Source organism: Melozone crissalis, unplaced genomic scaffold, assembly GCF_028551555.1.
Source record: "Melozone crissalis strain CALT ecotype California unplaced genomic scaffold, PUWL_Pcris_2 ptg000016l_1, whole genome shotgun sequence".
In the NCBI taxonomy this organism is placed as follows: Eukaryota; Metazoa; Chordata; class Aves; order Passeriformes; family Passerellidae; genus Melozone; species Melozone crissalis.
The window spans coordinates 17,042,308-17,156,607 of NW_026535794.1; the positions used below are offsets into that span (position 1 = coordinate 17,042,308).

General features: G+C 40.3%; 4 protein-coding genes across 7 annotated transcripts; 2 read left to right on the top strand and 2 right to left on the bottom strand.

Annotated features, from left to right (window-relative positions):
• Positions 1–21,175: 21,175 nt before the first annotated feature.
• On the top strand, positions 21,176–28,078 carry LOC128935273 (patched domain-containing protein 3-like). The gene is made up of 4 exons (XM_054273467.1): positions 21,176–21,907; positions 22,201–22,322; positions 23,318–23,463; positions 26,362–28,078. Exons 1-4 carry the CDS (start codon positions 21,176–21,178, stop codon positions 27,936–27,938), a joined length of 2,577 nt encoding a protein of 858 aa, XP_054129442.1. The 3' UTR covers positions 27,939–28,078.
• Positions 28,079–31,328: 3,250 nt separating this feature from the next.
• On the bottom strand, positions 31,329–49,745 carry YME1L1 (YME1 like 1 ATPase). Its single transcript, XM_054273468.1, has 19 exons — positions 49,653–49,745; positions 47,998–48,129; positions 47,006–47,171; positions 46,001–46,099; positions 44,416–44,525; positions 43,250–43,400; positions 43,051–43,158; positions 42,158–42,240; positions 41,229–41,319; positions 40,299–40,451; positions 38,680–38,812; positions 38,136–38,198; positions 37,552–37,664; positions 37,053–37,208; positions 36,136–36,287; positions 35,144–35,270; positions 34,972–35,045; positions 34,241–34,327; positions 31,329–33,114 (listed from the first exon to the last, which is right to left on the bottom strand). Exons 1-19 carry the CDS (start codon positions 49,680–49,682, stop codon positions 32,971–32,973), a joined length of 2,172 nt encoding a protein of 723 aa, XP_054129443.1. The 5' UTR covers positions 49,683–49,745; the 3' UTR covers positions 31,329–32,970.
• Positions 49,746–55,579: 5,834 nt separating this feature from the next.
• Positions 55,580–67,707, top strand: MASTL (microtubule associated serine/threonine kinase like). Its single transcript, XM_054274022.1, has 11 exons — positions 55,580–55,661; positions 56,382–56,470; positions 57,770–57,876; positions 58,184–58,319; positions 58,913–59,085; positions 60,260–61,486; positions 62,312–62,450; positions 63,913–63,927; positions 65,754–65,867; positions 65,957–66,058; positions 67,550–67,707. Exons 1-11 carry the CDS (start codon positions 55,591–55,593, stop codon positions 67,705–67,707), a joined length of 2,331 nt encoding a protein of 776 aa, XP_054129997.1. The 5' UTR covers positions 55,580–55,590.
• A 5,127-nt stretch (positions 67,708–72,834) lies between these two features.
• Positions 72,835–101,983, bottom strand: ACBD5 (acyl-CoA binding domain containing 5). 4 transcript variants are annotated; one of them, XM_054274027.1, is made up of 13 exons: positions 101,826–101,983; positions 100,576–100,696; positions 99,048–99,120; positions 95,293–95,404; positions 95,132–95,164; positions 84,629–84,766; positions 83,698–83,898; positions 82,864–82,970; positions 80,589–80,865; positions 79,101–79,300; positions 77,525–77,575; positions 77,144–77,253; positions 72,835–73,719 (listed from the first exon to the last, which is right to left on the bottom strand). In XM_054274027.1, exons 1-13 carry the CDS (start codon positions 101,899–101,901, stop codon positions 73,707–73,709), a joined length of 1,512 nt encoding a protein of 503 aa, XP_054130002.1. In that variant the 5' UTR covers positions 101,902–101,983; the 3' UTR covers positions 72,835–73,706. The 4 variants fall into 4 exon arrangements, with proteins under 4 accessions (XP_054130002.1, XP_054130001.1, XP_054130005.1 ...); XM_054274026.1 differs by having other exon boundaries at positions 79,101–79,303; XM_054274030.1 differs by lacking the exon at positions 95,132–95,164.
• Positions 101,984–114,300: the final 12,317 nt, after the last annotated feature.

A 114,300-nucleotide genomic window follows, 5' to 3' on the forward strand; every position in this document is an offset into this window, starting at 1 on the left:
TATAAATTCAAAATTGACACAAGAATTGTTTCCTTTACATTCTTTCCAAATTGTCTATGATTTCTATGATTCTGTGATTTCATATTTTAATGTAACTGCTAAACTGAAGATGCAAATTCCAACAAAATATTTTATCACAAAAGTACCTTTAAGTATTTTTTCTAAGTTATTACTTAAATAGCAAGTAATAGAAAATTAAGAACCTTCCAATCATAACATAAAACATATCTTTAGCATCTCCAGAGCTATGTAACTCTTACCTTATATCATCTCAGTGGTGTGGAGCAATAGCCTGAATCTGTGGAAGTCGTTTATATAGGATTCTGTGTGGTTTCTTTTTTAAATGGGCATGCTAAAATGTTCACGCCTTGCAAAGGAAAAATGAAAATGAGTCATGTGATTACTCAGTAAACCCGACTAAAGTTCAAAACTAAGTCCCTGAAGTAGTAAATTCTTGATGTCACAAGTTTTCACACCAAACAGTAGTAAAACCTCTTTCTTATCTAACTTTTTACAGTTAGCAAAACAGTTAATTTGAGATATCTTGCCATGAAATAGCTCATAAGTCTTTATGATCCTAAGACTATGATTTAAAATACTCTGTCTCTAAAGTAACAATTCAATTTGGTTTACTCTTAATATCAATAAATATGAACTAGTTTTAAAGCCCTCTTTGTTGGAGACATATCTGTGAAAATGAAAAATAAACTCTCTACAAATTTAAAACCTGAGTCTCATGTTTGATTCCACAGCTGCTTTCTTTTACTGAGCACAACCATTTAAATGTAGAAGCACAAAAGCCTTGCTAAAAGACAAAAATTCCCAAAGTATTTCTGAGTCTACCACAACATTAAAGGCAGTATTGAACTTTCTTTCTGAAAACTGCCATCTGCTTAAAAGGCAAACAAGACTGGAAGATCCAGAAATAACGTCTGAAGGGATCAAGTCTAGCAGTCACTGCTAGACCCCTTTTTCACTCTCCCTCATCTGAATTCATCCCAACCACCTAAACTCATCTTTCTCCTCTTCTGATTTTGTAATGGAAACACAGGGTTACAATCCCTTATGATTTAAGTTTTCCTTGATGGTGGGACTCAAGTCTTTCCACAAAGAAAGCAAAAAAGCATTGTTCTGTGAATAAACAGTTTATTCTGTTTATAGACAGTTTATTCTGTTTATAGACAGAATAAACAGTTTATTCTGTTTTATTTTGCCACCAAGAAGCTTCATAACCTGCTCTGAAAAGTTTTAAATTCTGCTCTCCATTTCATGGCTGAATATCTCAGTCACTCACCTTTCTCAATTCTGAGGTTTTGGGGAGTTATTTAATGATTTTTTTCACTTAATTAACATACTTCCTTGATGTCATTACAAGGCTTATTAACAAGATGGCTCATCTGAAAGTGACTTGAGAATCTCCATAGTTTACACTTTTCTAAAGAGCACTCGTGTTAGTGCTGGTACCACTGACATTCCCTGGCAGAGCATAATGTGGATTCATCAATTGAACTAGGAATTCACTGTGGAACCTCTGTTACAGTTTCACAATCAGCACCTGAAAGCAATGGTTGCTGAGCCATATTTTGAGGCATTGGTTAGGTATTGGTAGAATATTGAAATGAATCCTGCGCACCTGTGGTCATTAATTTCAATGCAAGTTAAACCAATCTGAACCCCAGTGATCCAAACACAATATGAACAATGTGAACACCAGGGAAGGACTAAGAAAGAGCTGTTCACATTATTGGTTCTGAACATTTTTGTTTACAGTTTAGCAGTGTGTTGCCTGAGTGCTAATGACTTGGACTAGTCTCATCATAGTTGGAATATATTAATAAACCCAAGTTCTTGCTCAATCCTTTTGAGCAATGACAGAAACAGAAGTAGGAACTAAGTATGGAAGCAAATGTAGCAATAATGGATTGAGCCTGTTACTAACGTAGGCAGCCTATTTATAACTGAATTGCATGTTGGTTTGTCATCCAGTTGCATATTGATTTGTCATGCATTTAATCTAAATTTAAAAGTAAAAAGTTGAAAAGGGAAACAAAGATGTGTCAAATGGGAGGCACTACACTTGTTTTGTTTCCCATGCCATTACATTGTTCACCTCTGAATGTAATCTTTGGTTTCTTCTATCCAGACCTATGTCTGATAAGTCCAAAAAGAAAAATAAAATATATGTGTATTTCCCCAAACAATTACATCCAGCTGACATTCGAATACAGGAAAACAGCTTTTATTTTATTTATTATTTATTTTTTATTTATTTATTTTATTTATTATTAATTTTATTTCTTATTTCTATTGTTTATTTATTAATTATTATTTATTTTATTTATTAATTATTTTCCTAGTCTTTATTATTTCAATCAAGTTTTGTACTGTCTTCTGGTGGGAAAACATGCATGAGTGAAGTATCTGTGGGACTGCATGTCTTTCAGAAACAACACAGACAAAAAAAATTTTGAATGCTTTTTAATTCCAAGCAGATATTAAGACTAAAATACATGTGGGTTCCCTGTTTCCATCAGGACACAAAAAGGATTACTACACAAATCACTAGATATTTTTTCTTCACTGAAGCAGTGCTCTGACAAGATAGGAGGTTGTGACACAAATATGTCTTTCTGCTTTGTCATGAAAACCTAATAAGAAAAAGCACTGGCTCTTGGGCAAAATAATTTCCAGTCAGTCAAATCTCAAAAATTATCTTTATATATAATTATAATTAATAATAATTAATTAATGTGTCATTGAATAAGGGAGCAGCTTTTACTTTTTTAATTCTACAGGTATGAAGTTTTCCAGTACACTTATTATCACTGTTGTTGTTATTGCTATAGAAGTTTTAATAACACCAAGCACAGCAGGGTTCTGCTATGCCAGGGGCTAAACTAATCCATCGGGTGAAAAAGACCCCACCACAAAGAGTAATGTATGTGACAACCCCTAGTTCTTTTTATTGGCTCTGCACTGTGGGGCTACTCAGGAGGAACAGAAGTAAAAGGAAGAGCAGCTTCTGGCCTCTAAATTATTTTTCTTGCATTTTTTTCCCACTTTAATAGTACTCTCATGTATGATTCCAAAACAAGCTTTTTATATGACAGTAAATGATGCAGTAACTGTCTGCATGCATTTGCTGAAAGCCTGAAAAAATATCCAGACCCTGCCTCATTCAGACCAGCTGTGGATAGTCTGGTGCCATTGCTAATAGTTTGAGCATGGACAGAAGCAACTACTTTCCTGATGGTCAACAAGTAGAAGAGAAGATATGACATCACAGTATGAAGATGTTTGCAAAATTTTCCTAAAATTTGAATGATAAGGAAAGGATGGAGCACAAGAGGTGGAGGTGGAATTCCTGGAGGTGGAATCTGGAATCTGCATGCCTTGTGTAAACTCTGAACATTTCTGGGACAGGGATAGGATTCCCCCCATTTAATCTGAGCTGTGCAAATTTTATGCACATAGTCTATGGTAACCATCTAGCTTTCTTCTCCAAAGACAACAGAGAAAGATCTGCAGTGGGAAAATCAGATCAATTGAGAGAGTTAAAGTTATATAAAACCACTTTCACTGGCAAATGCAGTAGAACAATCTTTTCCCTATACCTATTCAATATTCCTTTTTGTGTATGTAGGGATGACATTAATTCTTTTTTCTATACACTTAATCTGAGATGTGAAATAAGATTATTATCTAACAGGACTCCCCGTTTCCTTTTCAGAATTGCAGCTTCTCAGAAGGAAATACCACATCCTGTCAAATCCCCACTCTCTCTATTCTTGATACATGACATTGCATTCAGCTATCTCAAAAGTTCCCCTAAAAATTCTTCTATTGAGTAACTGCATCTGGTATCAGGGCTTGCATTTAGATGTTTAAGATGTTATTTTTTATAAAAGATGGAACATAACTGCTCAGAAATAGGTACACCCCCCCCCCCAAAAAAAAAAAAAAAGGTCGAACTAGCTTTGAGTCATGTGTAGCCTTTATAGTAAATACAAACAAGCATTTTCATAGTATCATAGAATACCAGGTTGGAAGGCACCTCAGGGATCACCTCTGCAATATTTGTTAGAAAAAGCACCAGATGGCCGGCACCTTCTCCAGCTGAATCTTAAAAGTGTCAAAACTGGGGAATTCCACTTCCCTGGTGAGATTATTCCAATGACTTGTTGTTCCTGTTGTGAGAAATGCTCATCTTCTGCCCAGCTAGAATCTCAATTGCTGCAGTTGACCTCTACATATTGCGGTTTTTCTTATCATACATCATGACTCATTTTCCTCTTCATCCCTGCCTGTCTTTACAAAACAGTCTATTGCCATCCATTATAATTCTTCAGTTATGTGAGCTGTCCCACCATGTTTCAGCTGATCCTGTGATATCCTAACTTTCTGACTGATGCATGAAGTTCCAGTTCCTGCTGTTTGTTCCTCAGACAGCATGAACTGATCAACACACACTTGATGTGTCAGGTGGCTGCCTTCTGGCCAGACAAATAAGGAAAATTTGTCACTACTCTGTTGGCTGGACATATTCCACAGTTGGTTGCTATGGTGTGTGTTGCCACTTCGGACCCCACCCCCGCCCCCAGCCAGAGTCCTCCTGTTTAAAGCCAAGCTCACTAAGTTGTGAGTTGCTACTGAAGATCTCCCTTCCGCTTCCAGAGAGGTGGATTCCATCCCTCCCAAATAGGCCACTGTCATCAAAGAATATCCTGTTCTCAGGCCAGCAGATGGGTGCCTCAATACCCCTTAACAGTGTGTCACCCACTGCAAGCATTTGTCATTTCCTTCTGTGGCATCCACTGCCTGCTGCTGGTATCGTTTCTCCTCACACACCTTGTTCATGGGTGTCTACAGCAGTGGTTTTGGTTGCAGTGCTGGAGGGTGGGGAATGAAGCAGGGTCAGGCTTTTGCAGCTCACAGGGGTCAAAGATGTCACATTCTCTGTGTTGTCTGCCACAGGTGTATGGTTCTGAAAACACTTATCTATCTCCATCTCAGCCTCTCTCGTACTGCACAGCCTTTTAACTGTTTCCTGCAACTCAGCCAGCTGATGCAACACCCTGTGCACATCCTCTGCAGATATTTACCTTTTCTCCAGAAAAGTGTGGGCACTCATTGCAACCTACTGCTTCTACTGAAGTCTCCTTTCTTACCAGTCCCATCTGCAAGGAAGCCTCAAACATCTCAGAGGCTTTCTCTGTGGAGTCACTGGGTTTATATCTGAGGCATGTGCCCGCCATCATGACACAGACTTGGAGCATTTCCCTGGGCTGTGGGCCCACAGGCAGGGTGCACAGACCTTCTCAAATGCCCTTTGTGCAGGCAGCTGCACTCTCTCAAGCCCTGTTTGCCCCCTCAATCCCCCATCTGCCCATCACATTGCTCCCCAGGGCCATTTCAGTCTCCTGGCAAGGTCTGAACTGCAGAAGCCTCTCTCAGGAGAGCTGCTGGCTGCAGGCAGGAGCTCCCTGCCCTGCCTTGGGTGTCCCTGACACCAGGAACCCCCTGGACCCTTTGATCTAAACTCAAAGGGTCTAAGCCATGCAACTTACAATTGCCACCCCTGCATGCCTCAATGACTTCCCTTAATATTCAAGAGCAGATAATTTCTACTTTTCTCCAGTTATTAAATTAAGAATTTTAATGGGAAAATAAATGGTATACATTTTAATCTAGCCTGCAACCAAAACAATTATAAGTAAGGCAGAAGCTCTCTATTTGACAGCTGATAAATTGCAGCCTGAGGCCTCAAATAATGGCTCAATCAACTCAAAACTGTTCCTTTAAGAAAAGCTGTTTTTCTTCCTGGTCCCTATAAACCTGTTAGCAGCCCTCAACTAGAGAACATGTATCAGCCTTTGCAGATTGGCAGGCTGTTACAGCATTACAGACAGCAAACAAGTTTTCACAGAAATTGCATCTTCTGGCAATTCACAAGGGTCTTATGCAAGTGGTGAAACAACTATAGAACTCTGTTTAAATATACATAGGAATTACTGAAGGGAGCCTTTAGCTGGCCAAATGTACAGGTTGCTTTTTCACTCTTGTAGGCAGCAATAATATATTTAACTATTTTAGTAAACTTCACATATATTGACACACAAGACGTGCACACCTCCCAAACATATACCAGGTCACAAAGTGCAAATGGCTAAAGTTAGCCAACAGAGACACAAGAAAATTCAAAGGAATTAAATAATCCTTGCTAAAGAAAAAGGAATTTAAAAATCCTTCCAGGATCTCAAATATAGAAATTAAACACATTCATACTCGCAGTGAAGAAAAGCAGTCAACATACACCTGGTCATGCAGATAAGCACTGCACTGTAGAGATACCTCTGGGACTAAGAAGTGGGCAGACTAAGAAACAGAGTTTCTCACTAACAAAAATATTCCTAATATGTAATATGAGTTGTAGGCTCCTAACAAAGTAAGCTTAGATCCACCTCAGACTTTTGCAGTTCAGAGTACAGGTCCAGTATTTATTAGTAATTTTTTACAGCACTATCACCAACACAAGGAACAACAGGTGAACAACAGCCCAGGAGAAAAACTATTGGTGACTCTTCTGTCCACCTGTATGCTTGCTTCCCTGTAAGCATGACTAATTGGCATGCCAACAAAAGTTGTGGGAAATGCAAGTTTTTGTAGAATCATGGAATGGTTTGTGTTGGAAGGGACCTACAGAGGTCATGTGATTCAACTCCCCTGCTCAAGCAGGAACTTAAAACAGAGTTCTGTGAAAACTGGAAAGTTGAAGTGAGGCTCCAAATCACATTAGTAATGGAAGTAGAAAAAAAATTACTAAATAAGGGAAACTGTGGTGTAGATGCCAGCATGCCAATGGTACTTTTTATTTTCTGTACTCCATGCTGCGCTCCAACAAAGATTATTTTTTGTTCTCTGATTAAAAACAACTTACAAAACATGTTCATCTACCACTGTCAACAGGAAGGCAATATGGACTATATCCAAATAAAGATTTCAAGAACTACTTCAGGATTTCAGTGAGTGTTTGGGACTTAACAGACAAATTTAATTAAAAATAAAACCAAACCAGCAAAAAAGATCCCCAAACTTGCTCACCCACAAGACCAGAATGTGAACTGATAAGATATCTCTATCTTCAGCTTCGAACCCTGAACTCCTGTTGCTGCCATCCTGTTCACACCCGATAGTTCTGTGCACTGGAAAAGTAAGCATCCTGTTCAAGCCTTGGAGATTCCAGAGACACACTAGGCACTCCTGTGAAATCAATCTCGTCTAACAGGCCCAGAGCACAATCAACACAGGTAGATTATTTCAAAACAGAGCACTGATGACATTAATTTCATTTAGCTTTGTGGGCACTGAAAATGGAGACACATTTTCAGCCCTTAGCCAGAGCTAACGAATTGCTTACCATAGTGAGGTTCTCTGTCATCTACACACCTAATCACCAAAGAATCACCAGGAAGACTTTGAACCTTCTACACTGAATTATTTTGCTAGTGGAGGCAGCAGCTGTTTCAGATAAAACCCTTAGTCTTGATTCAGAAGCAGAATCAGTCATTTTCACATCCCAAATGAGCACCCTATCTACTAGATTGCAGAGCCAAGCTCCATTGTGCTTGCCCTCTTGGCACCGTCTTTAACATCCTCATGCAGCCACTCTGCTGGAGGCTCAACCCTTCCTCGACAGTGGCTGCAGGCAATACAGCAGAAAATTGAAGAAGTTGGCACCTCTTTACCTGGTTGCTATTCACTTATTTTTAACTCCAGGTACACAAAATTACCCATCTGTAGCCTGTAAAATATTGGATGATCAATCATGAACTAATCTTCATCCCTTCCCTTCCCTTGCCGGAACCTTCCCTTCCCTTCCCTTCCCGGAACCTTTTCTTCCCTTCCCTTCCCTTCCCTTCCCTTCCCTTCCCAGAACATTCCCTTCCCTTCCCTTCCCTTCCCTTCCCTGAACCTTCACCTTCCCTGAACCTTCCCGGAACATTCCCTTCCCTTCCCTTCCCTTCCCTTCCCTTCCCTTCCCTTCCCTTCCCGGAACATTCCCTTCACCTTCCCTGAACCTTCCCGGAACATTCCCTTCCCTTCCCTTCCCTTCCCTTCCCTTCCCTTCACCTTCCCTGAACCTTCCCGGAACATTCCCTTCCCTTCCCTTCCCTTCCCTTCCCTTCCCTTCACAAAACAGAGGAAGGAAGACAGGTAAGTACTGTTGTTCAAGGTGTCTTTGGGAGAGGAACAGCAATGTTCTTCTGGGCCAAAAATAATTTCTCATTTGGTCTGCCTCTCTGCAAGAGGTTCTGTTCTGCTTCAACTAACAGTCCTCCCAATAATGGTTTCTTGGTCTTCTGTTTATAGAATTTTTTTAACTCAAGCCATTCCCATTACGCAAGAGGTTTCAAAGTAATTTGAAATGTAATAGTTTGGGTTGGAAGGAACCTTTAAAAGTCATCTAGTCAAAGCCCCCTGCAATGAGATCTCTTCAATTAGACCAGGTTGCTGAGAGCCCTGTCCAGACTGATCTTGAATGTTTCCAGGGATGGAGCACCTAACACCCCACTGGGCAGCCTGTTCCTGTGTTTCACCACTCTCATTGTAAAAAAATTTCTTCCTTATATCTACTCTGAATCTACCCTTTTTTATTTCAAAACAATGAGACCTTGTGCTATTACTACAAACCCTATTAAAAAGTCTGTCCCAGTCTTGTTTTTAAGCCTTCTTTAAGTATTGAAAGGACTTCCTGGAGCCTTTTCTTCTCCAGGCTGAACAACCCCAGCTCTCTCAGAGCTGTTTCATTGCTTTGACCTTTTTTGTGGCCTTCCTCTGTACCCCCTCCATGTCTCTTCTGTGCTGAGGACTCCAGAGATGAATGCAGAACTCCAGGACAGGATCACAGATTGTGATACTTATTTCTCACTTCACCTGTAAGAGAGAAGTAGCGATATGTTTATTGATATAAACAAGCAACTTAACAAAGTCTGATAGTAAATGTGACAGTGGTTTAACTGTTAATTAAGATTTAATTAGATTTAAGATTTAACTGTTAATTAAGACAATTCAAGGTACACTTAGTTTTTGCTACATAAAGTCAGAGTCAAACAAAACTGTCAGGGACACCCTCCTGTTGAGTCATGAGGTTCAGGAAAATGTTCCTGCTAAAGGGGAGATCCTGGCATGCAATTCACTCCCGTGCAGGACAGCTCAATGGGCCCAGGCTGTCCACTGTACATGGAATAAGAAGATTGACTTAGAGTCATGCTTACATACCAGATGTATTTTGGGTTGTTGCATGCTCAACTAGCTTTGAGCTGTTGGGAAAACTAACTGCCCTTAGTTGTTGAGCAAGATTTAGGGCCCTTAGCTATTGGATTGATATCTGTAAGTCAGACACAGCCATCACAACCACCACTGGTGGCCATTACTTAAGCAGAAAAAGGCAAGGTGGGGACCACATTGTCACAATGGTATCCCACAGGAGGAAAGCAGAAGGGCAGAATCACGTTCCTCAAGCTACTGGCCGCACATCTTCTGATGCAGCCCAAGATGCAGTTGTCTTTCTGGGCTGCAAGTTCATTGCTGGCTAAGTCCAGCTGCACACCCAGCAGTGTATCCCCAAGTTGTCTCAGCAGGCTGCTCTCATTCCTTTCATCCCCCAGCCTGCATTGGTATCAGAGATTGTCCCAAGCCAGGTAGAGAACCTTGTACTTGGCCTTGTTGACCCTCATGAGATTCCCATGGGACTACTTTTGATCCTGTCCAGCTCCCTCTGGATGGTATCCTGTCCTTCAGGGCTGTCAAATGCACCATTGAGCTTGGTGAAATCTACAAATTGGCTGAGGGTGCACTCAACACCTCTGTCTATGCCATCGATAAAGGTATTAAATACTAACAATCCCAATTTGGAATCAATTTAATACCAATTTGGTATTAAATACTACTGATTCCAATTTGGAAGCCTGATGACATCACTGATCACTAATCTCCAATTGGATATTGAACCATTCAGCAGTAGTCTCTGGTTATGGAAATCTGGCTCTTCCTAAAAATTTGTTTTGGTAACCCTGTAGCTTTAGAATGAGCCAAAAGTAACTGAAGAGCTGAACTTTTGCTTTACCGACAGAAAAGTTCTTAAGAAGACATTATCCTTCTGAACAGACCTCGTGGAAATGGCAGACAGGCATGTGAACTGCAGATCTGCAAATTAATCTGGAATACATAAATTGAAGCCTCGTTTCCTAGAACTGCCCACCCACTCTGTGTAAGGATCTACTTACATGGAAGATGAGTGTCCAAGTAAAAGCCTGTAACAGTTTATGGTGATCTGGTGTGCTGATTTGGGCTGGGATGGTTAACCATCTTCACAGTGGCTGACATGGGGTTGTGTTTTGGATCTGTGCTGAACAGAGTTGATAATACAGAGATGTTTTTGTTATTGCTGAATAGGGCTTACACAGAGCCAAGGCCTTTTCCACTTTTTGTACCACCACTCTGGCAAGGAAACTGGGGGTGCATGGGAGGTTGGGAGTAGAGACAGCTGGGACAGATGACCCAAACTGACCAAAGGGTGTTTCCATACCATATGACATCATGCTCAGTATATCAAGCTGGAGAGAAAAAGGAAGAAGGGATGGGAGAGACACAACATATTTGAAGTGATGGCCTTTGTCTTCCCAAGTAACTGCACATTGCACATGATGGAGCCCTGCTCTCCTGGAGATGTCTGAACACACTTACCTGCCAATGGGAAGCAGTGAATTAATTCCCTCATTTGTTCTGCTTGTTTGCAGAGCTTTTGCTTTCCCTATTAAACTGTCTTTTTCTCAGCCCATGAGTTTTCTATCTTTTATCCTTCTAATTCTCTTTTCTAATCCTGCAGGTGAGGGAGGCAGTGAGTGAGCATCTGCCTGGGGCTTGGCTGCTGAATGGGGTTAAACCAGGATCATCCTTGTTTGGTGCCCAACATGGTACTTGAAGGGTTTGAGATAATGACGGATCTCATTGGGATGTGCTAGACTGAATTTATATCTGTTAGTGCTGTTTAGCTGGTAATGAGTGGGCACCTATTCTTGCCTTGGGGCTCGCTTTCCTGACTGCATGTCGGAGCCTAGTGCTACTTAGTGACTGTTTTTTGCTTTTGCTGCTTGCTGTAGTGCTCTGCTACTTCTCACCTTATTGAATTGTGCCTGGGAACATCTTGATAACAGCCATGGTGATGTTTGCCAGCTTGGGCTGGCACGTGGCCAGGGTGCTCCTGCTGGTTTTGTGCTGCTGCACTGGACAGGCTGGAACATTGCTCTGAACCTGAGCTGAAGTTCAGAGGAAGCAAACAACTGCTGGTGCTTGGTTGCTGGCTGGGGTTAAACCACAACATCTGGTCAATTAAGGCAATGGAGCACTGAAGAGAGCTGGCTGTTGGACCAGTGCAAGTGGTCACTGCACTCCCACAGATTTAATGAACATGAGGAATGGCTGGGAAAGGAAGGAAAAATACTCTTTCAGTTAGAGGATAATTCCTATCCAACAAAAGGGAAAGGAAGGCAGCTAATGTTACATATGTGTTTTACAATTAGTAATCTGAGAGCATTGCTAACTGACCAGGAGTGATTTCCCTGCACCATATTCCTGAGTAGCTGACAAGTTAGAAAAGAAAGGAGTGAAGAAAGATGAAGGTACCAGGGGAACACCAAGGTGAGATCAGGATGCTCTCTCATTCATTTATGAAAAGTAATATTTAATATGGCTGTCAATACTCAGAGATCAAAAAGGATTTTTTTCTAAGGATATGAAGACTCCATGTGACATGTCAGCAGTCTAAGAAACACACTCCCAAGCTGACAGGAATTCAAGAAGCTGAAATTCTCTAGAGGGTTCTGCTACATTGTATGTAAAGCAGGTACTGACATCCCTGCAAATATTCTGGCTCACAAAATGAAGTTTAAAACTGCATGTTGATTAAAAAAACACAGGCACAGATAGAGCCACACAAGCAGACTTCCATGTTTGCACCAGCAATAGAAGATATTATCCTGACACGCACACCCATAATAAATAGATAGATGACAGAACAGGCTGGATTAACCTGACAAGGAGACACCTTCTCTAATATCCTGTTGGAACTGAAACACTGTCGAGCAGAAGGGCAATGGTTACATTAGTTGTGTGTTTGGAAAAAAAATGTCCTTGTTGGGGAAGCAGGAAATTTGCTTCCAATAAGTGAAATGGGGAAGGATTTGAAAGGTCATCCCCTCCACAAATAACAGAATAAATGCTTACATTAGCCCCTGCAATATCTTTGTTGTGTTTCTGCCCTCTAATAAATCAGAGTTCAGTTAATGTTCAGTATCAGTATTCTCTGATATATAAATAGACAAAATTATAAGGTAGTGTTTAAAATAAAAGCTACCACCAAAAAATTTCAAATGGACATTGCCTGATCAAAGCAGGAGTAAAAGAGAAGCACTGTAATTTTACTCTGTTTTTCTCCATAATAATGTGCACTTGCAATTCCTGAATGACTGACCATTTTAAGAGGAAACCTATAAACATATATGCAAAAAAAAAAAAAAAAAAAAAAAGCAGACTACAAAGATAACACACTGAAATAATAACAAGTGATCAAAGAGGCAAAACATTTGTAGTTATCATGGAAGCAAGTTGGGAAATCATTCATGTACATAAAGAAAGTAAAATGTTGTGAACCCTTTATAAGCACGTACAAGCACAAAAGTTGATTAGGTTCTTTGGTAGAATGATGTTCACATTACATCATATCATCGCCTTCCAGAGTTTTATGCAGCCTTCTTGGGAAACCTCATGATTACAAAATCACTGTAGAAATAGGAATTGTTTTTAAGTCAGCTGGGAAATAAATATTCCTCAAAATTAAAGTAATAAAATATGGCAGCATACCTTGCCTTTCTGGTATCCTACACTGATAAGCTGCAATTCCGTTCATCATGGTAATATTCAATTGAAACAGACAGTTTCTATCCACAGTATCACCCAGAGAGTTAAAACACTTAGGCACCTTCACTCTTCCCAAAAACAAAAATGAAAAATCAAATGAATGCAATCTCATCATGCAGCAGAGAAGCCACTCATCTTGCCAGCACCCAGCACATGGCAATTTCAGTGTCACTGTGGGCTCCCAAAGCAAAGGAAAAGCAGATCCTCAACACCAATAAACTTCAGTTAGTTCTGGGTCCTCATGCCAGAAGAACTTCTGGGGTTTCTTTGCAATCTTATATTCTAGAGCCACCCTAAAGGAAACCAGGAATTCACCCCCCCATTCTGCTGCCCCATCACCCAACCACCCCCATCATTCATTCTTTTGTGGGCATTTTCCTGTAGGCCAAGGAAAGTGTGATCCTTTCTGGCACACTGGCTGGTGAGGGCACAGAGGGCACACATCTGCCACTGGCAGCCCCCAGTTTGACAATGAAACTGCTCCCTTTGGACACAGGGCTTTGAGGCACTGCATTTCCCACATGCATGGAAATGATATCATAGCATAGCATAGGATATAATTTCTCTGTCAGGTGCTGTGGAGGGCACTGTAAAGATCAAGTCCATCAAAGGCCCTCTAGAAATAGCTCTGGCATAATCATACTGCATCATGGTGGAAGAAATGGGATAGAAGACTTCTTGATGTAACTTTGTTTTACCCGAGTGTCTAGTGTGTCTCACACAATTTGCGAAGCACTTTCCAAGGGCAGACTGGATGCATTTGGAAATGCCCCTCTGTCCTGGCATTCCAAAGAGAGAGTCAGAAATAAGGCATCTATGCTCTGACTGAGAACTTGGAACTACAAACATCCATTCCTGATGTAATATCCCAGCTCTGCATTTGGAAATGAAAATACACTGTGCTTTCTGAGACTTGGTTGTGTCACACTTCACCACAGTCTACAACTGAGCTCAAAGACTTTGTGAAAATAGACAAAGACGACAAATTCAGTCCTTAGCTTCTTGAGAGCTGCACTGGTGTTCACAGCTGATTGTACAGCTTTTCTTGACTACCTTTATAATAAGAATCAGACTAAGAACTTTTTACAATGAGGATTCTCAGGTATTGGAACAGATTACCCTGAAAAGTTGTGGAGGATCCACCATTGAAGATGTTCAAAACTGAACTGGACAATGTCCTGAGCAATCTGCTCTAGTTGACCCTTCAGAAGGACAGGGTGGACTAGATCTCTAGACAGCTCTCCAACTGGAATGATTCAGGGAAATTTATTTTGCTTTACAATTAATTATGATATTTTGATTTCCTATTTTTTCATGAAAGCAGACAGCTAAGAAATGAAAAGTGGCAGTATTAACATGACTTGAAATAAAACATGAAAAAATTGTAATTTCTCCTGTGTAAAATAAACCTTCCAAACAATGGCACATCCAAGCTAGAATTCCTGACAAGGTTTTCAAGAAATTGGGAAAACTTATATGAAATGCTATCTCATGGCATTTTATTTCAAATAACATAGAATGTCATTTGAAAGATCTGCAAAAGATCTTTGCAGTTGTATAAGGAAATTGCTTTAGGCTAAAGGGATTTATTGAAAGGACAGAAATCACAAAGATATTTTCTACCTATGAAACACAGAGTAGATTGAGATTTTAATTAATGTATGCTTGGAAATAAATACTCACGGAGCTGAGAAAGTAAAAAGTGCTAAATTTGTTGACATCCCTTCCTCCTTATTTCATAATAATTTACACGTCACAGGTTTATTTTAAGACTACATTTACCACCCAGACAACTAAGCATGAGTTAACAAAGCATGAACATGAGTCAACAACACAGCCTTGTGGAGGCGACAGCCAACAACATTGGGGGCTGCATTAGCAAGATAGTAGCCAGTGCTTTAAAGAAAATCATTATCTCCTTCCTTCCTCATCATCACTGTTTGCCACTGTCATTTTAAGACAGAGGTGCCACAGACTCCGCTGAGAATGGGCCCAGCCATGCTCAGGTTGGATCCTGCTGGCATTGGCTGTGACCAGCTGAGGGCAGGCCTGGTTTCTCCTCACAGAGGCCACCCCTGCAGGCCCTCTACCAAAACCTTGACATTTATGAGGGAAAAGTCATGATGAAGTAGTCAAATACTGAGGCAGGTTGCCCAGAGGCTGTAATATGTACCCTTGGAGGTAACTCCAACTCATCTGGGCAAGGCCCTGAGTGACGTGGCCTAGCACCCACAGCATCCCTGCTCTGAGCAGGGCACATGTGAGATGAGTGACAAAGGATCCTTCCAACCCAAGTTACTCCATGATTCTACAAAACTGTTGGAATAACTTCTAGGCTCAGTAAATGTTTGAAAGACACAAAAATACAGAGACCAAGCAGAAAATGTTTGTTAGCATTACTGGGGACAGCTTTACCTTTCAGAAGAAATAAATATTACCACAGAGTTTGTGAGCAGAGACAACAGGCAGCCACGGGCAGAGCAGGAGAAGAGCCCTGCTCCAAGTAGAGGGAAATGGAGGCTGAAGGGGCAAACTGAAGAAGAGTTTTCAAACAAAAAAATAAAAGACTGTGAAGCAGGGAGCTTCACCAACGAGGCACATGTTGATTTTTAATTTTGAACACTGTGCAGAAGGTCACACATGCAAGAAACTGCATTTGCTCTCCCTAACCTGTTGTCTCTCAGCTAGGAGCTGGCTCAGTCCTGGAGCCATTGTGACACTTAGGCCACAAACAAAATCATGTCTGTATTTGTGAGCCTGCCTGGGCTGTTCCTAAAAGACACCTGGGGTGAATTATTCTTCTTGATTCTGGCAGGGTAAAAATTCCCCAGACAGTGGAACCTGCTGTGGAAGAGAGAAGGTTCTGGTACTGCAGTTTTGGAGTGGGGTTGAGCCTGAGTCTCCTGCTCTCTTGATAAATGATCTGACCTTGAGTGCTGTCCAACAGAGACACAACTCAGTCACCTGAATGGTGAACAATCTGCTTGTTAGTTTGCTTTTCAGGTTTTTCTGTTATAGCTGCTCTTGACTGGTTTATGTGGACTTCAGGTGGGCAGTGTCAGGCATAGTCTGAGAACACCTAGAGATAAGGCCACTAGGAATATTAGAAATTAATTGATTACAGGGCTGGGTCCCTGCAGATCTTGAAAAGAGGAAAACACAACCCGCTTAAATGTGGGGCACCAGCTATCCCTGTCAGCTGTCTTCTCAGGCATGTCAAGGATCTATCAGCTTGTTTGACCATTCAAATAAAATGTCCCAACAATGGAGGTCCCCATCTTTCCTCACTTGCGCCATCATTCAGTGGATTTTTTTCACATGATCATGAACAGTAATTGAAGTATTTTATCTTTTCTCTTGTACTTGCTTCAATCAAGGTGAGATTGATTCCAATAGGGGTAGGCTCTAGCCTTTATATATAATTAAATCATAATGATAAGTGCATAATTAAATCATAACAAGATACAACTGAATAATAAAATCACATCTTATAATTTCAACAAAGTTACACAAACAAATATAACGGTGATTACATAAATCTATTGTAAGGTTGTCTACAAGTACAAAGTCACAATAGGTTCTCAAACAGGCACATCCATTCCCTCAGAGTATTCCCTCCCGTACTCTGTTCTCCAGGGGGTAGACTGCAGCTCGCTTGTGATTTAATTCTGACACAATGATTGGGTATATAGTATATACCATAGCATTGTGCTTTGTTAAAACAAAAACTGTGCCTTTACTGCTGGTTGGGTTATAAATGAAATTAACTAGATAACACCAAGAGTGGAACTTGCATTATGCCAAGTTACCTTTTGAGTTTCAGTGGGCAAATTGCTTTCATCTCCTTTATCATTTCTGCTGCAGTAAATTGCACCCACAACTGAGAAGCATGTGTGGTGCAGAATATCCTAGAGTCACCTTCACGACTGGCACAAATAAAGAAGTGACAGTGTTGCGTTCCAATGTGGGAAACTGCAAGGAGTTCTTTTAAAAACAGATAGTCAGGAACAAAATTAAGCCAAACGAGGCAAACATTGTGTCTGAGAACTGTTTGTTGGCAATGAAACAGAAACGTAAAAAGGGGTTACCCTACTAAAGAGGGCTAGAGAAGACAGAGCAGGAGAAAGAAAAATGGGAGGGAGACGGGAAAAGAGGGAGAGAGAGAGGAGACAGAGGGAAAAAGAGGGCATTATTACCACCGGAAGTCGGGGAGCACCTGGACATCCACGAGGCCGGGGCTGTGCAGGCTGCCTGCTGGGAACAGCCCCCGCGGCGATGGGACACCGGACACGGGGTGCGGGGCACTCAGGCAGGAGGTGCAGAGGCCTGGACAGGATCGTGATGAGGATCACGGCCATGGGCAGGCTCAGAGGCAGGCAAGGCTGGACACAGGGGGCTCAGGCAGGGACGCAGAGACGAAGCAGACAGAGCACCAGTCAGGAACACAGGGAGGTGGGACAGACTCGAGGGAGAGCAAGAGCCAGCAAGGGCAGAAGAGCCAAAAGGCAGGACTCCAAAAGCAAATTCAAAAAGCCTGCAAAGAGTAAGCCAAGGGACACAACGGCCCCCAAAGAGCCCCCAAAGCTTGTGATGCAGTTATTTTTATGGCCCTGGCTCCTCCCCAAAACTGCATGGTCACAAGAGACCACTGGCCCAGTCCAATGTCCCACTGCAGTCCTTTGGCAGAGAGGTTTTGCCATCTGACTGCAGAGTGTCTCTGGGGTACAGCATCTTCAGTGTTCCCCTGCTGACTGCCTCTCCCATGTGAAACATAACATGGTTGCCAGGCAAAGTCTCCCCAGAGACAAGGCTTTGCTCCATCTTCTCCTAGCTGCCTCTTGGACATGCTACACATGCATCCCTCCCCCATGCGCCCCTGACAACCATTGGTGAGGCATAGCAAAACTGAACTGGCTCCTCACAGAGGGCCTCCACCCTGTGGGTCGAGTTTGTTTATGTGTGAACCAAATTTAGTTCGTGCTGGCAATGATTGCTCCTGCAAGAAGGATAACCAGTCCTTCAATGATTAGCTTGATCTTCAGTGTAGATGCATGGCATCAGTATCAGTATCATTCCTGGGAAGAGAAAACAATATGAGTCCTGGAGTGGTTAGTCCAGACAGTGGCTCAAGGTGTTGAACAGCTTGGGCTAGTGACAAAAGTCTTTTCCCACTCAGGATATCTCTGTTCTGTCTCTTTAAATGCAGCTGAGTTGAATAGTAAAGATCGCTTTGGTCTGTCAGAGACAGTTTGGCCTTAACATTCCTCAGGTAGAATCTCAATTTTCAATTCATTAAGTGCTTGCCATACTACTGTTGCTGCTTCCTCCACCTTTTTGGTGGACGGCTCCGGCAATTACAGTTACCCTCCATAAGTGGGATCCCCTCTGAATTTTCCTTATGAGTTTTGCAAAATTTAGAACAGCAGTGGTTAAAAGCATGGAATATCAAAACCCAGAATGTTTTCAACATGAATCTTAATTGCAGAGTGAGAAGCTGACATCAGCTTCTCGATACCTTCTCCTCTTGTTTTTCCTGATCGCGGTCCGCAAGCATTGCCTCTGCCTGTGCTCACCTGTTGTTGTTATATTTCTAGAGTCCCATACTGTTGTTGTTATATTTCTAAAGTCCCATACCTTGGTTTGGTGTTTTCTTATGGCTGTAGATCTTCACACCACTGACTCCCTCTTCTGCACATCATTCCTTCTTAGTCAGGGCTCCTCCCAGGCTCTCCCCAACTGGTCAATCCACCCCCTTTTATCCCAGCTACCTTTACGAGCCACAGCTGCAGCCCAATGAAGGACATTGCAGCTGCAGCCCATCGAGAACAACTGGGACCTACCAGGGCAAGGCCTATGTACAGACATTGAAGTACAATACAGATATTTTACTGGGACTCAAAGGCCACATCTACTATACTCACCATCCCTTTCCTGACCCTGCTGAGCTGCGAGCAGCCCCTGTGCCTGCAGCTTCTTGGAGCACTCCAAGATGTGTCCGCCAGCAGTCTCTCTTCCTTCTCCTGCCAGTGCTCAGCAGCAAGCAGCCTGCAGCCTACTCTCCCTTTCACTATCACAGCAAGCAACACTTGCTACCGAAGCCTATTTCCTCTCTCATTTAACTGATCCTGCAGTCCTTTCACCAAACCCTGCTGAGACCCAATCATTTCTCCCCTGCCTGTTTGTTGGCATACCTCTCCTTTTGGGCAAAAATTAGCAGATAAAACTGCTTTACTTTCCCCCTTCCATACCTTTTACCACATTTATCCATTTAAGCCCTGCCTCAGGGCTATTTGAATTAGCACATACTACGCCTGGGGAAGTTGGACACACCTTATATTCTTTCCATCACTACCTGGCTGGAATTAATGGGTATGGCATTCTGTCCATGACATCAAGAAAGGGATGGCACACCCTTAATGTGAAGGGAGCAGCCATGATTTGTAAATGCTCATGGTTGAAAGAAACTACAAAAATTGGAGGGTCCACAAAAAATCACAAAGTTTTATTATACATTTGGCATGGAAATTGGAGTGCTAGTCCTTGAGCTACTATACAAGCGGAAGGAAGGAAGGAAGGAAGGAAGGAAGGAAGGAAGGAAGGAAGGAAGGAAGGAAGGAAGGAAGGCCAAACAGTAATTCACTAGAATCTCATTTTGAAACTTCCAGCAAATGCAACATAACAACAAAGAGAGATTGTGCCTTCATCCAAAAAATACGAGAAACCTTGACTTGCTGGAAGTCCTATGACCAGTTCCTGGCCCTGCTCCAAGGAGTATATTTTATCTTATTAGAACTTTATATAAAGTGCATTAATAGGCCAGGCAACAAGGATAAGCATTTAGATTCTGGGAGAAGACTGGAATGCACTACCCGCTTGAACACCACTCTGAACTGAGAGTTGGTGGAGCCTTCTTTCCATGCTGTAAGGCAGATTCCCAAGCCTCAGTTTACCTAAAGGCACTGGCCTGTGCCCAGTGGGTACCCTGACTGGGTAGCTACTGCCACCAGGCCAGTTCCTAGGTTTCAACAAGTTAGGAGCTAAAGAAAATAGCTTCTAATTGTCTGTCTGAGAAATACCTGTCTCAGAAAACCTGCGCATGGAAAAAGGAATCACCAGGATCCAACCTGCCCTAAGTGCTGAGTGCAGCCGGAGATATAAAACCTTGCTCAGAGCCTGGCTGGCTCCTTTATACTCACAGGTGTGTCAAGCCTGTCTTCCCTAGATGGGATTGAAGAAATTCCTACAATTTTCTGCAAGTACTGGCAGGAGAGAAGAGAGTTGCTTCTCTCAGAGGCAAGAAGTGCCTGCCTGTGACATATTGCCTGGACACCTTTCTAGTAATGTCACATCTTAGCTTAATATTCTCAGCCTGAAACCACTCAAATCACTGTCACCAGTGTCAACAACACAGGCTGCAAGACAGTTTTTGGACTTGGAAAGATTCTTTCTATCATTGCTACTGCATAAAGTTCTGGCATATCACACCAGTGGTACTCCTGTGACTTGCCAATTGGAATAGCTAACCCTTGTTTCAAAGTCTTTTATTTCTTCTGCTGTCACTTTTCTGTTTTCAAAACCAGTACGCTGAGAGATACAAATCACCACTGTCTGTGTTTTGCTCTCAGATGGAAGAATAATGCACAGTAGTGAAGCAGCGACTGCAGCAGCTTCGGGGAAAACGCTGAAAAAGCCGATGACGTCTGGAGGCTGAAGGGAAGGCGCGGGGCCGTGCCGGGAAGCGGCCGGGTCACCACGGAGCCAAAGGCGGGATCCGGGCAGCGGTTCAGCACGGCGGGCGCTGCAAACGCGCTGGAACCCGCGGAGCCAGAGCCAGGGGGAACACGGAGGGCAGGGGGAATACGGAGGGCAGGGGGGACACAGACGGCAGGGGGGACACGGAGGGCAGGGGTGACACGAACCCGGGGCGGGGGGAGCCAGGTCTGCCCGCCCGACTCCCACTGTCAGTCCCAGGGAGGTGGCGGAAACCCCGCTGAGTCACGGCAGGGGCGGTTCCGCCCGCTGAAAAATGCGGTCCGAGGTTCTGCCGGGAAGAGGGCGGCTCTGAACTCCTCTGCCTCTTTCTCTCCTCTCCCTCTCTCCTCTCCTCCGCCGCCCGCACAGACCGCACGGTCGGGCCCCGGCGTGGGACGCGCCCGCGGCGAGGAGCTGCGGCCGGCAGCCCGTGCCCGCCTGGCCCATGGCGGGGCCGCGGGACCCCGCGGAGCGCTGCTCCTGCCGCAACACCAACTGCGTGGAGCGGCCGCTGCGCCGGCTCTTCGAAGGGCTGGCGAGCGGCGTGGCCGCCTGCCCCTGGCCCTTCGTGCTGGTGCCGCTGCTGCTGTCGGGCGGGCTGGGCGCCGGCTTCGTCTTCCTACAGCAGCGGCAGGAGAACGACATCGAGGGGCAGTTCACGCCCACGTGGGGGCCCGCCAAGGCCGAGCGCGACTTCGTGCGGCGGCACTTCCCCACCAACGACTCGGAGCGCTTCTCCGCCGCGCGGCTGCCCACCGAGGGCGCCTACGCCGCCCTCATCGCCGTGGCGACGAACGGGGCCTCGGTGCTGGACGCGGCGCCGTGGGCAGAGGTGCTGCGGCTGAACGCGACCGTGCACGACGCCGAGTACGAGCGGCTCTGCGCCCGCACCGACGGCGGCTGTGCCAGCCCCAACGAGCTGCTGTCGCGGTGGGGCGATGCGGGACCGCAGGACCCGGGGAGCCTCCGCTTCCCCGTCAACGGCAGCGTCTTCCTGGGGACCGCGCTGGGCGGCGTGGAGACGGACGGCGGGCGGGTGCTCAGGGCGCGGGCCCTGAAGCTGCAGTATTACCTGCGGGAGGACGGTCCCGAGGCGCAGGACAGCCGGCAGTGGCTGGAGGGCTTCCTGCAGAACATCTCGTCCGAAGTGGCAGAGTTGCGCCTTGGCTCCATTCAGGTAACGCAGGGGCCGGGTACGGCCGTGCGGAGCCGCCGAGCCCGAAACGCCCGAGCAGCCCCGGCGCGGGATGGAAAGGAAAGGGAAGGGAAAGGGAAAGGGAAAGGGAAAGGGAAAGAGAAAGAGAAAGGGAAAGGGAAAGGGAAATGGGCGGGTGGCGGGAATAGGCAGGTGGGCTGCAAGCGCCAGGCCAATGCTCCTCTGCCAACTTGGTGTTTGGCCTTGCTTGTGCTTGTGCAGAAAGCCCAAGAAGAGGAAAAGTGTTTCAACGTTTCTTGTTGTTTTACCGGCAGGTGACTTACTTTACCTCACTGTCAAGACAACAGGAGTTTGAAGGAATTACCAAGAGTGTGATTCCGCTTTTCTCCGTGACGTATTTCTTGACAATAACCTTTGCAATCGTCTCTTGCCTAAGGTAAAATGTTTTTAAGCCATGGCTCAATGAGCAGTGATCTCTGCTGTTCTTTACATCTCTGCTGTTCTTTATCTCCCTCAGTTGGTTTCTGCTCTTGTCAAGTGTAGGCATTCCTGAAGCTGCAGAATTTCTGTAACATTTTATAGGCAAAATGTATTTCTCTGCCTTTTTTTGTCTACATATGTGTATCTCCCAGCTGCTTAGAGGGTAGATGAAAACTTGAACAAGTGTTCAGTACTTAGTTAAGGTTCAGGTGGATGAGCAGTAGCTTCATCGATTCCTGCAAGTCTGGGTACAGCCTTAGTTGTTTTGCTTGCTAGTAGAGTCAGAACCTTACCTGCTGTCCACAGAGCACTTAACCTGCCCTTTCTTTGTGCTGATGGAAAGTGAACTCTTGCACACTCAACAGCTGTACAGCAGTGTCTGTACTGTGTCCTGTACTTCCAAAAATTGGACTTGCAGGGTGAGTGAGCTGGTTTAGTGTTTGCATCAAGCATCATGCCTATTAGAGCATTTCTTATGGAATGCTTGAGCCAGCTCTCTGGGGCATCTTGGCAAAAGGCTTTTAGCCAACCCGACTGCTGAGAAAATTTCTCTACATGGCACGTACTTCCTGAAAGGTGCTTCCACTGATATGCTACAGCAAAATAATTTAAAATCAAAGACATTCTAGAAATTCACCATTTTTTTGGGTCACTCAAAGTCTCGCTGCATTAGTAGAGCTTATATATCCTTATTTTGCCATCTACTGTTATTGATGCAAAGATCAGTACACATCCTCACTCTTCTGAGTATGGTTGGGCAGTGGTAATAATGTGTATAACACCTCCTAGAAAAATCATTTTGTGTAATTCTGACACCTAGGAACTCTCCTAGCAGCTTTCATCAGGAGTTATTCTGAGAGAGGGTATCACTGGTATGTGAGTACTTTTCATGCCAAACACCTTGGTGAAATATTTGACACATAACTAAGATATTCCTTGAAATATTTTCAGACTGAGCTGTATAAGAAATAATACCTGGCTTGCAAGCTGTGGAGTGCTTTCTTCTGGCTTAGCTGTATTGAGCAGCTTTGGATTGCTGCTCTTCTGTGGAGTGCCGTTTGTGGTCACTGTAGCAAATGCACCATTCCTCATTCTGGGTAAGTAGAAAAAGTGATGCAAAGATACAGATACAAAGACCAGAGTGAAGTTAAAACAACCTAATGGTGTCAGTCTTTTATGATGTGAATGTCAGATAATACAACATTTTCTCCTGAAGTGAGTGTAGGAGATACCCAGAGGTGCAGCCCCCTCAGAGCACCTACGGAGGTGGGCAAGCCCCTCAGCTCAGCTCCGTGTGCCACAGTGGGACTGGAGGTGGGTTCTGGTGCTGCAAGGGCAGCTTTCCCCAGAAGACAAGGCCTGATCCGGATCCCCTGCTACAGCAGGAAGACTGTAAGTGGGAGAGTGGTAAGGTTAGGACTTCTGGCATTGTTCTAGTGTCCCTGGAAGTGTAGCCAGGATGACTGATCCTCTGCAGTATAACATCTATGTACAAAGCAGTCTCAGTCAGCTGCACAACTGAAATGATGCACCACTTGTGCAAGCAGCTCCCCCCAAAAACCCAAGGAAGATGGTATCATTGCATCCTTGTGTCACGATCCGTCCCAGTGAACGGGTAATGCGGTGATTTTAAGGTGCAAAATAACCAACAAAGGCAGAGGGGATTTGCAGTAACAAAATCAACAAATGCAGTTTTATTGAAATAACCATAACAGAAATGTGCTGGTGAGGGGAACCAGGGAAAAAAGGAGAAGACAAGGAAAAGAGGGAGGAGGGGGGATGGGTATAGCTACCGAAACATGATGCTGCTTTTATCATTCAAGGTCCAGCCCTCTAAAGCTCACCAGGCCACGTCTGGGGAGATCTCAAAATCTCTAGCTAACTCAGAGGTTTTTATTATTGAAAATTGTGAGGGGAGGGAAACTGATACAATAGGGAATAGATGTAACAGGTAGTCCATGTTCTCAGCAGTAAGCGAGAGCCATTGTTTTCTTGGTCCAGTGGTCACAACCTGCAGGCACACATCTTGGTTTGGTCAGTTTGCCTCCGCCCAAACACCTCCTCCAGGTTGGGGGTTTCAGTCCCAGTCCTTGGAAGGAGGAAAGAGGCCTTATCACATAGGAGTTTCATGTCTCAGTCCCTGATGGAGAGGCTTCTTACATCTCAGTCTGTCTGTCACGGTGGTTGTAAAACAGGTGAGGGTCTTCTGTGGGAGACCACCCAAAACTCAGGAGAAGTCCAGCCAGGCCAAGAGGTAGGACAGCTTCCAAAAGCCACTGTTGCAAAAAGGGCACAGTGCCCTTTCTTCTTCTCAGTGTAACATACAGCAAACACACCTGTGAAAACAATAACTTAACACTGTCCTTTCAGGTCTCAGGGCCTTTGGCGAGTGACTTTCACCTTCAGAGCCAGAGATTCCAGACCGGGGGGGGGGGGGTGTCTTCTCTGCAGTGGTCACAATGACAATCCTGAGGCAGATGAGGGAAAATTCGGACAGACTCTGACACCTTGTTCCACAGACTGCTTAACAGCCAGTGCTGAACTTTCCAAGTAGTGATAGTGTTGCTGCAATTAGATAATGTTTCCAACTACATAATGTCGCTGCAAACAAATTACTGCTTCTAAAATCCTTACTGGTCTCCTGTATCATACATTCATCTGATGTTTTCTTGGGCTTGGTCTCATGCTGAGGAAAACACATGGAGCTCCCAGGCTGACGGAGGCTGTGCATCATCCGAAGATGTCCAATGCAAATGCTCCTTTGAGCAGGCATTGTTTCTTTGTTTCCTGCATAATTCTAATGCATTTTTTCATCTACTTTTGCTTGCTCATTAATTGCAGTGGCTCTGATTACCAAAAAGCCCCTTTTGTATACCTGGGAAAGGGCTTAAGTCAGTCTCTTCAGATCTTCAGATATAACACACAGACTTTTGTCTTCCTTGCGTTAAAGCAAACAAATTTTCAGTACAGCAGAGGATTTGCTTTGAGGGCTGCTTGCTTTCCGAAGCAGCCTGGCTCCCTGCCACCCAGTAGTACCTTTTGATGTGCTGCTTAATTCATCTTTGCATGTTTACTGGCAATTGCCTGTTCAGGTAGCAGGTAACGATTTTGTCTCTTCTGTGCTCAGCTAAATCTCACTCCGCTAGTCACCCAGCCTTGCTTTCCCTTCTGTGTGATTAATTTTCAGTGAATAGAAGAGCCCTTGACAACATGGCAAAATACTGAAAGGTGTGAGATAATAATCTTGAGAGTTAGCAGAGGTCAGAGAAACCCATTGGCTCTTCATTTTTGAACTTCAGCTCATTTGCATCTTAGCAAAAACCCAAACCCAGGATCCAGTCTTCCTGGCAAGTTTTGCCAGGGACCTGACAGGTAATATTTTTGAGCACATCAGTATAGAGGTGAACCAAAATGAGTAATAAATCGTGAATAAGTGCTGGAAAATAAACTGGAGAGAAGTGGAGGGCAAAGAGCATAAAAAAAGTAAGCCACTGGAAAACTGGAATCACTCTTCTCCCACGTGGTAGCAACTGCTCTTCCTGCCTTCTGAAGGCAGAACAAGACACGATTGCTCTAAGTTGCTGCAGTGCTGAAGAAGAGATTCCAGAGATAATGGGGGATGCTTCCAGTGGTAAGAATAGTTGAACATCAGAATATGCGATGCTTTGAAATCTCTGTCACTGCATCATGGACATCAGCTACAAGACACTTGTCAGAGATGCAGTAGGTGTGCTCATTCCTTCAGCAGAGTTGCTGAGGGATCAACAGCCCATCAGGTCTCCAGGAGGTGCTGAAAGGTAATACATTCAGCCACACACAAAGGATCTGTTTTCCAGATTCTCTTGTAACTTGCATCAGTGCTCAAGCAGTGTTAGTCGCCCAACTTCCTTTGCCAGATTTTATGCAGAATGAAATGTGATTAATGTTGTAGTTTGGTTGGGTGTTGGTGGAAGCTGCCACTTGCAGTGCAGCGTTAACAGTCTCTCCTCTTGCAGGGGTTGGCGTTGATGACATGTTCATCATGATTGCTTCCTGGGAACAAAGTTTAAGGAAAAAAGAGAAATCCAATGTTAAATCTCTGCTGGCTGAGACTTATTCAGAGGCAGCACTTTCTGTGACCATCACCACTCTGACGGATGTTTTGGCCTTCTTCATTGGCACCTGGACTGCTTTTCCGTCCGTGAGGTCTTTCTGCCTCTATACAGGGACAGCTTTTATCTTCTGCTATGTATATACCTTGACCTTCTTTGGGGCAGTTCTGGTATTAAATCACAAAAGGGAGCAAGGGAACCGGCACTGGCTGACTTGTATGCGTGTGGATGTAGGTAAAGATCAGGCTGAGAACTCCTGCTTGTACAATGCTTGCTGTATTGGCAGCTCTTCTAGGCAGCCATCAGAGCCAGAAGGTGACCATCCAATGAACGTGTTCTTTAAGAAGTATTATGGCCCTTTTGTTACAAATAAATGGAGCAAGGTGCTCATGGTGTTGCTCTACGGAGCATATTTGGCTGGCAGCATTTATGGGTGTACTCAGGTCAGGGAAGGCATCGATCTCCGAAATCTGGCAAATGATGCCTCCTATGTTATTCCATACTATGATGATGACAAATACTTCTCCACATATGGACCCAGGGTCATGGTTGCCATTACTGAGAGTGTAGATTATTGGAACGAGTCGGTGCGTCTTGGCATTGAGAGCTGTGCGCAGAATTTAGAGAACATTTCCTATGTAGATAAGAACCTCACAGAGTCATGGCTGAGAGTATACACAGAACTTGACAAAAGGGGTTTGATAAATATAAGCAGTAAGACTGACTTCTTAAATAACTTAAATGTACTGTTCAGAGCTCGTCCCAGTTTTGAGTGGGACATAAACAAGACTCAGGATGAAATAGAGGCTTCACGTTTCTTCATCCAGACAGTGAACGTGACATCAGCCGTGGATGAGAAGAACCTCCTCAATGAGTTAAGAGAGGCAGCCAAGCAGTGCAGCATTCCACTGAAGGTGTATCACCCAGCCTTCATCTACTACGACCAGTACCTGGTAATAGTGCAGAACACTGTTCAGAACGTTGTGGTTGCTGCCGGGGCCATGCTCGTTGTGTCCCTCCTGCTCATTCCCAACCCGCTGTGCTGCTTGTGGGTGACCTTTGCTATAGCCTCTGTTATAGTTGGCATTGCTGGTTTCATGACGTTCTGGAACGTCAACCTCGATTCCATATCCATGATCAACCTGGTCATTTGCATTGGGTTTTCAGTAGATTTTTCTGCTCATATTTCCTATGCCTTTGTTACGAGTGGAGAGTCATCGGCCAATAAAAGGGCAATTGAAGCTCTGTCCCTGCTAGGTTACCCAGTTCTACAAGGTGCAGTTTCTACAATACTGGGCGTAGTTGTCCTGGCTGCAGCGAGCACCTACATCTTTAGGACATTCTTCAAGATCATGTTCCTTGTTATTTTGTTTGGGGCTCTTCATGGTCTTGTTTTTATTCCAGTGTTTTTAACATTTTTTGGAAACTTTGGCAGATCACCCAATACCATATCTAAAAAACTTGAGCTTGAGAAATTATAGTTTGCTTGTGACTAAGTTTAATAAATTAAGTTTTATTTGTTATATGTAGATTCAATTTTAATGATTGTCAGGGAATGTAAGACATGAAGAAAATGAAAGACAAAAAAAAATGAACTCAACAGGGAAGCAAAGGCTTCAGAAAAGCCAGGCAAGAAAAATAATAAATTAAAACTTAGAGAATGCATTTGCATTTTTAATTTTTGTGTCAACATGTTAATGTTGTTAAGTATTTTTTGTGTCTACTGAATGTATTAAAGTTATTATAAACACTGACCACTGTGTCAGCTTAATGGACTACATTACATGTTTGTCAGGACATATGCACAGTGGGGAAGAGTAACTTCCACTCGTCTGCATTTTCCACCTGTTTGCCTTAGTGCTGTAACTCATCCCAACACTGAGCTGGAAGAAAGTTTTTTGCCCAAGAGACTCAAGTTTGGATGTTTTACAGCAAAATTACAAGAGGTCAGAACTGTCTCAGACTGCAATAACCCATAAGCCTTCAGGAGACAAAATGTGCTTAGGTTCCTAATGTAGCACGAAAAACCTTGGGGAAGACTCACCCCAAGCTGACTCCCATTTTCTATTCAAAGCCTTTTCTCAGTGTCCTGTTTTCTAGCTAAGGCTGAACATCTGGTACCCTTAAGAAGTTTGTGTGTAGCTTCTCTTGGCTGCAGTCTGCAAAGGATGTGCTGTAGGTTATTGAACTTGCATGGACCTCCTAAGTATGACAGGGCAAGGACTCTCTAGAGAGAATCACAGCCTGATTTGGGACAAAGTGAAAAGGCAACTCAGGTTTAAGCAGATCGGTCCTAAAACTGTAAACCCATAAATTCCGTTCTGTTCATCCTGAGTAGCTTTCACTGAAGAAGAGCTAAGAATAGATGAGAAGTGGCCTTCTAACTTGTAGGGGACAAGAGAGAAGAGAAAAGTCAATTAATAACTTGTTGCCACAATCACGAATAACCCTTGGGAAACAAAGTGAATGATGGAAACTGATGCAATTCTGGAAAAATTGGTGTAGAACTCATTAAACCATTCAGTCCAAATCTGCTTCCATGGAAGATTTCTTCTGACTGAGCAAGTGTGGCAGGGTCTGCCTCTGTTTCCTGTGATTCCTGGCCCATTTCATGAGACCCAGTAGACAGGGCAGAGGCCTTCTGTTTCCTCCAGAAGTTTTTGGAAGAGCAGTAAAAGACTGAAACTCATATTAACCTTAGAAGAAATCTGCTCCTGAACTCAAAGTCAAAACTCCATGCTGAATCTCAGAATTACAGCTAGCAGCATTAAGTTTCCAGGACAGGGCACTAAACACAAAGCTACATTTGGGAAAAAACAAATGCACTAGAGTGCCCACTTCTCCCATTAAATGTTTCACAGTCCATACTAGTGCCATAATGGCAAATGTTGCAGCCATTTATGCACTGATGATGCTGTGGAAGGAGCAGATGATGCTCTCATGTTGACCAATGCCAGAGGAAGGCCTCTTAATAAACATGTGAGTGATGGGTTTAGAAAAAGGGAAAGCCACTGCTCAGGGAAGTAGAGAGACCAACCTATCTCAAGTGTGTACTCTCACCTCTCATCGTGTTGTTTGGCCATGTTTTAGAAGCAAAAATAGCTTTCATTGCTTCTAGCTGAAGTTTCCAAGCAGATCAATAGAGCAGTAAGTTAGCAATGGCTTGATTGCTCTATCTTCAAGGCCAGTTTAAAGGATTAAGATTTAGAACACTCTTTTGATATTTCAGCTGACTCAGGTCATCACAGAGTAAGAAGCAGCCAGGAGAAGGCCTCAACTTTCAGTGGAACTTTGCATTTTGTGTTAAGCATGCTGGTAGAATTCTGTCATGCCAGCCTCAGGAATACAGAAAATTCAGAATTATGTCCAAGTTTGAATTTCTTATTTTTATGTGCCACCCTGCTTGTGACCACTTTGGAGGTATTTCAAAAGCAAACAGTGTATCTAAGCACTTAGCTCTGCCACAATTTCAACAGCAGGAGCTGTTCCTACTTAAAGAACACCTCTCTGACTGATTTCTGGAAGTGCTTTTGTGGTTGTGATGTGTTGACCCTGGCTGGACAGCAGGAGCCCACCAAAGCCACTCTATCTCTCCCCTCCTTAGCTGGACATGAAAGAGCAAACACAGCAAAAGGCCTGTGCGTTGAGATGAAGGCAGGGAGAGATCACTCACCACTTACCATCATGGACAAAACAGTTTTGAGTTCAGTAAAATGAGTTTAGTTGCCAACCAAATCAGAAATAAAACCAAATTTTAACACCACCTCTTCTTTCCTGTTTTCATTTTCACTTCCACTTTTCTCTACCTCCTCCCCCTCAAGCAGTAAGAGCAGGGTGGGGGCAGGACAGGAACTGGGGTTGCGGTCAGTCCATCACAGGTCGCCCCTGCTGCTCCTCCCTCCTCAGGAAGACTCTCGCTCTAAGCCTGCTACCTCTTCTTCACTGACCTTGGTGTGTGCAGAGCTGTTTATCTCACCTACTCACTCCTCTCTCTCTCTGGCTGCAATTGCTCTTGGGCAGAGCTTCCTCCCCTTCTTTCAGTGTGTTGTCCCCGAGGCTTTACCACCGGGGCTGCTGGGCTCAGCCTTGGACAGGAGCAGCTCCTCCTAGAGCGGTCTGGCAGTGCTCTACTGGACACAGGGAAGCTTCTGGCATCTTCTCCCAGATGCCACCCATGCAGCCTCCTCACGACAAAAACCCTGCCACACAAACCCAACCCAGTGCTTCCTATCTCTGCCCAATAATACGAACGGAGAAATTCCAGCTCCTAGGTGCTCCCAAGAGCACCAGCCATCAAATCCAATGCCTCAACAAACAAGTTTCTTGGCATATGTTACACACACAAAACCAACTAGGAATGACAGTGAACTCCTCAGTAATACTTGTGCTGTTAAGTTGGCCAAAAAGCAAAGATACCCTTTACACTTTATGGCTAATCTTGTAATAATCTTTCACGGCCCAATGATACATCACTTTTTTTTCTTTTTGATACTATCCTATGCATATAGCAAGAAGCTTTTGAATAAGAAAAGCTGGACTTCAAGAACTTACCCCCATAAACAAGATCATTCAATACAGATTTTAGTAACTTCAAACAAAAAAAAGATTTTTTGCTTTTCTTATATGCAAATTCACATTATTTAGCTGGAAAAAATCCCTTCCAAGTCCCACTACTGAAGCAGCAATTGAAAAAAAGGTGTGAATTTCTAGGGAGAACATTCCCTAGAAATCTCACTAAGAGAGAGTGCAATTTTGCCATAATTCTTAAATTTATTTACAATTTTAAATGTTGTATACACCTCAATTTACATACTAGGGAACTTGGTATTACATTTTATAGCAATTTACAGTGAATAAGAAGAAAACCAATGTGCATAATTAAAATTAACCTTTATTACTCCAAAACCAGATGTCAAATATGCAGTATACTTCTGTTTCTATTGGCATATTTCCAAAATACATGTACAACTGTAACTAGTCAGCCTAGATATTTCCTATACCGTTTTATAATATTTGGAAGTTCTCCCACGCTGAGCAGGATGCCACTATAGTAAGTTGACAAAAAGAGGCAAAAAAGAAAGTTGATCTTCTTTTGAAAGGGGGGAAAAAAAAGCATGTGCTCTTACTAAAAATACTAGGTTATAATCAAGCATTACACTCAGAAAATTCTAAAATACTATGTTACTTCTAGTTTTAGGTGTAGCTACCAGTTTCCATTCACATTTCTTGGCACCAGCCCAACTATTTTAATGTCCAAATATGGTAACCCTCAACATTAATATGCTAATACACACCCTCTCTGCAACAGAAGCTTGTAATCCCACAACACTACAACTGATTGTGCAGAAGGATTATGATCAAGATGTGTTATTCCTAAAATCCAGTTCCATGAGATCAGAGGAATACTGGCATATAATTGCTAGTCATCACTTCCACTTGATTGGAAACTAGTCTTGTTCTCAAAACCTTTTTTGTATTTTCTCAGAATTTCCCAAGGTTTCTGTAAGGGTTGAAAGAAAAGATTTTACTTCCCTACTTCTACCATAGAACAGAACTAGGAATGTTATTTGAAACAACACATGCTTCAAACATTTTCTGAATTACTTTTCAGTGAGTGACGTTGTCCTCTTCGAAGAGATTATGTGTTGGATTATCAAACGCCATATTGTATTAATAGAAACTAGTTCTGTAGAATTTCCAGCAGTGTAAAAGCACTGTCATCAAAGCACTGCCTACTGCAGTAATAAAAATTTTAAGAAACTTGTCAGCAGCACATCAGAGGTCACAGGTATTTCTCTTATCCCTGCTATAGTTTCACCCAAAACATGGTCCAAAAAAGGCTTAGACACATTTAGTCTGTTGTTTTTGCAATTTCTCTCCCAGCCATACAGATGTGTATTTTAACCCCAAGAGTACTGGAAACATGACCACTACCATTTTTGTCTAGCATGGTGCTCCCACCATGTAGCTTGTTCGTTCTTTGAGATGTTTTGTTACATTTCTAAATAAGAAGTCCTCAATAGTGGTCTCTAACCCCAAACAGAGTATGAGCAATAGCTACACGACATACTGTTGCTTTACATCTCAGTCTGTCACTCTCCATAACATCCCAGAGCACACACTGTGAGGTATCACTTCAAACACACATGTAGCAGCACGGCCCAGGAAGCTGTGCCAACACACACCAGTGGATCTGCATGTTTTTCTGCTCAGCTTCAACACATTTGATTGGATCAAAATGCTGAATTCAACCCTGAGATTTATCCTTCTGAATGACTTCTTGTGCGAAGAGTATAAGGAGCAGAGGATGAGGAACTTGCTTTATTTTGTGTCTTATTCTGATGAGACACAACAAATAGATGAGTAACAGAAGCTCACAAGAGACAGACTACTATTAAAGTGACACTAATGCCATACACACATCAGGAAGAGAAAAAAAGGCTATGCTGCATAAGACTACTGCATTGCTAGATGTACATTCTTCAAATTATCAGGTACATATCCCAGAAGTTATCATCTTACTTCTAGTTTTTTTCCCTCTAGAACAATTTGGATTTCTTTGGCATCCAGAGTCTCATATTTCAATAAAGCTTCTGCTAAATTCTTGTGTTCTTTTGCATGAGTCTTCAGGATGTTCTTCGCTCGCTCATAGGAGTCCTAATTTGAAGAACATGTAGAAGGAGATTTTAAGACTTTACAACAAAAACAACAGCAAGATTCCACTTTAAAAATCGTTTCCAGGTAAATACAGCTTGAGACAAACATTTAAAGTTGCGCCTTACATTTCAAAGCTAGCACAGCTCCTGATTCACAAAGCTTTAAAATACAGCTGGCATAATTAATGAAAAGCAACCAAACACTTTATGCCACCTGTGCATTTCGCATAAGTAGGGCTAAAAACAAATTCCTGAGATAAACCTTAGTATTGTTACATATGACTTAGAAAACACTTACTAGATTTGAAAATTTCCTGATTTTTTATAACAATTTTTTTGCACTATGAGCAAAGCTATAGCATTCACAGATTTTTCCTCAAAGACAAGCATTTTAAATATTTATAAAACTCAAAACACTATGTAGTTTTAGAAAGCTGAAAGCTACCAGCTACACTAAGCCACCAGTTGCTGCAAGTAGATGTGCACTGCCAGCATTACCAGTTTCAACTTTTAGTTCTACCCTGGCCAAGTCAGTTCAAAACCAAATACAGCAAAAGTGTTACTCATTGAAATGTTACAAGTAATTCTCCTGCCTGTGGCAAACTAAGTCAGATTACCAGAATAGTGATCAGGAAGTTCAGTGATTATCAAATGTTACAAATTTCCCCAAGCACCTGACATTGATCACTGTGAGGAAGAGGATACTGGAGGCAACACTCTGATCTGATATGGCCATTCCTGTGATTTTATACAAAATTACTTATCTTGGGAGTTATGAAATGTGAAAGTAACATAAAACACCCACATCTGTTCTAAAACAATTTGTAGCCATACTTTCCCTGTGAATTGAATAGGAAAAAAACCAAATCCTGACCAAATATAAGAGAAATGTTAAAGAGTATATTGAAGAGCCCAACATCACCAACTTGATTTACACTACTTGTGCATGACAATCACCAACAAGTTTTGATATGCAGACATTCAAAGTTGCAGCTACATTAAATACTTGGGAATACTTCCACCCACTGGTGTATCTTCACCAGTATACATGACTTAAATGAAGTAACCAATCAAGCAGGTGTTCAGTTGATCTCAGAATATGAGAGTGGAGGGGGAGAGGCTCTTACCCGTAGAAGTGTCCTCACTTCCTGTTCAATTGCAGACTGCGTTTCCGGGCTGACTTTCCCCGGATCAGTGTAGGTCATAACACCCAGCTAAACAACAACAAAAATATCTTTAGCTTGCTACTGTTGCAGTCATACACACAAAACTCTCTACAAGTTTCAGCATCTATCAGCTTCTGCGTGCAAACAAAATCATGAGTCAAATGCCTGCTGTAGTGCTCTAAGCAGAAGCAAAACAAGCCTATCCATCAACTATGTAGTTACTGCAGAATTGTTTCAATAGGTCACAGTACAGATCCTAATTAGGTGCTTTCTTACTTAAAAATCAAACCAAAATGTCTACACTACTAATACTTGATAGACAATCAACATGACTAAAGAAGCTTCTAAAGAAAGTCCACAAAACTCCCTGTTGTTACCCTCTTTGCCCTCCCAGACTCAATTCCAAATTATCCTCAATTCCAAAATGTCTGGCTTTATTATAACTATTTCCTGAAGATATTTGTGATTTTCAAGGCAATTTTGAAGTGAAAATCAAGCGAGGTAATTTTTTAAACTGTCAATATGCAGGTTTTCTAGTTGAGCTCTCTACAGCAGACCAGGTCATAAGGCTCACTCTTTTTGTGATAACTACTTACCATAATCTCAGAGATCACTGACAGATAAATAGGCTTCAGCTAGAGAACAGAACTTGGTTTTACTCCATATAAATATTAAAGGATTGATGATACTACCTTCTCACTCATTCCAAATCGAGTCACCATCAGTCTTGCAATTTTGGTAGCATTGTCAAAATCACTGGAAGCACCTGAGAGCAAGCAGATCTAAGTTACATTACTGAAACCACGTTAAACACGCCAGTCCACACCCTTGATCAAAAACTCTTTTAACTACCAATTAGCTGACCTGTTGTGATGTGATCACTTCCAAATATGAGCTCTTCTGCTACTCTTCCTCCCATACAGACATCCATCTGTGCGAGCAACTGGGATCTAGTTTCACTCCATCTATCATTTTCTGGGAGCAAAGATACCTGTAAGACACAGAACTGTGGTCAGCTAACAAAAACCAAAGAAGTACTGAAGTAATCTCAAAAACATTCTTGTTTATATCGGAAGCAGATAAAGATTTTATGTAACACTTTGCATGCTCTGGCGTGCCTCTAGTATATGCATTTATCAGGACTGCTTGGAGGTGCTGAGTGGAACCACTGAAACAGCCTCCTCAGACCCTGAGCACCCCATCAATGTGAGCAACTACTGCCAGAAGAAACAGAACAAATCAACTTGCCCAGAGGATTCAGACCAGTGATTTTCATTAACTGAACACATTAACTTGAAAAAGTTCAGCAGAAAGAGACATAATAGAAATATTTTTCTGTTCAAATGCTTCGTAGATACAGGCAAAATAGAAAAACTTATGGATATCTACGCAAAAAATAAGGTGGGTAACCAATGAAGCTTAAAAAAACAAAACTGGACAAAGAACAACCTGATAAAGGATTCTGTGTTAAAAGTACAGCTGAGCTTCTACCTAACAGTCCTTTAGGTGATCTTCAAAATTTTGCTGTTGGGTGCTATTTCAACTGCAGCAGAATCAAACTTACTTATATTTCTCTTTCCTTGTACATGTGAACTGTTATACCAGTGCACAGTAATTTATTAAAAAATGAAGAAAGCTTTTTATCACACAGAAAGGATGACCTTGGGTTTTCAAAGAGACTGCTCATAACTGACTATTTCCACAGACTACAATATTCATTAACAAATAACAGCACACAGCATCATTACAAATTCTTCTGCACCACCAAACCAACATAAAAATTAAACTAAATAAATAAGTATTAATAAGGTAAATAAAATTTTAAAATACTAAAAAATGGATGAAGAAACACTCACATGTCCCAGTGTTGTTCCTCGTGTCATGATTGTGGCCTTGTTGATCGGCATGGCATCCTTGGTGTAATAGGCAATGATAGCATGTCCAGACTCATGGTAAGCTGTGATGGTTCTGTTCTTCTCATCAATTTCTACACTTCTACGCTCGGGTCCTTAAACAGAGGAACATTAAATTAACCTTTTTGTGCAGCTGGCCACCACAATCCACACCCTGCATAAACTCAAACAGGGCACAAAGCAGCCAAGGAACAGCATGCGATCAAAAGGAACTAACATTTATATGCAAAATGTTTACGAGTCAGATTTTAATGTCTAAAAAATGGACATAAACATATTCTACAGATAAGCTGCTTTTAAAGTAGTAGATTTAAAATGCAGTCTAAGTATCTGAGAAAACTCCATTTCCTCTCTCAAGCATGAATAGACCAGATTTATAGTGCTTATGTCTAAGATGTTTAAGATTTGTGCTGCCACTTGAGAAGTTAAACAGAAGCTCCAGATTTCTGGTCATCCATAAGGGAAGGGTAAGAAATCAAGCCTGTGTCTCCCTCCAGGCTGAAGCATGACATGCAGCATTTTTATTTTTAAAAATGGTATGAAATTTGAAAAAATGCATTTCACGCTAGATTTTACATACTACTCTCTAGTCTCAGAAGGTTCTATTCAGAAATAACTAATAGGAAACTTTATTTCTTAAAAAAAATCCAAACAAACAAAGAAATCCCCCTCTAACCCCACTATAAAAAAACCAAACCAAACCAACAAAACAAAAAAACCAAACAAAAAAAAAGCCATAGTGCAACAATCTGAAAAACAACACCATAAAAACTTTACTATTCCCCTGTAAAAGTCCCTATCACATAAGAAAAGCTCTGTGTATTGTAATATACATTAATGTCTTTCATACAAAATCCTACCCATTAGAATTTTGTCCTTGGAGAATTCTAGTTCTTTCATGGTTACCATATCTTTTCCATCAACAGCAGCCTTTAAGGCAGCTTGATTTACAAGATTTTCAAGCTCTGCTCCAGAAAATCCTACTGTGCCTCGTGCAATTATTTCCGGATCAACAGCTGTAGGAGAAGAAAAAAAACCACAAAGCAAAACAATTTTGTTTATTAGAGGCCATATTGCTCCTGAAATTTTAGGCAAGAATCATATTATATTAAAAATGATGCATTAAACAAGAAAAAATAACAAACAAACACATCAGTCTTAAAAGAAATGAAGCTTAATTCTCAAGACACTATGAACTCTTAAGGACCAGAGAGAAACATGACATATGAGACAGTTTTTGTGATCTTTATTGATGCAGTAAAGCCACAATTGCTAATGGAACAAAGGACTAACATGAGGGGGCAGATCCACTATAAAATCTGTTACATAAAAAGATACTAGAGTAAAATATTTACTTACATGGGTCATACTTGATTTTGTTAAGGTACCACTTGAGAATTTCCGTGCGACCTCTTACATCAGGCTTGGGAACGGTAACTTGCATGTCAAAGCGACCAGGACGTATTAGAGCACTGAGGGAAATGACAATTTAGCACACTGACTCAAAAATACTGCAGGAAACTTACCAATGTTTATCAAGGAACAAAAAATCCAGTGCTGGTTCTAAAGATATCTACACATATGAAAAGACTATGTTTTTCTTATCTGCTTGTAGAAAGATAGATGAAAGGTATTTATTGACAACTAATTTAAAAGGGGTTTTTTGGCATTTGAAAATTTTGTATTCTGAACAAGGAATGCAGCTTATCAATTTAGCTGAAAACTTGTAGAAATATCAAATGTTTAAAACATATTAATTATTTCTCCATATTTAACTCTGCAACCTATTAAATGCCAAAAATCAGTCAATACACATCCTTTCTAAGAAGGAAAACTGCAGCTATGACACTGTAATACTTGAAGATTTTCACAAGTAACTTTGGTTTTGTTGAAGGGGTTTTTTTACTACATGGTCTGTAAAACAAGCAATGAATTATACTCACTTGTCTAATGCTTCAGGGAAGTTTGTGGCACCAATAATAACAACACCTTCATTTGGTTTAAAGCTGCGTGGAAAACAAGGTGTGAATTCTTTTTTTTCTGGACACAAAATTTACAATTTTGTCAATAACTACTGTTACTGACCTTACTGGCCAGTCAAAAACATGCTTTTACACTACAACATGTGATCCAAGAATGACCATGTTTAACTCAGCAACTGGTTAAAAACATGTTCTAATCTCTGTGTTGAGCTTCTTCCTTTAGATATATAACCAGGCTAAAAAACCTGAGAAATAATTTAAAATAAACGGCAGCTGTTGTGCAAATACAACTCAAAAGCTTTTATATTCTTTACCATAAGTCCATTAATGCTACTGTTGGCAGTACTAGAAAATAGCCATAAAAGCATATTAAATATATATCCTTAAAAGCATCACAAAAAAATTACACAAAACTTCAAAGCTGCCAAGAAGAAAAAGTTCACCCACATATCCAAAATACCAGCCAGTCAAGCACCTTCTGTGCCCTCAGAATTCATATATTTACCCATCCATTTCAGCAAGGAGTTGATTAATGGTCTGTCTTGAATAGGGGTGCATTGGAGATTCAATTCTCTTCCCACCAACAGAGTCCAATTCATCAATGAAAATAACACAAGGTGCATTTGCTTTTGCTTCCCCTGACAAAAGGAAAATAGCAGAAGGAACCTTGAACCACACAAAGGAACAGACAATCCATCAGGTAGTTCAGGATTCTACTGTTTCTGTTATTCCTGGATTACAAAGTGTTCTGTTAGACATCACAAAAACTGTCTTGCTTTTAGCCTAAAAAAAGGAAAGAGAATCTTTATTCTCTTAATCTTGCCATTTCAAAAATATATTTCTCCTCAGCTTATTCTTATCAAGCTACAAGAAATCACTAGTAAAACAAACTGTGTAATTGCCCTATTTTGCATGAACTTCTTACAAGAGTTTATTTTATTGGCTTGGGTAGAGAATATTTGCCTATTACATAAAAACAATATAAAACTTGATGGGTCTCAACACTAACTTACTTTAATAGAACTTGTTTGTTATATTACAATGAAGGGTTCACACTCAAGTTTACAGGCATTAAAACACTAAATAAAAATGCTGTAATAAGCATGAAGACCATCAGGTGGTGCATGCATACAAGGATGCAATTCATTTCACCCCCCAGACATATCTGTAACATTAATATACCAGGCAGGCATCTACACTTCTGTAGTAAACAGAAGGAAATGCATTTTTAAGGTACTATATACATGTACTATATTTTGCACCCCGTTCATGTAAATTCACATTTTTTCTACAAATGCAAACTATTTTGTACATTGTATATATTTGACCCTATCAATCTTCCATTTAAGAGGGAAGCTGGATTTTCTTTTCCCCAATAATATTTTCACACTTAAAATAGGAAGTCTCTTCTGTGAGAGCAATAAATCTAAACATAAGTTTTCAAAGTTTTGTTATCCTGCCGATGGTCTGAGAAAGGAAATCTCAGCTTATTACCACACCATGATGCCATAAAGCTTTAATTCAGGGTAAAAAAAATCTAAATATGAGGGCAGTAATTGAGAAGGTTAACTCAATTTTTTCCTCTTTCATTTACAATTAAAATTTACTAAAATTTATATATGACTAAGGAAATTACAATTTCAAATATTCAATTTAGTCTATCGAACATTACGTTTCTAATTAAATTACTACTTCTCTCTGGACCATTGTAAAACCAGTTAAGGGTTTATAACTGATTTTTATCAGTTATAAGTTTATAACTGATTTTTATCAATTATAGGTGTTTATAACAGCTATCATTTCATGTGATGGTTAGGAAGTAGCTACAGTTATAAACTGTATATGATGGTTGATGATAGATAGTTATAAACACCTATAACTGATAAAAATCAGTTATAGCTGTTTATAACAGCCATCATTTCATGTGATAGTTAGGAAGAAGCTACAGTTAACTGATGCTCACAGAATTGTGACATTTACCTCCACAATTAAAGCTTTATTTATTAGTCTCATACACGACTACTTTCCAGTAACCAGAATTGTAACTAATCAAGCCATGTAAACAACACTGAATACTTAACCTTACATGTGAGAAGATTTCCAACCCAGGAATATTTAACTTACTGAAGAGGCTCCGGATGCGACTGGCTCCCACCCCAACAAACATCTCATCAAACTCGGAGCCGGACGCGTAATAGAACGGAACATCGGCCTCCCCCGCCACAGCCCGCGCAAGGAGCGTCTTGCCAGTACCAGGTGGTCCAACTAACAAAATGCCTAAAAGACAAACAAAAAACCCAACAAAAACACCACATCCACACAGTCTTCTTATATGAGTGGTTTCTTCCTTGCATTAAAGGAAATAATGTACACTTGACTCCTAAAAGGTGTTAAGATGCCATTTCAGGTAGTGCTCGTTACTGCCGGTCTGAAGGAGCTTCCTGGAACAGATCCAGATACAATTTGATCCATATTTAAACAACACCAAGGACTTGTAAGACCATCAAAACAGAAGCCTGAAATATTCTGCAGATTTAATGTTGAGTTTAGCAGCTGAATCCCTAATAGTGTTAGCTTCAAACTGACATTTTCCTGGCTGTTTCTGTGGAATCTTTATTTTTAATTAAATCCTTCCAAGTAACTGTCTTTAAACAGTGTAGAGCACTAACAGGAAACAGATTTCTCAGGTCTATGCATTTCAGATTTTTGTGGATTTCCACTATGATCTTAATCATCCTTTTACATAAAAACATTTGTTTCTGAACTATCTAAAGCAGTTAGGCACTAAAGGTGCTAAAAGCCATAAGGAAGAAATAAAGGCCTTTTAAGAGTTCAGTTAATAAACCCTCCTGCTTTACAGGACAAAATACTGCTGTTTGTTACTTCAATAACTGAAGAAGGCACAGTAAATTTTGTCTAACCCCAAAATTTTAGTTTGCATAATACATGAAGAAATAGTAAGAAACTAGGCTGTAAAGTAGTCACTCAGTACAGAACACACCTCACAGCTGTGGCTACATAGCTTTTTCACTTCTGCTGAGCAATTACTCTTACCTTTTGGAAGTTTACCTCCTAATACAGTAAATTTGTGGGGGTTTTTCAGAAATTCCACAACTTCTTGCAATTCCTGCTTAGCTTCTTCAACCTATACATGAAAAGCAAGCCACAAATATATCTAAGCATTTATAAAACACTGCATGTTTTTGTATGTAGGTTTTGTATTAGAGGTTAAGTCCCTGACTGCATACAGAAAAATATTAAAGTGTACCAAAGAATTTGTGTGGATACCAATATTTAATTCAACCTATCCTAAAGCTGTTTGTGGGACTAAGCAAACATTAAACTCAGTAACACTGAAGGAACAACCAAACAGTTCAAGACCAGGTGTGACCAAAGAAATAAACAAAAAATCAAATATTTCAAATCAAAATATTAGTCTTTTTCATTAAAAAGAGACTAATTCTATCTATTTGTCCAAGGGGAAGGAAAGAGGGAGTTCCTTATTTTGCCACTAATAGTCAAAGAACAATTGAACAGAAAAAATAGAGGTATCCTATCAGCAGTGACATGCCCACTTCTTTCTGGGAATCTCCCTATCTCCTGTCCCAATAACACTGCCTGAAAGAGATGGTACTAAGAGAAAAACGACCAAATGGCATTATCATCTTCATATGCCAATTAACTTCTGCAAAAGGTAGATTAATATTGATATTCATGGCCTGCCATTTGCTATTATAGTCTTTAAAAATGTTATTCAACAAGTAGAGTGCACCTTTTATGAGGTAGTGCATTCCACAAAAACAAAGTAGAAAAAGAGTGGTTAAAGCCTTCCTTCACCTTGGAGTGGTCAATGCATACAAAGTTTCACTTCATACAAAGAAATTTCTTGAACAGACTAAGACATTCATAATGATTAGTTAAACATCAGACTCACAATAATTACTTAAAACAAGAACTTGCACACATTTTACTTTTGATCTTACCCCTTTAACATGCTCGAAGGTGACATTTTTCAGCTGGATTGGATCAACTGCTGCATCAAAGATACTTGATGTTCGAAAGCGTACTAAGAGCAAACAGCAGATGACGAACAACAAATTTACACACAAAGTCATTTCACTGCAAGGCTGAGTGCTGCACCTGAACACATGCCAGTCAGACACTGACCTTACACCTGCCCTTTTGGTAGGGCATGTGTGCACTTACAACTGTCCAGCTGGAATAAGATTTATGTTTCAAAAAAATCTCTGAAATATTTGCAATTAATTCAGTGATATGCTTTTTAGTCACATGTAGTACAGAAAGCTCCTCATCCAGAAGTGTGTACACAAAGCCAGAACTTCTCCCTCAATGTTTCTATACATATCCTAACTTTCTTGAGACTTATAACTTATCAGGTGATAACTCAGCATCAAGCTGAACGTCTCCAGTTATGTTAGCTCAGCCTTTTGATTGTTCCACTATTTACAACAGATTTCTCAAGATTTAGCAACCCAAGTTCCTAGATGCCATAAACTAGGCTGTGATTACAGATTGGAAATCCAAACCATCTTGCCTACAGCTGATCTAGATAACATATCACCTAAATTGAAAGTCAAATACCTAACTGGTGGCCAGTCTGACTTCTCTGGTTCCATGTAACTGCTTCACCAAAAGAAATAAAGTAATTACACTGACACAGAACATTTTTGTCTACATAAATGTTTTGTCATACTGTCATCTGAAAGGCTGTAGCCAGAAGCAGTACATAACTCATAGGATAACTTCTCAGTGTACTAATATAAACCAATCACAATGTCAAAACATATTTAATTTATGCTAAACCTGCTGGAAGAAACAACACAAGTGAAACAGTATGGGAAAAAAGTTAACTAACCAGCATCAGAAAAGGAACCTTTTCCAGGTAAAAATGATGAATATATAGCAAGATAAAAACAAAGAACGAAGAGAAAGAAAGAAAGCAAACGTGATCTTCTTAAGGAATCTGAAAAAGAAAATAAAAACATATTTAACATGGGCTAAAATAAACTACCTTCTAATTACAAAGACAAGATATGTGAATTAACACAACTCACCAAGTGTTTTTTGGAGGAATACCTGTGCTTTCAAAAAGCCTTCTGCAAAACCAGTTTTAAAAGCATCCTGGTGAGCCTCTGGGATGTTTTTTGTTTTCATTAGTGTGTCTAAGTTTTCAACATCAATTCGTCTCTTTCTCAGGATAAAACCCTGCAAGGTTTTCCAAAGCAATGTTAGTATACATCAAGTTTTCATAAACAGTTAATTTACCACCTGGCTAACATGGGTGATAGGAAAAAATAAAATTACAACAGCATATAATTCATGTGCTACTGGGTTAGTTAGAGAGCACAGGCCAATAGCTTGAGTGTGAATCCCCATGGTGTGAGCAGGTGCATTCCCATTTTTGCTGAGCAAATCCATTTTGGAGCCCTCCTGGATCCCAGTTCCAAACTGAAAATATAGCCTAAGACAGATCTGTACACAGCCAGCTCTGTTCAGTGTATTCAGTGGGACTTGTTAGCTTAAGCTTCTTGCTTTATTTTCAATTGCAAAATATCTTTGCAAGTATCATTTTCATGGAGCTTAAGCAAATATATCTCATATGCCCTGTCAAATTTTAGAGCAGCACTGCATGGAGCTAGCTCTGGTTTTATCTTCATCCACAGTACACCTAGTCCCCAGATGAAATAAACCACACATGCCTAGAAGAAGGGAAGAGTTCAAAGAAAATTTACACACACAGTTAAATGAAAAGCCTTACTTAGCCTGACTTCTGTACAGTCATCAATTAGAAGCAAAGAGTACCCAGGTTAATTATCCAAAGCAGTAACAACACCAAGTTATCTGCTGACTTGAAAACACACATTCTTGTATGTTAAACTAGCTGTATTTCTGCTTAAAGAAATGAATCCTTTGACTTGAGGCTATTTTTAGTTTTTATTCTGTTTTAGAAACAGAAATAATTTAATTTCTAGAGTTAAAACCATAGTTATATGCTGAAACTGTTCTCCTAAAAATTCAAATAACCACACTATTGGTGATATTATGGAACAAATATATGAATTAATAAGAAAAAAAATACACTGCCATTAGCTCAAGTTTTAGAATTAAGAAATATTTTCATGCTAGTGAAAGAAAACATCTATGGTAAATTTGAAGGCTTAGTTAAGAGAAAGAGATGGTTTGAGTAAGCCCAAAACAACTTAATGTTACTTATATTTACCTTCAAAATTGAAGAAAGTGAACTTTTTGTTTCTGTGAATTGATCAGATGTTGACTGCAGACGTCTTGCTCTTGATCTCAGAGTCTTAAAGTTCCGTGTCTGTATGTAGACTTTACATAGTAAGAATAAACAGAAGTTAAAACCTAATCATTACTACCACCACTACCAAAAAAAAAGCCTTAATAAATTTCTGAAACTATTATATGAAAGAATAAGGAATATAATCTTCCCATCGTATCCACTGTACTGTAAATGGATAGTTATGTAATCACAAACTCTATTTGTCATTTGACCTTGCAAGCAACCTTCTGTTTCACATAAATTTTCAAGTTGAAATAATCTGAGTTCATGGTGTAAATTATAGCTAATTGGCCAACTCAGGGAAGAGGAGACATTCAGACAATTAAATCCAGGCAGGCTGACAAAGATGAAACATTCAGAAGCAAAAGCAGGATGGGAATAATGCTTTGTGAGCTCTGCTGGTAAAATGCCCTGAGGAGAACCAGAATGGCTTCAGTGTACTGTTAACTTCATTAGTGACAAAAGAAATGAGATCCTTTAATCACAGTGAGCTAATGACACTCTAAGTTCTCTCCTACCACATCAGAAACCTTGTGAGGAACATTTCACCCCAAGTGAATGTTTTTCTTCTTTTACTGCTGTATTTTAAAATAAACATCAACACCAGTCAATTAGGTTGGTTTCACTAAGCTTTTTGTTGTTGTAGAACAGCACCAGATAAAAAGAACTTCTGCAGCTGACCCTTGAGCCCTGCTCAAAACAGGTCTAACATTTGATCAGGTAGTGCTGGACCTTGTCCAGCTCAGTTTTGAAAATCTCCAAGGATTAAGATAACCAAACTTCTCCACGTGATCTGTTTCAGAACTTAACCATTCTCAATGTGAAAATGTTCAAACAGGTTTTATTCCATTTGCTTTTACTTGGGATTGTTGTCTCTTCTTTGAGGTGTATGTGAGAAGGGTAACTGGTATGGCTCCAATAGCAATTGGATCCCTCCTTGCCCTTTATTCTGCTAACTAAAACCTCAGACCCTTCAGCTTCTCCCCTGTAAAAAAGGCTTAAAAATTTGCCTCCTTCCTTGTGACTCATTACTGGGCTATCTCCATACTGTCAGCATTTCTCTTTGCCACAGGATACAAACATAGATATACCTACAGGTGGCATCAGAAGAACTGAATTTAGGACAATACCTGAACTTCCTGAACTGTTCATTATATTTTCACTAATGCCACCAGTCACCAAACCCCTCAAAAAATTCAACTGGATGAGTACTGAATTCAACATATTTATTGACTCAAAAATAGTCAGTTCATCTGTGGTCTTTTGAGATTATAATCCACAAATACTAACACCTTGGAACATCATGGTGATTACTAACTTCTGGAAATACACTACTCAAGTGCAAAAAATAACTTCATTATTTAAAGTGCTAATATCAACTTAAGTTTCTCCTGGAAGCTTGCTGGTATTTCCTGAGTGATGCCTCTACAACAAATCCAAAAATACTTCTCCAGAATAGAAAAATTCTGTAGAGATTAAACCAGTGTAGTTTAATGTTTCATACCTGGCCAACACCGAACATCTGAACAGAAATTCTGGAGGGGATGAGGATGTTGTCCATACAAACAAGATGAGCGTAAAGCACTGAAAACATCCACAAAACCTACAGAAAGATACAACAAAGTGTAAATACACCCTGTCTTAAATGGCAATTCAACATTACTTCTTGCACAGTTTTTTTAGTTTTTAAAATATTAATTATATTTTACTATAGCACTCCAGGCATCTTTAATTAAACAAATTACCAGAACATCTATCAAAGCTTTGAAGCACTTCCAAGTATTTATTTGCTTTCAGGCAATTGTCACTGAGCTATTTTTTTTTGTATCTCACAACACAATGCAATTTAAAATCTTTTCTCTAATAGCAGCCCAGCAATATTATTCCTTACACTCCTCCTTTCTAATGCAGTACTATATAGACAGTATCTCAAATGTATATGGCAGTATCTCAGCTGTATACTTCTTTTTCTAATAGATTCTTAAGCATCTGCAATGGTCTTCCTTCATTTTAGACTAATTCCAACAAAACATCTTCACCTGCAAGGAACTACTCTTGCTTATTTCAGCAATTAAATACTCTACATGGAGTGTTAACAACTTGCTATCTTGAATTCCTTTCTAATTAGTATCTTTGTGTCACATTCCTTCAAGTAAAAAATTGATTAAAATGTTAACTGGGGATTTCTGTGACTTAAGTAGATTAGCAAAATCTAATGTCTTAATGAAACAAACTGGTGGTATATTCACAGCTCAGGCTCATCACTGAGAGATAGAGCTGAGTTCAGAAAAGTTTAACAGCAACCAAATTGAAATCCAAAGAAACAATTAGTTGAATTTCCTAAATTTTTCAAGTTTACAGAGACAAGCTATATACAACAATAAATACATGAATACTCTTCATTAAATACATTTAACTACAAATTATCTACAGTACAAGATATTAAACTGAAGAATAACTGTATTCACCTTTATAATTTAACTCTCACAAACATGTCACTCAAACATACCATGCTTATTTTCAAAGAAGGACTGAGCAGAAACATATGATGTGTGCCACTGTGAGGAGACTTTGCTTTCTGTACAGTAGCCAGGAAGCAGCCTGTTCACCAACTCTCTGAACTGGTTAGCTTTCAAATCAGACAATCCCAGATCTCTTAAATTTTTAAACACAGACTGAAAAACAGAAATAAATGTTAAAAATTTACATAAGATTACCCTAGAGAAAAAATTTCCCAGTAGCCCCCAGAAGCAAATACAGACTGAAAAAAACAAATCAATCAAACCAAAAAACCCCACAAAAACCCAACAATGGAATCACAACACAGTGGTGAGCAGTACAACCCATACTGATTTCCACAGTTCTGCAGTTACTGAGAAATTCGATGGTTTTCCTCCCAAAAAAGTGCTTAGTTACAAAACTCATAAGAAGTGAGTTGAAAGAGAAGTGGCAATATCTAATACCACTTGGCACTGTTTTAATTTTCAATGTCAAAAGCAAGAAATACCCAATGATAATGAAACATATTTTAACAGAAAAATAAAACTGAACATGAAACCATGCCACTTAATTGCTCAAAAACATTCAACACATTTTAAGTTACAGTCCCCATTTTCTCACAAGCAATAATGACACAAACTTTGCTAGAGCTCAGAATAAAAAGGTAATATAGGGTTTATTAACAGAAAACTTGTTACTTTACCGGAAGAACCATTAAACTGGAAACGAAAACAAATCCCTTCCTCATTTGCAAAGTACTACTGAGACAAATACCAGCTCTTTTTTTTTAAATGAAATACTGTATTTTTGTCAAATCCTTACTGGCAAAACACCGACTGACTGTAGTTCTGCCAAAAGGATGCACTCTACATGTTAACATCCTGTTTTGTTTAGTCATATTACATTATTTTACAGACCAGTCAAATGTTACATTCAATTAAACTCATATTATTCAGATTTAATGCCAGTTAAACCATCACTTTTTCAAAAGGTTTTTTGTACCTCACTCTTTTGAGGATCATGCTCTGGGGAGGTGTCCCTCTGGACAGGCTGTATGGACGCTTTGCTGGCAGAAGTTGTGGAGCTTTTTGGTGAATGAAAGGCATTGATAAGGTGACTCAGAGGAACAGTAGCCTGGAAAAAAAATAGATAAGGACTTAGGCTTGTTTAAACTATTTAAATATACTTCTGTTCCAAACTCTAACTTATAACAGCATATCTTGTACACTGCCTTTTAAATTACTTAATTATAAACCACATTATCTTCAACACCACAGTGTCAGCTGATACCTCTTTTTAAAGGGAAAAAAAGAGAAAGTTTAAGCATGTATGACAGATTAGAAACTTGTATTTTCATCTCTAAAGCAATGCTTTTATAACTTGAACTATCTGTACTTTTTCTTGCATTTTTATTAGCCATTCCCAAATGTTGCCTTTATGTTTTCTTCCTCAGGATCACAGTTTCAGCTTAAGGATCAAAATGAAACTCCACAAAGCACACAGTCAAATCTGCAGCTCAGCAGCATTCAGCCAACACCACCTCAGGAATCAGTACAGAAGCTCAGGTGCACCAGGTGTGAGGGCTGCTCCTTCTCCTGGCACGACTCCATCTCTTGTGAACATATGGGACAAACAACCCCAGCAGTTCCAAACCTCCTCAAACTCTGTACACGTCCCAGGAGCTGGGACACAACCCTGGCCACTGCAATTGAAGCACAACTGGGTATGTCCATGAACATCCTCCTGCAAGGACTACCATCTCTGTGTTGACTAGATAGCAGATCAAAAGAGACAGTGCTGTGAGACAGGAAATCTGCTTCATAATTAATAATACAAAACTGTAATTTGACTCAGAGTTTGTGATAAAACCATAAAGCTTCTAGAGGTCAAAGCCAGCATCCCAGCCACTAACCAAACTTTCTGTCTGCATTTCCCACTCTGGTGAAATGACACCTCCCTAGAAACACATAAACTCTTCCATTTCACTACTCTGATGAAAGCTTTAAACACATTCTCCACGTGTGAAAAGAACAACCAAATCCTATAGTCTATCACACACTAATACAAAACTTAAAAATAAAACCGAAACCACTGGTTCAGATCAAAGTCCATAAAACTCACCAGTCCCATCGGACTCATTGCCTAATTAAAGGTGCCTTCCTGATTGTTGTTAGACTGTTCCGTGTAACAAATTACAACGATCTTCCCTCCACTTAACTCTTCTAAGTCATTTCCTCTTGGCTTTCACAAGAACCCGTTAAAATTAACAGCATAGTTTAACTGTAGTAACACGTCACCACCCCTTGCTTCTGCTACAAAAACAGACACTAAAAAGCGCCACGTAAGGTTATTTCGTCGTTTCAGAATGCTTTTACTCTTTGCAATCTTTTACTGTACCTCCCTCTCTCCCCCATTTATGTATCTTTTTCCTCGATGCGGACCGCACACCGCCGCAGCCCCCACCCGCTCCTCTCCCGCTGACGCCCAAAGCCCCGGGAACGTGGCAGGCAGGAACGGGCTCCTCCCGCCGCTGCCCGCAGCCGCCGGGCCTTCCGAGCGCCTCCGCCCGGACACGGAGCGAGCCCCCGCCGGGAGCGGGCCCGGGGCGCGGCGAGCCGCGCACGGCACCGGGCCGGAGCGCCCCGCCAGCCGCTCACCTGGGGCTGCACGGTGGAGAAGGAAAACATCCTGCCGGCGGGGCCGGCGGCGGCCGCAGGCGCCTCTTCCGCCTCGCAGCCCAGCCGCAGGAGCCCGCCTGCTGTGGCCGCCGGCGGTGAGGAGGCGCCGCGGCTCCGCTCCGGGAAATGTCCGCCCCGCGGCCGCGCCGACCGGGCCGAGCCGCCCCGGAAGCGGCGGCAGCGCAAAGAGCTTCCGGGCCGCTGCACCGCGCAGCCGCCGCCTCGAGGCCGAGGCGGAAAAAGCGAGCGGGCGCAGCCAGGGCCGTAGCAGCGGGGCGGGCAGGGCCCCGCGGGGCACCCGCTCTCAGCCCGCGGCGGTGCAACTGCCAGAGCGCCCTGCCCCTGCTCGCTGTCAGCGCCCCCGGGTGCTGTCCGGAACGCGCGTCGTTAACCGGCGCACAGCGGGATATTTCTAATTTTTATTCTAGTTTGTGTAGGGACATAGGTGGTGACCCACGAAAGGCTGGCTTACCAAACATAAAACTTGACACTATACATTTTAACAACGACATCAACATTGCTTGTTTACGAATTACATAAATATTTTGTTAATTAGATTTCAGCCCCGTATTTAGCTATAGATCTCCTTTCTCAAGCTAATCAGTGTGTAGGTGCAGTTCTTCTTTCCATTTGAGTCTGGGGTCTGTTTTGAATAGGTGGTCAGGGTCTCCCACTGCCAGAATTACCCTTCCCAGTTACTGCTCAGTCTTGACTTCAATACTGGTGGCTCTAGTCCAGACAACCCATTTGTCTTGGGATTATCTTTCCTTTTCCTTAAAACAAAATACTAGCCAAGTGTATGATGTTTCTAAAGCAATGGAGGATATGGAGGTGATTTGAGACAGCCAGCACAGTTCTGCCAAGGGAAAATCCTCTCTGACCAAACTAGTAGCCTTCTATGATGGAGGAACTGTATCAGTGGATAAGTGATACAGGTGTCATTTATCTGGACTTCCATAAAGCCAATTTTTGCAAGGGTTTATTAGTGTTTTCTTGCTTTTACCTGACCACTGCTCTTAACTGAAAGTGCTGCCCCACACCAACTTTCACTGCTCGGGATGAGCACAGCCCCACTGCTGCCTCCCCCTGCCTCTGTGTACATACATCTCTTCTGTTTTCCACTAGCACTCTCCTGTTCAAAGTCATGTAGCTCAGCTTGCTGATTTGGCAGAAACCTCACCTGACAACAGCAAAAAAATCTAAAAGGTGATGAACATTTACGTAGAGCCGCTCCATGGAGCAGCTTTCCACTTAGCTGTACAATGGGTCACGCTGCCTGGAGGAAAAGAGAGGTGTTGCCCTCTCTCCATGAGCTCAGGCTGCAGTGGAACACACACTCCTGATGCACTACCATTGCTGGCCTAGCCTGATGTCTGCCCAAGGTGCCAGCACAAGAAGCACCCTCCCCTTCTCTCAGCTAGATTTTTCCACTGCCATTGGAGCCCGTGAGACACACCTAAACTAATGTTGCAGAGTTAAATGACACACAGACAAGGATAAATTGTATTTTAATACCATTACAAAAAGATAATTTAAAACATTCTGAAAAATGCGTGTTTTATGATTGGCTTTTCGCAAATATTAAAATGGATGTTATATGTGTTGTGTTAGAAAGTAATGCTGTATTAATTCTCTTAAGTAGTGTGTTAAATATTGTTTTAGGTTATAAAAAATGTTAAAATAGAAACTGTGCTATGTAGGATACTTTTTTTTTTAAAGGAAGGACTCACAGAGAAATAGCAGCCACAGGACACCTAAATCTTTCAGAGAAAAAGAATTTATTACTCTCTTATCAGAAGAAACGAAATTCTTTCCACCTCAAAGGCACTGTTAGGATTCAGAGGAAGAAGCTGATGATGACCAGACAGAATCCTGTGTTTGAATGGAATTTATGTATCATGTATGAAGTGTATGAATATGCAACAGGCTATTGCTTTTAAGGGTTAATCCTTTGTTAACAGGTGTCCTTTTTCAGGCTTGTGCTTCCCAGAAAAAGGTAGCTGGACGTCCGTAACTCTTTGTTTCTATTGTCTCATATTGTCCTAATTCAAATTGTCCAAATTATTATTACTCTAATTGTATTACTATTTTTATAACCATTTTTTAATTATTAAACTTTTAAAATTTCAAAAACAAGAGACTGGCGTTTTTCACATGTTTTCTGCATTTGCTTATTAAATAGCAGGTATTGTGGGATCTGTGGGATAGGAGCTCGCCTTCACAAGTCACAAGCAAGGTCTCCCTGAGCAGAGTCAGATTGTAAGTGATGTATCTTGGAGCAAAACAAGGGCCTAATAACGAATCTGCTGTGTGAAAGGAGATCTGCTGTTGTGCACTGACCTCTGCAGCGACAGCTCTTTGCTGATGCACAGACTGCAACAGAACAATTATGATCAGAGTGAATGAAACGTGAACAGTTATGTACATGTGAGACCAACATAAAATCAATAAGGCAAGGGTTAAAAAAGTGACCTAGAACACAGCTGAGAGCAGTAAAACTGGTAAACACTGAGGGCTGTGCAGTGTAAACAGAGCAGAAGGCCTGTGCTCTGGGAACAGGAGGATGGCAGCCAGGTCAGAGTACACTGTAAATGCCATCCCTGTCCCTGCTGTCACAAGAGGGAGGCAGAATGTAGCCATGGAGATACCCAAAATAAGAAAACAAATTGTGGAACAACCGTCTAAGATAAATAGCAGATGAAGTAATCAAGAATTGGTGGGAAGCAACCGACTGCATTAATCTAACTGCTGATCAGCACAGACCCACCCAGGGAGCGGTTTGCCATCGCTGGCCCAGAAAATGCAAAGAGACAACGAGGGATGAACGGCAGCAGTGAGAACTGGACAGGGCACGTTCTCTGGCAGAGAAGCCCTCCTGGCTGTGCCATTTTAGACACAGGTCTTGGAGCTATCAAGTATGCAAGTGCGAGAAAATTATACAAAAATAGAATATCCTTGAGTTGGAAGGGAACCATCAAGACCATGGAGTCCAACTCCTGTGCCTGCAAAGGACACCTTCAAGCTTCCCATAGGAATGGGAGGACAGAACCTGCTCATAGCAAGTTACAACCTAGAGCCAAGCAGGAGAACCTAGATTCCCACCCTGGCGATCAGCCAGCCCAGACGGGCGGTGGTTTGTCACGGGCATGTTCTGAGGGCGGCACAGGACGGCACCCCCGCCATGGCCGGCGCCTCTCGCGGCCGCCCCGCGGGCTCTCGCGAGAGCTCCCGTTGCCATTGGTGACGGGGCGGGGCCGCTTTGAATCGCGGCGGGCCTGGGGCCGGGCGCGCCATGGCACCCGAGCGGCCCGGGGGGGAGCGGGGCGATGCCCCCAGCCCCAGCGCCGCCACAGCCGCCGGCTCGGTGCGCGTCGAGGTCCCCCGGCCCCCTTCCATTGAGGAGTTCACCATCGTGAAGCCCATCAGCCGCGGCGCCTTCGGGAAGGTGTACCTGGGCCGCAAGGCGGGCCGGCTCTATGCCGTGAAGGTGAGGCGAGGCCGGGGTCCAGCGCTGCTGCCGAGCAGCCCTGTGCGGGAGAGCGGCGTTCCCGGTATGAACTCCGGGCCCTCCTCGGGGAGCGGCCGCAGCTCGGGCACACTCCACTTTCACCTCACTGAAGCCTGGAGGGTTTGGTCAGGGGACCTCTGATAACGACAGCTGCTTTTATAAGTACTTTAAATAAGGGGAAATAACGGCAAAAACCTTGCCAAGCGCCAGGGTGCTGTTGGCCTCCCGCCTGTAAACAGTTGCTGTAGCTGAGCCCCCTCAGCTGCTGCGCCTGCCGGGGGGTAAAGCAAAGCCTGAGAGAGAAGGCGAGAATAAATGATAAAAAGCGTTCTTGCTGAGTATTTTAAGAAAACTCAACAAAAATCTGTTGTATTTTCTATGCCGTTGTACAAAGGGCTAAAATCTAGGTTGTTGTTAGTAAGAAGCTTACCAATTATTCGTGCAAGCTCGATTTTGTGATTAAAAGGATAATAACGATCTACATAGTACACAAAGAATAGGAAACATAAAAACAGTCGTACAAAATAGGCGTCGCTCTGCAGAGCTATATATCTCTATGCAGTTTTACTATGAGCATTTTGAGGTTAAATTATTTGTGTGCTCTGTTTTGTTTTTCAGGTGATGAAAAAAGCAGACATGATCAACAAAAACATGGTTCACCAGGTGCAGGCAGAGAGGGATGCACTGGCTCTCAGTAAAAGTCCTTTCATTGTGCACTTGTACTACTCACTTCAGTCAGCAAACAACATCTATTTAGTGAGTAAAAAAATGGCTGTGGCATTTTATGGTAGTCTTGAAAATTAAGCGTGAACTGTAGCGATATCTCAAAACATTTTTGTAATGATATTCCTTAGTCACTTTTGCATCTTTCTCAGAATGGTTGAAGAAGTAAAATATTTCTCTTCCTCTGGTGTCTTTGGGCTCTTTCTGCTCATGTTCCCCTCTGTTACAGGAGAAACTCAGAAATTCTAACAACTGCTCTGTCTTAGAAATATGTAGAAATCTTAGGGAAAACAAGAAATCATTCTGTTCAAGCAGACGCCAAATGACTGGAAGATACTCCATGGCTGACCTAAAGGAAATCTATTTTACTTATTTCCAGTGCTCAGATGTTGTTACAGTTGTTGGCCTACATGACAAGATGATAACTGAGTGGCAAAACTAAATGCTGGTCCACACAGAGCACTGTGGAGCACAGCAGGACTTGTGCATGGGTTTATGTACTGCTTCCATGTAAGGATTCAGACTCTCTGCAAAGGGTCTGGCACAATTTGGGTGCCTTGCTGTAAGCACACACAGGGAGCAGCTTGATGAAATTCTGAGACAAGGTTGCTATGCACTCCTACAATGCATTTTGAGTGTAGACAAAGGCTTCTTTCTCTGGAGTCTCTGAACTGCTGCATGGAGCAGAGGACTTCAGGGTGAAGGATTTGTAAAGGAGACGCTAAAATCATGTCTGGATATGTGTGTATTTATGTGTGTTTATATATATGTTTATATATGTGTTTAGAAGAATATTGTGTATTGAACTGTAAGTACTGATGAGATTTCCTGACCAAAACCCCATAAATGCCTTCTTGACATCAAAGAGTGAGTTTCAGACTTCTATTTTATTTTGACTGACTTCTATTTTATTTATTGCTGACTTCTACTTTATTTTGAGTATGACATGGGCCATCATAATGTGTCTGCATAATGGTCTACTGGGTGTATTTTTTTTCCACTCTTTTTCTTGTATCTTAATTGCACACTAACTCTCACTGCATTTTTGATAGTTTGTACTTATTTCACAAAGCTCAGGTCTTAATTTAATATTGTGTGTAAATGACAGCAAGATAAAGTATTGAGATACTTTGATTTGTATAAAACAGGTGGTCTTTGGCTTCCGGTGTGGAGTTTCACAGGAATGCTTTGCACTTTATTTTCTACACTATGGAAATATACAATATTAAGCTAAATATAGATTAATATATGAAGATAAATATAGGTTAAAATGCATCATATTCAATATAGACATATATAACATTTATAATACAGAAAATTTTCTGTAGTTAACTCTTAAAAGCTGTAGTTAAAAGTTTGTCATTAGCTACTAAAAGTAATCTAGGCAAATAAAATAAGCAAATGGTCTACAGAAAGAAAATGTTTAATGCCTGCTGTTACAGGACACTTTAATTGTTTTATCCAAGTGAAAAGTATTTAGTGGGAAATGAGGTTTGAACAAAGGTACTTCTCTCTGCTTCTGCTCCTTGAAATCATATTTTTCTAGGGGTGAAAGTTATTTTGTATTTTACTTGCAATTTTAAAAAGTGTTTTAAATTCAAAATGCTTGAATGGCAGGTGATGGAGTACCTTATTGGTGGAGATGTCAAATCTCTTCTGCATATTTATGGATATTTTGATGAAGAAATGGCTGTTAAGTATATTTCTGAAGCAGCGTTGGCTCTTGACTATCTTCACAGGCATGGAATAATCCACAGGTGAATTATTTTTTTCCTTACAAATAAGCATTTGGTAGTTTGGGTTTTTTATTTTTTCCCTCTAACACATAACCATCACTGTTTCATTGTGGCAGCTTCCACAGGCACCTCATTTGCTGGAGCTGCTGGAAGCTCTTTGTGTATGTGTGCACTGCAGCAATGCTGTGAGCCAATGGCTAAAATCAAATCTGTGCCTGTGTGCTGAGCACACAAACCCACAGAGCTTTCCCCTGCCAGCTCTTTGCCAGTCCAGAGCTGGATTGGCTGTGGTGGTCCAGGAGCCCTCTGGGTACTGCACACCTGGGCCTGTGGGACAAAGGGACACTGGTGAGGGCTCTTTTTGCACTCAGCAATGCTGCAGAGACCACACATGAGAACTCTGCTGGAGCTTTGCTTGTCACCTGTAAGAGCTGCACATTAGTGAATGTTATGATGGTGCTACATGTGGAGGATGCTTGTCAAGCCTGCTGAAGCACAAAATATGCAACTCTTGACATGCATGCTGATTTTTACAAAGCCTGAGATGTTTGTGCCATATTTAATGCTAAATATATTTGATTCATTTGATGTGTTCCTCAAACTGGAATCTTCTGCTGGCTAGGAGATGTTACTGTTAAACAGCTCTGACCAGTGCTTTGTATTGAGTGTTTCTGGCCAGTGAACTTCCTTGGTGTTGCTCAGTGCTCTTTTTGCTGACTCCAGCTATATTCATATTTTCAGGGATTTGAAGCCAGACAATATGCTCATTTCTAATCAGGGACATATAAAGTTGACAGACTTTGGGCTTTCCAGAGTTACTCTGAACAGAGGTAAGAGTTGTTTCTATCCTATTGGTTGTGTTAAAATGTATTTCTGCATCACATTTCCATGTTCTTGAATACTTCACATCCCTGTCCAAGGGCACCTTTCAGTTAAATAAGTGCAAATGTTGCAGTAATACCTGATTTCTAATAGGTAAGTACTGATTAGCTACATGCTGGTAGGGGGTCTGCTCTTAGCATTGCACTTCAGAAGGTAAAATATTTATTCTTTGGGACAAGGGTGTATGAAATAAGATTTAGAGCTCTTTCTTTGGAGGGATATGGATTTCAAAGTTTTCTGAAGTCTGCTGGGAGATTTCAAGGGGTGAATGAATAATTCTGGCTTGTTCCTGTTTCTCTGACTACTTCTGGCCTTCAATTCATGTCTCTCAATCCTGTATAAATTAATTTCCAATAAATTAACTGGGACATTCCAGACATTAGTTTGAGGGATAAGGGGAAGATCAGCTCAGTGCTTTGGCATGTGAATGTTCTCTTTTCAAGCAGAAAATGTAGCTGAATGGTCATGACTGTCTGGCACAGGCTGCAGATCTTAAGGTGAATAGCCAATTTCTGAGCTGGTTTGTACCTCCTTAGCCAGATCATCCAAACTTAGGCTGCACAGCACCAGCTCAGGTTTTTTGAGACAGCTGCTGGAGGGTACATCCTTTTTATATAGTTAAAGGAATGTTAAAATTCAGAGTTGTCTATGGAGTTTGATTCATGGTTTTAAGAATATAAAGGAAAATTCTGGGTATTCTGTATTTTTTATGATCTACTGCTTTAACTGATGTTCTAATGGGAGAGGTTATTAGAGTGTCTAGTTGAACATTGTATGAAATCTTTAAAGCTACTTACTGCTAGTGAGCAAAAAAAAAAAGGTATCCAAGGTTGAATTTTCACCTGTGAAAAATTCTTGTGTAGCTTTTTTGAGATGTCTTTTGGAAAAGGAGTCAAATTTAGGATCCTATTCCACAAGCCATAAGCTGGAACTGCTGCCTAAAAACCAAAGCTGATATCAAATTAGAAAATGTAGTGCTTTTTGCACAGTGTGTTGGAAAAGAAATTTGGCTTCTACAACTTCTGTATGAATAAATGTTTGGATGTATAAGAAGAAACACCTTGTGTTAAGTAAGAATTTACAGGTAGGTCTTCAGTTGGTCTTGGTGGCTTCATTTGTATATTTTTTGAGTATGTGACTCCGTTTTTTCTTCGGCTTCATGAAACTTAAGTAAATGTCTGCAACTTTGTTTAATATCAAAATGAAAACCTGATCTATTTGATTTTGCATTTTCTTTTCTTCTGTAGAGATAAATATGATAGATATCCTTACTACCCCATCAATGGCAAAGCCAAAACAGGACTACTCACGTACTCCAGGACAATTGTTGTCTCTTATCAGTTCTCTGGGCTTTGTAAGTAAATTTTCACTGTCTTTGAAATATTTCATTTTAGTTTATTTACTATCTTAAATTCAACAGTTGGCATGATAAGGCTATTCTTGCATCTCTTCTGCCAGCTGGTAGAATGACTTGTGATATGTTTAGAGTGCTCTGAAATTCTGATGTGATTATCTTGGACTTTTGAATTGCTGACTTTTTAATGAGCGTGGCCAAGCTCCAATGCAAACATAAAGAATGGGTGAAGTTACACTCTCAATCCTGGACTGAGAATTTGTTCAGACTCCATTAACTTTGAACTGTGCTTCTTTCTGCCTGTTAGTATACTCCTCCTGTAGGAATGAAAGTGCCAGGGCACAAATCGAGTCCAACATCCGACAGTCCTCATGGAGCAGTTTCTCCTGTACCTATGGCCCAGAAGGAAAATACCCCTCTTTCAACTAAATTGTTCAAAACACGTGAGTATAACCAGGCTTGTGCTGAGGAATACTCTGCCTGTAAGGTTGTGGTCTTTTTTAATTTTATGTGAGTAGTTTGGACCCACTTCATTAAATGTGATTCTGTTGGTGTCTTGCTCTCCACCATTCCTCCAGTGCTCTACATATGACATGTTTTCACCTACACTACTTATGTTATCTTCTAAAGTGATTTTGTTTGATTGGTTTTTTTCAAATCATGACCCCTGAATTCAAAATTGCCCTTTAACATTTTATGGAAATAGTGTCAGTTCTTGACATACTTTCAGTGGAAATTGTTAAATAAAGTAATGTATGCTTTCATTTAAATTGTCTTCTCTTGCTGCTTTCTCATTTCTAACCTGAAATGAGAAGGAAGGCAACTATGCTGCTAATGTTTATACTGCTTTTACATTCTTGGCAAGTTCCTAATTAAAAAAAATGTGTAAATTGACTATGCAGGAAAGATGACAAGAGAAATTGTTGTCAGCATAGCTTTCCTTAGCTTCCTTTGATGTGAAAGCTTAACATAGTGTGAAGTCAGTCAGTACATGTTGCCTGTTTGTATCAACATTTGAATTTTTTTTTCTCTTAAGATCTGGATAATTCTCAATTAACACCTGTGATGCCAGCGAGGAGTTTAACTCCTACTCTGCTTCAGTCAAGAAACAGGTTTGGTACCTCCAGTGTCAGTAGTCAGTCTCACACACACCTGTCCAGTGTGGAATCAGAAATCTGGATCAGCCCCAGGTGCAGGAAAGGTGTAGAGGTCAGGACTGTTTCATCCTCCCACTCTAAATTTAAATTAGTTTGTACTTGTCTATGCAAATGTCTGCTATTTACTCTACTTGCCTCGGTTATTTCAAGTGTTGAGAAACTTTCCTACAGTAGAAGGAGCAAGGGTTGTAATTTATGTTGAGTAGGATTTTGGGTCAAACCAATATAACCTTCTCCTTCAAACAAATATTAATCCTTTGCAATATAACAGGAGAAGCAAATGCTACTGAGCCTGCAGCAAAGGAGTGAAAGAGAAAGCTTCCCTGACCATCACTGGTTTAGCCCTGTCCTGCACAAGATGGGCACTGCTGGGAGCAGTGGCTTTTTGGAAGCTGACCTTGGCCCTATAGCTTTATTTGCTCAGCATTGTGGGTGAAAGAATTTATTTAAAAGACAGAACTTGGGAAAACAATAAAATCCACTTCAAACTTCTAGTAGCTGTTAAACTGAAAAGTTTAAGGCTTCATTACTGAAGGGTTTTGAATCAACTAACCAACTAACCTAACACCAATAATTATAGCTGTTAATATTTTATCCTAAAATATTTTATCCTATTTTAATGTGTTCGTGAAATTCTGCACAAACACAAACCTAAAAGAAAATACTGTGCTATGCAGTTCCTTGCCATGATTCCTATTTAGAGCATACAGAACAACTTACAGAATAATAAATTGTTTTAAATGTATCTATCTGTTTCTTAGGCCTTGATTTTAGTATTATGTTATCAAAACATTAGGGACATCAGATTTTCCTTTTGTCATCTCTGAAGTGTAATATACCACAGGGTACTATAATGGGGTTCTTTCCTTTGGACTTTCTTGGAAACTGAAAACTTCTGTAGCTTCTTAAAATAAAGTCACAAATACAACATCAATTGCTCTATTTTTTCATCCTTTGGCATTTAAAAATATGTCATTTTCTATTGTATTATAATGAGCTTATTTTATGTTCTTAAAAGAAATCAAATTACAAAGTCATCCCTTATTTGGTTTTGATATTTTTTATTTTTTGAAGTATGGTTTTCACTAGTAGCAATTAGAATGAGTAATGCTTGCAAATCTGCATTTCATTATGTAGGTTGTAATAAAGCATTTCAAATTAAACATTTCTATAATGCTGTAATCATATTTTTCTTGATAGTCAAAACTTAATGTGCTTTTTTGTAGCAAAGTGAAGATGAACCTCATTCTACAACATCCAAAACCAGTAACAGTGGGTCAGCTCTCCTTTCAAATGCTATGTTGCCATATAGCAAAGAAGTTTTAAAGAGGAAAGAACTCGAGTCTGCCGTTTCTCCCATTGCCAGCAATGAGTCTGGCAGCAGGCAGAAGCTGGGAAGTGAACATTTGGATATAACAGATACTCCTGTGAGCACTCTGGATGTGAAAGTAGTAAGAAAGTGTATTTCTGAAGACAAGATTTGGAAAGAAAAAGTCTTTGTAAATAAAAGAGACATGACTTGTGAAACAGTGGAGACTTCCAGACTACAACAATCGCTTTGGAGGCAGAATGAGCCTGTCAAAGAGGAAGTAATGTTTGAAAAGCCAGGTGTAAAAAGAAGCTTTGAATCAGTTGACACTAGTCCTTGTCAGGAGCTGAACTATGTTAAAAAAAGCAATGCAGAATATAAACGTGGCTGTCAGATCTCAGAATTTGCTGCAAACAAAGGGACAGGTTTGACAACAGAAATTCAATCCTTGATGCTTTGTAGTGATGGATGCCTTTGTGACAGCTGTGAAAGCAAGGAAGAAGTTAAGAGTTTTATTGGTAACCAGGAAACAGTAGAAAGATCGCTTACTCCAACTGTAGCTAAAAATCTTATGTGTGATCTGGATGCAGACTGTGGAAGGGATGATGAAAAGGAGTACATGAACTCCAGTTTTTTGGTCATTGATGATGAAAAACCTTTAGATGTCTTCAGTGCAGATTCTGACTTACTTCCTGAAGGGTCTGTTACAGAAAGCCATCTAGAAAAACAGCTTTTAGATTTGGACAGAAGTGTTAAAGACCTCTCCTTTGAGGAACCAAAACCCGAAGGTGTGCTAATAACATCACCAGAGTCCCGAGATGCCTTACAGGATGGAGAGGAGGCACATACAGTCCAGAACTGCAAGCTAGCACGTCAGAAAAAGGATAATGACCAGAAACACATGGAAGAAACTTGCCTTGACACAGTATCTTCTCCTTCAGCAAAGATGAAGGAAGCACTGAGTCTCTTCAAAAAAAATGCCGTTGCTTTTCGGAGCTATAATAGTCCAATCAATCTATCCAATATATCTGAGCCATGCAGCATGGCTTCCTTAGATATAATGGATCTTTCACCTGCCTGCAGTGGCTCTTACCCAACAGCTATCACTCCATTACAGAAAGGAAGACCATATCAGGTCTATCAGGTAGGTAAGGATGCAGATAGAAACTTTGTACATGCATTGGACATTAGGGACCTGAAATTATTTCAGTGGTAAATTTAGGGAAAACTCAAATAGTTTGAGTTAGTCTGTCAAAATGACCTCTGTGGACAGGGCCTCACTTGCTGCACTTGTGTGGCCAAAATGATAATATCTGTAAGAATTTAGCAGTAGCTTTATGTTCACTGATTTGCCTTTGGCTCAACATGCATTGACTGTCCATCTCTGAGAAATCTTTGCTGTTACAGTGAACTGATTAAAAAAAAGCTGTGCTGTTTTTTCTCATTCTGCTCCTAGTGCAGTGTCGTATTTTCTGTGAGCAGTTTTAGGTTTCCTAATGTAATGGGAAATCTTAGTGGTTTTGGTTTTTTTGGGCTTTTTTGTTTTTTTTTTTCCATTATCCTGCACTCTTCCCAAGACAGTGTGAATGCTGTTCAGCTGCTGGTAACTGCCATTGTACCTGCTACGTTTTTTTTGTTTTTAATCCTGTTAAAAGTGATGGTGTAACATATTCTGTCAAGTGCCAGTTACAAGCCTATTGCAAAGATTGATGTGAACAGTGCTAGCTGCTGATGTGACACTGGAGAAAGAACTTAAGGAAAAGTTTCTCAAAGAGTAAGCATCTTTATGCTTCAAGACTGTTGAGATAAAGCACTGGAAGCACATTTCACACATGCTTTTCAGGGAATGTTTTGTAACTTGTTCTTGGCTTGAACTTAAGTATCAATTACCACATCTGTGACTAAACCTGGAGCTGGGAGTTTGTGAGCTGGTTTTGTTTGACATCTGAGTCCTTGTCCCATTTTTCAGACCCCTTACCAGGGGGACGCTGGCACACCGTACCGGACTCCAAAGAGCGTTCGAAGAGGAGCTGCCCCCGTGGAGGGTGAACGAATCCTGGGGACCCCAGACTACCTGGCACCTGAGCTGCTTCTGACCCAGCCTCATGGTAAGGCACCCCAGCATCTGGCAGTACCTGAAAGGTGGCACTTGACACTTCTATATGTCTGTAGAACTGTAAACCCTTCAAGTAATAAGATTGGAAATTCTTCAAAAACAGCTAGTGCTAAGCTTTTGCCATCATGGGTGGCTGTGTTTGCTTCAGCTGCTCCTTCCATCCCTTTACTGATTTCTCATAACCAGGGGTTTTAGTTGTCCACCAGCAGGCTTGCTGCCAATCAGCATTGGAAGCTGCTTTGGCAGCCTGAGGCTTGTATGTGGCTTAGGAGTAACAACTTGGTTATCCTGAGTGCCCTTAAAGATTCTTTGGGATGGGAAAGGGGGAATTTAGTGAAATTTTAGAGTGAAAGGCTTAAGCCTCCAATTATTTTTAGAATGTTTTCTGTGTTTATTGATAATTAAGTGTTATGTGAAGCCAGACAATTGTATGAAGTTGCCTTAGAATCAGTTATTGAGTTGAGTGACCTCATGAAACACTCCAGACATCTGACAGGATCTTCTATTTAAAGGTGCAATACTAGCCATCAAATTTTTGGAGGTTGGTTTTTAGGGTTTGTTTGTTTGTTTTCAAAATACTAAACTAAAATAGCACAATTTTGAAGGGCCTAAATTTCTTTGTCTCAGATTCTGAGATCCACTGAGACTAACAAAAAGTCTGAAGCAGTTTACTGCTAAATTGCAAGAAGCATTAACAAAAATTAAATGCAATGTGTCTATCTCTAATACAGTTGTTGATGTATAATTGCATTTTATTTCCATCCCAAAAGTATACTACTATTTTGTAGAGCTGCAAGTCTTGGGAAAATTACATGAGAGAGAGACTTAAATTGAGAGGCAGTTATTACTGTCCTGTGGAGCAATAAAATTCTGCTAATATAAATTAACTAAAATTCTATGACGAGATTTAACAATTTACCATTAAAAACTGAAAATGCTAAATATATGTAGTTGTTGTTCTGCACTTCCATTTAGGATTCCTGGATATCTGGCAGGTGTTAAAACTGGATAATATTTTGGAAATGTAATCAGTGCTACTTAGACCATGTGAAACTTGGTCACAGGGTGATTTCTCTGTGGTTACTGGGTTTTCAGGACTTCAGTGAAAATTTGCAGAGTCTGGGGTTTGTGTCAGGAAATGATAAGTCCCCCATTACCTTCAGTGAAGCCAGGGTTTTTGAGGCTTCAAATTTTCCCTCACTAAATATTTCACATGTTGAGCTGCTTGTAAATGTAGTTTTAATCCTAAATTAATCATGTTACAAAACTGTTTTATTGTTGTTTTTAATTTAGATTTAACATTGCCATCTTTCCTTATTGTGGAATACTATAGGGAAAAAATCTTCATTCCTATGCCTTGGAGAATCATACTTGATATTCAATGTTTGCATTTGTTGTGGGGTTTTTTTGGCAATAATTGTAATATTTTTACTTCATTGTCTTTTCATGTGCAGGGACTCTGATCTCTGGTGAGTTTTCTATATTCTGTGCAGAGCTGAAGTGTTCAGCATAACTGAACAGTCAAAGTATAACCAGATCACAGTTTCTGAGAACATTGTTTGGGTGAACAATGTTTCTGTATAGAAAGACCAATGTATGTCCAATATATGTCCAATATACCTCCACATGAAAATGTGTGATGCTCACAGAATCAGGAAACATCCTATCAGTGTGACTAAACTATCAGAAATCACACATGTAAACTTGTACTTCAGAAGGAAAGTCAGCATTCTTAAATTGTTTAACACCAGGTAAAGCCAGAGACACTTTTCTCATTGCTGCCTTTCACTTCATTGCAGTCAGTCTGATTTACTTTGCCTGAGGGTGAAGAAGGTTCAGGTGCTCAGGACCTGGTGTTATTGCTTCTTGCTTCAAACCACAGAATCATAGAAAATCCCAAGTTGGAAGGGACCCACAAGGATCATTGAGTCCAACTCAAGTCCCTGCCCAGGACAGCCCCAGAGTCACAGCACGTCCCTGAGAGCACAGCATGTCCCTGCAAACACTTCTTGAGCCCTTGCCAGGCTTGGTGCTGTGGCCACTTCCCTGGGAAGCCCGTTCCAGTGCCCAGCCACCCTCTGGGTGGAAAAACTTTTCTTAACGTCCCACCTGAACCTCCCCAGCACAGCTTCATGCTGTCCTTTGGTCCTGTATTGCAGGTTTATGGTAGGAGTTAATCTCATTTTAGTTAGACTTTGTGTGGGAAAAATTGCTGCTGAAACCTGGTTATTGCTCTGTTCAGGTTGTGATCTTATTAGACTTTGACTGGAGCTGGGAGTATTTTACTGAACATGCAGGTACTCTTAACAACAGAGGATGTGAGCTCACTGCTTTGATGTGCTTAGCTTGGTGGGCACTCTTACTGCTGTTAGGAGCTGCTAAAAGTGTATTAAATTTCTGGCTAACAATCTGGTTTTCAGCATTTCTAAACTTCACAGCAGTCTTTGTGAAATGGCTCAAAACATTCATTTGCTTGGAGGCATCTTACAATTTTTCTATGCCAAAAAAGCCAAGAACAGTTAGATTTATTATCTTTCCAAGTTTTGGGGTTTTTTTAACAGCAATTGTGGCATCTGTTCTTTATATGGTGGAGTGGGCATGGCTTGAAGATGCAGGAAGCTTAGGATGCATGCAGTGGTGTCTGGGACTGCTTTGCCTGCTGGTTTCAATGTACATTAATAGGAGAGATTGGCAAAAAGACAAAACCCTGGAATGTGGAAAACCAAAACTATCTAATAACAAAGCAGAGATAGCCAGTAACTGCACATTGCCCCAGTCAGTTCAGTGTAATGAAAGGCAATGCCAGCTTCATGTGTGCTGGCTTGTTTCTGCAAGCTGTCTTCATGATGTTCATCATAATTTAGACAAACAAAAATGAAGTTCAATAGTCTGAAGTTTTGGAGATTTTTAAAGAACTGAGAGAAGGGCACAGACAGCAACATGGAGCACTTACCCAGACTCTAAGTCATGAGGCATCTATTTCTTATCACAAAACAATCTCCTGGAGGAGTTAGCTCCTGGATTCTCTATGTTGGGAGTTGATAATTAGATTGTTACTAAGATCCCCCTTGGTTTTATCAGCAAATCCCAGTATTATCCATAATGAATTAAGGAGCAGAGTGGCTACAAAAAACCTTTTAATCTATTTTTAATCTGCATGTATATTAAACACAACTTGTCTCTTCATAATTTTCAAGAAACTTGCAGAATTTAAACACTCTTCAGCTTTTGCTAATCTCAAAGTCTTTGCAAGTATCATTTTTGTAAGTGTAATTATGTGGGTTTATTTTACCAGGTTCTGCTGTAGACTGGTGGGCCCTTGGAGTTTGTCTGTTTGAGTTTCTAACTGGAATTCCACCTTTTAACGATGAAACACCAACACAGGTCTTCCAAAATATATTGAAAAGAGGTAATCTGCTTCAGTAATAGGGCAAGTATGTATTTCCAATATTTGTTTAATAGTTTGAGTTACCAACTCAACTCTCTTTTTGTCTGTAGACATTCCCTGGCCTGAGGGTGAAGAAAAGCTGTCTGATAATGCCCAGAATGCAATAGATCTCCTTCTAACAATTGACACTACTAAGAGAGCTGGACTGAAGGGTTGGTATTAAAATTGTTCTTTGTAACTTATTGCAGATTTTTAAGTGGTGATTTCCTCCTCCTGAAACTTAGGCTGATAAACTTCAGTGCCTCCCTAGGTTCCATGTATAGTGCCACAGCACTTAACAAGTTGTGGTATTTTCTGTATTTCTTGTGGGGTTTTTCCTTTCTGAACAAGGTAATTCTGGGGCTGAATTGCTTTGTTGCTTTTTAATTTTATTAATTGAACTTCTGTTTTCCTTTACTGCTGTTCTGCTATGCATTTTTAGTGTTAGGCATCTGATGTACCAAAGTTCTCTCTTATCTAATGAGTATTTGGAATTTTTAACCTAAATGACGTTGGGAACCTTGATTAAAAGATGATCTTTTGGGAGAGAAGCCTCCTACAACAAACAGTTAATTCAGAGAGAGCAGTTTTTTCTTAGGAATCAGCCTGTCTTTACTGAATACATAGGAGAATATAAAGTTGGACTATATATATATATATATATATATATATATACACACTATACAAAGTCTACTTTTTTTTTTCCTTTGTAGAAGGGCTTAAACATTTCCTATTGTTAACAGTGACTATGTTTTTTTTTATAAAAAAGTTGATAATGGGAAGAAATTTAGAGTGAGATATTTTGGAAATAGAGAAAGAAATCTTATGAGAACTGTTCAGGAAATCACTTGAGAAGGAAATTACTGTGGAAAGGCTTATACATAAAGAGACTAAATGCTAGAAGCTGAAATCAAGCCAAATTAAAATAGAGAAGGTACAAGATTATGAATGAAGATTATTATGTCAGCAGACAATTCTGTGGCTTTGATAGATCCCAAAAAGCAATTTGAAGGTGTTTTAGTTAAACACAAGTTATTGTCTTTGTTTCTGGATTTTAGAGTGAAATCCAAATTGCCTGTCAAGGGCAGAATTTTAAAATAGATGACATAATGGTTTCTTCCTATCTGAGCTTCTTTAAAATTCATTCTTTGTCAAGATTTACAACTGTATCTGGCCTCTTTGTCCAATTTATAGTCCACTGAAGTGAAGTTGGATGAGTAGTTTTCAGGACAACCATTAAGTTTTTCTTGTTGCACTTAAGTTTCCATCAGTGTCATCTTCTCTCCCCTCTCCCAAATTTGTGCTCTCCCTTTTATCACTACAGCATGAAGCCCTTAGTACTGGGAAATCCCAGTTATGTTGTTGTAGTGCTGTGCTCCTCTAAATTCAATCTTTCTGGGTAAGAGCAGCTTTCAAGCTGCTTTTGGCTCAGTGGAACTGGATGGAACAGGTTCCCTGGCTGGGGGTGGCAGCAACTTGTCCTGCCAACAGTTTGGTCCTACTGAAGTTGGGGTAATCAAAGCCCAACTGCAATTTGCACTTTCATGAACTTGTAGAAAAGGAATATAGAGCAAATCTCCTGACAGTTATAGATAAGGGAACACAGTGACTGTGGGGCTTGGACATAAGGAAGTTTCTAATGCTGATGTGAACTTCTGTTTCAGAACTGAAGCATCACCCCCTCTTTCACGGGGTGGACTGGGATAATCTCCAGAACCAGACGATGCCATTTATACCTCAGCCCGATGATGAGACTGACACCTCTTACTTTGATGCTAGAAACAATGCTCAGCACCTGACTGTGTCTGGATTTAGCTTATAGCATCAAGATAAGTGGACATTCTCCATGGTTTTGCACACTTACAGGTTGTCTTGTAACCCTAGTTTGGTATTGACTAAGTTTCCTTGCTGAATTTAGTGTGTTTCAAGTTACCAGCCTATTTTTATTCTAAAGAGAAACTACTGTATGAAACTGGTATCAAGTGCCTTTGTGCTACTTGTTATCTCCTGCACCTTACTGAGAGGCCAGAGCATTGTGCTTCTTGGACCTAGTAACTCTTGGCAATAATGGGGCTTTTTAATAGTAATTAATTATTCCAGTTAGGAAGTGTGGTGTTATTTCCCAGCTAAACATAATAGGGAAAGGATATAAAGGAATTGTAATTGTATCTAATTAATAACTTAGCTATTGGTGGTTCAGTGTGGTGGCAAGCTGGTTTGGGAGCAGTCCTGTCTGAGCAGTGTGAATATCCACTGTGCAAAACTGGTCATTTCTATTCAAGGTGGAAAACTGAAATCTCAATGCAGCATTGCAATGTCTTGTCTTCTGTTTGTCCTATTCCCAAGAAGGGCTGGGAAGGTACAACAGTTAATTCCAAGTTAATTCCAAGTTAATTTGGCTAGAAGTGGCACGTGAGACTGGCAGGAGACTATCCTGTCCTAGAGAAACGGCGCAGGGAGAGGATACTTGGGGCAAGTCTTAAACAAATGCTTTGCTTAAGTTGTGGTGTTGTAACCCCTTGGGCTGTAGGAAGCTGGACTGAACACACATTTAGCAGTTACTGGTTTTATATAGAAATGCCCAGTGTGTGTGTGTGTGTGCTCCCTTGTGTCAGATGACAAGTGACAGATGATTTTTTGTTTTCTAGCAAGCAGTATTCATGCTGAAGCTGCCAGGTATTAAAGACTATAATATATTGTAGGCTAACAGACTGTTTTGTAAACTCACAGCCAGAGCTTGGATTTTGACTAGAATATAAAATAGAAGTGTATGTTCTATATAAACCTAAATTAGGGGGAAGTATATTTAAATTTATCTTTAAATGCAATACAACTCTTGTGTCTGCTAGGTTTTAGAAGTTTATTTGTAGATAATTCTGTTTAAATCGTCTTCAGTATTTTTCTTGCATATGTATCTCTAACTTAAAGAAGATTTTAATTTTTCAGTTTAATGAAATGAACATGGTAAAGATCATTTGTGCTAGATGGTGTTACCAGCCAAGGGCCATGTGCCAGAAGCCAAGCATTTTGCCAGTGATTTTTGCCAAGTGCCTTTTAGTTTCATGAACTGACTCTTTTTGTAGCAGGATTGAGTTGTGCCTTCATTACCCTGCTTCCTGCAAGACAAGATTTATTGATGGAGTTCTGAGCAGAGTCTGCCAGGCTTTCTGCTGCCCCCTCAGGTTTCTGGGAAAGGAATGGGAATGGTGAGGAAAAAGGAAGTTTCCTAGAAAGACCTAAGGAGAGCTGATTTTTAATAGCTCAGTATGACCAATCCCAGTTCTTGTTGTGAAAATTCAGTTTTGTGAAACAGTCTTGGCAAGTTGCAAAACATACAGTGAATGTATGTTTTGCATTTGGTCCTCCCTTTGCTAAGGACTGCAGTTTTAGAGAACTTCTAAATTGTTCAGTCACACTGCAATTGTTACATGATGGAAAAGGTGCAAACAAATGAATGCACTACTGAAGCAGTGTTCATAGACAACATTCTCTGAAAGTGGTGAGAAGTTCTTCAGTGGTTTTCCTGTGTACTGTTAGAATATATAAACTGGGGTGGGAGGGTACCTTAATCATTGGTACTTTATGCAGTTTATTCTTCCATTTCTAGTAATCTAATTTAAGAGAGCAAATCTTAAAAGAATTAACTATGATTACATGTCAAAGAAATAAGAAACTGAACACCACAACAGCTCTGTGTCTTCAGTGCTTTACAAATGGTTACACCTGTTCCCATTGGTGGTGTAACATTCCCATCAAGGTGGAAGAAACTTGTTGCACTGGTAATAGTCTTCTTTAACCCTTTGAAATAGTTCTTAATCATCTACAAGGGTCAAGTAAGCTTCTATAAAAATCTTATCCTAAAAGAAAATTGTGGTATTCCTACCAGATGCAAAATTAATGCAAAAGCATAGAATTAATACAAAACCAGGTGACTAATACAAAAACATAGAATCTGTAGAGCAGTAAATTGGCCAATTGACAAATCTGAATTTTTAATATAAAGTTATCACTACACTGCTGTCCAAAATTTAAATTTCACACAATTAGCCCTGAAAATATTGCAATATCCTGTTCTCTTAATTATCTTGCATTTATCCAGGTTATAGCAAACATGGAGTTGAATGTCAGACATTGATTGCTGAGATTTGTGATGTTTTGGGCTGTTCTGGTTGGTGGGGCTTTCATCTTTTGTAAAAAGGTGAACCCTAGCTTTATTGTTCAACGTGGAATTCCTTATCAACTCAGTCCCAGTGGTTTTGTCCCACTTGTTGCTCGACTTGAAATACCACAGGTAAAAGTTTAAAAGATACAATGTAGTAGCTGGAAGAGATCTCCTGTTTCTTATTAGCAAAGATCTCCAAATAACAGGGTAGGCTGGCAAAGCTTTCTGATCCTTTGAAGCTGTAGAGTACCACTGGGCAAGTCCTGCAGCTGTTACATGGTGCTCCCTGAAGGCCTAAACTTCATGTGCATAATCTACACATCAACTCTGCAGCTTCCAGGTTACCTTGGGAGACAGTTTATCAGCCATTACATCTGAAAACTACTGGAGAGCTCAGCGTTGTAGTTGGTTACACAGAAGCAGCAGTTTTGGATGGTTATTCCCAGCCCTTATGTGCTGTTGGGCACACCTACACGTGGGGCAGTGTCTGGGGACCAAGGTGCTGAAGTGCTGCCCTGTGGTGAGCTCAGATATTCCAGTTTCAGCAGGATTGGGTTTACCACATGCTTACTCTGGCAATAAAATGCATGATTTTCTTCTCTACTTCATTCTCCAAAAGTTCACTTTGCACTTACTTCAAAATTCATGCTTCAAAAATTCACTTTACTTTTGTATAAATATATAAAATAAAATAGAGCAGTTGTGCTGCTGCTGCTTCTGTATCTTGTTTTTCTTTTGCTGTGTTACTTTGCCCCTGCTGGGAGTGTGGCAGATGGATTTTTACACAAAGAAACCCTGAGGGCTTCCCAGTACCTCAGCAAAGGCAGTGATTTTAGGTAGGGAAATACTTATTACTTTCAGTGCAGGTCTGTATGCCCTTCAGTCAGCTCATAACTTGCTAGACCCTGCCTGGAGGCTTTAGTAGCAGCTACTGAAATGGCAAAGTCCTGAGTGGTAACGCCTGCAGGGTGTGAGTCTCCTCTGCATAACTCACATGAGTCAAGAAAGGATGGTGACTCCACCTCCTCAGCACCTGCTGTGCTGCCCCAGCCCCAGAACAAAAGCAGCAGAGCCCTGAGGATGGAACAGCTGCACCAGGCACACACTCAGACCCAGCCCTGCTTCTGAGCTCTCAGCTGAGCAGCTCTGAGGGGATGGAGTGTCTAATCTGCTTTGATACAGAGCAAGCTTCAGGTGCAGCCTGATTTGCTGCAGGGAACCAGACTGATGTTTGCTTCACAAGAGCAGTCTGGGGCTGGGTCTGGCCCTTCCAGTGCTGTGCAGAACTGTTCAGGCTCCCAGCCCTCCTGCAGAGAGCACAGGCTGAAGCTGTGTATCCCAGCTCTGAGCTCCAGCCTTGTGCTGATGCTCTGCCTCCACATCGAAGCTGTGTCTCTTTGCACCTGGGCAAATGATAAAAAACCAAAACAACCAGTTTTCCTTACCTTTAAGCTGAAATACCTGCTGGCTAGCAACCTGTTCAAATAATGGTGAGTTTGAGATAGGCCCAGTTGTGAGTTACAAGTGAATTGTTACTCAAGTGATGCTGTTTTGTATTACAACTTCCAGGTTGTGACTGATTCTTCATGATACAGCCAGCAAGCTCTTGTATACACAGCATCTGGTGTACAGCATTCAGGAAATATTAAGTCCAAGATAAAATACAAAATATTAAGGGACTGATTTATTGAAATATGAATAAATAACAAGGATAGTACAAGCCTACATTTATTTCAGGAGAGGTTAACAATTAAGTACCTTTGGGAATGTCTGTCCCATGTCTAAGAGCTCGAGCCCTACAGGTGCCAGGAGCTGTGGGAGGCACTCCAGGGTGGTTTGTCCTGCCAGAAGACATGCTGCTTCAGGAGCCTGGGCTTTCCTGTGACCTGCCAGCTCGAGTGTCCTTCCTGGATCATTTCTATCCTTTGTGATAAGAAATCAGTCACTTTAGAAATTTTAAGCTCAGGCACAATGGCTTCAGGTCCCAGCAGAACTTCCAGGATAAGCTTTGTTCAAACCTGAGTTTTCAGTACATCTCATGCCAAAACTCATCTCTGGCACATGAAACCATCTGCTTATTACAGCAGTCTTCAAAGAGTTTACAGCTATTTTATTTTTTTAATTCAGCTTTACAATAAGAAAATCAGAAAAGGGGAAAAGTAACTAAAAAAATTTTTCACATAACTAAAAAACAAGATTAAAATTTCTCTGGTAAAACCAACATTAAATTCTGTGATTACATTTTTATACAGTATAGCTTGTATGAAAAATGTTTTCCAAACTATAAAATATTTTCAGGAAGGACCAAAAAAAACTTTCCTTAAAAATTAGTTGTAGGATGTAGTCCTGGTGGAAAATGAAAGCACATCAGTAATGGTGAAATTTGAAGATTTAGAGCTTAACCATGGATTATGTTATGATATAATTCTTCATAGCAAACTGTAAGTTTTCTGTCAAATCTACTTTTAGTGCATTTACATTTTCCAGAGATTTATACAACTTATATATTAATTTATTTTAAAATTAAGTGTAAAGCATGCTTTTTGTCAAGCAGACTTCACAAGGTTGTACCTCTATCTATATATGGGTTAATAAATATTCTGTGGGGAAAAGAAAAAGATCAGCTCCAAAATCAGCTGAAAAGGTTTTTTTTCTGAGAGGAAGTAGAAGGATAATAAGAAAGACATACCAGAAGTGATATGTTTCATGATGTAACTTGGGGAAAATCCACAATACATTAAATCTTACTTTAATTTAACTAAATCTTAATTTAATTTAATTTCTGCCAACAGAAAACTTACAGTGCACTGAGCTTTTTAAAAGCTTAAAGCTAGACTTACTGAGCTAGTTTTCATCTCATTTTAAAGCACCTTGTGCCTAAACTATGCATTTCAGTTAAAATAAGCTGTTGTCAACAACAATAGAGTCAGGAAAGTTAAAAAGATAAGGTGCAGCCTCTTTACATGGATCCCTTGTACCACATGCTGTTTCCAAACTCGTATTTGACAGTCCCCCTGTTATTAATGGCTCTAACTTTCAGGATATATACAAATTCCAAAATCTTCTTTACAATTTTACAGAATAAGTGAAGGATTCAACTTCATTTCTGACCAATTTATATGGAAATTGCTCCACACCAGTTTAGCAGCAAAAATAACAAGTTGAATTCCTCAGAGCTATATTGTATTTTTCCAACAGCTTACAATGTATTGAATTTATACTCTTTTAGAGCTTTCACCTGGTAATACCTAATGCTGTGGAAAAACAGGCAGGGATCTTGAGATTGTAAAATTATTTCAATGTTAAAGTGACAGTTTTACATATTTTTCATTTATTCTTTTACAGAGATGTTATTCTCTTCATCAACTGACATCAGCAGGCCAGTAATTACTGAAGGCCCATCCACAAGCACATTCCAAAATAATTACTGTTCATATGGTGTTGAGGATGGAATAATTCAATTTATTTGTTACCTAGGAGCTGTGAATCATTCAAGTTTCAATAATATTAGTCCTTAAACATTTAGCTCAAAGGTAGTAGAAAATATTACTGTAACATAAGGAAGATGATCCCAAATTCTGAGATTCTATGAGAATTCAGACTTCCTTTGCTTTTCAAGCCATCTTCTCCTAGAAGTCCTTAAACATAGTCATAAATTCTCAGTTCAGTTTTCTAGAAGAGGAAACAAATAAATTAGTTTAATGTACCTTCATATATGAGATGATTTTTCATTTGTCTAAACAAACAAATCAATTAAGGTTACATGTGAAAGGTTTCCATTCCAATAAAACACAACAGGCCTTCAAGACACCCTGTCTTGACACCACAGCTTTTCTAAAAACTGATTTCTGTCTGAAAATCTTCCCTCTTACACCAAGGAGTAGAAAATTCACTAAGAATTTGGAACTGCAGATGGAATTCCACAGAAAAATCCCTGACCCTGGGTCAGTGGTGTGCTGGCTCAGCAGTGCAACACTTAAGAGCTGTTTTCCCCATGACTCCGTAAAACTTAAAATTAGAGGGTTCTAAAATCATGAATTGAACCTAGACAACTTTTCCTATTATGAAAATACATTTCTATCTTAGGATAGAAACCTTAGGATTGAGGTTTTCAAGCCTTCTTGGTGAAGGCTCCAGTACAATTACCCAGATTTTCAGCATTAAGTTGCCCATAAAGGAACAGGGGACAGGTTAAGAGGTGCTGGGATGGGACAAGAGCTGAACACAAAGCTCTTGCTTACAGAAGGCTGTCCCTCCACCAGGGACAGGGAATTTGCTGCACTGTGCAGAAGAATTTAGAAGTCAAGGCTCCACAGCTGCAGCACAAGAGAACTTTGCATGGTAGCAGAGACTTGTGGTTTCTGCTGCAGGGACACTTCATGTAATTTAAAACTAAAAGTACACAGACAGGGCCAATGCAGGCACTGAGAACAGCTATTGCCTAAGAGCTCACACACCTTGCCCAAGAGCACAAGCTGAAACTGGCCACGGGACAGGAGAAAAGGATTCATTTTGTAATTCTGTTTTCTCACTGAGTGTACTTGATCAGCTTCCTACACATTGTTAAAGGAGATAGAACTCCAGATAGAAATGTGCTGCAGAAGCACATAGTCCTTAAATTCTGCCTATGAGTAGACTTCAGAAACAGACAGAAAAGCTCAAGAACACAATTCTTGAGTTGTTTCTGTTATTGAAGTTCATCTCAAAACAATACATGAAGGAGTAAACAAAACATGGGGCTATGCTATCTCTGTGTTTCACACCAACACTGGTATTACCACTGGTACAAATCCTGCTGTCCAAAACTCAAAAAGAATGAGTTGAAAAACTGAAGCATTTGGCAATGAACCACAAGAATCATTCTAAGACTGGAAAACAATTTTAAAATGAGATTCCAGTTGCTCCATTTGTTTTGTTTAAGCAAGAGATTATGAGATGACCTGGTGATACCAAAACATAACCATGGAAAACACATTACAGGCTCTTTGTCAATTGCATAAAGATACAGGAAAATCCAATGGATGTAAACTGAAGCTGGTCAAATCCAAACTAAAAACAATGTACCATGTGTTTATTCATCAAAGCACTGAATTACTAGGACAATATACTAGAAAAATTGCTGGAAAGGGTGCTTTTCTAGAAACTAATTTCTGTCTGAATCTGTGGCTGGATTGAGGGTGCTACAGAGGTCAGAATAGATATCAAAAAAGATTTTCAAGAACAGCACACTGTTCAGAGAGAGGGAGAAAACAACCATGCAAGAGCACATAGCAGAACACTGAAGTTCATAGAAGCTTCAAGTAAAATACTTAAAATAAATAGTTTTAATTTAAAACACCCCAACTTTGTCCTTGCTGACAAGGGGAAATTTCCATTTGCTGGTGCAAAGAATGAGCAAAATGTGCATAACTGCCTGAAAGCCCCAGTACTGCAATCTCTGGTTTCATCAGACAGTGCAGCAACCCCGATGCTGCTGCTGACAGCTCCAAGCCAGGGGAGCTCCCCGGCAGATTTGCAGCCTTTGTGGTGCTGTGCTGTTTACAAAGCCATGGGCGGGGCCCAAAGAACAACGATCAGGAGTGTACTTGGAGGCCAGTAATTAGTGGTGAATGCCAGGGGTCAATACTGGGACCAGTCCTGTTTAACACCTTTAGCAATGGCCTGGGTGACAGGCGGAGTGCAGAGTGCACCCTCAGCAGAGCTGAAAATTACACAAAACTGGGAGTGGCTGATATGCCAGAGGGTGGTGCTGCCATCCAGAGGGACTACAGCTGGCTGGAAAAATGGGCTGACAGGAACCTTATGAAAGACAACAGGGGGAATTGCTTAGTCCAGCACTGTTTGGAGAAACTACTCCAGGCATCAGTGTGTGCCAGCTGGGAGGCAGCTTGGCAGAAAAGGATGTGGGCATCCTGGTGGACACCACGTTTAACATGAGCCAGCAACGTGCCCTTGCAACAAAGGCCAGTGGTGTTAGAGGCTTCCCTTGCAACATTATCCCTTCCTGCATTATCCCTTTGGGGTCAGTGAGGTGATCCTTCCTCTCTGTTCAGCACTGGAGAGGCCACACCAGGAGTGCTCTGTCCACTTCTGGCTACATGAGAGACGTGGATAAACTGGGGAGAGTCCGACATAGGGCCACAAAGATGATCCAAGGCCTGGAGCATTTCTGAGGAAACACTGGCACAGGCTGCCCAGGGAGGTGGTGGAGTTTCCCTCCTTGGAGACAATCAGAAGCTGCCTGTACACAGTCCTGGGCAGCCAGCTTTGAAGTGTCCCTGGCTGAGCAAGGATGTTGGACCAATGACCTGCAGAGCCTTCCTTCAACCTCAGCCACTCTGTGCTTCTGTGATTTACCACAGGAGAGAAAACTGTACCATGAAAACTAGCAAACATTAAAAAGCTAGAGCGAATTCAGCTAATTCTCCTAAGATCCACACACGTGCAAACTCTCTGCAGTCTGACAGAGGAAAAAGATGTAAAAGCCAAGTGCATACTAAGCTAACAGAACCAGGTGTGACGCTGAAGTAAGCACACAGTAACTAGAGAACACTCACTTGATCTGATGCTTAGAGAGTTGAGAAAAGGCAAAATCAGAGTTCAACTTCCCTTCAGCTGAAGGAAGTCAAGGTAGATGTTACAAAAATATCATAGTAAGGTGCTAGTAAATGTTAACTATAGGTGACAGATGGCACTCTGTAAAGGATATGATAGGCACATCTATAAAGGATGTGATAGGAGAAAAAATTCTCATGGCAGAACAGGACTAGGAAGTCTAAAAGCAGTGAAAATGGCTCAAGAAAATATGAGGAGTGGGAGGATCAAAGAATGTTATGGAGATGCTTCCAAGCTATCCAGCCTCACCCACTTGTGTATGCTCAAAACTATTTATCCTGCATCACATTTCACAGATTTAACATAAAATGCCACATAGAAAGCATACTACATATCAAGTCAAATTAACCAATACTTTCTCATACTGACAAACATTCAAGGCAAGGCATTTTCTGCCCTGTCTAAATAACATGATAATATTACTTATTGGTTTAAACAGGTGACACACAGCGTATGTGTTCAATTGAATGCACATATTTACCTTCTCTTTCTTTGGTGATACACATGGACCAACCACTGGGCAATAAATGGCCAAACAATAGCAAAAGCTAGAACACCAGGAGAAATTTCAAAGGGCCACCATGATGGTTTCTAAGGAAAACAGAAAAAAATTCCAGTGAGCAATATATGTGCAAATATTGAATACCACCCGTATACTTTTCATCACTTCAAAAGAAAATAATAGTAAGACCATAAGAAAAGATTAATCTATAAAGTAATTTCCTCAGACTGATTATTTTTTATGTCCTAGTCAAGGAAGAGACAACACAAAAAGCACATACCAAGAGCTAGAGATAAAATATTCAAATTAATCTTTTTTCACAGTTCACACTTTTTACACATCATAAAAACAGTATTTTACCTTGACAGAGGAGGCAGGCTGGTAATTTGACTGTATTGTTGCAGATTTTGCCTTTAAATAAAAACAAAGACTTTAAAGTATAAAATGAAACTGCAATTAAAATTTTTCTTCTTCACAAAACATGAACATGAGTTTTTTCATCTTATGATGGCTTTGCAATCTGTATATATCACAGTTTAATGCACAGAACCACCCCCATGCCATCCCACATAGCTGCTAACTCGCCTCTCATGTTTCCACTACTCTTTATAGTAATTTTATCACTTCTCTGTGTCTTAGAAAATGAAGCAGTGTCACTTATTGGACCTCTTTACAGTTTTTGAAGGCTCCCCTGCTCCACTTGTCATTGCAACTTTCTCAGCTCTGGTCTAGTTCCAGTTCCAGCCCAGAGCAGAAACCACAGCAGTTTAATTTGCCTGCATGTCTCAACACCAGTCTCTACTGAGGTCAAAACCACTGCTTTAGTTTGCCTGGGCTACAGCTACAGGCATGTCTAACACCACAAAGGAAAGAGAATACTCTGTTCCACGTCTTCCAGGCAATCCTGAAAATGGAAGTATCAGAATCGTCTCAAGACTATTCCCACACACTATTGTGGTGCTTCCACAAAAGCAAAGCTGCTGGCTTTCTAGGGCTTTCTTAATTTATGTAAACATGAAACAGAAGCCTCTGTTTCTCGTTTGGTAAGGACAGCAAGCACAGCATGAACTACTGGGGAAGAATCCTTTACTACTTATATTGCTCAGGCAGAGATAGAAAACCAATCTGTATTTAACCAAACATTAGATTCTTGAATATCTGTGATGCAGCAAAATTATAGTTTTAATAAATCCTTTTCTGTGGCTGTCTTAGATTTGGAGTGTGTGCATCCCATAGGATATTGCTTGTACAGCTTGCTTATTCTCATGCAGATCAAAATATATCAGCAAGTCAAACAAAACCAAACATTCTCAGGTTGCTGGTTCAACTATATTCACAACATACTCTATTGAAACAGAAAGAAAAAAGAAACACTGTATCAATAATATCTACACTTGCTTAAGAGTTCTATTCACTGGGTGAGGACATGATGTACAATTCCAATACAGCTGGATTACTTCACGAGGAAAGAAAGCTATGAACAATCAGGTCTTTTGCATCCTGAAAAATGGAATCTGAATTCTGCCTGTGAACATTTACCATCTGAAAGATTAGGATAATTTCTTGCTTTCTTTGAAAATGCTTTGAATTCTGTGGGATCATGCACTAAGAATATTAACTGTGGAGTGTCCATATAGAGCCTGTGTAATGTGTATCAATAACTATGGCTAAGATCAATCTGATCAGAAATCAGTGAAGTAACATATGGTTAATTTCTAGGTAAAAAACGCATGGTTTTGCTTACACGTACCAGAGTTACAAATTGTACTGCTAAGAGGAAGTACCAACAGGAAGTTTTAAGCTGGACTCAACTACAAAATGTGACTGAAAAGTCTTTACAGTTTAAGAAAATATAGCCAAAAATTTTAATGAAAAAGCACAAAAATATCCAAAGACATTTAATAAAAGGTGATCAAATAACTCCAAAGAACAGTACCTGTGATGCTGCAACAGCCTCCAGCATATGCAGCCTCTGCAGGACATTCTGCATGTCCTCCTGCAGCCGCATCAGCACCACTGCAATCTGCTCATTGAGGCTGCCCTGGGGGCCTCTGTCGGAGCCCCAGCGCTCGCCGTCCCCTCCGCCGCCCATCTGCCCGCCCTGGGAACCGTCTCCCAAAGGCTGGAGCCTGTGCCCTGCTGGGAGGGAGGAAAAACAGAAACACCAAACACGGAATGGGCTACAGCTCTACTGAGAATGTTTAACATAAGTTGAGTTTTCTCCCTCAGTTTTCACCCAGAAGTGTGGCACTCCTCATCAAAGGCTATATTCAGACAGTTCAGCAGCACTGCAAGGTCACTGAAATGCCATCTGAGATGTTTCCCTACAGCCTCAGTGTGACAGTATCAACCAAATTTCTAGAACTGCAAGAACATTTACAAAAAGCTATTAACACACAACCAGTCAAGTTCAGCAGGAAATTCTGCCCTAGTAAAAAGTAAGATCTGTCTTAGTATGTGTTTTAAGTTTGGCAAAGTCTCCAGCTGGAAAACAAAGATCACTGGAATACAGTGAGGAGAAAATATAATTATTTGAAACTGACAATACTGCCTTAAACTAGATACAACTACCACTAACTAACATAACTAACACTACCTAACATAACACTGTCATGTTTCTGCCTGTAAGTAGCAAACTTCAATAAAACAACAAGAGACAAGAGGAAATAGTTAACTATAGTATGTTTTTTATAATAGTTTTCAACATAAATGTTTTATTTGGATTTTCTTTTTAATTTTTCCATCTGATTACTTATAGGTGCTATACAAAAAGGCATGCTATATATCAATAAAATACTTTCTGCCTTTTGTTGGTTTTACAAGAAAAGCTGATTTTATCCTTGACTTTACAGACCTTACCACTGGAATATGGTGCTGCTTGTAGGTGACACTATTAGAAGTGTTCTGGAATTAAAAAGTGCAGAGGTCCAACATAAACTGAACATCTGTGCTATTATGTGATTAAGAACAATTAAGTTCTAAGAATCATAATGGCTAGTATCAGAATCACTCAAAGGTGTGGCTAACATTCCAATTACATACAAAACAATATGTCACTGATACCTTTCCATGGCATTCCATGGTTTCAAACAAACCATCACAGAGATATAAATGCATATGTATTTTAACAGTAAGTATGTAACTTCTAAAGAAATTCCTCTCAGGCACAGACTGGTTTTGAGGATTACATTTCCAAAAACCCAACTGCCAGAAGCAGCAGCTGGAGTATAAGTTACCTACTATTATATAGGGGGTGTATATATTTATATAACAAAATAGGTATTTTGTAATCTATTTTTATTGTGAAGAGCAGAAGCACTGTACACATGACTGTCCCACTGGACAGTGCTGACAGGTGCTTCTCAGACACCAGTAATTTATGGCAGTGAGGAGAGTGCAGTACACAAATGCAGGGTCACAGTACCTCTCCCTCTTCTGACACTGTAGAAATCTGCTTTTTCTCCACCTTTTTTCTCCTTGTGAGGACCCCCATTACTGGCTTTGCCATCTTCTCCTCCACATTTGACTTCACCTTGTTCTTCAGCTACTCCCTCTCCAGTATTTCCAGGTTGAAGATTCCCATAAGTCGTGCAAGTGTGCCTTGAAAAATCCGTATTTTCTAACAGAGGACTGTGATCTACATCCAAGAAATGGGATGAATGCTTTAAAGATCCTTTAGCTGATGTGATGATCTCCAAGGGCTACAAATTAACATTAGCAAGTAATTAAATTCTGTAAAATATGACGGTTAAACATTAAAAAGGAAAAAATATCATCTTTACTTTCACATTAAGAAAACACTTTGCCCAGAATTAAGACTTCTTTTAAGGGAAGCAGTTGTTTTCCTGTAGAATATACTTACTATTGTCTAAATGTTATTTCCAGATTGACAAGGTGTTTCAGGGAAATCTCACAACAGTGATACCACAGGAATTTCTTTAGATATTTCCAACATACACTAATACTCAGTAATTACTAAAATACAACATTAATGTCTAAAACCATTCAATTTTCCCCTGTAAAAGTGGCTTTGCTTCCTAGACAGTGAAATGGCCTCTTCCCTTGAATTTGGGAGGCACAGTCAGAAGGCCCATGCTGTCAGCAGCCCTGGGCAGGCAGTGTTTGCACTCACAGCAAAGAGAGCACACAGCTTTCATCAGCCTGCTCCAAACAGCTTGGCTGCAGCTGCACCTCACAGCAAACAAAGGAAAGGCAGAGTATTCTATCGACTTCTCAATCAAAACTGGTGCTACTGCAGGAAGACAGTAAGACAGGATGACACAGGTGCTGTTCAGGTTCTGCACTGGGGCTGTCTTGGTGGGTGATTCAAGCAGCCCTTGGCACAGAGCAAGGTCAGGCCCTTGCACAAGGATATGTTGAAGCAGCTTTGGGACCTCAGCTCAAAAAAGAACTTCATGGAGAAGTCAAAATAACCAAAAGGAGGGGCAGTGAAATGGAAACTGCTGCCCAAATTTGTAAAATAGCAGTTCTGGATCAACAGAACTGAAGGGCAGAGGGCTGGCTACATCTTTTCCAAGAAACTGCTGTATTTATTTAGGCTGTATTTATTTATTAAGTGAACCTCTTCTAGTTTGAACTGATTGACCTGTAGTTCTACCTGTGTATTTCTTTACATATACCTGAACATTAGTTACTTTGTGCAAAACTGGAACTTTCCTCATTCAGGTTGGGAAACTCAGACAAATAATCCACCCGCTTCAATTAAAGAGTTCAAACAAGCTTGAACAATACACAAGGTTGGGAAATCAGCTAGATAAGACAGCTTGCAGCACTTCTATCAAATTACATTTCCCAACATCCTTTATTACTGGGCAGAATTTTGATTTGTTAAAATGAACTCCCTACATACTCAGGAAGGAGCCAGACAAGAGAATGATGCAATATTTGAGTGCTTCTGGCCTTTCTGATCCGAGGCACCATTCACACATTTCTCTCCAGAATCAGGAAATGAGGTTTCTGAGTTCAGCCTACAAAGCCCACACTTAACCTGGGCCTCTGAAGAAGGTCCAGGCCAGAAAGCCAACAAAGATTACAGTTATGAGTAGTAATCAGCAGGAGCACAAATCCAGTCAAAGCTGTGGCAGCACAGGTGGTGCTCACATTTTTTAGGGAAGTCAGAGGTGTACATTATGACTGAAGAGAATACAAAAGAACACAGAAATCCTTGTAATCCGCCACTTCTTTAGACCAAGGCCACTTGCAGGCACTGGCCCACAGGATACCTGCTAACACTTATTTATTTATTCTAAGAAACAAATGCAGAAGTCATCAGGCCAGAAAAAAGGCAAGCAAAAGTGAATTGTTACAAAGATACTTCCCAATAGCTGAATTCTGGTCCCTACATATTATGAGACCCTACATTAATTTGTGGACACAGACCTTAGTTTCTTTATATTGATTTTCCTTTTTTGACAATTGTTTCTTTGTACTGTTGTTTTTGAAGCCTTCTCCTCACATAAATTCTCTGAGGGCTTCAAGGCTTTTAGATTAGCACTAACCAAGTTGCAAAATGAAGGAACAAACCCCTCTAGTTCAAACAGAAGGACGGTTTGCATGAGCCACATCATTCACCTGTGCATGTCCATGTTCACTTGACTGAGAGGAACCTGGTATGCTGCTTATTAAAAAATAAGCAGCATACCAGCTTCAAAATATACCCAGGAATACTAAACCCCTACCTCTTCTAGTCCAAGCTGCTCCATAGAGTCACAATAAACTTCACTGTCTGAATCACTGGTTAAGTGCTGAGCTGCTGAGATCTCTTCAGTATTCTCTTCACCTGCACCTGCACAGGGGAAGAGGAATAGCACACATGGTTTGTAAATGTTAGCCAGTTGAGCCACCCTGGCAAAGACTAGAGCAATGAGTTAAAATGTGTAGGTGAGCATCAATTCATGATTCTTCTATCTACAGCTGTCATCCTAAACATGGATTCTGAATAAAGATGTTACATTAATTTAAGAATTATAGAAAACTTTTGCTAGTGGGAAAACTATACTTTATATTGACATTTCTGTATTATAAATTTTAATTCTGCCTTTTTGATTGCCCTCTCCTTCCTAAGGTCAGTATAAAGCAGTTTTGCCTAAAGTTACATTTAGTATTAAAAACACATATTCAGATCCCAGTTTCAACAAACTGGCATGTATAAAATGTTCAGCTTTTCAGAATGATAAACCAGATATAGGTGACTTTTGTTTTACTACAAATTCACTTTCAAAGGCAAACAGTGTTTGCATAGGTAGTACAATGATATTACAAGAAAACACTTCTATTTCTGTGGGTTTAGGCCTCTCTGTCTCTGAATTCCCCTTTCTTTCTGTAAGACATACTAAAAGAAAGCCTTATTTTTAACTGGAATTAATTAATTTGTTTTAGTATTCTGTCTTCAGATTTCTGCAACTGAAAGACACCGTTGCTAGTCTCTGAATCCCAGGATTAAGCTTCCATATAAAGAATATTTTTCATGAAAAACATGTGCAAATGAAAGCACAGTCTTGGAAGGACAATACCTTGGTGAGCAGCATTCTGAGCTATTTCTAGGCTTGGCTCCATTTTATTTGTTTCTTCCTCTGGGCTCAAGCCATTCAAGGCAGATTTGGTCTGGATGCCATTCTGCATATCTGGGATAAAGCTGTCCTTGTAACAGCCATTGCTAACAATGCCTTCCAAATCCTTAGCAGCTGCTGATTCGGGTTTCACATTCTTATAATCTGTAAAAGAAAAGAAAACTTAGCAAAGAGAAAGCTCTATACCTAATAGCTCCAACCACATCTCTTCAAGCAGCTCCCTTACTAAGGGACTGTATGTGTAATGTATCTGCAGAACAAAACATGGAAATGCCCCTATATTCCCATTTGTGTGGATTGTTCTGTTCTTGTAAAAAGCATAAAGAGCAAATACTCAAAACATAAGTAAGTAAATCTGAAGTAGGTGTTTCTTCTAATCTAAATAATAATCAAAATGTCCTTGGAGGACATCTGTATTGAATTCTAAATAAGTCATTGCATTTGGTTTTCACTAGATGCTGTTATTTCATCATCCAGTTCTTTATAGACCCTCTAAATTAATCTCACTGAAAGTTCTGGTTTTATTGTCTCTGAAGAAAAAATAGTAATTTTCAATTCTACTCTTACAGGCCATGTAACCATTCATAGCTCTTACAAAAACATTGGCAACAAAACCCAAAACAATGCAGGATATAGATATTTAGATAACCTTTTGAAAGAACTTGCTAGGCAAGTCAAAAGTCATATGGTATAGCTTGCAAATTTGTACTAGTTTTAATTCTTACAGTCTAGAATTACAGTCTGAAACACAGACACCTCTCACATATACATTCACATATATTTCCATCTAATTCCCTTGAAAAAGCATTCATGATACTTTGGTATTTTCTGCCACTTAGGTGGCTGAGAACAACTCTGGGACACACAGAGTTACCTTTTCCATTTATCTGCACTTCTTTTTCTTCCTCTTCACGAAGCCCTTCTTCTTCTGATTCTGCTCCACTATCACTGCTTTCAGCTTTTCCATTTACAGCTTTTATAGCTGGAGTGGAATTCATAACATTACTAAGGTCTAAGGAAAAAGCAAAGAAAAATAATATATTTTAAAGGAAACAAACCACCACTACCACTCCCAAAACGATCAGTCAAAGATCTACAGAAGTATGTCCATATTAGAAGATCTACCAAATAATGGCAACTTATCTCTGTAAGCTCTTTATTAATTGATTTCATGTTTTTCTTTTGTGGCACATCACTGAGTGCCTGGCTGCTGGTGCAGATATTCTCAATGACTCTGGGCAGCCTCCAGGGAAGGGACTGCAGCCACTTTCAGAAGGAGTCTCAGACCAAGCTTGTTACTGTATTTAGGTTACAGCTGCAGCTGGGGCTGATGTGGTGGCCATGTTCTTTTAAACCCAGAAATCACTGTTTTAACAGAATTTCCCTTTCGGGCTGAAATGCTTCAAACCTGCTCACAGTTCAGAGGCAAATCTTGAAACATATTCAATTATGTGAACAACAGAATTCTGAATAAGGTAAATACAATATTCTACTCATCTGCTGTAATTTAGGCAGATGCAAAATATGGTAAGATTATTCACATTTATACAGATCTTCACCTAACAAATGACACATGGAAATAAATTCCCTGATTTCAGTGAAAAAGTTGATGAAATTAATATATACAGTGAGCATTTTTTTCATAAATATTGAAAGAAAAAAATATTGAAATAGACAAAGTAACTTCCAAATCCCTGTTTTCCACATCTTTGATCACTCCAAGGATGACAATTTACTGTAACTACTATAACTGTACAAAAAATTGAAAGATTAAGATTACTCATTTAAAAGATTAAGTATATAAAGGACAATTCTACCATCTCCTGTAAAAAACATTATGGTCAAATATATCCTGATGATCATTTAAGCCTCCTATGTTAGGACAGACTACAAAGTACAAAGAGGGGACAGTTTCTGTGAGACACTTGGACAGATTACATGTTGGCTCCAAGGCTGAAATCTGATTGTTTTAATTGTCACCACAGCATTTCATTTGCATAATTTCTACATTCTCTTGTAGAACCTTGAAAGATTTATTCTCACATTTAGGATTAACACTAAACTGCAAAATAATATCCAATTACACTGGAGTTGCCAAACCAGCTTCACTACTTTCTCTGCTGCATGGTAATTTAAGCTAAGGCTTTTTTCTACTTTAACCTTCCAATGAAGAGCCTTCCCACATTTCTCTAGTTTCCAAGCTTATCCACAGCACTTTAAAAAAAGAAAAAAAAGGTAAAATAACTTCTTGTATAGTAACAATGAATATGTTAAATATTAAGATCACCTTAGTTTTATTGCATGTTTCTGTGGGCACCCTGCATCACTGCTTTGGATTGATTTAATCCATCTCTTTATCTGAAGATTAAAAAACCCTACTTTATTGTAAAATGAGAATTGGAAAAGCAATTGTCTGTCTTGTACACTACAAGAATATAAGCACCTGCTCATTTTTTCCTCATAGGTGGTCACTACTTATTTGCACAGAAATTTGCCTCACAAAAGAGAAATCCCAACATAGTCCCATTTATTTTCTCACAAGTGTGTTTCATGAATTTTGAATCCCAGTTCTCAAGATGTTTTTCTGAGAAGCAGCAGCCCAAGAAGGATAAGGCAGCAGTTATGTCCTCACAGCACGAGCACTAGGCACAGACACAGCCCCCTCGGCACCGTGAGGCACACATCACCCTTCCCTTTAACAACATGGGGGTGGGGACACAATCATCCATGTGTCCTACCCAGCCGTGGGAGTGAACAGGAAAGACAAGACCAGGAGGAACACTGAGTTGTGAAGGGAAATTAAAACTGTAAAGCTCCTCACCCTACCAAAGACGCTGCAAAAAGCCCCAGCTACACCACAAGCCTTTTCCTAAGGTTTACTTATTTTCTTTTTGAAAGGAATGTTTTTGAACATTCAAGCATGCTCTTTCTTCACCTACTTGCAGTAAGGAGATTATTCATTTGGGGAAACTTCTGAGTGATCTATTACATACATTTAAAATAAGAGGAGGAACTGAGAGAATGTATCCACAGTTACAGATTTGTGGCATCCCATCACAGGACACCTGAACAACTGAAATCCATCAGGATCCTATTTCTTCCACTAAGTCATTCTTAACAACAGTGCTCCCAAAGACCACAAAGAGGCGTTGCTTTGATGCAGTCTCTAAGAACACAACCCTGTACAGAGTTTGGCCACCTAAAATGCCAGGCCTAATTGTGTGCTTTCCCTCAGAACCCTTACCCTGCTATCATCATCAGCTCCATCCCCAACTGCTTTTACTACACAGTAAACCCACAGTTGGCTGCCATTCTCACTGCTCTGAGTATCTGCTAAGGAACCACACATGATGGTCAATCATCAGTTTAATCCTGGGGGTGACAGGTTTAAAGACTAGGCAGAGGCCAGCTAGCAGTGACTTCTACATCCCCTGCCAGTAGGTTAATGGCTGTTCCCTGAGGAATGTATATTCACAAGTCAAGCAGGCTTTTAAAACCTTACTTGGTTTGTGCTAATCCCACCCAGCCACCCCTCAACCCTTTATTTCATCTACTCACTTCAACTGCATGCAAAATGTTAGTAGCTTTTTCTGTTGCCCTACTTTAGATACTGTAGAATTCCTCTTGGTTTATTATTTTCATCTCACTACATACAACATCAAAATTTGAGATTTGTGACAATTTTTTAAATCAAAGCTGTACTGTTTTTTAGCCATAGAAGGAATTCTATTCTGTAAAAGCCTGGGGTGTAGGTTTGGGGTTTTTAATGCTAAATAGTAGGAGCAGTATAACAGCAACAACTTGAAATAGAAGGAAAGATTTGACCAAAAATAAGGCAAGATGGAAAGGATGTGAAGAACAAACATGCAGCTTCTCTACAAGCTTTCACCAGATGTTTATTTCCTAGTATCAGCTCTATTAAGGAATTTCCTACAAGCCATTCTAAATATATTTCTTTAAAGGCATCACTACAATTCTCCTCAATGACCTGTATAATGAGGCTAAGTTTCTCAATAGTAAGTGATTTTTAACTCTTCACATATTTCAAGGCTGTTTTTGTTACCCAGATGGGAGTTCAGAATTTAAATGCCTCTGTACATCTGCCCCAGCTTGAAGGTCATTTGACAAAGAAGAACCTTGCCTAGCAGGTTTTTCTCAAATGCCTTGTATTTTTGTTTTATGAACAGGCATGTAATTCTTAAACAAAATGAACATGCACTGCTGGAGCTGTACTGATGGTTAGCCCAGTACACCACAGTATCATCCTCACACAAGTTCCACAGCCTCTCACATGCTTTGATAATACCAATGATCAGGAGCCAGCCTGCAACAGCACATGAAAGATGCGATAAAACATTTAGCTAGCTGTGTACACCCTCACTGTTTAATAAAAATTGCATGTTTTCATGAAATACCATAACATCTGCTCAATAGCAGCAAAATCTTAACCATTGCCTACACTTGTATCACTTTGTGTAGGATCTCCCTGCACACCTGTGTTTATGTTAATTCTCAAGGAGTCTACATGCTGTACAAAGTTGTTTTCATCATCAGGTAACTGTAATTACTTTCTAGCCATCACCCCTTGATGTTTCATGCTTGTTACTGATCCAAGGAGGCTCCCTACTTCAATTCCAAGTTTGTGCAACCATGTTCTGCCGTTTCCAATACACTTGGTTACACAAATCCCCACCTCATTTTGAAACTGATGTACCAAATACTGCAAGGAGCGGTGTGTGCAGGAGACAGAAGTGGTACATAAAAGCATCTGGGAGAAATAAACACTTCAGCTAGACCAAGAGTTTTTATTCCCTCATTTCCTTGCATTTTTTTAATATAGGACAGTATATAAAAATAGATCTATATCACTATATTAAAAAGATATTTTCTTCTTTACAAAGAAAATTTCTGAGGGCCCAGCCTGCTCTGCAACATCTGTTCTGCACTACTCAAACAAGCAACACAAATAAGAAGAGATGTTACAAGAGTCTGTAAGAAATGCAGACTGAAAAATCTAAAAATCACTACTTTAACTATCATGGTTTTATTTCTTTTAAATTTAAGTGCATTAGGTACAAGTTCTCTGACAAATGTACACCCTAAGCACCCACATACTGGGACATCCACATCTTCCTCTATATAGTTTTCCTTTTATTTTGGTGGTTTAGTCTTCCTAAACTTTACAATAACAGAAAAAGCCTCTCCTCATTTTTATTTTTCTTTTAATATACTCCAAAATACTATAGCCTTGTTTTGTCAGCATTCCTCTCTCTGCTCATGTGCCTTTCAAGCTGTTACACTACAAGAGATGACTCTGTATTTTATAAAAAATATTTAATCAACAGTACTCACATCTTTATTTACCATTAATAAACATTAAAACAATAGTCTGTGGATAAGAACAAACACAGAAAACAGCAACTTCTCAGACATTCATATTAACTTGCAAGTACAGTATTTAGGATTACTGACTAGTCATCCCACACCTTTACACTTTTCAGTATCTAAGGAGTTTCTCATCTCCACCCATATTGCCAATACCTTTTCCCAAGGATTTTCAGAATATGTGCCGTATAAATAAGGATACCAAGTTTTGGAGCTGACTTGGATACACTTCCCTCCTCCCTGCCGCTCCTCAGCCTTCTGCAGTAGAGACAAGGTGCCTGGGACTTCCTGCAGAGAGAAGCCCAGCAGAAGAGCAGCTGCTGCCTAGGCACTCCCAGCACTGGCAGGAAGCTCCACAAAGGCCTGGGTGCCCAGGGCCAGCAGCACACACAGCTCGGTTACACAGGACCAACGATCCAGGCCTTGCCAGCTCTGTCAGCACCTCAGCAATGGGTGAGAATGAACATGAGGAACAGCTGCTCCTTAGATGTTGGAACTTGAAAGCACAGTAACATCATTCCAGGATCCAGGATGTCCCCAAGCCTGGTACTACTTCCCCCTGGAGGAGCAAAACTTGCTAAGCTCTTTTCTGTGCAGAAGAGATAAAGTCATCATTTGGAATTTTCACTTTGCATGGCAGCTAGGAAGGAGCATTATTCACTCTTGAGTTTTGTCCCAGAAAATACAAAATGTGAGCACAGTGAACTCAGAACCCTATAAAGAAAAGTGAATTATACTTGAAAACAGCACAAGGCCACATAGCTGAGACACACATGGTAGCCTTGAACTGTAGCAATCAAAAACTGTTTTGCCCTGTACCAGAAAAAAAACCAAAAATGAAATAACATTAAGGTCATATTCTCCTGCCATCTGCACCAAGCCTACCATCTGAAATGTCTTTTACAAAGCCCATATCAAACACAGCCTCCGAGGTAAAATAAATGGCTTTTCTATGCATCTTAAAGGCCATAATTAATTAGTTTTGCTACACAAAGTTAAATATGAAACACCAAACTGTGTCTACTGGGTACTCTTCTGACAGCAATCAAGATGTGACTACCAATACCTGACCTTCCCCAGCCTCCCACACCCCTATCCACTGCTTCTTTGTGGCTTGTCTTTGTACAACAGAGCTCTGAGAAATACAGATTCCAGTTCTTTTGTCACAAGATCTTTACAATAAGACAGCTAAAATATAAGACACCAGAATTATCTGGCAAGTGGGTACATCTTCTAAATTATGAAACCTGAAGAGCTTTGGACATTTACTTTCCCTTTTGTAGGGAAATCTTGTCTGGCTGGAAGGAAAAAATCCAAGTTCAACAACCAATTATGCACCAAAACTGTTACTGTTGACTCAACCCAGCATGAATCACAAAACAGACAGGCTTCCCTTTCCATGGAAGAAAACGTCTCATAGCTCCCTCCACTTATAAAGAAACAATTTTTAATCTTACATTTTACCATTTGGATACTTTGCTGCTCAGCCTGTGGCAATACATTTTCTGATCTCTCTGTATAAGAGGGGAGCTGTTGAAATACTCAGGCTTAGAGCTGCACTGATGCTCTGCCCTCATTTCCAGCACTGTTAGACAGCACTGACATAAAGCCATCAGCTTGAAGTCGAGTTCACAAAGGAGGCTGAGATTTGGTGTGCAAAGCATGAAGCAGGTATAGATTGCAACAGGACAAGCCATGGCTTGTTGAGTCACTGATTCCACATCTCCAATGGCACTTGCTGGCCCAGCCCTTAATCCTCTCTAATAATCCCATCCTGCAGCAAATGCTGGAGAGAATGCTCTAGATACTTCTGAAGGCTAAACTATTGAGAATTTAACAAAAAGTTATATATATATATACTATTTGTATAGTAAGTTTCACAGTAGCCTGAATATCATTTGTAATCTTGATTACATCTGTTAATTTGTAATTGGAAACTAGAAGGGGAGAAAAGTTTAAAGGATGGGATTTTAAAAACCTCACTCACCCACATACCCAGCAGCTTCTCCTGCCTCAATGCAACTCCTCATTGTGGTGCAGACACTAACAAAACCTAATAAAGCACTGCAGTACAGAGCAACACAGATTTCACCTCTTTTTTCTCCTTCTTATGAATGACCAAGAAGATTCACTGACATTGAATTCTGTAAAAATCCTAGTGAAGAAAGGTGGAAGGAAAGAGAAGGAAATCTGTTAACCAAGTATCTTTCTGGTCAAAGAGCCATGAAAAAGTGAGCTTATGAAGCAAACAGAGGGTGTTTCAGAGCAAAGGCTCACACACAAGCAGAAAGAGCCACCAAATGCCCCACTAGAAAGCAAAGACACTGAAAACAACCTAAGATGGTCTTTGAGAATATAAAACTATTTGAACAGATAAACTACTCATACACAATATAAAGAAACACAGTTGGAAAATATATTGCATTTTAAGAGTAAGAAAAGTATTTCTACCTGGAAAACAGTAATTAGGAACAGGTTCACTTTTTTCAAGCTGATCCTGTACTAACTACTGCCTTTGAAACACAAATGTTTACATGTGTTTGCTTGTTCTAAAAGCACACAGACCTCAATGAGCATTGTCTTTTAAACCTGGCTCCCATATTGAATGCAAGAAGACACCAAGCACGTTGTTAAACAGCTGTGTCTGCCTGTGAGCTGGGCCAGCCTCTGCCATTCACACAAGCAGTGCCCTGCACGGGCTCCTCCTCCACAGCCTGTGCTGCCATCAGCACTGCCCCAAACCAGCACATGCAGCACTGCACAGCACCTTGCTTCAGCAGACCTTCATCTGGTGCCACTGCAACACAGCTGGGAGAAAAGCTTTCGGGAGAAAAACAGTCCTTAGGAAGCCAAGGTAGAAGAGTATAATAATGCTGAAACTTCCTACAGCCTCTGCAGTACTTAACTTCTTGTTACTGGAGGCAACATTTAGTTTTCACAAAGGTTTACTAACACCACTGCTACTCAGCATGCAGGCAAAGGGTCATCTTTATTTAGTAGGAGTTTAGAACAGATTAAATGCCTTTTCACAAAGCAGAAAGATTATACAGAAAAATTCTACTGAACAACCTGCAAACAATTTCCAGATACTTTGCTTAGTTGTTCAGATACCTTAACATAGTGTAGGAGCCTGTCAGATAGGGATTTCCTTGCCCCCTTTTTGGATTTACTCTCATTCTGAAACAAGAAAATATCCACAAACATTCTCAGGGAAACATTCTGAAGGATGAATTGGTTCTGAAGCTCTCAATATTTTCCAGCCCACATCAGATCACTAGGTGCCAATCCTAGCCCACCTTTGGCTTCACATTTACTGAGCAATGGCGTTTTGAAGCTTCTTTGCCTTTTTAACATTGACTTAAACATCAGATTTCTTGTGCATTTACTAAAAAGTGCAAAAAAGTTAAAATGCTACTCTTCTAAAACACCTATCCACCTCATGTGTCTCTCTACTCTTCCAGCAGCTACAAACAAGAGTCTTTTCTATAATGCTGCAAGAGTTACCTCTTCCCTTCTGCAGTGCTATGTCAGCTAATAGCCCACTTTCTTCTTTGAAGTCCAGTATACCATGTACCCAAAAATAATTTGTCAATGACTCTGTCTGTAAAGAAGCACTTCATATCTGTCAGAAAGACACTACTGACACAGCTTTCCAGAGAAGTCAAGCTTCTCACACAGCTGCAGGGTGACCTTTCCAAACACTACCCAGTTTTTATGCTTTCAAAATAACTCTTAGATTTGCTCAGCCTATTGGAGTGAATTCTTTATTTTTTCTTTCTTTACCAACACATTCAAGTCTGGGTGTTTGGGACCCATGGATCCAGTAAGTTCATCCTCATTTTCTAGTAGATGTTACAAGTCATTGATTTCAATGCTGGCATGTCAGACTTCTGTGTTCTTTATTAAGGACCCACAGGCTCTATTGATTCAGAAAGGCAGTATTTCAATGGTTTGTATTTAACATTTTCAAAGATCCACAAAGACTAGAAATGCAATGATAAAAGGCTATACTTTTCTGTTGAGGCCAATCTACAAGAGACAATACAGAAGCCATAACTGATGTACACTGAGCTTACAGACAATTCTCTTCCACTAATTCAAGAAACTCTTGATTTTGAGGCAGTGGCATACAATTCCTAAACAATTAGATAATGATCTGCATACAGATTAAAGTTTGATGGAAGAAGGGAAGGCAAACTCAAAACAGAATGCACCAGAAGACAGGGGTACAATATGAAGCAAGGCAGTCAAGAGAAGGGTCCCAGATTTCAGAAGATACCAACTGCCTGCCCTTGAAAAGCACACCTTCCACAGCAGAGTTTACAGACTGTAGGGGTTTGGGGGTGAGGAAAGAAACAAGACTGGGTAAAGTGACAAACATATCAAAACATAACCATGTTTCAATTTTTAACAGTATTGTCACCAGTGTTTACATCATCTCAGACAGACTTGGGCCCTTTGGTTCTATTCTTTATTGTGTATCTGAAAGACTGAAGGTAATCATACTTCTATACTTCTATGGAATATTTTGGTATCTGTGCTGTAAACAATAATAATTATTTCCAGCTTCACTTTTAATCAGGGAAGTGGTAAGAGCAACAAAGAAAGGGCTTCAAAACCTTAAATGCAATGGTAAAGTTGTAACATACAAGGAACTTTATGAAAATCTGTCCTAATTTATCATGGCATAATCAGGTGTTGCACCTGTAAGCAGCATGAATAATGACATATCACTAGAATTATTGCAGAACAAGGTAATTATTACAGAACAAGGTAAAGCTGAAATCTGCTGTTCTGTTTAACTTACACTGCCTTATGTTTAAACTGCCTCTTTAAAAAACAAGTATGCTAGATTTGTTATGGAAATAGGTACAGTTCAACTTCCATGATTCTCTGTGTCATTGTTTAAAGAAGTGGCTTCTGGCACTGAGCCACAGACAGCAAGTCCAAGTAAATCCTTATTACACAGATCACTGACCTGAATCTACTGATACTCTTACCCACCCATCAATCCAGCTGCCAGGCAAACCTATTGCATCCCACACATGAATTATATACAACTTCAGTTGAGAAAAAAGTCACACCCACTTTCAAAATAGCCATGTAAAAACTTCTACCACTACCTTCCCCCCAAAACAATGAAAAATTATTTCTGTTTCTCTGAGGCTTGATAATAAAACCACATTCCTTTAAGGTAGGGGGAAAAAAAAAAAACACATACAAAAGGCAATTTAACCAGTTGACTCATGCTTCTTAAAGACATTAACCAATTTATATGTGCAATGGATTTAGTTTTTTAAAACAGTTTCAAGTTTTGCCCTGTTGCATTTCAGTTTTTAAATGTCATTTTAAGCCAGATTTAAACAACTGTAAGACTTACACAACAGCCTTATGAACACACTACCTGTAACATAATAATTGGTATGATCAAAACATTCTCACAATGGTATTGCTAAATAAAAATCAACATATTGAGTTTTATGCAGCTGTGATACCACTAGGTTTGCCACCCATCAGTAATTTAAAATATTTAAATATTCCCTTCACGAACTTGAGCCTCAGAAAACTTGAGAAACCATGATTTTTTTAAAAAGCATGAGGTTTGATTATCAATTTTTTTTTACATTTTAGATTAGATGACAGAGCTGGATTACCAGAACTGTATTCATTTTGACAATCCACATCTACATCAGAACATATCAATACACATTAGTTGTTCATTTTCATAATGGAAAGGCACAAACTAGATTTGCTTGGGAGAGTTGTTTTGTTTTAAATACTCTCCTTCCTTCAGGCTTCCTTCAGCAGCTCAAAAAGCCTGCTGACAAGGACTAAATGTGCAGCTTCCTGGACCTAATCACCTCAAAAGCAAAATAAAACAAAACCCAGCCTAATGAGGTGGCAAGCCCAGAAGCCACAAGTGTTAGCAGGAAATTCCTACAGCACCAGAACAATGGAAATGATGGTTTTACACATAATTTATTATTCCTACCTTCCAAATACTTAGAGACTTTCTCCATTCGAACTGCCATATAGCAAAGAGAACGAACAAAGAGATGCCACATTTAGCTTTCAAATCATTTACAGAAAAAAAGCCCCCAAAACCACTGAGTTGTGATTATTAGTAGTACAAAGAAAGTTATTTGTCCGAACCTGATGTTAGGTCAGATCCTCTGTTCTTTTTATCTTCCACTATCTCATAGAACGGGCCTATTACTTGGAGTAACTCTTCAACTTTGTCCGTCATTGGCATACTCTCAAGAATCTGCACAAGTCCAAGACATGAAGCATCTTATGAAACAGCATTTCAATCATTCATTCATTTCAACTGATTTTAAAACTGCTGGTTATTGCAAAACTCTGTAACATTTCACTAAGTCATTAAACTAGTTATGCTGATTTTTGTTTACTTTTTTTTAATTATGGGGAAAGAACATAAAACTAAGTTATTTAATAAGAATCGTATAATAATATTAATTTTTTTCAGGTGAAGATGAGATGAGAGAGCTAATGCATTTGCCAACACTAAAAAACACAGCCTTGACACAGTATTTATTAGTAGACCTTGGAATCCATTATTTCTTCAATTTTGAACTAAACCATCTCAAAGTTCAACAGGCTGCTGTTAGCCAATATAACTGTTTTACAGACAAGTCTTTCCACAGAAAAAATAAAATGGAAATACTTTTTTGTCTTAGAGGATCCTCTGTACTGTCAAACCCTGCTGCCCTCAATGGAATGTAAGGAGCAGATCAAAAGTGCTCTACTAGGTCCTTTTAAGCCCAAACAAAAATATGGGCACAATACAGCAAAACTGAGACAGCACAAAGATCCACTTAGAAGAAGAACAAACTAGAACCAAGTTCTGCTCTTGAAGTCATTTGGAGCATTTCTTCATTTTAAGTCACAAACACAGTATCTTTGATAATATGGTAGGAATGCATAATCTTCAATCTAAAATAAATTAAACAGAAGAGGTTCAATAATTGGATACTATTTTTAAGGCACATGGTATTACTATCCCATTCTAGTTTAAGTCCTTTCAAACAACCTTTTTGCCAATAGCTTTGTTCCTCTTTCATCCTCTACATTTTTAGTTACCATATTTTAAAAGTAGCAATAGCTATAGGTAAAAACACAGGCTGAAGCAAACCAACAGCTACAGTGCACCTCCTCCTCCTAAGGGGCACCAAGAAAGCAACAGATGAAGGTACATGCTGCCACAGAACATGCTGCTCAAAGGCACCCAGCACACCAGCAAGCAGTGGGAGCAAAAGCTGCAGCATTACTGCACAGAGCAGGAGCTCCAGGCTGGCATGTCAATACCTAGCAAGTAAACACTTGCAAACCAGTCAAGGATACCAAGAGACAACAATTCTATCAACCTGCAGTTTCACTGCCACTTCTCTGATCTGCTCAGTGTATGTAATTCACTCTGTCTTTGTTAGAGAGAAATACTCAGATACACAGAGCTGGATATGAAACACAGATTGAACAGTTTTGTGATTGCCGATTTTTTCATTTCAATAACGTTGAGAGAAAAAAGCCTTTTCTAGAATAAGACTTTTATTTGTTATGCAGTTATTTCTCTAGTCAGCTCTGTAAACTGTTTCACAGACAAATTTCTGTGATGTCTGCACATTACTGCCCTTCATGTAGTCTAAACAGACCTCAATATATTCCGTGCTACTTATAGCACTTAGAATTTCTTTCTAACTGCTAGCTTTTAGGTGAGCACAAAAGGAGAAAATACTTTCACCAGCAAAAGTAACTGCTTGCTTATTATAGCCACTAGGCTTAATAAGCAATCTCAAAAATTCAAAGTGAAAAATAAGTTATTATGTACCCTGATTTACTGTTTTCCTTGGATGTCACACAATTCATATATTTACTCATGTTTTAAATTAGAAACACCACATAGTGTTAACACTTCATGCTAAGATATCACTTATTTGTAATACATAAGAAAACAATATATCTGAAATGCAAACAAATTAGTTTAAACAGCATTGCAAAATAAATTTCAGAAATGCTACTTGAAACAAACTAACCTTGAGTCTGAGCTCGGGCGCATTTTGTTTAACTAAAAAAAATACATTTGTGTTCATCTCTCATCAGCATAAAGCTCACCCAGACACATTCCCAACTGTGATTTTCAAGGTTACAACATTAAGGAGGGAAAAAACCCCGAAACAAATTTGGGATTTTGGAACAGGGTCATCTGATGCATGCATAGCCCAAACACACTGTGCAAATGCCAGGGAATGCCCCAGGGCTGGGGGAATATGGCAGGCTTATACACCCTGAAACACAGTCCTGGGATATCAGCATACAAGTGGGGTTTTGCACCCTCAGACAACAGCAGACTGGCCACAGTAAGTCCATGAGGATTAGTGCAGTATGTGCTGATAGAACAACCCAGTGGATCCATCTGAAATGCACTTCCATTGACATTGCAAGTAGAATCAATTGGGATGGAAAAGCAGAAGCTAGGATTCCAAATGTGAGAGCTGAAACAGCACCAAAGCAGGGTAAACAGATTCCCCAGTTTCAAAGCTGAGCAAGGCAGGAAGTCATCTGCTCTCTATTCCCTACACATAATCCACACAGAAGCAGAATATGTATGGTTCATTAGGGTCAAGGAAGCAAACGTCCTCACAGGAGGCTTACTAGAGTTTTTTTAGAACAAACATTGCAGTTTCACTTGGTTTTACTGTCCTGACCAAACCAGTTATTGCACTGAAAAAACCCATAAGGTAATCTACTGCAATATCACACATATTGAATTCAAGGTTTGAAATGAAGGACTAAACCTTGTGGCACACATTCAAAGGAATTGTTGAAATTTAGTGGGATTTTTAATCAAACAAACAGTATTTGGCCTTCTGGGTTTTCTGGAGCTGCTTATTTTCCAGTTTAGAGCAGATACAGTAATAGCAGCAGGAACTAAATTACCAGAACTACAGACAGGGAAAAGAACAGTAAATCAGACTCCAGCTCCTTGCCTAGTAAAAATTTTTGTTGTATCACCCATTAAATAGATACAGAGTTTGATGTCAAGATAGTGGCCTCAGGAAAAAGCAAGTGTATTTGGAGTAGAACTTTTTCCCTTTGACTCAAACCTCATTAGAATAATAGATTACAACTATACTTTTGTTCAGACTGACAGCAAATAATCTTTAAACTGGAAAAGTAATCTCTAAAAGTTTCAGAGAAAAGACTGCACTGAAAAGGGTTAGTTAAGAAATGACATGAAACTTTTAACTCTGTTTACTTTAGTTAATGCTGCAATTCCCACTTAATATGGTAACTGTGACTGCTTACATCTATTTGAAAACAGAGCACATTACTCGATGGTAATAGTTTCACTGCAACTATAATATTCATGGAATATTTTTGTAACAAGTACAGAAAAATCAGGTTGCTGAGTTCTTCCTGAAAAATAGAAAATTATTACGTTTACATATTGGATTATATTCATGTCTTCAGTCATAAGAGTGAGACCTTTTCTCCCAAAATTCTTCAGGAAAGTTGTTTTAGTCTCTTTTCCAGAATAAGGATCACTTACCTCTCTCAGCTCTAAGAACTGAGGCACTGTGCAGTAGTTTTTTTTCCTTAATGCCCCCTTTACCATTATTTCAGTATTTCACTTTCTTTAGCTTTGTAATTTAAGCTTTGTATCAGCTAGAGTTCTCATGTTTCTCTGGAAACAACACAAATTCTGTGTTTTGAAGGAACTTTGTAATTTTCTTTTCCCCACAGGCCAAACAGCATAGTACTGAAATGTAACAGTTCACATAGGGGATAACTCATTTGGAGCTCTGGCAGCAGTAGTCAGCAAGACTCCCTTCACATTTCTCTATTTCTGTAACATTTTTTCTAGAAAATCTCTTCCTTAGTAAACATACCTTTTTCATTTCATCAACATAGGCTATCATGGCTTCTTCTTTGGACATGTTTCCCAAGGCACTCCAAGCATCCCTAGGAAAGAAAGTCACATACACCTTCAGTATCTTCAGGGCAAACTGGATTTTTTTCAACTTGGCCTTAAGTAGGTCAATTATGTAATGTCCAAAGTTACTCTGATACAAGTAAAATGCAAGAATGATTCACATTAATTTTTAAGTACAAATATGTAATTTGCTAAGATAATCACACAGTGGAAGAAGAAGCAACAAACTGAACAGACTGGGGACTGAAGAGTTCCTCACTGACTATCTATGATTATATACCCAGTAAGTTGTAAATAAGCCCAGATAAAAGACACACATGTTACCCTTCTGACTAAGTTGAGTTTAAGATTCTGTGCTGTATAAAACAAACAGGCCCAGATACCTCAGCCAGCACTTACAAACAGCTGTCACTGAGGTAGAATAAGCTACAAGGAAAATCTGTCCTTTTTGAGTTTAGCAGCTGGGGAAAGACACATCAGCCTAGAAGGCAAATAGTTACCACAGCAGCTACTTATGACCTAAATAAAATCTTCCCCTCTCCAACTCTGCAAGACAGCAAACTCTATCCAAATTTACCAGTATTGCACAAGGCATCTCTCAGACCACGGACTGCAATAAAACAGTTCCTCAGTCTCACAATTATTTGACATTCCAGAGTACTTGTCCCACTCATAGAAAACCACCAAGGTTGGTGGCTCACATTCCAGTACAACCAGCCAGGTGGATGAAAGCTCCCAGCCCTAGTCTATCCCCTGCACTCTGCCTTGGGGAGGATGAGGAAGAAGGAAGGAGGAAAAAAAAAAGTCCTAGGAATAATTTCACAGATTCCCAAGAATACCAAGACCACAAAGACAACGATAATATTTGTTCTTCAGGAGAAATTATCATTAAAATATTACAAGCAAAACATTCACATTGGCTTCTCAAAGAGAACTTGGCAATTTGGTGAATAAGAACTCTTCCCAGGCCAAGGCAAACACAGATAGTGGGAAGACCTGCCACTGAGCAGACAAACCAGAAAGACATAAACCCAACCTCCCCACCAAGAGCCCAAAGCTGTATTAGTGGTTGCCAGTGAGCACTTATTTACTTCAGGCTCACATCACACAAGAAAACTCAAGGAAGAGCTCCAGACACCCCTCCATATCACTTATTCTTCAGAGCACCTAAGACTTCATTGTAAAACATGGGATAAACACTGCAGAGGCACCATGATGGTGGTTGCCCAAGAAAAACCTGCCCACCTGCATAATACAAGGGAACATTTCCACCTGCAACTCTGAGAAGTGATCAATTATCTGAGTTAGAAAGTCAGAATACAACAGAAAACTAATTCAAGCATCAAAGGTTATAAATGTTCTTTTTATTTAAAAAAGAAAGCGTTTAGAGAGCTTCTTTCTCCAAGTGCTATTCTTCTAAACATCTCCACTCTAAACATTAAAAAAAAAAAAAATCCCCAAAACAACAACTCATGAAAAGTTACCATTTGTATCTACCAATTGGATCCCAAAATCCAGGTCGAGGAATGTTACAGGGTCCTTGGGTTGCTTGCTTATAAAAGCTATAGAACTTGAGCATCATTTCATTCGTTGGCTGGAATGAACCTAGTGAAAACATTTTAAAATACAATTAAAGTGTCATCAAGAATATTAGTGAGTATTTTACAAGCCTAATGGTTCTGTGAGAAAACAGCCTGCAGCCTGTTACAGCAGTACAGTATAAGTCAACAGAGAACATCTTCACATCATTTATCTGAGAACCAGCACCACTGAAAATATTTACTATACAAACAGCAAGTTTCAGATGGAGTTTAAAGGACTATAACCTTTCCTACCGCTAAGGTCAAACTCCACAATTAGAATAAAAAAAGGTAATAAGTAACATCAAGCCGAAGTCCTTTCACTCAGTTTAAAGGGACAGGTTTGGCTCTAAGTAAACAAAGTATCGTGCAAGCCACTTTACTGTTAACAAATAGTAACTTACTGCGAGTCTCCAGAAGCTAAAAAACAAACAAAAAATCCAAATAAACACAACCCAAACCACGGCCTTCTGCAGTGTTTTTGTTTACCTTAGGTATTTGACAACTTTCAGTAAAAGTTTCACCGATTTGGTTTCTCTTCTTCCTTTGTAGAACACATTTTTGTAGAGGTAAAAAATATAAATATAAAACTAACAGCTAGCAGGGAAGATTCATAACCAATCCACTAAATCAAGTAGCTTGAGGTTGGATTCTAATCATTAGAAGCTTACAGTGACATTTACCTCAAAAACATCCGATTTTATGTTACACCAGAATCAATGGCATATGTAATAAATGCTTTTAAAATTATCACAGCTCTTATCAAAAGGATAAGTTCAGGGGTTTTTTTCCTTTTCCATTTTGTTAACTCTTTCAGCAGAGGGGAACTCACGGTAACAGCTTTGTTAAAGCAACTTCAGGGTTTCAGGGAGGCTGAGATCGCGGGGAGCTGACAGATCCCCTGGTCCAGGCGCCCAACTGCGGAGCTCCTGGCAGGGCTCAGAAGGCCCCCGAGCCGGGGGGCCACCTAAATTACCGACAGGCGGGGAGCAGCACTAACGCCGAGCTTTGCAGCGGTTCTCCAGGGCTGCCGGGGCGGCCCCGCTGCCCCGAGCCCCCGCGGCCGAGCCCCGCCGCCCGCCGGGCCCTGCCCGCTCCCGGAGCCGCCCGGTACCGATGGCGCCGCTGCCGCCGGACCCTCCCGCCGCACTCACCATTTTTGGGCAGGCTCTGGATCACCTTCACGGCCGCCTCGAACCTGGTGGCGTGCAGAGAGCCGGTCTCGGCCATGGCCCCGGCCCCTCACCGCCTCCTGCTCGGCTGCCGGGCCGCGTCCGGCGGGGCAGGCTCGGCTCGGCTCGGCTCGGCTCAGCGCCCCCGCCGCAGCCGCCTGCACGGGAGCGCTGCCGGGAGGAGCCGGGCCGTACCCCGCTCCACCGGTCCCGGCCTCGGCCTCGGCCCCCGCCCCCGCGCCCTCCCCTCCGGCGGGGCCGGGACAGCCCGCCCAGCACCTCGGACCGGCCTCGCCCCGCACCCCCGCCCGGCCCCGCGCTCAGCTCAGCTCAGCCCAGCCCAGCCCAGCCCAGCCCAGCCCGACCTCCGCCCCGGCCTCAGGCGCCCATGTTACGTCTCCCACAGCGGCTCCCTGCCCTTCCCTCCTCCCGCACCGCCCCGAGGCCGCGGGGGCACGACGGGAAACGTAGTTTCTGTGTCTCTCCTTCCTCTTCCTCCCCTCTCTCCCCTCTGCTTGTGTTGCTGCAATACGGGGAAATTTGAAAACGTGCCATTGCCATATTCCGCCAGTTTTATGGACCTCAGTTATCTTCAGGACACTTACCACCTGGCAGCCTGCTGTGCTGCTGCCTCCCCTCCTCACAGCCGTCCTCATACCCGCACCTAGTCACACACAATTCACCTAAATTACCACTGTAGACACATTTTTTGAAATAGTTTGAATGACTCCTATTTCCATTAAAATTTTAGGCATGCCTAGAACCCAGGGAGCAGCTATTTCCATGGTATCCAGAGATGTGGGTGAATACTAGCACAGTTAGCTCGGTAGCTTATAAATGAATGTCCTTATTCAAAAGCACTGTGCATCCAGCACTCTGCAAAGTCAAACAAAAGTATGCTAAACCAACTGCTTCTGTAGCAAATGGAATAATTTACCCAGTGAGCAACAGGATGAATTAACAGCCCCATTGAATGGAACTGAGTCCAAAAACTTGGCATTTCAGTCAGTTCATTTATCTAGTACACAATATATATTTTAAATTCCTCTGAAGGCAGTTGTGTGCTCACAGTGTATGCCCTCTGGTGGGAAAGAAAAGCTCCAGAGAGAGGGAATTAGAGCAGATCAGCCCCAGCTCTGCTGAGCTAGTGCATTCTACAAGGTCAGCAGCCAGCTGGCCTGGGGAGAGCTTTGCTGGAGAGAAGCTGACACTTCCAGGGGTTTTCAGATAGCATTCCCCACACTGGGCAAATAATGAACCCGTGTTTTGAGCACTGCTCCACTCCTGAATGTTACAGAACAATTTCTCTGCATTTTTCATTTTGAGTGCTAGATTTCTAAAGTACTTGTGAGCTTCATACTAAGATCTATCATGTTTTTTATCCATGAAGGTAGGAATGACAGAAGCTCAGATCAAAGAGAAGTGCTTTTTGAAGATAAATGAGTCTCTGTATTCTTTGAGCATGCAAGGAGTTAATTTCAAAAGTAATACAAAAATTAGGAGCCTTTTGTGAAGCCAGCTGATGTGTAAATTCTGTTTATCCGAGACAATCTATAATGATGTTTGCCTTTTAATTGATTTAAGAGAAACGCAGTCTGCATTTTTATAATGAATGTTCCCAGACTTTCACTGGAAGTAGGCTTTAGAAGAGATGCAAATGACAACCTATTTAGTGGCTGTGTGCAGAAACAGAAGCTGCCCTCTTTGAACTGAAGATGTGTGAGGGTGTAAGATCTGCAGATCCAGAATGAGGTAGTTGAAGTAGCCTAAAATAATCAGTATCATCATGCTCTGACACAAGCATGAAATAGTAAATGAGAGGCAAATTTTGAGCACTGATTAACACTTTGTGAGAAAATATCACAAATGACTCGTTAATTTTAGTGATCATATTTAATACTAATTAGCATTGTTAATAGATGTCTTTATGTATTTTGCATCCTTGGTGCTGTGACTTCTATGAAGTTAACTATGAAGAGTTAACAATAATTAAATGTACAGGTAATTAAGGAGACCCTCTCATCTCTCATAGACAGCCAGGAATGGATCTGCGGCTTTATCTCAAGGAGGACTTAGGCTCCATTCTTTATGGAACACAATTATATTCCATGCTTGCAAAATCTAATTATTATATATGTGTTAAACTGGGCTGTGTTTCTATTGTTCCCCAACAGCAGTTTCCAAAGTAATCATAAGTATGACTTGCTCTTATTTTTTTATGATTCAGTGTATGAGAAGCCAAACTTTGGGAACTGTGACAGAAGGAGAAACCAATGATGCCCATCAGCTGAGATGTGAGAGAGGACAGACCATGGCTGGCTCTGCTACCAGCGTGATTTGGCAGCGAGTGCAGCGTGTGACACTTGACATGTCTGAGTGATTTGCAGTCCTCACGCTCCTCTTCACTTGGTCTTTCACAAATTACTTATGGAGAGCCTGTGAATCACTAATATGAGGCATTCCTGGCAGCATTGAGACACATAAAATCTTGTATGGAAGCATGCTGTTGTAGCTGCTGAAGGAATACATTTAGGGGATCTCTGAATAAAAGGCAGACAAGCATGGTTTTGAATATAACCTGGGACATATCCTTCACAGGTACATTAGGGAGGGTTATTGAGTTCAGTGCTGCAATGCCACAGGATAGTATATCAAAGTCTGATGTGTGGACCTACCTTACAATCCTCATTTTGTGCCATTTCTGAGCTGCCACTGTCCCTTTGTATCATTTTCATTTGTATCCTACTGCATTAGTTTTCTAGCAGTTGCTTCCAGTGCTGAGCTATACCCCAGCCCAGCTTGAAGAGCACCTTCATTTTATTTGAGGGACAAAGGACTCAGTTAAATTATGCAAGTGAAAAGCTGAAACTGGAACCAATTATGCCTATTGCTCCCTCAAGGGTCTGAATCACAGCAGTGTATTTTACAGAATACTTTAAAAATGGTACTCAAGAAAGTGGACCATAGTCTCATATGCATTATGAGCAAGTTCTGTAAGCTCCCAGATCCAAGAGCATGTAATTTTAGCAAGGCTTACTTTTTGAAGTATATAATCCAGCAGGGAGGAAAAATGAATTATTTAAAACCTAATAGTCATAATTATGAAGAACGAAATTAGCATTACAATTTCTCAGTCAAATCTACATGCTGATGAAGAATGGAAAGATGTCATCTAAGAAGGAAAGAGGTTTTTGTGAGGAGAAACTTTCTACACTGTTTACAGTAGAAAGGCTAATATTTCAAATAACATTTACTTAGAGAATTTTTAATGAAATCATTAAGGATGTTGTGTCAAAATCAACAGATCTGGAGAAAGAATTATTTGCTTACCATGAATATGGCAAAAACAGCTGAAATTTATTCACTTATGTAGGCCAATCCCTGTTCCTCAGCAAACGCCCTTTGGGCAAAGGACTAGATTGACACAAACAATAATGCTTTTGGGGATAGAAGTTCCTTGTGAGGTTCAGTTACACCCCTTAACAACTTCACTAGAAATACTCATTCATTTCACAGTTGGGGATTAAGTAATGGAATTATTTTTAACTATTATTAACAGCAGCTTCTCAGCCTAAGGATTAGTAACAGATCCCATTTCAAGTCTTTTTTAAGCTATTCAATTCAGGTATCTCAGGTTTTTCAGTGATCAATATTTCAACTTGTGTTTTTGTTTTCCTCCATGTTCCCCCACTTCACACATATTTCACAAAAGTAGATGGAGTAGCAAGAGTATAAGCTTAGATCCCTTTCATAAAATGCTCTTTGAAGAACAAAATATGATCATACTTCCAAAGACATTCAGCAGCATTTGACTTTGCATTGAAGTGTACAGCACTTATGAAGTCAAAACCCTTTACAGGTTTATATTGTTGTAGGTTCTAAAGCATAATGCAGTGCCATATTGTGTCTTAAGCCCCTCTTTTTTTTTTCTCCAAGGTTACTATTCATCTCTTTGATGAAATTTTTAATAAAGTTCAGTTTTCCTTACTGCCTCAAGGTATTATTCTTGTAGAGAGAGCAGATAGTTATAAGAGAATTGTTCAGATTTTGCATATTCTAGAAAGAACATTCTAAAAATCCCGTTCCCTTACAGAGCCATAAACTGAGCTTTGAAAAGTATGTAGTTTCATCTTGCAGCAATGCCAAACTGTGTCTTATTATAAACATCAGAAGACAGCTTATAATAAATACTTAATCCTTTCCCTTCAGTAAAATACAGAATTTCTGGAGGTCGAATTGTGCTGTCATTTACAGTGATATAAATTTGGAATTACTTGATTGATTTGGGAATATTTATGCTGTTACACATTTTCATAATGTAAATGAGTAAGAATCTGACTCTGAAAAATAGAACTGTGTCTGGTATATTTTTCCTGCTTTGACATTTGTGCTTCTTGTCTTCTCAGCTACTGCTGCTAAAGTTTTAGCAGCCTATCCCTGTGTAATTTGCCTCTTGGGAATAGCAAACAAAATACTGTGACTGTATCATATTAATGTGCTTATGCAATGGCATATTTATAGCCAGACAGCTCTTGTGATATTTTCTTTTCAGTATCTGCAAAGGGGAAAAAAATGAAACACCCTTACTTTATGCATGTTCTTTTAAAATTCTAGCAAAATATTTTTATTATTCTTTCTAGCAAGTCTGAAAAATGACTTTGTGAAAATTTGATGATTTTAACGACATTGTTCATGGAACACAGTTATCAGTATGCAGAGCCTGGAATATAACTGGCAAACATCTAAAGTATTTCAGGCCTGTGTTTATCATTGTGGATATTTGTCCAGGCAGAAAATATACCACTGTAGTTTTGGTCAATGGCTTTCAACAACCTAATTCAACAGATAGGTGAATTACTGGAGTGAGTCCTCCAACAAGCTCTCAGAAGGATTTAAGACTGAGTTTAATTGGGTGTCTCAGCACAGAGCCCTCACTTCATTGCAAGCCCCACAAGCACCCAGCTTTTTCCTGTACCAGTCACTGTAAAGATCAGACTTCCACAGAAATCAGTGCCAGCTAGTCCCAGTTGAACCAGCTAGTCCCAGTTATGAACCATAGATTTTTCACTCTCATATTCAGATCACGTCTGCAGCAAGACATTTCTAACAAAATTTATCTGGGAAGCTTTACTGAGAATGAAGTTTGACATTCAGGAGCCATTTCAGTTTATACTGTTAGGTCATTTCTGCTCAACTGAAATAAAGGCATTGTCTTTGCTTCACAGTTTTGGGATGGTAAGGCCTGTCCAATTCACTCAGATGGGGAAAAGTGAGGAAATCAAGTGTCTTAAGTGTTTTTTACTTTTCTTTGCACTAAAGTATTCTCATCACTATAAAATATGTTCAGCATGAGAAACTTAATATCAAAGTTCTGTAAATGATAGGTTAATGAGGAAAGATAGCTGTAAGTTTTTTGTTTCCAGAAAACTAGAAAAAAATCAAAGAACTTGCTGAATAGATTTCCAAGTAAATTACTGTTGGTTTTTAAAAATAACCCAAGAAAGAGAGATAATTTAGCTACACAAAATGAAAATTATCTTTGAGTCCACAGAAGTCTTTGAATGCATTGGAATCTGTCACACTGAGTTATCTAACAGAGGGCAGAGGGCAGTTTTGGCAGGCATTATAAGTCTCCAACCAAAGATGTACCTGTTAAGAGCCCAAGTCTTCAGTGTCATAGAGATTACTTTAACACATCCTGAAATCAAATATTAATACTACATTTTGCCATGCAAAAGAAACAGAGCAGTAAAATATGCCCTGCATAATATTAAAATGCCATGCAAAATATTAAAAATATCAGTTTGTAATCCTTATGCAGCCATGTCTTCTAGATTACTAAGCTCCCTACTATCCTCCTGAAGGGTTCTCCAACAATCCTACAAACCTGTATAAATAGAAATCTGTATAAATAGAAATCAAGCAGCTCCTGGATTTCTTTTATTTAGAATTGAATTCAACGATGTTTTCACTCCAGTGAATTCATTCTTTCCCTGCTATGTCTTTCCAATATTTTAACATCTTTTGTGAATTATTGATACTACTACTGGGCACTTGTATTAATGTCAGAGGCAATAGAAGACTGAAATATTGCCTCCTCCAAACTCAATATTCTCACTCTTACATCCAGAATTCACTGGGTCTTTTGGATATAGAGGTGGGTGAAGGCCCCAAAGCACAGGATCTCCTTACCCTACTTGTAGTCAAGGATCCCTGTTATAAGCGTGTACTCTTAAAGCTGTTTGGAGTGGTGGGAACAAGATGGGTTGCAATCACTTTTGCTGATTGTGAAACTAGCTTATCAGATTGTTCTCACATGCCAGTCTGTTCTTTTAATTATTTGTCTCCATGGGACTTTTATCAGCAATGAGTTTATTGTTTTTTGGAGGCTAATCAAAATAAGTTAACCAAAATAAGCTAAGTCCAACAAGGAGTCAAGATCAATATACCCTTTATGACCACTTTTGAAGTCTATCAGCATTTTTTTTATTTAATACGCACCATAATGATTTTCAATTCAAATAATTATTTATTTTTAATTTTTAAATTGCAGTTTCTCAAAGTTTTATTAAGTTAGATTTTTACAGAATATAAATACATTTCTACAATGCATTTATCTATTCAATTTGTAGTCTCACATCAAAGGATATTGAGTTATCCTGAAAATATGTATACTTCTCCATACATTCCTATTGATTTGCATCAATTAAATTGTTCTTCTTTATTTTTTTCTTAGTGGAATCTCCTGTTAGTCATTCTGCCATATTCTTGGGATCAATATTAAGTTGATAGGACTATAATACCTATATATCTCTTTTCAATATTGGCACAACCTCTGCTTTCTTTCAGTGCTCTGGAACTTCTCCAGTGTTTGAAAACTGTCTGAAAATGAGTATTAACAGTCCATAACACTCTTTGCTGGCTCATTTAAAATTCTCGGATGTGATTAAACTGTATGTGCTTATTTAAGAAGATCTAATTTTAGAAGATGCAGATAACTAGATCTCCCTTGTTTTTCATTTTAATGTAAATAAAAACATGGTTTTAAACACTGTGATTAAAGCTTTTGATTAGTCATGTTCTCTATTCCACAGTCTGTCAGGATAAATGTACTGCAGACATTATTTACTTTCTTTTTCAAAAAGATTTAAAATAGTTAAATATTTGGAGAATATGGTTTATGATAGAGGGAACAGTGCAATGACCAACTATATATACGTATATTTGTACATACATGATAGAGTATAAAGTAGTGATGTGCTGTATAAAATTGATAAGTACATTATGAGCTATTGGTAAAATCATAGAATCATAGAATAGTTTTGGTTTTAAGAGACCTTTAAATGTCATCTTGTCCAAACCCACTGCAATGAGCTGGCACATCTGCAACTAGATCAGGTCGCTCAGAGCCCCATCCAACCTGATCTTCAATGTTTTCAGGGTAGGAGCAGCTACCAGCTCTCAGGGCAACCTGTTCCCATGTTTCACCATTCTCATTGTAAAAAATGTTTTCCTTGTATCTAGTCCAAATCTACTGCCTTTTTGTTTAAAAACTACCCCTTGTCCTATTGCAACAGGCCCTGATAAAATGTTCGTCCCTTTTTAGTACTGAAAGGCTACAACAAGGGCTCCCTGGAGCCTTCTCTTCTCCAGGCTGCACAACCCCAACTCCCTCAGCCTTTCCTCGCAGGAGAGTTATTCCCTCTCTCTGATCATCCTTTTGGCCTCCTCTAGACCTGCTCTAATGGGTCCATGTCTTTCCTGTAGTCAGGACCCCAGAGGATGCAGTACTGCCCACAGGGCCTCCCATGGATAAGGTGACTTGTGCTGTAGCTCACATGGCTGCACAAACCTTCTGACCCCACTCCCATCACAGCTCCCCCTTTATTCTGCATAAATAAATCCAAGATTGTGCACTGGACAGAGGAAGGAACAAAAGACATTCACAAATCAAAGACCAAACCACTGCAACCACAGCCCAAACATGTCTTTTGAAGATAAAACAGCAGTTGTGTTGACTTATGCACACATTCAAGCTCAACATCCAGAGCATCCCACTGATTCTGTAATAATAAAATGAAGTCCTATGTACATTTATAAGCCCTTGGCTGTCAGGAATTCTTGCATTGTGGTTTATTTTCCTGCCACCTGCCATTCCCCTTATTTCTTGACTCAGATTTGCACTCACAGTAGACTCACAGGTGGATTTTTCTAAATCATTGTGAAAGAGCTTCATGGTTGCTGGATGCTGTCATCTGCATGACCAAAGCATCATGGTAATATATTTCATTAAAGAATGTGTAGCATAACTGGTATAAGGAATCAACAATAACAGAATAAATATGCACAAAATTTACAAAATTATTGTATTTCTGACCACAGATATTGAAAATATGAAGCTATCTTACATGTCTTGAAATGGGAAATTTCAAGGTACAAAGAAACAGGTTAAGCCAAATCAATGGTTCTGGATATTTTACACTACTGAAAAGAGATATCAAAAAGTGATTGGGAATGACTTGAGAAAACACATTTTAAATAGTTGTAGTAAAGGCAAGTGAAAGCTCATGTCTGTCCTGGAAAGCAGCTCTGTGGTGGTGGTTCAGTCATTCCAAATGAACCTTCTTTACTCCTCAGGTCTGCATCTCTTTCTCATGTGCCTCAAATTATGTGCTTTCTGGTGGGGCCCACCATATTCAGAGCAGTTTGTTAACACACTGAAGCTCTTTAAAATGCACACCATGTGTGCACAAAATGTCCTCATTTATCAGATTAGCTCACAGATCAGGCACAATTCAAAAGAGCAGGATGGTGCCAGAACAAGGGTGTCAACTCACCCTGCAGTGTAACTGAACTCCCCCTTCAATCCAAGGCTGGGAATGGAAAACAAAGAGAACAAATTACTAATTTTCAAGCTTTGCCTCATTTTAACTGACAGAGGTGAGTTACATTTTAATAAAGTAAATAATTTTTAGAACCTCTTTCCACAATTTCAGGGTGCATTCACACATTCCTTGCTAGCTACTTCAAAGAGGCTGGGGTGAGGATCTCCTGCACGTCTACAGATGCTGATTGCTGCCCCTCTGATCTGCCTCTGAAACTGCTCTCCCCAATGCTCCTCTCCTTCCAGACAGAGTAAAGGGGGTTCTGTCAAACAGTTTAAATGTGCTGACCAAGGCCCTGTTAGATTTGAGCTGGTGGGGCAGTGGGAGGATGGCCAAATCTTGGCCACAAAACCATTCAAGCACAAGCTTCCTGCACAGATGCAGATGTCTGAGCAAACCTCCATGGTCATGGCACAGCTGGGATTGTGACAGGGATTAGTGACACTGCCCTGAAGAGCCAGGCTCCCACAGCTGAGCTGAAGCACTTTGGCAATACAGTAACAGGTATTTCTATCCTGCTGGAGCAGGCTGTTTATGAGGTACACATATTTATCCATCCACCCCTGCACAAAAGTCAGGTGTGTCCTAAACATCTGTAATAAGCAGATAGACAGGATTAATTCTTTCATCATGTAACAAGGCCCTCCCTGCATAATAGATGCGGCAGTATGTTTTATAGTATTCAGATTTTTGTCCTTTCCTTTCTACAAGCACAATATTGAGAAATGGTTGAGCAACACCAAATAATTTTAAGTGGTAGGAGATGTGCTAAATTATTCTGGATTAATTATTGAGTAATATAATCAAATATCAAACCAGAAAATCAAAATGTCAAGAAAAGTGAGAGGGAAGAAATTCATACTAGCCCTCCAGCTAAAATCAGAGACTTATTGCTTCTGTGTCCTGATTTTAGCTTTCAGATTACTGATCCATATGAAAATAAACCCTCCTCTTGTGACTAAATCTCTTCCTACTAACCAACAGAGAATGATAAGAAATATGAGATATATCAAATAGTGGTATATTGCTTTAATATATAACAATACATGCCCGCTGAGGGCAAGACATATCCTATCATTACTTTGAAGTCTCTTACTCAAATTCAGAAAACAAATAATAGGAGAAATCTGCTTGGCAAGTGGAGGAGGGGGAGGAACACACAAAATCCAGCCTGCTATTGTGAGATTTCAGACATAAATTAAGGCATGAATTTGAAACTGATATAATAGTTTTGGTATTACTCTGCATATGAATAAAAATTACTTAGAATCCTAGAATTGTCAAGGTTGTGAAAGACTTATAATATCATCAAGTCCAACCATTAATTCAGCACTACTACGTTCCCTACTGAAGTGCCCCATCCACATGTTTTTTCAACACTTCTAATGACAGTGATTCCACCAGTTCCCTGGGCAGCCTTTTTCAATGCTTAACCACCCTTTCAGTGAGGACATTTTTTCCTAATGTCCAATCTAAACATCTCCTGGTGCAACCTGAGGCCATTTTTTCTCATTCTGCCATTTGTTACATGGGAGAAGAGACCAAATCCCATTTGGCTACAAGCTCCTTTCAGGTAATTGTAAAGAGTTGCAAGGTCTCCCCTGAGCCTCCTTTTCTCCAGGCTAAACAACCACATCTCCCTCAGCTGCTCCTTGTAAAGACTTGTTCTCCAGCCCTTTCACCAGCTTTGTTAACCTTCTCTGGACATTTCCTTTGACTTGATTAAAACCTTTTATACAAAAATGGTTATGCATTAGATAGCATAATTTATACAGTCTATTTTGTGAATAAGCACTAGCAATGGATTACACATAAATTGTTAGATTGTTGCTGTGACCCTTATAAATAAATATATTCCCCTGTGGCTTCACTAAACCTTTGAAAAGTACATTTCTATGCAAATCTGTGAAAAGTTACGTGGCAGTGTTATATGGCATTGCACAAGTAGTCCAGTACCATAGCAGACTGTGGAGCAGCCTGACAGCTGATGGATTGGAAGCTCCAGGCCATTTTCAGTAGGTACATTTAAAATTAGAAGGTATAAAAAGCTGGATATAAAGTACAGAGGACAATTTTGCCATATTCAACATATGTACTGGATAACCTCCTATTAATATCTTAGTTATGCACTGATAATACACAATACTCACATGGTCCTTTGCTAACTCTTACTAACATTGCTTAAGCAGAAAAACAAGTGATCTGCCTGGCAGCTGCCAGCCTCCAGCCTAACCCTGGAGTGTGATGGCCAGTGCTGACCCTGCTGGAAGGTGGCAGGGTTGGGACAGGCTCGCTGCTGCTTGAGCCAACACCTCCTGAACCGCTGAATGGAACGGCGTCAGCGACAGGCTTGGGTTACACATTCATGCAGTTTATATCCACCACAGAATTGCAATGGGAAATCACTTGATAGCAATTTATTGTTCTAATAGACTATTACAGCAGGAGGCTACTGTAAATAATACTTAAAGAGGTTGCTGAAAGGAGGCTTTTTCTGTTATGAAGACATAATATTTTTTAATAAGGCACCGTATGTCAGATTGGCTACTCTTTTCCTAATGCAGAACAAAAAAAATTTGAATACTGAATTCTATTCTCTGAAATAAGGAACCTTTAGGCCACACAATAAAAATAATTTACAATTATATGTATTGGGCACTTGAGAAAAGATATTCAGCCCAACTTTTTTCCACAAAACATTTTTTTTCTTTCACTGGAAACCAAAGGAGTTTTCAAAAGAGAACCTGTTTCAACAAGTTTTTTAGGATAAAAAGTACCTCCCCCCTTTAGTAGCTTATATGATAATACTCAGCCAAATATGGCATCCATAAGATCATAAGAGATGATGGCACCCCCTAGGTGATTAACTGACAGATACATTGTTTAAACTTGTTAAGAGTTTGGGGTGTGGCCAACATAAGTACCAGCACTGAGAGCTGATTTTTCAGATCTACAGCAAATGGCCTTTACACAGCAGGAGTAATTGGTAATGATTGTAGACTGTAGTCCATAGAGTCCCATGAATTTTCTGGCTATTGTGAGAAAACAAGAGAAAATAAGGTCCTGAGTCCAAGCATATATCCTGTGTGGGAAGTGTTTGTATCTTTTTAGAGCTTTCCACAGCCCACCTGTTCTGTGCTATGATCAGACACCACATATCTAAACAATCTTCAATCTCATCACAGTTCCTCTTTACCTTTTCTTCCTCTTTTCCCCTTTCACACCTGTACATGCCCCTTCTATCTGGCCCTTGCAAGTGCCTCCACTATTTCTTCTCCCAGAATTCATCATACTGTTACATTCCACATGCCAGGGGATACAATCCCTCTATGCCATTATCCATCACAGTGATATTGTATGAAAAACCAAAAAAAGTGCAGAGAAAATCCCTTGACCCTTGCAGTGCACAGTGGAACATTATCAGCACAGCCCAGTTCCTCCGTGGATAAATTCTAGCTCTTATAAACTCTATTGAGAGTATGCAAATATATTAGTTTTAAAATTTTAGGAATTCACCAAATGTTGTCAGGTTTTTCAGGAAGAGCAGGAGGTATGACCCTGAAACCACCTTC

Coding starts and splice junctions, on each gene's coding strand:
- LOC128935273 (XM_054273467.1), top strand. CDS start 21,176: ATGGCGGGGCCGCGGGACCCCGCGGAGCGCTGCTCCTGCCGCAACACC. Junction 22,323..23,317: donor GCAATCGTCTCTTGCCTAAG/GTAAAATGTTTT, acceptor AAATATTTTCAG/ACTGAGCTGTATAAGAAATA. Junction 23,464..26,361: donor TGCACCATTCCTCATTCTGG/GTAAGTAGAAAA, acceptor CTCCTCTTGCAG/GGGTTGGCGTTGATGACATG.
- YME1L1 (XM_054273468.1), bottom strand. CDS start 49,682: ATGTTTTCCTTCTCCACCGTGCAGCCCCAG. Junction 38,813..40,298: donor TCGCATCCGGAGCCTCTTCA/GTAAGTTAAATA, acceptor TCCTTTTGTCAG/GGGAAGCAAAAGCAAATGCA. Junction 35,271..36,135: donor GAGGAACAACACTGGGACAT/GTGAGTGTTTCT, acceptor TGTGTCTTACAG/GTATCTTTGCTCCCAGAAAA.
- MASTL (XM_054274022.1), top strand. CDS start 55,591: ATGGCTGTTAAGTATATTTCTGAAGCAGCGTTGGCTCTTGACTATCTT. Junction 55,662..56,381: donor AGGCATGGAATAATCCACAG/GTGAATTATTTT, acceptor TCATATTTTCAG/GGATTTGAAGCCAGACAATA. Junction 56,471..57,769: donor CAGAGTTACTCTGAACAGAG/GTAAGAGTTGTT, acceptor TTTCTTCTGTAG/AGATAAATATGATAGATATC.
- ACBD5 (XM_054274026.1), bottom strand. CDS start 101,901: ATGGCCGAGACCGGCTCTCTGCACGCCACCAGGTTCGAGGCGGCCGTG. Junction 95,165..95,292: donor AGGATCTGACCTAACATCAG/GTTCGGACAAAT, acceptor GCTATATGGCAG/TTCGAATGGAGAAAGTCTCT. Junction 84,767..95,131: donor AGTCTCTAAGTATTTGGAAG/GTAGGAATAATA, acceptor CTTTTTCCTTAG/ACCTTAGTAATGTTATGAAT.